The 144,179-nt window shown below is 36.6% G+C and overlaps 5 protein-coding genes and 1 pseudogene across 5 annotated transcripts in view; 1 reads left to right on the top strand and 5 right to left on the bottom strand.

Annotated features, from left to right (window-relative positions):
* ostn (osteocrin) overlaps nt 1-3,847 on the bottom strand; it is a 6,364-nt gene extending 2,517 nt beyond the window's left edge. The window contains exons 1-3 of the mRNA XM_019099198.2: nt 3,733-3,847; nt 1,575-1,673; nt 708-928 (exon numbers count right to left, since the gene is read on the bottom strand). Coding sequence (XP_018954743.1) covers nt 708-928; nt 1,575-1,673 — 320 coding nt within the window. The 5' untranslated portion in view covers nt 3,733-3,847. The remainder of the gene's footprint in view (nt 1-707; nt 929-1,574; nt 1,674-3,732) is intronic.
* Nucleotides 3,848-32,369: 28,522 nt separating this feature from the next.
* Nucleotides 32,370-37,023, top strand: gmnc (geminin coiled-coil domain containing). The gene is given in 5 exon segments (XM_042739904.1): nt 32,370-32,562; nt 33,717-33,888; nt 34,169-34,236; nt 34,336-34,470; nt 35,347-37,023. Coding segments are annotated over 5 exon segments (1,251 nt in total). The 5' UTR covers nt 32,370-32,487; the 3' UTR covers nt 36,148-37,023.
* A 10,938-nt stretch (nt 37,024-47,961) lies between these two features.
* On the bottom strand, nt 47,962-54,215 carry si:dkey-23k10.2 (NACHT, LRR and PYD domains-containing protein 12). Its single transcript, XM_042740074.1, is given in 13 exon segments — nt 47,962-48,363; nt 48,430-48,482; nt 48,485-48,605; nt 48,956-49,129; nt 49,210-49,383; nt 49,481-49,654; nt 49,768-49,941; nt 50,527-50,700; nt 50,969-52,639; nt 52,922-52,987; nt 53,178-53,265; nt 53,441-53,499; nt 53,658-54,215. Coding segments are annotated over 11 exon segments (3,006 nt in total). The 5' UTR covers nt 53,207-53,265; nt 53,441-53,499; nt 53,658-54,215; the 3' UTR covers nt 47,962-48,167.
* Nucleotides 54,216-61,841: 7,626 nt separating this feature from the next.
* On the bottom strand, nt 61,842-84,399 carry LOC109084486 (NACHT, LRR and PYD domains-containing protein 12-like). Its single transcript, XM_042739906.1, is given in 13 exon segments — nt 61,842-62,481; nt 63,105-63,272; nt 63,518-63,691; nt 63,896-64,069; nt 66,509-66,682; nt 78,422-78,595; nt 79,903-80,076; nt 80,189-80,362; nt 81,447-83,177; nt 83,268-83,375; nt 83,736-83,843; nt 84,027-84,134; nt 84,321-84,399. Coding segments are annotated over 13 exon segments (3,462 nt in total). The 5' UTR covers nt 84,368-84,399; the 3' UTR covers nt 61,842-62,333.
* A 1,171-nt stretch (nt 84,400-85,570) lies between these two features.
* Nucleotides 85,571-95,318, bottom strand: LOC109051648 (NACHT, LRR and PYD domains-containing protein 12-like). The gene is made up of 16 exons (XM_042739905.1): nt 95,187-95,318; nt 93,587-93,660; nt 93,252-93,343; nt 93,023-93,124; nt 92,446-92,553; nt 92,014-92,118; nt 91,472-91,564; nt 90,864-90,950; nt 88,971-90,731; nt 88,677-88,850; nt 88,043-88,216; nt 87,778-87,951; nt 87,506-87,679; nt 87,258-87,431; nt 86,989-87,162; nt 85,571-86,635 (listed from the first exon to the last, which is right to left on the bottom strand). Exons 3-16 carry the CDS (start codon nt 93,287-93,289, stop codon nt 86,596-86,598), a joined length of 3,378 nt encoding a protein of 1,125 aa, XP_042595839.1. The 5' UTR covers nt 93,290-93,343; nt 93,587-93,660; nt 95,187-95,318; the 3' UTR covers nt 85,571-86,595.
* Nucleotides 95,319-99,170: 3,852 nt separating this feature from the next.
* LOC122139880 lies at nt 99,171-99,793 on the bottom strand (annotated as a pseudogene).
* Nucleotides 99,794-144,179: the final 44,386 nt, after the last annotated feature.

Here is a 144,179-nt window from a genome sequence, read left to right on the forward strand (position 1 = left end):
CTGAGGATCATTTCAACACAGCCTTGTCAGCGCCTCAGGCCATGCTGAGTTACACTGCATGTTCCGTCCAGCAGGGAGATTAAATCATTCACAGAGATAAAACCGTTTTGATCATTGACTGGAAGTCTGATGCTACAGTCATCAGCACAGTTGGACTGTCCATTCCCGTAAATCAGCATCAGATACTTATTATGTCATACAAAACCTCAGTCCACACCACAGTGACTCCACCCAAGAAATAGAAGTAACTTGAACTGTGGGGCTACAGACAGAACATTAATTGCACTTAATGAACTGTAAAAGCACAAACAGACTCACACAAAGCTATCAAGCTGTGCATGGCAGACTTCAGCCAACAAAAACTGTACATGTTCAAGCCATGGCCAGTCAAGGCTACCTATGGTTCATCATCTGTTAAGGATCATAGCAAATTAAAAGTGTGTTTTGTAGGTTTTTCAGACTTTGGTCAGAGCCGACAATAAAATTGTAGTGCTGTGATTCAATAGAGATATGTATTACACATAAAAACAATTATTGTTAAACAACATCAATAAAGAACCAAGGTACCAATTTAAAAATCTATTAAAATATATATATATATTATTAATGAAATATTTTTATATTTACATTGTTTCACAGGCTAGAATAATTTTTCCTTCTGTTTCCAAACAAAAAAGAAGAGTGTTTCCTTTTTCTAAATTTTTTACCTCTGCTTGTTGCTTTTGGGATCCATGGTACTGATTGACAGGCGGTCAAGAGGCGTGTTGGATCCAGGGAAGCTGCGTTTCCTCTTGGTCTCAATGACATCGTTCTCCAGTCGGACCAGCCGGTTGTGCAGGAGGAGTTTAGTGTTCACGGCTCCTGAGGTCTTCTGCTCGGTCTGGCCTCGCTGGACACTGCGGCCCTCCACCACAGATGGTTCCACATACTAGATTGGAAATAAATGGAAATGCATGGTGCAATGCAAATTATTTCTTAATCAGTTACAGCATTTTAAAAAATTTGTCAGAAAATTCAGTCTTCCTAAAAAATCTGATGGACAATTCATCATCAAAGCAGCATTTTAAGGCGGTAGACTGGTTTTACATGGGTTCTAGCTGGACCAAACTAGATATTTATGGTCCCAAGTTCACTGGGTCCAGCTGATGGATATGGTTCCGACCTTTATCAAGCAAGTTATAGCTGGTCGACCACCTTGGCTTGCAAAAAACAGCAGCTTGATCACCCCAGAGAGACCAACTCAAGACCATTTAAAATGCAATAATAAAGTTGGCTTATTTCCTATGAAGAAACAGGAAGAGTGACAGCTGGGTGACAGGTACAGTAGCTCATGTTCATAATTAGAGAGTGATGATTGCCTTCTGCAGAGGCTCTCAGGGGGAACCCCCACTGTATTTATAGAACAGTTTATCTCTCACTTGTACCAGTTAGTCTCATCATGTGCATTAAGTCTGTTTGTGTGTTTCTGAGGACCGGCAGAGTGAACTTCCTCACAAAATGCACAATATAACATTATTTTCTCTATCTCTCATATACAGTTTGTATATTTATATATCAGCCAGACCTGGACTCACCTCTGATCTTTCTTGGGGTACATGAAGACTTTCCGCACTGCAGTGGAACAAGGTCAGGGTCAGCAGACCAGAGAGCATCACACATCCACAGCCCAGCATCTACAATACAATTAACAATGTGTTTATTGACAATTTAATAGCCCTATTATATATAAAAAAAAAAAAAAAACAACAACAACAACAAAAAGTTTGGAGTCTTGGAGTCTCTAATGCTCAGCAAGGCTGCTTTTATTTGATCAAAAATGCAGTAAACGGTAATACTGTAAAATATTATTTCAATTTCAAATAGCTGGTTTCTATTTTAACATATTTTAAAATGGTATTTATTCTAGTGCTAGTAAAGCTGAATTTTTACTCTAGTCTTCAGGTGTCATATGATCCTTCAGAAATCATTCTACTATGCTGATTTGCAGCTCAAGAATCATTATTATTATTATTATTATTATGTTGCTGTATTATGTTGTAATATATATATATATATATATATATATATATATATATATATATATATATATACAGCAACATAATTTCAGTGATTACAGTTTTTTTGTCTCTGTGTCATTGTCAATTGAGCGCGTGCACACACACTTCAGCTTCAGCACCGTGTTGAATTACTGTGATACAGGGTGGTGTTTACATTCATCCAGACTCCATCTGTGAAAATACACTCTGACTGGGCGGTCCGGCAGCCGCGAGAGTGTGAGAATGCTTCTAACACACACCCTCTACACAAACACATGAACTCAGCCCAAACACACACTCTGACCTGCACCCCTACCTGTGTGTCCCCAAAACACACTCACACAAAAACATCCTCACAGCGGGACTGCTTACTGTAGTTTCGCATCACTCGAGTAAAAGTTTTATAGTGATGATCAATTTATTTACAGTAAATATTTTATGAGAAAACTATTGCCTTAGCTCTTTCACTTTTTTTTTTTTTTATTTCTATTTAGATTATGATGCTGCACTGAATCTTACTTTATGACTGCCGTCTGCTGGCAGATGTGTTAATTGAAACTGTAAAAATGACATTCCTCTTGATATTTGTGACACTCCTTTAAACATTATTTATTTTTGAAATACTTGTATATATATGAAATAAATGCAAAATCCAGTGACTATAGATAGATAGATAGATAGATAGATAGATAGATAGATAGATAGATAGATAGATAGTGCTTAAAAGTGTCTGCTAAATGCATAAATGTAAATGTAGATAGGTAGATACATTTAAAAAAAAAACAAAGTTGGAAATGAAACTAAGATTGATAGAGTATGTTATACAACTCTATAGAGTATGTATATTAACTCATTGTGTTACTTGCCATTTGTTTGTAATTGTGAAGTCTGCTATTGTTTTTTAAGTGACAATTATTTCTACACCAATTTTTAGTATAGATACAAAGCTAAGATAGACAAAAATCAAAACAAAGCTAAATGTAGCTTTTTAAGAATTTCATTAATCCATGATTTGCATGACCCATTATTAGTTTTGTCCTTTTATTAATTGTTCATGTAATTTATTTTATTTTATTTTTTCATTTTTCTTAAATAAACACCTGCTACAGTATTTCTCCTATAAATTTTTCAAAACTCTTTTGCAAGATTGCAGAGTATCTGTAAAAACTGCCCAGTAATGCATTTTCACCCAGAGTGTCCCGTCCTTGGCATTTGAGGTCTGGTGCGGTGAGCTGAGCAGATGCGGCCCCTCTCCCGCCCCACGACTGGGGAAATGCATTGTCCAGCAACATGGGCTAACTTTAGCATTTTCCGTCCCCAAAAATAAACAACTCCAGCCATCTCCCATTGCCCACACACACTTCACTGGACACCCTGCATGCCCACACATACTCGCTCTCTCAAAGATGCTCTAAACAGTTCTCTGATACCAGACATGATTTCACACCTCTGTGTCACTATTGCAGCACTATTACAGGATGTTTCCTATACTGGTTCATCCGTAACCCTGGAGCTCAAACAAATTCACAGTTGCTTATCAAACAGCAGATTCTGTACCAACTAGCCAGCATTATTCTACTGCGATTCCTAACAAATATCTTTAAATACACCTGTCTGCTCACCTTTCCACCCAAACACACACACTTATACAGCCCTGTAGGAACATGCAGGTTGGTCTTTCCCCAAGGCTCCTTACCCTTAATCTGATTCGGTTTCAGTCACACAGAGATGGACAGATGGACACTGTGCAGTTCCTGGAATTTCTCACGTTCTCTGCCTTTGCTGGTTCCTGCTGTTGTCTTTCCCGGTTTTATAGGCTCTCGCCGGGAATCTCCACTCCAATCGGTGGTCGCGATTGCTCTGACATCATTTCTGCAGGTTTTCCACTGTGGCTCGCCCTGAAGCCGCTCTCCCTAACTCTCTCATCCTCATTATGATTACAAACTAATAGCAACCCGAGGGAGCAGCTGGACACGTTTGAATGTGCGTGTCACTTCTGTCCTTCTTTCTTGGCCAAGAGTGCCTGGAAGGTCATCTTCTAACTGAGAACCTGCTGTGTTTCCACAAGTTTGAGAGAGTGTGTGTTGGAGGACAGTGTGTGTAGGTGGTTTATCTCTCTCTGGCGTGCAATCCTATCTCTTGTGTATAAACTACACTGTATCTGGCCACATGAGTGTGTGTACTGATTGTCATTGATGACCTGCATCTTGTAATTCACTCAACTTTTCTCTCAGTCTGAGAAAGTTAGGTGGTGTTAGGTTGTGAAGAGTTCTCCAGCAGACTGCCTGTTCTCACACTATATTTATCTGCACACACAGAGCTGATCTCTCTTTACTCCCACTGTTAAATAAAGAGCAGACCGGGCAGGCCTGTCTACCACACCAAAATTTCCACAGACCCTATGATGATCCCTCTCTCTCTCTTTTTCACTCGCTCCCTTACCAAGATGTTTTGGAAAATCAGAGGACACCAAAGAGGCGAAGCCAGGAGACGTGCATCTGTGCATGTACAGATACAATCAGTGTCTTTGTCTGTATCAGAGAAAAATTGTATTGCTCTTTCATCGCTCAAGGGATTAAATGGGGTTCACAGTTAAGCTTGTTACTCCAAAAATTCCTTAGGAGAAATAAAAATAGACAAAAATTTTAATTAGACAATAGAAAAATAGACAACAGTTATCATTCAGCAGCAACTGACAACATATAGTAAGATTAGAGAGCTATAATGGGGTTTACATAGCTCAGATTCCTTGGTCTCGGTATAATTCGATAAAAAATTCTCGAGTTACACTGAAATCTCTTACTTTTGATTGCAGACTTTGAAATCTTGGAAAATCTGAGTGAAAAATGCTTGAGTTCATACTGAAATCTTTGATGTTTGATTGCAGACTTTAAAATCTTGGAAAATCCAAACATTGTTTGAGACTTCAAACTCAGACCTCTTTTGAAAATCTGAAGAAAACGTGAGATTATAGACTCTTTCCTCAAGAAAAATCTGAGAAGCTGGAGACTTAAAGATGCGATGTAAAGAAAGGCAACAGGTCTCTTGTTCCATATTATGTCACCCAAAATGGATGATCAAAAATGAAAAATGAATTATAGTGTTTGAAAATTGCATTGAGGCAGATCTTAATATGAACTTAAAGTCGGGCAGAGGTTTAAGCGGACTAAATGACTGGAGAAGTCTAGCATATATCACGAGAAAAATGTGATGCCTCGCTGAAAGTTATGATATTTTAACTACAGATTATGATGTCAAGCTGAAAATCATTAAACACATGCATGGGTGAATCATTCACAATAAAATCAATAACCAGGATTTGGAAAATAGATATTTCATTCCATACCAACCTTAAAGCAAATGTGTCCATTTGATATCCATCTACTCTCATTGCTGTCTAGAAGAACCAGTTACAGTAGCAAATTTCTCATTTGTGAATGAATCATTATTTTGAATAAGATCATTTCAATGAATCGCTTGATCCAGTTCGCAAAACCTGAATGATTCACCAGTTCATTCACAAATCAGACTGAATCAGTTTTCAAACTCACTTACTGAGTGATGTGGTTTTAGCCCACTAGAGGTGGAGATTATCAGGAAGTACCAACTTAAATTTCTCTGTTTGCAACACAAAGCTATTGTACAGATTTAGAAGACTTAAAATATAGCACACACTATTTAATGCTTTTTTAATGTTTTTGAAAGCTCCTGCCTCCAATTGCATTTAAAATCTGCTCAATCTTTTCTTTTTTGTTTTACCAAAGTACAAACCCGATTCCAAAAAAGTTGGGACACTGTACAAATTGTGAGTAAAAAAGGAATGGAATAATTTACAAATCTCATAAACTTATATTTTTTTCACAATAGAATATTGATAACATATCAAATGTTAAAAGTGAGACATTTTGAAATGTCATGCCAAATATTGCCTCATTTTGGATTTCATGAGAGCTACACATTCCAAAAAAGTTGGTAGCAATAAGAGACCGGAAAAGTTAAATGTACACATAAGGAACAGCTGGATGACCAATTTGCAACTTATTAGGTCAATTGGCAACATGATTGGGTATAAAAAGAGCCTCTCAGAGTGGCAGTGTCTCTCAGAAGTCAAGATGGGCAGAGGATCACCAATTCCAACAATGCTGCGGTGAAAAATAGTGGAGCAATATCAGAAAGGAGTTTCTCAGAGAAAAATTGCAAAGAGTTTGAAGTTACCATCATCTACAGTGCATAATTCATCCAAAGATTCAGAGAATCTGGAACAATCTCTGTGCGTAAGGGTCAAGGCCGGAAAACCATACTGAACTCACTCCATCTTCGGGCCCTTAGACGGCACTGCATCACATACAGGAATGCTACTGTAATGGAAATCACAACATGGGCTCAGGAATACTTCCAGAAAACATTGTCGATGAACACAATCCACCGTGCCATTCACCGTTGCCGGCTAAAACTCTATAGGTCAAAAGGGAAGCCATATCTAAACATGATCCAGAAGCGCAGACATTTTCTCTGGGCCAAGGCTCATTTAAAATGGACTGTGGCAAAGTGGAAAACTGTTCTGTGGTCAGATGAATCAAAATGTGAAGTTCTTTATGGAAAACTGGGACGCCATGTCATCCGGACTAAAGAGGACAAGGACAACCCAAGTTGTTATCAGCGCTCAGTTCAGAAGCCTGCATCTCTGATGGTGTGCCATCAAATCAGAAAATGATGCATGGGAAGCTTACACATCTGGAAAGGCACCATCAATGCTGAAAGGTATATCCAAGTTCTAGAACAACATATGCTCCCATTCAGACGTTGTCTCTTTCAGGGAAGAACTTGCATTTTCCAACATGACAATGCCAGACCACATACTGCATCAATTACAACATCATGGCTGCGTAGAAGAAGGAACCGGGTACTGAAATGGCCAGCCTGCAGTCCAGATCTTTCACCCATAGAAAACATTTGGTGCATCATAAAGAGGAAGATGCGACAAAGAAGACCTAAGACTAGAAGCAACTGGAAGCCTGTATTAGACAAGAATGGGACAACATTCATATTCCTAAATTTGAGCAACTTGTCTCCTCAGTCCCCAGACGTTTGCAGACTGTTATAAAAAGAAGAGGGGATGCCACACAGTGGTAAACGTGGCCTTGTCCCAACTTTTTTGAGATGTGTTGATGGCATGAAATTTAAAATCAACTTATTTTTCCCTTAAAATGATACATCTTCTCAGTTTAAACATTTGATATGTCATCTATGTTGTATTCTGAATAAAATATTGAAATTTGAAACTTCTACATCATTGGATTCTGTTTTTATTCACAATTTGTACAGTGTCCCAACTTTTTTGGAATCGGGTTTGTAAATAAATCATATTGCATTGGAATGACATGATGGTGAGTAAAAGATCATAATATTTTCACTTTATAGGTGAATTATCTTGTTTTCTTTAGTTAAAAACTATCGTCTTATGAGCATGATACAGAAAATGAACAAGACGATGAGCAAAACCCACTATGGTATGAGAAAAGTGAGAGTAAGAGATTGTAAGAAAGAAACAGGATGAAATGAGAGAAAGGAAATCTGTTTCTACACTTATTGAGATGTGGATCTGCAGTGTTCCGTTACCCAAAATCCTTAGGGTGAGGCCAGATCTGTGTGTATAGCGACCAGACTCAACACAACCCCATTTAACTATAATCAGACATGAAGGTGTGTGTGTGTGTGTGTGTGTGTGTGCGTGAGATCGTATCTGTGTTTTTGATTGCTTATCTTCAAGTCCATCGTTGGCAAGCTTCTCGCTGAGACTCTAACATCCGGTGGATGTGAAATGAAGAACACCTCTTTGACTGCACGCATTTGCTGTATGCGTGCAACTGAATATCTCTTGCGGCTCTGCCATTTAACGTTGTGAGGTGTCGGAACTGTCTCCATGACGATGCTCTTTTAAAAGAGGAAGACCGTCATGTCTGGCCCGAGCCTTCAGGATCCCCATGCTCTCTTGAACATGATAGCTTTCACAGTGATCCAGGCGTCGCATGAGAGTGCAAGTGATTTGGGGAGTTTTGAAAGTACCCAAAATAAGATAATCCTTGGGTCCACCAATGTAGGCAAGCATACATCAGTCTACATCTCAAGAACAATGACCAAAAATTTAAAAAATGCAAAAATAATATGGTTGTTTCATGTAATCAAATCTATAATCCAAACATAGTCTATAAAGTTAGGATTTGGTTACATTGTTTAGATTAATATATAAAATGTTTGATTATTTGGTTTAATTTTTCTCATTAACAAAAATTTACTGAAATGAATGAATATATGACAAAACACTGACTAAATATAAAGGATATTTTAATATATATATACATATATATATATATATATATATATATATATATCATCATTACATATATATTAAACAACAAACTAAATGGCCCATAATGAAACATTTCAATGAAAACATACTGTTCATGAAAATATGAAAAGAAAAAACAATACTTCAAGCTGATATACTGTATATATATAGAGAGAGAGAAAGAGAAAATATGAATGTTTTATTTAATTATAATAAAGGATTTATAATTATATAAAGTCAGGATTTTGTATAATATATAAATTATATAAAATGTTTGAACATTTGTTGTAATTTTGCACTCTCATAATTTAAATGTAGCTTTGTCATCTGAAATTATTTGATATTTTACAATTAAAATGAATATGAAATGACAAAACATTCACTAAATATAAAGGATATTTTCATCAACACAAAAACTATGACTAAAACAATATTATATATATATTTATGTATATATTTATGTATATAAAATGTTCATAAAAACATACTGTTGACCAAAATATGTCAAGAAAAAATAATCTATGTTCAAAGCATATAAAATTTCATTTTGATTTTCTCAAAATTCTCATGTAAATTTCATCATCTAAAATTAACTGTTATTTTAGTAAGATTAAAATGAATATGACAAAGGATGAATATTACAAAGGACAAAGCATAAATTCATATTATGTGTTGCTGCATCTTAGATTCATCATTCGTGAACTCAGTTTGACTTTTGTAGGTTCATGGTACATGTGTGAGAAGACTCTCGTGTCGGCAGCGCGGCGCCCTGTCCCATCTCAATCTTGGCCCACATAGCGTCTATTCAGAACGACGAAGGGTTTGCTCACTGTGAAAACACACCTGGCTTAATAATGACACTACTAATACAACAATAATGTGGGAGTAATGTCAGAATAATGTCGGAAAAAACAGCCAATCCTCCTGCTCGTCATTAACGGTACCCTCTCCGATGGTGATGTCACCCATCCCACTTGCCGTAGTGAAGAAAGGACTTCCGTCTGCTCCAAGGAGACAGAGGTCACGGGGTCAACCACTTAGCATTTGCGTGAAAGGAAGGCTAAGAGTAGCCAAGCTAGTCACCGGAGTGACGTTCCCGCACACAAACACACTCACCTCACGGTAGCCCGAGCTGGAAAAAATTAACATGTGGCCGTGTAGTTAAGTGCTATGCTAAGCGTGTAAAGGTGGCTTTCTCTCTCGGCTTCTGCCTCCCGGCTCTTTGCTGTGTTGTTTTAGTGGTCTGATCCTAATCTCCTTTGAAATGTCAATTTTCACATAATCAAAACACCATCTATATTTAGTTTCCTGCAGGCGGGCCATTATGTTTTATGTGCTACGCTTGATAGCCTAGCTGGACACACTCATTCGGACATAACCTCAGCTTTAAAAACTATTATGAGCTTGTCGTTTGGATGCACTCTGTAGAAAAGGTCTCAGCGGTATATTTGAGTCACTTTTGAGGCAATTTTTTTTAAAGTTCACTGTAATTGTGGCAACTGACAGGATGTTAGTGCTAATGCAACTAGATAGTTTCTATGGTAATTCCGCCAATGTGTTTACAATCACAGAGTTTTTCCCCCCTTTATTTCAATTGGTGTTTCAAAATTCCTGGATTGCATCTATGGGATTCTCTCTTAAAATATGCTCTGTGTTTTCTTGGTGATTCTTTAAAATACAGATGATAGCGGTGTGTGTGTGTGTGAACGAGGTGGATTAAAAGAAGCGCACAGCTGTGCAGAGCGACTCCGGGAGGGAAACCTGATCGGATGAGAAGACCGGAGAGAAGACGAAACAGAGTGCGAGGGTGCCGAAAATGAGAGAAAGAAGGCTCTTTTTTTCAGTCCGCAGATACAGCAAGATAGTTTTCTCAGGCTGTTGTTTTAGCCACTGAGAGAAAAACCATGTGTGTTTTTCCATTTTTTGTGTGAGAAGACCCTGAGAAGCAGAGAAATTCCCACTCTCTACTTAATTCCTTTGTATGATGGGACTTGTCATTTGGCCAGCTGCAGGGTTCTGTGCACCTGTCCCAAGCTTAAGATACAAGAAAACATTATGCTGTAGAGCAATGGTGCTCAACTGGTGGCACGCAGGTCTGGAAAGAAGAACAAATACAACGCTCAATGCAAAACAAAATAAATGCAAATATATAAACATGGGGGAAACCATTTCTTTTGTTGTAGACATTAAAGGGCTTGAGTAACTCATCTGTCACTTAGTAAAACTCAAATTAGGCATATGCCAATATCGACAGGTTGTGTGGGATGACCTCCTCCTCAAAAACCATGAACAAAACTACTCAAGGTAAAAGACAATAGATAAATATGTAAATGGCAATGCATTTAGTGATTTAGCAACAACAACAACTAAATTCTCAGAACTTTTAGAAGGTAAATTCTGTAAAAACTCTAAAATGAAAAAAGTCCAATAAAAAAGTAAAAATGTCTTATTCATAGTGCATATTATTTTGCATATTATTCAAAAAATATGCAGTTATTCTAAAAAATCTATGCCAATGTTCAATATGTTATTTTAAACTACCATTCAATTTTTTTTTTTTTTAAATGAAATACTTTCATTTAGCATTAAATTGATCAAAAGTAACAGAAAAGACATAACACAACGTTACAAAAATTATTGTTTCCAGAAAAATATTAAGCATATTACATATAAACTGTTTTCATCACTGAAAATAATAATAAATGTTTCTTCAGCAACAAATTGGCATATTAGAATGATTTCTGAAGGATCATGTGACACTGAAGACTGGAGAAATGATGCTGAAAATTCAGCTTTGTCATCATCAGAATAAATTACTTTTAAAAATATATTAAAATACAGAACAGTTGTTCTAAATGCTAATATTTCACAATATTACTCTTTTACTGTATTTTTGTATTTTGGGGAGCATAAGAGACTTCTTAAAAAAAGCATTAAAAAAATTGAAAAATCTGACGGACATATGGAACACATTTATATATCTGAAAATAGGTCTGGTTTTTAATTTTCCTTTTGCATATTATTAGCCTTTATGCAGAGAAAATGTAAAATTGACTGATTTTAAGAACCTTTGCTACTTAAAAATATTACAATTCAGCTCCCAAACAAACCAGTTTGTATAGATATTGAGATATATAATAATAATAAATGATATTAGCATTGATCATTTAGTATTATTCATTAAACAGAAGGAGTACAAATACTGATGCATGTTTTGCTAACAGTTATAAAGGACAGAAATGAGAAAAGGGAAAGAACAGAATGAAGGATAAATGTGGTAAGAGTGTTAACAATAAGACAGCATTTCAGGGGAATAGTCATATATCACTGCTAAAAAGGGAAAACGAAGCAAGCGATTAGTGTGACACACTTTTTCCCAGTCTGAACTCATAATCACTTGCTTCAAACTACTGGGGACTGAGTCCACCTCACAGACAGAGAGAAACAGAACGAGAGAGCGAGAGAAATGATGATGACGCTCGTCACCCTGGAAACGGGCAGTGGTTACCCCAGTTTAAGGTAAACTTCCCGTCCACCCACCTCCCCACTCCATCTCTCTGCTTCTCTGGGAGGAAATTGGGGTTACGCTCTCACCAGAGGGCCAAATCTAAAGTTTCCCCACATTTATTCTGAGCGGAAGCAAAGCCAGAGCAGTGCCTCGGGTTACGGCCCAGACTGAGAGAAGGACACAGCGAGAGAGGTGAGGATGGAGTAGTCTAGCGTAGCCAGACCTTCAGACTGACGGCTGAAGGTCTGGAATCCACAGCAACTTTCATTGGCCAAGACCCGCCCATGAGGGCCGTTTGACCGACATGTCAAACAACCAATCACAGTTTGTTTCATTCAGCATCACGTTTCAGGGCGTGAAAATGTTGCCACAATAACAGTTTGTAAAACTCTCGGACGTATTTGAAAGATTCTATTCTGCAAACTTTATATATAGTTGATCCTGATAAGCACTCGTCGTCACAGTTCTTTCGTGAGGAGATTTGGTGTCACGGCATCTTTGTTTCCGGACAGAACGTTAAAGAACGCGACACTCCCGGAAATCCTGTAGAATTCAACCAATCCGATGACGACTTCGACACTCCTGAAGTGTTTCCACTTTTGTGTCCCATATGCATCAGACGGCCAACGGCCCGTGGGCATGACGTCTGAGGCTGAGACTAAGGATGGAGTGAAGGGAGTCAAAGGGTGAAGACGTGAGAGAAAGAGGATGGGAAAATCTACGAAAAATCGAAATCTAAAATCTTCAACCAAACATATGCCATTTGTGTCCTTTGTATAAATATTAGCTGATGCCAACTTCCACAATGTGTTCGTACAGATATTTTCCTAAACAAAATACAGCGATTGTAATCTTGAAGTCTTATACTTCCAAATTTTGATGGAGAGAGAGAGAGAAAAAAGAAAATTAAATATAAATACACTAGTGTTCAAAAGTTTGGGGATTTTTTTTTTATGTTCACTAATGCTGCATTTATTTGAACAAAAATACACTAAAAAATAGTAATATTGTGAAATATTATAACAATGTGAAATAACTTTTAAATTTTATATATTTTAAAATGCAATTTATATTTGTGATGCAAACCTGAATTTTTAGCAACTTCAATGTCACATGATCCTTAAGAAATCATTCTAATATTCCGATTTGGTGCTCAAGCAATATTTCGTATTATTAGCAGTGTTGAAATCAATTTATGCTGCCTTATATTTTGTGGAAACCATGAAACTTTTTTTCAAGATTCTTTGATAAATAGAAAAAAGAAATAGAAATCTTTTGTAACATTATAAATGTCTTTACTGTCAGTTTTGATCAATTTAAAGGGTTAGTTCACCAAAAAATGAAAATTAGCCCAAGTTTTACTCACCCTCAAAGCAGTTGTGTACGACTTTCTTCTTTCAGACGAATCCAATAAGAGTTATATTAAAAATCATCCCTGCCCTTCCAGTCTTTATAATGGCAGTAGGTGAGTGTTTTTTTCAACAGTCAGTCCAAAAGTAGTCAAATAAAGTACATCCATCCATAATAAAACGTACCTCACACAACTCCGGTGGGTGATTAAAGGCCTTCTGGGGCCTTCTTTTGCCAAAATAATGAAACTTTGCTTCCTTTGCTCCTGTAAACTAACTTGCAAGACTAGCATATCTCAGAGATGTCTGGAACTGCTTCCGTGTACGACAGTCAGTGGAAGTGAGAGAAAAGTGTTTATAACTTTTTAAATATGGATATTTTTCTTACCAAAATGCATTGATTTGGCCTTTATTCACCCCCGGGAGCCGTATGCGGCACGTTTTATTATAAAAGGATGCGCTTTTTTTGACTACTTTTGTACTGAAAAAAACATCCGCCTACTCCCATTCTAAAGCTTGGAAGAGCAAGGATAATTTTTTAATATAACTCCCGACTGGATTCGTCTGAAAGAAGAAAATCATATACACCTAGGATGCCTTGAGGGTAACACATGGGCTAATTTTCATTTTTGGGTGAACTAACCCTTTAATGCATCCTTGTTGAATAAAAGTATTAATAAAAAAAAAAAAAAATCTGACAGAATGTTTCAAATCTTACAAAGGTCATTAACTTGAAAAGGCACCGTTTCATATGATGACCCAGGAATCGAGGGACGAGAAGTGAATGAGAAGTGAGGGAGCTAAAGGTGCAGTCTGGGTCCTGAGGTTCGTCAAGCCGTTGAAGCGTGTGATTGCGCTCATTGTTGAGTAAACATCGGCTGACAAGGAAAACAGTAATGCTTCCTCTTTCCCAGAAACCCACTAGGGCTCCTCAAAAACATTGAAGGACCACAGCGTGTGGCTGCAGAGCCAATCAGATAACTCACAATGTGTGAGGGGAATTTTGAGTAGAATTTCAGGATAAAGATGTGCACATGATCGACGGTGGGCCTGAGAGAGAAGAGAAAAGTAATAAATAAAGTTTCCTAGAGGTGAAATGAATGACTAGTGCTGATTAGAGCAGAGGTCATAATGCAGACAGATTAGGATTGCATTTGATCAGAGGTTTTAACAGTATGATTATAAACAAATATGATTATAATTATACCGCTATTAAATTATGGAATCATAAAAAATAAGTGTTGCTCAGGGTAATTACAGATATTACACTTAAATGATCACATGATCTTTCAGAATCACTCTAATACACTGATTTGGTGCTAAAAACATTTCTTATTATTAGCAATGCTGTTGTGCTGCTTAATATTTTGGAAACAGTCTGTATTCGAAAGTCTGTTGTAAGTAAGATTTTTAAAAATAGGCTAATACTTTTATTCAGAAATGATGCATTGAATTAATACAAAAAATAAAATAAAATAAGCAGTAAAGACAATAGCCAAATAAACAGTTACAAAATAAATATTTAAAAAAACAGCTGTTCTTTTGAACTTTCCATTCATCAAAGAATACTGAAAAAAAAAAAAAAAAATTATAAGCCAGCACCAGAAATAAATGAGCAAATAAGCAAAATTGTTTAAAATATTTATATATAAAAATAGAGTAATAATAATATTTCATAATACTGTTTTTACTGTATTTTTGCAACAACCCAGCATCCACCTAAAATATCTAAGTGCATATAAACATGCTTAAAACACTTAGCATTACTACAAATACAGCTTCTGACAAAAGTATAAAAAGTTTGCCAATGTGACTGATTTGTCCCCGTGCCAAGGCCAGTCAGGAGTTTATACGTGTATGTGTATATTAGCGTGTCTTAAATCAACATGTGCATCAGCTTTAGATGGTCTATGAGCCGGCTTCCTGTTAGCTCTTTACTGGCGGGGACTGATTTGCATTGCAAACAGTGAAAGGCTGCAGGGCAGCTCTCTGAATCACAGCCACAATCAGCTGTAAACATCTTTACTGACACACAGTATGATTTATGAAGTGTGTTAAAGCCTTCAGCACTGCCAGTCATTCTCTCTGAGTCTCGCTCACACGCACACATGCTCGAACATACTTAGAAGATGTAACATACATCGTTGTTTCATTCAATATATCAAGAAGTGTGGCAACTCTGTTATATACCTGTTTTATAGTAAATTCTAAAGATTTGGAGGTCACTTGAAATTTCAATTTAATAATAAAAAATAAAAAAAAACATACAATAAAAATATTCTGTAAATCAGAATTAATGCCCTGCATTTCTTAAAGTGGTATATTTGTTCATAGCCATTCACCTTTCAATTTAGAAAATGGCTTTTGGCGCCCTCTTGTGGTTACAACGATAACATGGTTGGATATTTAGAGGATTGTCGAAATGTGTGAATTATTGTGGCAATTAAACCTCAAATTAAATATCAAAAACTTTTTAAACAAACACTTATTAAAATATACTTTCCACTTATAGGTGTACACACTAGCAATAAAAAAGTTTTTTATTAGGTCGCCGTCCGATAGAGATCCTATTGTGCTGTTGCAACTCAGGCAATAAATGCGACTTGCGTTCGCTAGCGTTTATTTAGTGCGCCCTGAATAGCTTTTTGTTGTTAGCCTGGTAATTCGTTTTTCTGAAACATACAGTATATCACATTTATGTAAAAATAAATAAATAAATAAATCAACACTCAGCCTTCGAGATTAGGGGTTAAATTAGGGGTTTCGATCTCTTTCTATGAGAATATAATCTGAAACATTCTACTGATATAATATAATGTTTACTAAACTGCAACAGACATTTCTAAACATATTTGATCCTCTTGTTTTGTCAGGGTGCTGGATGCAGAACTGGTTTCCACCAGCAGATGGCGCCATATCACTGCTTCCTCATACTAATGGCATTTCATTCATGTAATGTGAGTGTGTGTCCTGTGCACGCCTGCATGTGTCTGGAACGCTTCCCATACGGTTTGTAAAAGGCTTGTAATTTCTGGATTGGTTCCTTTTTCCTCCTTTGAATCTTTTTTGTCCTTCTCTTTCTCATGTCACCCCTTCAGGCTTGGCCCCTGTCCAGATCTAACCCTTTTAAATCTGGCACACTTGGCGTCCAAGACACACACAAACACACACACACAAATTTTAGGGTCCAAGCCCTAAAAACAAACATACACACACTTGCGCTACACACACACACACTACATTCAAATTCTAGTACACAAAATAGACATACACACTATTGTCCAAGTTTGCCTACACAATAACATGAATATGCTCACACTGAACCCCGCAAATTTAATTTAGGACCTTTACGTCTACAAATCTACCAATGCAGTGTTTATATCTGGCTACAGTGTTTAGATTGAGCCACCATAATTGTATGAAATAGTCTGAAAATGCTATGCATTATTTTTGAAACTTCTGCCATATGTATAAAATTTAAAGCATTCTTGTTGAAATTTTAGGCCTGGTTGTTTTGTTTTGAAGATGTTGCAAACTAGGACTTTGCTCAACACTGTGAAGGTGCTCCAGTTGGGATGGTTGAGATTTGGACTGGTTTTGGGTCTCATTATGGACTGGAGAGGGGGTTATTTCTTGGGCTAATGGGGGTGCAGCTGGGGTCCATGCCAGGGCCCCCTCGAAGCAAGAAGTGCACAGCAATCAGGAGCTCTGATTGGACAATAGGGTCATCATCCGAGCGATGCTGACAGCAGGCAAAGAGCCACACACACAAACTCCCTGTGTCCCGCTTTTTTTGTACCTATCTTTCTTTCAGTCATGAACAGGGATTATTTAACTTCACATTTTCCTACTAAGTATCAGTTTGCTAAAGAAGTGACATATTAGGAGTATAAAAAAACATTTATGCTTTTGTTTTATATATGTACAAAGCTTGAGAATTCATAAGGATTACCCCCCCCCCCCCCCCCATACACACACACAAGTTGTGTGTTTGTATGTTCAGACAAAAGTGGTACAGACCCCCTCAAAAGACCCCCAAAAGTCTGAACTCTCTCAACTTTCTCCCCTCCCTTTCTACTTCCAACACACACATATACAACTATAACATGAGGTCACCTGAGGTCAGTTAAGCAGATAAGTCCAATCATAACACACATAACAATCAAAAAGGCATATACATTAATGCAAAGCATTTCCTCATTCTTTGATTATATTATTAAATCAGTGTATTTCCACTACCATTTGGCTTTTTTTTTTAATTCGACAAGAATTCATAAAATTGAGAGTAAAAAAAGGTTCAGTTTCAAATAAATGCTATTCTATTTAATCTTCTATTTACCAGACAATCCTAAAAATGTACTTTATCGCTGTTTCCACAAAATATTAAGCAGAATCATGTGGCACTGAAGAATGGCTGTCATCAGGAATACATTACATTAGATAACAGTTATTATAAATTGTCATAATACTGCACATTATTACTGTATTATAATATTTGATCAAATATTTGCAGCCTTGGTGAGAATAAGAAGCTTTCAAAAACATTTAAAAATCTTACCGACTTGAAACTTTTGAAAGGTAAAGTAATTGGCAAGAAAAAAATACTTTCAAGAAAAATATTAAAGGATAAATGATAGTTATTCACTCAGACCGAGTTGTAACTGTTCCAAGAATATAAATGTATACATTCAAAAAAGAAACTTTAATTTGATTATAGGAAAATACAAAAGGGTTTTTTTGCAGTGATGCCATAGAATAACCTTTATTTTATAAGAGACTTGTAATACCTCCCCCACTACATTTACTTGATCTTCCTCTCTCGATAAAAGATGCCACTTCATTATACCAATAAGTCATCTGAATTCTCAACAATTCATCTATCACATCTCACATTTAACCAAAACCAGTTTACTAGGAAGTCTATGAAATGTAGAACCTTTTAGATCATCATTTAGACAACTTTTGAGACATTATTAATCCTGTGCTTTGTTCCAATCCCTTCACATCTCAAAACATTATTCTGTTATGCCAACAAATCAATGAAACATATGATCCATAATAGGTGTAACCTAACACTTGAGAGTTAGTTTCATATTTCAAACATCAGGGTGGAGTCCTTACAGAATCATAGAGGAGTTGTTGTTTAAAAGCACTTGTCCTTTACCTTTCATTAACCGTGGACGCCACGTGTGAAATCTCAGTACCAGTTCTCCAGCATTGAAAAAGATGGAGAAGAGAGAAAGAGAATCTGGCTGAGCCAAAAGGGATGCTGTTGGAAGATTAGAAAGATTAAACCTTCATCCTCCCCCTGTCAAGACACATTCTGCACCATTTGTTTTGCTTTAATGTTCAGTGATGATGTGGGATTTACAAGCTATCAATTATGTGATCATGTTTTCTCTAAGACTTTCAATACATGCAGTTTGAAATCTTTTATGTCATGTCAGATTATCTGACTGTAGGATTTCTCTGTCATTAGGTCTCAGAGACACTCCCGGAGATCAGATAAATGACAGGCGTTCATCCCAAGTGCTGACGTCCCAAGACGGTGCGTTTGACCATTCAGGAAAAACAGACTCTTCAACAAGTTGCTCAATTGGCAAGGGTTGTTAAAAGGTTAACCTCAAAAAAACAAACCTCAGAAGTAGTGCAGGTCCTCCCCATTATAGGGTGAAAAGGTTATTCTTTAAAAGAATACATATCTAATGGAAAAAAAAAAAAAATCTAGATCTTGAGGGATTCATGCTCCCAGTAAAAGACAGCAATATGGTATCATTTGTCACAAAATACACTCTCTTAAAAATAAAGGTTCTTTAATGACATCGTTGGGTCCATGAAATTAACATCTATGGAACTTTTTCCATTCAACAAAAGGTTCTTAATAGTTAAAAAAGGGTCTTTACATTATACAAAATATTTTTCACACAGAAAATTATGATTCTTTTAAGAGCTCTCATTGAAAAGTTCTTTGGAGAAGCAGAAATGGTTCATGTCATCTCTATGAAAACTATGAAAGAGTATACATGCAACTTTGAGTAAAGTATTTAGACACTTAAGCCTCATTTAAAAATATACCATGCAACAAAATATCAAACCAAGGGAAATTTATTTGGCACCAAGACCATTATATATTGGCTCTAGTTCTATAATGTGTATTATAAACTTTTATGTGTTTGAAATATTGGAAATATTGAAAATATAATCATAAGCTTCTGCCTGCTTATGTGTCGTTGTTGGCATGGCAATCTAACGGCTAGCTCATTGCCTGACGGTTGCAACGACAAACTCATTGTCTTGTTCAGCATCACTCCATTTATGCTGAACATTACAGTGAGCAACTGTTACTTTCGCTTTTCGCGTTTCTTGTATCAAACATTCACTTCTGTTGTTCTGATCTCATCACAAGTTTGATAAACTCAGTATGTTTTTTTTTTTTTTTTTTGCTCACCAAGAATTTGTTTATTAGATGGAATATATAGTAAAAACCAAACTAGTAAAATAAATGTATTCCTGTTATTGCAAAGCTGAATTTTCTCTCCAGTCTTTAGTGTTAAAATATCTTACAGACACCAAACATAATATATGTTGGACTCTATACTGTTGTGATGGATTCTGGTTTAACTCTATAGGAAAATCCAGACACAACTACTTAATCAGCCAGTTGTGTCTGACATATTTGACTTTCACAGATCAGTACTTAGTTCAGGTTTTCAAAAATATTTTAAGACCACCAAATAATAGGAGATTTGTGGACAGGTTTGATAGTTTATAAGATTCTTTTTGGGATTAGAACAATTGCGTGACTTTTATGAATCCCTAAAGAGATTTATTTAGATGACCTCTAGAGAAGTAAAAAGTTAGGCTTCCAAGTTCTCCCAGTCAACTCTTTCAGTCAGTATTAAAAAAAATCCCTAAAAGTTTCTTAAGTGTTAAAATAGTTTGCAAGAGCACAATTATAATCACAGCGAGGCTGTAAAAGTGGACTAGAGAGTAGATAGGTTAACCTGTTTGACATGATGACGTCTAATGTAGTCCTATATAGCCACCTTTTTTCCAGACAATTAACTAAAAGCTTTAAAAAATCAAAAGGAGGGTGTTAATGATGTATTTTATGTTGTAAAATAAAACATGAATATATCTTGAACTTGTATGAACCACAGACATTACTTAAGGCATTTAACCAAAAACCCATTCAAAAAACCCATTGACTTCAGGAAAATTGAACTGGAAGTGTTAAAATGTAAACTCATTAAAAAAAAAAAAAAAAAAAAAAAAAAAAAAAAAACTCTATTATTCTTGATAAGAATGTCCACTTATTGTTTTATTTTTATGATAATAGAAAAATTCATATGAATAATGCACTGAACAGTTGACTCGCGTCATAAAAATGAGAAAATGTGTATAGCAGACTTTGCAGCTTCAGGCAACAATGCACAATATACAATTCTGCTCATTGGTATCTAGTTTAACTCTAAGGCCACTAACAAACTTTTGACAAATGCATTACTCCCTCCCCAAAAGCACACGTCAACCTGGTACCCTTCATAACATGACAAATCATTTTGTCAGGCCAGAACCAATAAGGCCTTCAACATCTGCTAAACTCCAGTGTGTTTGCAGCAGAAGTGATGTGAACTGAATGAGTGATGTTGCTCATTTTTCCAACCATTCAGTGTTCCTCTGTTGTTTTTTAACAGGCAGAACATTATGCTCCTTCATTTTTTTTGTATATCTTTGGCTGACCTACATCCACATATTTTTGACTGAACGCCCAGGTGAATGACCGTAGAAGAGGAACACTATAACCTGAACACACACACACACTGGCACACACCCTCAGTAGTGGATTAAAGACAAAGACATCACTCCGGTCGTGCTCTGCTGCCTATCAAGTCCTCCAGGAACTTTTCTATTCCTCACGCTTCGCTGCTCCTGTAGAACACTTTGTCTAGCAAAAATTTCTACCTGCAACCTTCTCTCTGAACTACATCACATGATCCGCCCGGCAGCCAATCAGAGGCCGAGGATAGGATTAGGTCATGGTTAGGCGGCAGGCCCATTGTGTTCGAGGGGAACTGAGTGGGCGAGCAGAGGTGTTGTTGGGCGCTGGGTGTCACCTGAGATCAGGTGTGTTCTCTGTGAAGTTTATGTTGTAGGTGCCAGACTGGGGGAAGGTATTAGGCATTCCATCATAATCTGTCTTTTCACTGATCATCTAATAGTTTCATTAGAATAAAGAGAAGAATTGAAACACAAGCACATAATCAGAGGCAGTGCACAGGGGCGGGTTGCGTTTCGGTAATGCTCACATTCCACACTTAAACACCCAGCCTGCACACATCTATACCTGCCGGAAGCCAAGAGGTACAGAGTTATGCAAGAGAAGTGAAGTGAGTTGGTAAAAATGGGTTAGAAATGCATTTATTTGCATTTTGATTTCACACTGGGTCTTTTTATGTTCACCAAGACTGCATTTATTAAAACAGTAATATTATGAAATATTATTACGATTTAAAATAACTTTTTCTGTTTAAATATATTTAATAATGTAATTTATTCCTATGATGCAAAGCAGATTTTTCAGAAGCCATTACTTCAGTCTTCAATGTCACATGATCCTTCAGAAATCATACAGGTGCATCTCAATAAATTAGAATGTTGTGGAAAAGTTCATTTATTTCAGTAATTCAACTCAAATTGTGAAACTCGTGTATTAAATAAATTCAGTGCACACAGACTGAAGTAGTTTAAGTCTTTGGTTCTTTTAATTGTGATGATTTTGGCTCACATTTAACTAAAACCCACCAATTCACTATCTCAACAAATTAGAATATGGTGACTACACAATCATGGGGAAGACTGCTGATCTGACAGTTGTCCAGAAGACAATCATTCACACCCTTCACAAGGAGGGTAAGCCACAAACATTCATTGCCAAAGAAGCTGGCTGTTCACAGAGTGCTGTATCCAAGCATGTTAACAGAAAGTTGAGTGGAAGGAAAAATTGTGGAAGAAAAAGATGCACAACCAACCAAGCCTTATGACGATTTTCAAGCAAAACTGATTAAAAAATTTGAGTGAACTTCACAAGGAATGGACTGAGGCTGGGGTCAAGGCATCAAGAGCTACCACACACAGATGTGTCAAGAAATCTAGCTACAGTTGTCGTATTCCTCTTGTTAAGCAACTCCTGAACCACAGACAATGTCAGAGGCATCTTACCTGGGCTAAGGAGAAGAAGAACTGGACTGTTGCCCAGTGGTCTAAAGTCCTCATTTGGAAACCAAGGTCCTAGAGTCTGGAGGAAGGGTGGAGAAGTTCATAGCCCAAATTGCTTGAAGTCCAGTGTTAAGTTTCCACAGTCTGTGATGATTTGGGGTGCAATGTCATCTGCTGGTGTTGGTCCATTGTGTTTTTTGAAAACCAAAGTCACTGCACCCGTTTACCAACAAATTTTGGAGCACTTCATGCTTCCTTCTGCTGACCAGCTTTTTGAAGATGCTGATTTCATTTTCCAGCAGGATTTGGCACCTGTCCACACTGCCAAAATCACCAAAAGTTGGTTTAATAACCATGGTGTTGGTGTGCTTGACTGGCCAGCAAACTTACCAGACCTGAACCCCATAGAGAATCTATAGAAAATGAGAAACAAGAGACCAAAAAAATGCTGATGAGCTGAAGGCCACTGTCAAAGAAACCTGGGCTCCCATACCACCTCAGCAGTGCCACAAACTGAACACCTCCATGCCACGCCGAATTGAGGCAGTGATTAAAGCAAAAGGAGCCCCTACCAAGTATTGAGTACATGTACAGTAAATGAACATAATTTCCAGAAGGCTAACAACTCACTAAAAATGTTTATTTATTTATTTTTTATTGGTCTTATGAAGTATTCTAATTTGTTGACATAGTGAATTGGTGGGTTTTTGTTAAACATGAGCAAAAATCATCACAATTAAAAGAACCAAAGACTTAAACTACTTCAGTCTGTGTGCATTGAATTTATTTAATACACGAGTTTCACAATTTGAGTTGAATTACTGAAAAAAACCATAACACAAAATTATAATTTATTAAAACATAACAAAAAAATTACAAATTATACCTCAATAAACATAAATTAAAAACAACAATAAAAAAACAGAATTTACATAATATTTTTCTTTGATTAATAGAAAGTTCAATAATCTTTTTTAATTAAGACATTGTAAATGTCTTTAATGTCACTTTTAATCAATTTAATGCATTCTTGCTTAATAAACATATTCATTTCCTTAAAAAAAGACTGACCCCAAGCTTTTGAACGGTAGAGGTGTATATCTTGTTTGAGATTAGTAATCTGACTCTTTAAGGCTAAATGTGTTTAATTGGCAGGCTTCAGCTTCATTGTCTGTGTTTAACCTTTAATAAATGCATTGTACAAGTCAATATATTGCTCAGCACCAGCAAAACAAGTTTGTCTGCTGAAATCTATTCGTTACTCAGATAGACTGAAATCTAAGATTACAATTAATGAATCTTTTTATTTCAGATGCCAAAAGGCAGTTACTGTATGCACATGCGTCGCAAGGTTGCCCAATTGCAGAATATTGGGTATGATATTGCATTACTATGGAAGCCTTAGTGGAATGTTTTTATTTCCATTAAAAAATGCACCAAGAACAAGAATTTTAGTTTTTTTTTTTTAAGTTAGAATCAAAAGACAACTAATGACAAAACAAGACAATGCATGGCCTCTTACAGCTTCTGTACATTACTCCTAAGTAACTAATTTACATTGTTTCTTTTTAAGTGGCTTGATCTAATATACAGTATGTGATGCATCAGTTAACATGTTTGTAAGAAACAAATCCATCGTTAAGGCATTTTAATTTTAAACCATTGCTTACAACTAAAATACAAGTCCATTCTCCAGTGAACAAGTCCAGCCTCTGTTGTCTACTCAAAATTTACCCAATTATTTGTTTTAGTCTGTCTTCGCTTATAAACTTGATCTGCTTGATCTGTGCATATTTCTCTTATGATTCATATGAGACGACATCTATTAGAGTCATTTGGTTTATCACAGTGTGTTGTAGGTCCTACACATGAACGTGGTCATACCATTGACTTAATGTTAACTCTTGGTTTTTCTGTCGGCAGTGTGCAAATTGCTTACACTGTATTTTCTGACCATAAGACTGTTTTGTATAACCCTGTTTTTTCTTATAATCATTAGTCAAGCTAATGATGTTCCTGTTACTGTTGAATCTCGGGTGCTCTCTTCCTGTACTGCTAGCAGTTTTTCAGCTGCTTTTGATATTCTCCCATTGAAATCATTGATGGAGTCTCCATGTTCTGATATAGGACCTGAGGAGTTGGTTATCCAGTTTAACTCTACATGCTCTGATATTTAGAATTCTGTGGCTCCTTTGAAAATTAAGACAAAAGCTAAGTCCCAGCCCTTGTTGAACAGCGATATAAGGGCCCTTAGACAAGAGTGTAGGAGGGATGAGCATAAATGGCTCAAAGATAAATTGCAAGTTTCTTATGAATTTTTGAGAGACTGTTTGACGAAGTTTCAAAAAGCAGTTAAATTAGCTAGATCAAACTATTTCTCTGACAGTATTTCAAAGAATTGTCATAATTCAAAAATACTCCTCTACTATTAATACAGTACTTCAACCAGTTATCCTTCCTTCAATTTCTTATTCTGTGGACACTTGTGAAAACTTTTTACATTTTTTTACTGATAAGATTACTGGAATTCGCTCTCATATTTTATCTGTAACTAGTGATCCTGCTACTTTTGCCTCTCCTTTGAAAAAATTAACCAGTTTTGTTCCTGTCTCTATGTCACAACTTAAAGACATTGTTGCACATATGAAGCCTTCTGTTTCTTCATGTGATGTTATTCCATCTACTTTATTTAAGGAGGTGATTGATTCAATTGGTACAAGTGTGCTATCTATTGTTAATAGTTGTTTGTCTACTGGTATTGTTCCAAATAGTTTCAAACATGCTATCATTCATCCCCTTCTTAAGAAAGTAAATCTTGATGCGTTAGATATGAATAATTTTCATCCTATTTCAAAACTATCTTTTATTTCAAAGATTTTAGAGAAGATTGTATTTGTACAATTGAAAGATTTTTTTAGTTAGTAATAATATTTTCGATAGATTTCAGTCAGGTTTCAGAGTTGGTCATAGTACAGAGTCTGCATTATTGAGGGTTTCAAATGATATTTTATTAGATGTAGATTCAGGTAGTCCTGTTGTTCTTCTACTGTTGGATCTCAGTGCAGCCTTCGACACGGTTGATCATGATATCCTCATTGATCGTCTCAAAGACCAAGTGGGTATCCAAGGTCTAGCCTTGGACTGTTATTCGTCTTATCTTAAGGGTAGAACCATTTCAGTTAGTCTGGGAAACTGCTCTTCTTCTGTTGTACCGTTGACGTGTGGGGTTCCTCAGGGCTCGATTTTGGGACCCCTTTTATTTTCCCTTTATTTGCTTCCGTTGGGAAAGATTTTTGATAAGCACGGTATAAATTACCATCTGTATGCTGAAGATTCTCAAATTTATTTCCCTTTAAAATATGGGGAGCAATCTTCTCTTGAGTCTTTGTATAACTGTTTGGCTGATGTGAAGTGTTGGTTGGCAAGCAACTTTCTCCAACTGAATGAGGACAAATCAGAGTTTATTGTTTTTGGTCAGAAAGGATGTGGTATGGATTCTAATGACAATCTGTTATTGCTCCCTTGGAAAAAACGTTCCTCTGTGAAAAGTCTTGGCTTTATTTTTGAGTCAGAGCTTACATTCGATCGCCAAATTAATGCTGTTGTTAAAAATAGTTTATTTTATCTTAGATATATAGCTAAGTTGAAGTCTATCCTCTCTTTCAGTGATTTGGGGAAGGTTGTTCATGCCTTTGTGTCTTTTCGTCTGGATTATTGCAATTCTTTGTATCTGGGTGTGAGTCAGGCTTCTCTCTCTCTCCTGCAGCTGGTTCAGAATTCATCTGCTAGGCTTTTAACTGGTACCAAAAAGAGAGACCATATTACTCCTGTTCTGATTTCACTACATTGGTTACAGATTCGATACAGAATTCAATATAAAGTGTTGTTATATGTTTTTAAATCTCTCCATGGCTTGGCACCAGAGTATTTAATTTGTCTACATCAACCGTTGAGATCTCTTCGCTCTAAGGATCAACTGTGCCTGATGATTCCTCGATCACGCTTGAAATTCAGAGGAGATAAAGCTTTTTCCGTGGCTGCCCCTAGACTATGGAATGACCTTCCCCTGTCCTTAAAAACATATCCTACTCTAGGGTCTTTTCAGAGGATGTTAAAAATGTGTTTATTTTCTTTGGCTTTTAATAATGTGTTGTAATTTGTATGTATATGGATTGTATGTATTTGTTTTTGTTTTTTCTCTTTCATGTACAGCACTTTGTTGCCCACTGTGGTTTTTGAAAGTGCTCTAGAAAAAAAAAAGTGAGTTGAGTTGAGTTTTCACTGGAGAAAGCATTATGATGGATAGAGGACTCTGAAGAGAACTATTTTATAGTTAAAATGTCTTAATGACAAATTTATTTTCAGAAAACAGGGTGAACTGTTTTTTTGGTTGAACTATTCCTTTAAGCCAGCTCTGATGCACACACAAATATTCAGGCATTTCAGGTATTGTGGTATAAAACAAAAAGTAACTTGTTACTGTACTTCTAAAAGTACCAACTTCTAAAATCTAGAAGTACTTCAAAATGGAGTCGACACACCACAGATGAAGTCAGGCCTGGCAAAAGTAAAAGAGGGTGTGTACCATTAAACGGATGTTAGTGGGGCAAAGAGACGCTGCGGCACAGACACCGTCGGCGGTACTTTTATCTACACAGCGTCAAGTTCGGCCCAAGAGGGGGGCTGTGTATATCCCGCCGAAACCAATATGGCTTTGCTCATGCCACACAAAAGGACCCCTGCTTAGGGCTGCCCTACATGTGCCTGTAGTGAGGAAAGGGGCGTTTGAGATCAGGCCGGAACATGGGCAGCCGTGGCAGTCGGAAAGAGAGCCCTGGGCTTAATTGGCAGCGTGTGCTTGGCTGGAGATCATTGTTCAGGTAAAAGAGGCTTAGCATCGCAGCACGCTAACAGCACACCGAGTCTGCTTTGACACGCGTATGGAGCGTAATCTCGATGGAAGGGGGCAATTTTCTCTGAGGGAGGGGGCTGGTAATAATGAGATGGAGGACCCCTGTGAAGAAGTCAAGGGCTCTGTTGACTTTGTTTTGACTTTACATTGATGTGTGATTCTCAGTTAATTGGCCCGTCGGTGTTCCAGAGGTCTGAGGACCCTTAGCTCAGATAACTTACTGTACAGAGAGTTTTATATCAAAACAGCACTTTAGAAACAAATTGATTTCCAAAAACACAAAAACACAAATGAGGCCTCTTAAACATATGAACTGTTTCTTCTAGACAGCAGTGATATTAAATGGAGGGCAAGACTGTTTCCTGTTTCTTAGTTTTTACTTCTTTGTACAAATACCATAGTAATCTCAATTGTATCTTATCTAGAGGTCATCTCAATAATGTCACACAAACACAAGAAAAAACTAATTAGAAAATAGACTAAAAATATTACATAATGACTAGTCCCAAAATAACAAAGAACGAATAGCCTAAAAAAGAGATAAGTACAACAAAAGACCAACTTTAAGATATTTTACATAATAGTTTATCATTATAAAGTAAACTAAAATATTCACTACTGTTTAAAAGTTTATGCTTAGTAAGATTTATGCTATTAATACTTTTATTAAGCAAAGATGCATTACAATGATCAAACATGACAATAAAAAATCATTATATTACAAAAATAATAAATTTTTTCATTTTAAATAAATGCTGTTCATCAACTTTCATCGATTCATCAAAGGATCCTGATAATAAGAAGAAATATTTCTTGAGCAAAAGATTATGCTAAAAATTCTGCTTTGCATCACATTAATAAATTATATTTTACAGTATATAAAAATAGAAAATAGTTTTGAATTTTGAATTGTAATAATATTTCTATCTCTCTCTCTCTCTCTCTCTCTCTCTCTATATATATATTGAAATATTATTTAATATTTAATAATATTTTTACAGCTTTACTGCAAGTGACTGAAATAATAATACTGTATATAAATTTTTTTTAATTAACAATTATTTGCTCAAATTAGCAAACATACTGAACTCTGCAATCAAAAGTCATAGATCTCATTATTTCTTATGGAATTCATCCAAGACTAGTTTTAGGAAAAAACATTCGAGACAGCTTTCTGAGCCATGAAAGAGAAAGATCTCATTTCCTTTTGTATGATATTTTATTTCTAGCATACTGTATATATAGCTTCATACCATGATGTTAACTTCAAATTAACTTTGTAATACCATGATATCCTTCCCTTGCACATTTTAATATTCTGGTGAGTTTCAAGACTCAGACTTCATGTATGTAAGTGTCCCAACACTTACAAACAAAGCACACACACAAACAAACATTTAGCCTTTAACCAGTTTAGCGACCACTTAACATATCTAACAGGTTGCAAGTCCCCATGAGTCCAGTTTGTTGGCCAACAAATCCTGAGCAGCAGTGTCTGGTTATTAGAGCCCTCGGTGGGGAGCTGCACAGGAAAAAAGGGCCGGGGCCCAGAGACAGCTGGGCCAGGGGCAGAGGGGTTAGACGCCCAGGTATCTCCACCTGTACCACCATCACCAGCCCTGAGAGAAGGCAATTAATTCTCCAACTGCTGAAAGAGGGAGGCAGGGAGGGGTGTGTACAGGGGTGGGGGGTCAGATGGTGTGTGTGTGGATGGAAAAAACTGAATTATTATATTTGAGAGTTTAGTGAAGTGAATTTTTATTGCGTATCTGTTCTGTATAGACACCAAAGGGTCTTTGATGTATCTGACTGAGCCAGAATTGGTTTTGCATGCTGTTCTAAAGTCTTTTGGTTTCTTAAGCCGCCTGACCCTCCTCTTCACTCCCACTGTCTGCAGTGTGTCAGCAGGGGTCATACACACACTCTTTGCTCCTATACATGCTCCTCTTATACATTAACATTCATTTAGCAGACACTTCTGTCCAAAGCGACATGCAAACGGGAAATGCGACGGCAAACATTCATACAATCCATTATACAATGAATACAAACTTTCATCATTGCTTCAAAAAAGTGAGTGGTTACCTGACATGAAGCTGATTGATGTGCACGTGTTTCATTAAATCATATGAATTGTGAAATGACATGGGATATTTTCACTTTTAAAAAATATTTGTGTGGGGTAAAAATGTAAGGGAAATGGTGACTAGTTACAGTACCCAACAGTCCCTAAGTACCTAAAGTATATAATTTATAGCAATTTGTACACACACACACAAACCCTAAAAAAGTGTTTTTTGTTTCTTTAATATATATATATATATTGTGTTAGACAAATGCTCAGAAAATATATAATATATAATGACAATGTTCTTGTAGCTGGATGCCTTATCAGCTTTTATGCATGTATTTATGTTCATGTATTCAGAGCTGCATATTTTTACCAAATATCCTACATTATGCATCCATTTCCAGTGCATAAATCTGCCTTATAAGAATAATCCAAATACATCCAAATGTAGAGAGAGAGAGCGAGAGAGAGAGAATATCCACTAGCATTTGGACTATTCTTATAAGAAAAAAAAAGTTTTCTTTCTGACATAGTGATAATTTTATTATAGTTTTTTTTTCAAACATTCATTTGCCTTGTTCACAGCGTAACAAAAGAGGAAAGTGTTTTTCATTAATTCTGATACTTCAGCATAGTTGATAGTTTAGCTCATCAGACATAATTCATGCAAATAAAATATTGTTCATTCATATAACTATCCAAAAACAAACAAACAAAAAACTTTCAGTCCGTTCTCAAACTGTCATATTCGCTCAGATTGGTGAACATCCAAAAAACAATCTACAGAAACATAGCTGTAAAATCAGAATGTCATCCCTGAAAAAAAAAAATCAGCTCTGCCAGCAGACAGATTGATAAACAGTCAGAGCAGCTGACAGCACAGGACAGAGGCTGTTTAATAGAGGTAGGAGGAGAGTGACAAACTGCCATTCATGTCATAATGAGGCACCTGACAACAGCTCCGCTCTTAATTACCCAAGCTGCCACCTCTGAGTTTAGTTAGCACATAGATTACACCAGCACACACACCAATTTCACACTCCTCCAGAGCGGGCTTTCTTCAATAGACGCCCGCATATTCTGCCACACACTTGAACTAATATATTCTGTGGTTTGTATTATAATTTTATATATGCATTGATGAGCGCTCTTTCCAAGTCATGACTTCGTTCAGTACATCACACACATAGTGAGTACATGGATGCTTCTTCATCACTTTATAGGATGATTGACATGCACCTCACAGTCCACGTCCTGAAGCAGCATTCATATGAAAGATGAACAAAATGATCAACCGTTATTGTGATGCAGGTTCACCGCATACCATTTGAAAGTTTGGGGTCTGTAAGATGTTTTTGAAAGTGTATTTATTTGATCAAAAATACAGTAATATTGTAAAATATTATTACAATTTAAAAGACCTGTTTTATATTTTAATATGGTTTGAAGTGTAATGTATTCCTGTGATTCAAAGCTGAACTTTCAGCATCATTACTCCAGTCTTCATCTCACGTTGTCTTTCAGAAATCGTTCTAATATGCTGATTTGCAGCTCAAGAAACATTTCTTTACTTTCATTCTTTATTGTCATTTTTGATTAATTTAATGGATCCTCGTATAGATTTATTTTTTAACTATATATGCATTGATTGCTCATAAAGTGTTTGCAGGTTATCTAAGACTGTGGAGAAGTTGCACATACAAAGATTAGTGCACGGTTCAGCCCATTTAATCGGCAGTTATAGTGTAGTGAATTAAACACTATCACCATATCCCTCCTCTCCTGCCTCCGCCTCCAGCTCCTTTCTACACACAGGCAAAGCTGCTCCCGAAACCTGCACAAAGTCATTCTTAAACCCTGCAATCAGTGCCCACAGGCCACTATACATCTAATTGGGGACATACCCTCTTTTGTTTTTTGTTTTTTATATAAAGCTAATAACAATTACTATAGACTAAAGACTCTAGTCCTAAAAGAAAACATTTTTATTAATCAGTTTTCCAATTAAACACACCAAAGGAAGATATAGATTTTGCACATTTCTATATATAAAAAGCCTACCTTCTCTCTAACTGCCCATATCCAGTCCAACCACATCACACTATGATTTAAAAGTTTTTATCACTAGTTAATCTTGGATGGGTGCAAAATTTAGGGGGAAACCCCCCACCCATAACAGGTAAAACACTTTATTTATAAATGAACCCTAATAACAGGTAAAAACCAGTATAAACCCTCCTAAAAACTAATTCCAGGATGCAAATATCACCCCTTAATTAAGTTAGTTATCCCTGACATCAGGGATAAATATATAGTATAATATAAAGTTTCAAATATTACTTTTTTTTGTTAATATTGATTAAAATTAATATGAACATTATGTAAAAAAAATAAATAAATAGCCTATATTTTATATATGGAATTATATATATACATATATATATATACACACACACCCTTTAATTATATATATATATATATATATATATATATATATATATATATATATATATATATATATATATATATATATATATATATAATTTGGTGATGTCTTCCCAATCAAGTGCAAAGTACAAAAACCCACGTGAGCATTACAATGATAATCTTTCAGTTCTTTGAAAAAAACACAGGCTGACAGAAATGCTCAAAAGTATGTTAATGTGTCACTCTGTGGTATGCACCTTTCATTTAACTCTGTGAGAAGGGGTCATGAACATGTCCTTTAGCTCGTTTGGTTAAATTAATTCATCATGCTTCTAAACTATCAGTTGAGTAATTATACATTAACCCATTGTACAGCGCGCAGCAGCCAGATGCGCAGAGAAACCATCTACCTCTCCATCCCAAAGCAATAAAATCGCGCATTAGTACAATCACGCCTCTTAAGCTGAAGAAACCACGCGCACTGCCTTCTGCTCGAGCACTCGCTCATTGCGCATCTGCGATCCAACAGTTGAACGCGTCGCGTCATCAGTCTGACAGCTTCACACCGAATCAGGTTGCAGCTGCACTCTGGAGAGCGAGTGTCAAAGCAATTCGAATGAAGTTTTGCGCACTTGCTTCTCTAGGTCTTTGGAGAGCTCGCACCTACCCGAGTCACCCTGCCCCAAAACTGGTAAGTGCTTCTGATTATGCACCTGTGCATTGGAGTTTTATTGGGTCTACGAGTGCCATGTGCGAAAGCTCGAGAGCTTTCCGCTAGGATCCGTACTGCTTTATAGACAAAACAAAAATACTGTCACTGTTTACAAAGCAATGTCAGCGCCAATGATAAGCCATTGAAAGGAGAGCAGGTTGTTGCAGTCAGTGCAACACGTGGGTACTGTGGGGCATATGCATGGAATGGATGCCAGTTTCAATAAATTATTGAAAACACGAGTTTTTGCAATTGTTGCAGTTGCACGTTTTCGTCAATATAACATCCTTTTCCATTCATTTATCCTGACAGAATAATTTGTTTACATAAATTGATAATGATTTTTTTAAAGACATTAAATTGGATTAATCAGTTATTAAGCACATATTAAATAAAAGGGTTATTAAATAAAAATGCAAATAGCTTTTCACTGCAGGTTGAGATATAAAGAGTTTAAAAACAATTTGCATAACATAGCAGCGTTTTCAAACAACAGTTCAGCACCCACAGAAGTTAAATTACTAGTTAGTTGAAGCTCACTAGAAGTCATTTATAGACAAAACAAAAATAACAAAAAAAAAAACCATTCTCGAGAGCTTTCCGCTAGGATCCGTACTGCTGCATAGACAAAACAAAAATACTGTCACTGTTTACCATTTACGAAACATTTTATATCGCAGGTAATAACAAAAAAAAAAGTTATTTTAAAAGTTCAGATAGCTGACGTTTAGGTCCTTGGGGCGCCAAAATACAAACTGATTGCGCAAGACGAACTTCAACTTCAGCAGATTGAGGAAATGACAGAAAGTCCCTTAAAATGTCAATAGCCATAACGTGATAAGCTGAATCTCTATAATTGGTATTTAATTTATTTTTGTAATGATTATTATTAAGTTTTCAGTTCCTAAAGGAAAAGTTGCTTGCAAGACGTAATGAAGCAATTTATGTCACATAATGCCTAGTTTGAATGACTTTTATTTATTATTATTATTATTATTTATTTATTTTATTTTATTTTTGGTGTTTGTTTCCATTTTTAACGTGGTCTTGACATGCTTAAATACTCTTAATTTTTTATTCAAAATAATAAAAAGTTAAATAACTGTCTCGCCCTGTTATGATGGGATTTGTAGAGCACCATGCTGTCCTGCCAAGATCTGAGCTTTGCAGGAGGGCAGCGCTACGACTTCTCCGCCTCGACGTCAGTTGACGGTAGTGTTGACGTTTCCACAGCAACGCTCGTCTCCCTCTGGGACGCCGGTCCCCTGGACAACGCTTCCAGCCAGCACGAGCCGCCGCGGCGGGGTAAGTCCTGAAATATGCCGGGATCAGCGGCGCGAGAGGCTTCCCGCCTTGACAAACTGGAATTTTTCCATCTGGGATTTTTTCTTCACGTTTTGTTAGAGTAGCAATAGACTGTGGAGTATCTGGCCACCTCCAAAGTGTTAGTTCTTTTGGGCTCTTTCTTTTGTTTTTAAAGTAGCCTATTTATTTCATTGATGTTTTTTTATTTTTTTATCTCACATTGTTAGAACATTACTTATCAGGATAACGAGCTGTGTATTAAATGTACTGTTTGTTTTAGATGCACTGCCTGTGTCTGAGCATGGACTGGGACATCGACCCACCTGGCCTGACCAACTGTCACCATAGATCAAATATAGATTTTAATATAGATATTACTCAACCAATGACTGCGGTAACATTTTATTTCCCATAAAGCTCCAAGACACCCTAAATGACTGCGGTAACATTTTATTTCCCATAAAGCTCCAAGACACCCTAATGCAAAGAGAAGAAGAGCTGGCCAGACTGCAAGAAGAGAACAGCAAGCTCAAAGAGTTTTTAAACTCATCATATGTGAAGACTTTAGAGGAAAAATCTAAGGTAACAAATCTATCTATCTATCTATCTATCTATCTATCTGACAAGTGAAAATGGGTGAAAATTCTTAAAGGATTAGTTCACCCAAAAATGAAAATTCTGTCATTAACCTTCGTTCATCTTCAGAACACAAATTAAGATATTTTTGATGAAATCCGAGAGCTTTCTGACCCTGCCTAACACAACTAACGCATTTAAGGCTCAGAAAGGTAGTAAGGAAATAGTTAAAATAGTCCATGTGACATCAGTTTCAACTGTTTTTTATTTTTTTACCAAACTATTTTTGTGCACAAAGAAAACAAAAATAATGACTTTATTCAACGATTTCTTCTCTTCAGAGGAATGCACACTGATATATCATGGTATTGTCATAACTGCGAACTGAAGACTGACAGGGAAGAGAAGAGTTCTCTCTGTGCACAAAAAGTATTCTCGTAGCTTTGTAAAATTACAGTTTGTACCACTGATGTCACATGGACTATTTTAACAAAGTCCTTACTACAGTACTTTTCTGGGCCTTGAATGTGGTAGTTGTGTTGCTCACTATCAAAAATCACAAAGATCTCATAAAAAATAAAAAAAATCTTAATCCAAACACCAAAGATCTTACTGAAGATCTTACAAGTTGGAATGGCATGAGGGTGAGTAATTAATGTCAGAATTTAAATTTTTAGTTGAACTAACCCTTTAAGGGCCATTCACACCAAGGATGATAACTATACGCTGACAGCCAATCAGAATCCACTATCATGCATTGGTGTGGATGCTAATATAGTTATTGTTTTTGGCGTGAACAGCCCTGTACTGTCGCTCATGTCAGATCTTTCCTCAAAATACATTTATAATCAACTCTTACATTCTCTTTCCCACAAATTGCAGAAACTCCTTTCTAACTGCAATGTTCCGGATGGTTCAAGACATCGAAAAAGAACTCATGGTGATTTCCGGAACCTGAGCCAGTTGCTTCATAGCGGTGAGGGAAAGCGGACATGCCGCAATCTTTCTTTGGAGTTCTGCTCCGCTGAAGAGCTGGTGGCCACTCCACCTCTAGACTCATGGATACTAGAGACTCTAGGCCTGCAGGACGAGAACACCGTTGACCCAGAACGCAGTTTCAGCACCCCTTCTTTCAGCTGTCCATTTCCTACAGAAGCTCCTTACTGTACGACAAATGTAGATAATGCAGTCGGCTTCAGCCCTAATGCCGAGACACGCTGCGAATACAGCAACATCGTAGACTCATCCAGCAACTGCAGTCTGGACACCTCCAGCGGCTACAGCACCTCTCAGAGCTTGGGTTCTGATTATTCAACCCTAGACCCCTCAGCTCTCTACACCATCACATCTAAAGAGTCACTGGTCAGCTCTCCATCAGCAATGACCACCGTGCAACACTTCACACCCCCACGAGCCGCCTCCACTCCATATCATCCCCAGGACGTAAGCCCTGGTCCATACTACAACACACCAGCCTGTGGTTCCTCCAGTCCACCAGGGGGCGACAGTCAACTTTTCTCCACACCTCGTATGTCCCGTAGCAGGACAGACTTGGCATTTAGCATGTCACTAAGTCCACAAAACAGTGTGAAGACGCACAGTTTCCCTCAAGGACAAGCTTTCACACGCAGAGACGCACAAGGGGGATGGAACTTCACCTGGGTTCCTAAACAATGTTCCTAGAGACATTTTTTAAGGATTTTGTTGGGAAAAAAAAAAACTTTTTTTTTTTTGCCATTTTTGAGGATTGATAACCCAACTTGCCTCATATTTACAAGAAACACAACAACTACACTTCTACGGGTTATATATTATATATTTTGATAGCTTTGTGATATTAAGTCATGAATTTATATTTTGGTTTTTTATTCATTGTGATTGAAAGGCTTTGATATTAGATGCAGGATTATGACTGAATTCATTAAAATCACCCTTTTTACAAAATAAATGTTTCCTTTTTTTAAGTTTCAAATTGTAAAAGAAAACATAAAGATTCAACCCTTGAATTAACATTGTCACCACCCTTGATGTTACAACGCTAACTAATACACAAACACAGCATATGTCACTCGCTTTAAGACACCTGGATTATATACAGTTTGCATATGTCTTCTATTGAAAATAATAGCTCACCGTAACAGAATAATTGTCTCTTTAATTGTGACCTGACGCATTACAAGTATCAACGTGGCGAGTCCCAAATCTTATCGTGCTATGCCGTTAGCCCTAACCTGTCATTCCCACAGCTGTCCCGCTTTCCTTCCCTCCTTCCCCTATCACTTTCCCTCCCTCTGTTTCTCTCCGGTACGTCTTCTCCATTCTCCCGCCACTGCGAGACAAAAGAGAGGGCCGGCCGGTCTCGAGGGAGACTTCCTCCCTGATCCGCCCCGCAGGTCTGAGACCCCCATGGGGGTCTTACATGGGATACTTACACCCCTCTATCCCTCCCCTCTGCCTAGCCTCTTACTCTCTGCTCTGCCCTCAGGGAGCTGGGGATGGCAGGGAAAGTTTGGGCCTGGAGTTAGCCATGGAGAAGCCAGGGTGAGTGGTCTATCTCTAATGACACGGTTAAGCCCCCTGCAGATGGCCTCCAGATTGAGAGGTTGACAGAAAAGAGCACCTTGAGAGGTACAGGAGCCTGGAAAATAATGGGTACAGGTGAAAGAACAAGGAAAAGGAGATGATACATGGCTGGGGGGTGACAAAAAGAGAATTTGGTAGGTTCTATTAAACAACCGACAGGTTGTAGGTAAAAGAATAACAATGACCTAATTCGGAAACTGCAATTCAAAAGTATACATAAAACATACATATGTTTGCATATTTCGTATTTTAGATTAAACAATTGCTTGTTCCCATTCAATACAAGTGTTTTGGACATTCAGTTCAATGGAAAATAGAGTGCTGTAGTGATCATTTTTTTATATTATTTTTTTTTTTTTAAGACCAAAACCCAGAAACAAGTTTGCATTTTAGCACTTCTGGTTTCATCGTCCTGAAGCCAATGTTTTTTGAAGGGGTTTTTGGCTTTTAAATGCCAAAATAAAGTTTGTGATTAACGCAAGCTTAAGATATTTTCCTGTTTTACTCTGCAACATAAAATTCATCAGTAATGCTAACAAGTCTCTAAAAGGAACTAAAGAGGTTGTCAGGGACATTAAACGACATCATGCCAAACAGGTAAACTTTTGTATTTTGGCTACATAATTCATGAAAGTTGTATTCATTTGTGAAGTCTGCCATGGTGAAAAAATGTGTAAGAATCATGAACAATGGTTACAGAGATTATTATCTGCAATCATTCAAAAGCCAATGGAACAGTCCTATTGAGTTTTTGTTGAGGGAACCAGGGTGATGCTTACTTTCGGTTTGGCCCAGAAAAATTTCCATCACTCTATACAATGAAAGGGACACTAGTCTGATTGCCTAGGCTAAGGTCTAGGTACCTTCACAGTTTGTTTGCTAAGATGGAGTGAATAAAGGTGTGTTCACATTTGGATGTAATCATTCCAGCGTCCAGAGACTGGAAACCAAAGGATGGTCAATTTTTGAATGTTATGCAGTTATGTGGGATCATTTCATTACAAGCTGCCTAAAAAACAAAAAGATAAAAAGAAATGTAAATAAAAAGTATATCATTATGGGTATTCTAGATTGATTTTAAACAAATTCCTGAAGAAAGCCTCTGGTTAACTAGGTAAGACAGAGAGGTGTAACATTAACAGCAGGCCTCTATAAAATTCACACAAATACAGAAGAACAGGTGTTAAAATATAATACACTATGACAAACCCAATACCTAAAAGTAAACCTTTGCATCTTTTTATCAAATAAACATTATGTTATAAGTACAAGACCTATCTTGGGGTAATTCAAACACCCCCAAATTATAGTTAGGTAAACCACACATGATGGCTATTGATGGTTATTCATTATTGTCTACTAGCTGTTCCTTGCACCACTACTATTATAACCAAGAACACCATTTACACTTTATCAACCTTTGTACAAAAAGTATTATGAGTATTAATAGAAAAAAAAACTATTAGTATTACTACTTCAGATTATGTTGTCAAACTAATATGGGTTTCCCCTTTGGCTAACAGAATATAAATAAACTGTTCTACATCTCCTGGGATCAAAGTTCAATATCAAGTAGCTATCCTGCTGGGGAAAGTTACTTTAAAAAATAATGCATTACAATATTGCATTACTCCATAAGAAAGTAACTTAGCTGCTTTTTATGGAAAGTAATGCATTACATTACTTTTGCTTTACTTTTTTTGTCACCTGTGGTGGGGTTGCTTGTTTGTTTTTTTAATAACAAAAAGCCCTTTCACACCAAATTTTTTATTAATAACCCTCCAGCTGAAGAAATTGTCTCTTTGTCTGCATGTCACTCCCATTTTCTCTCAACATGGGGACAGGAAAGGTGTCAGTGATCAATGGGAAAACAAAGTAACTGGCATTACTTATTTGAAAAAGTAACTCAGATATTTCATTGTAAATTTAAAAATAATGCATTACTTTAGTTACTTGAAAAAAAGTAATCTGATTACATGATTCATGTTACTTGTAATACTTTACCCCAAACACTGGTAACTATTGTGAGGCAAACTAATTCAGAAACAACAGCTATGCTTATATGTTCGAGCATAAGCAAAAAATAAATCATACCTGTATCTTTACAAAGTTGGTGTAGGTGTTAGACATTGGGAGAATACGCAATAGAGATAAAGTTAATGTTTAAGCAGGCCGTGTGTGCCTCTCTAATTAAGGAAGCCTTGTTATCTTGATCTCTAATAGGCCTGAAGTAATACATCATGTATAAGGTAGAGAGAGTATGCCGGAATGCTGCTCTGCTCGATGTGATAGTTAATGTGTTTCTATGGTTGTGAAGCTTGAGTAACTGTACACTGTAAACTATAGCTGCAGTTGTAAAATATCTTCAAATATTGCTGTGATTTATCCTTTTTTTTTCTCTGTTTAGTAAGTGAAACACTGGTACATTGTGGGACCCAGTATTCAGTGTAGTGTGCTGTGATAAATACTACACACTGGTTTCAATACATTCATATCCTGTACACAGTACTCATACTATATTCTGAGTAATAGTAAGAGTATTATGCTATTCTGAACATAGCCCTGGTTAAAAGTTATCCTCAGTTTAAGAGACATATTGAATAGGACTATGGCTATGTTCAAAATAGCACACACTGAACACTACACAACATACACTGCATGATACCTGTATGATACATAAAAACAGTATGCATTATTCCATAATGAATGTTGACATGTTACCTTATCATATTAAATCAGTTAATGGCATCCTGATATTATCTTATATATAAATTTTGCATATTTAATTACATTTTGCAAAAACAAAGTACTTTGGGGCTAAGTAAAAGTTATTTTCTGTTATTGTTCTTATTTTTTATATTTATTTTGATATTTCAAAAATTTGATGCATGGAAATGTGTGTGTGTAAAGAAAGACATTTTATTTATTTATTGTATTGGAAGATGCATATTTTCTATGCTAAAATGGAAGTTTCTGTCTTGTTTTTCTGTTTTGTTTTTCTCATTTGTAGTGTACTGATGCACTGTCGATAAAAAAATACAAATATACTTAAGCATCAGAAATAATGTACCTAATATTTTAGTATGTTATTTGAACATAACCATTAAAGGGATACTCCACCCCAAAATGAAAATATTGTCATTATTCAATGTTGTTACATGTTTTGTAAGCGCCACAAGGATGTGCTGCTTTTTCGTTCAAATCAAAGCAAATATAAAGAGCGCATCCTTGTGGCACAGATGAAACAGAAGAGGCCTGTGACTATCCCATACACAGAGCCACTGTAAAGGAATTGTTGAATAAAGTCGTTATTTTTGTTTTCTTCACTTGCAAAAAAGTGTTCCCGTCATTTCATATAACACAGATCTGCACATCAGAGTGGTAGATGGTTATTATGACTATGACTTTCATACCTTTTGTAAGCGCCTTGACACTGTTATGTTTTCTGGCAGTCAATGGGACAGTCACAGGCCTCCAGGTTTTCATCCAAAATATCTTAAACGGATGATCCAGAAGATGAACGAAGCTTTTAGAGGGTTTGGAATGAGACTGTTAAGTGGAATAATGAATAAAGTTTTTATTTTGGGGTGGAGTATCCCTTTAAGTGTCCGGCTCACAAAACCACCTATTTGATGCAGCAACACACATATATGCAACCAGCAAACTTTGAAATAAGGCGATCCTACTTTTACTAGCTACAGAATATAAAACATCACTTTGATTAGCAGAAGTTCAGACAGGCGAGGGAAAGAAAGAGAAAGACATTGCGTTGGTGGAAGATGGAGGCGTTTAGGTGACAACACAAAACACACTGAGGTGTAGCTGTAATATAATGAAACGCGCGGAGAAAGCGTGACCGAGAGCAGTTAAACTATTGTGTTTGTGTGTGTGTGTGTGTAGTGTTCCGCTCCGAGGATCGTGTTGCTGCTGTCGCGTGGCAAGTGTGTCTGTCTGGAATGTGATGTGACAACATTAATGTGATTACTTGACCCCTCATGCAGCTGGAGAGCTCATATCGCACCACATATTCGGAAAATACAAACAATTAAATTCTTACAGCCACTGATAGGCCTATTGCATGGACAAATAAAATATCACATTTAAAAAGTAAGAAAGTGTCATTGTACAACAGAGGACTTCATCATTGTAGTCAATGATTGGCTGCAGAAAGACATTTGCAGCCTTGATCATCAGTCCTTAACCATTGAGCTGTCAATCAACGTTCATCCTTAACTGCCGAATTGCACAATAGTGGAAGCTTATATCAACTATCAACCACAATCAAACACTATTAAGACTCAAATATGAAAATATAAACACACAAGTTTATCTCACAAAGCAAGTTTGCTTTATATGTTTGCTTAGAAAAATAAATATATAAATCAAATACAAACAACACACATCATTTTATTAACAAAAATAACTATGAACAAATTCTATGAACAAAAAATATTTGGATGAAAAAAAAATGACTCAACCCTTTGTTTTGCTAATGCTAATTTCACAGCTAAATATTTGGATGAAAAAAAAATGACTCAACCCTTTGTTTTGCTAATGCTAATTTCACAGCTAACATTAGCATTTTATGTGTCCAGAATACATTAGCCTACTTATACACTTAATTCTTAAATATTTTCACACTTTTTGAATTATTTATAGAGTCTTGTGTTGTTTGGAAATGTTAACTTAGAAATTTACCTTCAAGTCTTGTGCATGCTAAATGAATCATGATCTTCACTGGTAAATAAGAACTTTTGAAAAAACTTATTGGTGCAAACATGTTTGTCATAGTGGAAATGACACTTTGCCAGTCAGAATTGTATAAAAATATAGATGTTAATCTCGAATGAAGGTAGTGTTTTAATGCAACCTATAGATAACAAAAAGTTATCTGTTAATAATAATTAAATAAAAGCCATTTAAAAAGTAGCAAAAATAAATGAAGGTAGTGTTTTAATGCAACCTATAGATAACAAAAAGTTATCTGTTAATACAAATTAAAACCTAGGACATGCAGACAATTCAGCTAAAACATGTATGTCACACTGATGTTCACTGGTTTTATAAACCCTGGATGTTATCACATTTCGTTTAGATGAGTCGCTGCTGTTCACTCAGCTTTCACTGTACCTAAAAGACATGCTCATAAATCTGTACAGAGAGTCCCATGGGATAAATGTTACAGAGATCATGATGGGACAAATATGTTGGTATTGCAAGTTGCAAGTAATTAAATGCATGCAGGTGCACACAGAGACACACACACACACACACACACACACACACACACACACACACACACACACACACACACACACACAAGCATTCAATACTCCAATAAACATTTATAGGTCTTGATTAGCAGAGAGGAGGAAAGAAGAGAGGAAACAGATGCAAACCAAGAGCCTCAGGAAAAAAAAAAATATTTTGAATAATCATTTTACTAAACAATGATAAGGCATGCATTGATCTGAGTGTGTTTGTGTGATGCTTCTTAGACTAACTTCAACAATACTACTAAACTACTAACAAAATAATAAAACAAAAAAACAAAAAAATATATCCTATCTATCTATCCAACTATTATGACCAAAAGACTTTGATCTTAATAATCCTTAACTCACGTCTGCTTAAGGTTGCCAACATGCACCTGTCTTATTCAACACATATATGCATACATACATGTAATAATAATATAACCTGCTCCTCAGCTGTTTACACAGTTTATGCTGCTAATCCTTTGCAACCAATAAACATCCTCAGTCATGTCTAACGTTACAGCTAGATTCAAATGACACAAATTTACTTAGATCTCAACCTAAATATCAGCATCATGAAAACAAATAAATGATTACTGATTGTACAGGGCTGTTGTCTTTGTACAGTTTATAGTCACGTAGAGTGAAGTTGCACTTACGACAGATATAACTGCTCCCTCTAGTGGAATTATGTGGAATTGTCTCAAGCGATGTCTCCCTCTAGTGGAATTATGTGGAATTGTCTCAAGCGATGTCTACACTGAACGTTGGTTGTAGAAACAATTAGAAACCAGAAATTGCTGGGAAAATTCACAAATCATTTAAATAAAGTAACACGTTGAATTAAACGTCACATTTTAAATTACAAATTTGGTATTATATACATATTATAATTATATTACTATATATTTATTTGTTTTTTGTGGACCAAAGTGGTAGGTTACTTGACTTCCCAGAAGTAAATTCCTCTTTAAATATAATATATATAAAAAATATAAATAACTATTTTTTAAATGCAATATTAAATTAGGATTATGCTATTGAACACTTACACATTTTGAACAATTACAATTTATATATATATATATATATATATATATATATATATATATATATATATATATATATAATATATATATATTAAAACTACACATTCTGAACAATTCTAGTTTTAAGCAGTGTATTAGTAGTTTGTTAGCTTGCTACACTCTAAGAAATGTCTGTAAAAAAATAGTCTACTATAAGAAGGAATTTTCTGGATTGATTTTTCACAGGTTTTTTACCTGCATTTTAAATTACGCATTGTATTTTATGTTTTTCTGTTTACAGGGTTACAACGGATTATGAATAATGGATAAAGTCCTGGAAAATTACTACCTTTTCATTTTTCTAGATCAACAATCACAGGGACAAGCTACTAAACTGACAAGGCGTATCATAATAAGTGTGTTCGACTTGAAGCAGCGCTTTGCAGACCAATCGGTTTTTGACGTCAAAGCAGTGTGAAAGCGATTTGAAATCATGCTGATCCGTCTGCAATCTATTAAATCTCACGCTACTTTGATGTCATACACCGATCGGTCTGCGCAGCGCCGCTTCAAGTCAAACACACCTAATTATTATTATTAATATTATTAAATAACAGTTAACTTAATTCAAGTGATGTGTGTACTGCTAGGGATCTTTGGTTTCCTCTTTTTGTCTAATTTAGATGGAAAATGTGTCTTTTTATCGTTTGAGTCACTTATCAAAAGTGGCCAAAGTTGCCAAAAAAAAATAAAAATAAAAACAAAATAGCTAAATTTGTTGCTAGGTGCTTTTGTAAGAAAAAGTTGCTAGGGTAAGCTGAAAAGTTGCTAAATCTAGCAACAAAATTTCTAAATTGGTAACACTGGTTGGCTGGTTAATTCAAGCAGTCTTCAGTAGGGTCCTTTCGGTTAAGATTTTCCCTGATTTTGTGTGTTTTTTTTTTTTTTTAAACTGCGCTAACAGGATGCAGACACTAGGTGGCAGTAGTTACTTGATTGCTAGTAGATTAAGCAACTTTTCAGATTACCCTAGCAACTTTTTCTTACAAAAGCACATAGCAACAAATTTTATAAAAAAATAAAATTATTTGGCAACTTTTAGCAACTTTTGATAAGTGACACATTTTCCATCTAAATTAGACAAAAAGAGGAAACCAAAGATCCCTAGCAGTACACACATCACTTGAATTAAGTTACCGATCGGTGTATGACGTTCAGTAATAATTAGGTGTGTTCGACTTGAAGCGGCGCTTCTAAGACATAACCGTAAAACACAATAAAGTAGCGTGAGAGCTAATAGATTGCAGACGGATCAGCATGATTTCAAATCGCTTTCACAGTGCTTTGACGTCAAAAACCGATTGGTCTGCAAAGCGCTGCTTCAAGTCGAACACACTTATTATGATACGCCTTGTCAGTTAGTAGCTTGTCCCTGTGATTCTTGATCTAGAAAAATGGAAAAGGTAGTAATTTTCCAGGACTTTATCCATTATTCATAATCCGTTGTAACCTGTAAACCAAAAACATAAAATGCAATGCGTAATTTAAAATGCAGGTAAAAAAAACCTGTGAAAAATCAATCCAGAAAATTTATATTTTTTTTTATGAACAAATCGAAATGAACATTTTATAAAATGTATTTTTTGCTGAGATTTGATGGTGACAATTTTGCGTCTGATTATGTGATGACGTCATTGCACAATGACATCACAATGTAATTGAGCAACTTTTAGCAACAAATCGACCTTCGTTTGGCAACTTCCCATGAAAATTAGTTGGCAAACACTTGTCGTGTCTCGGGGGTGATGATGAATTTCTTCAGTCAGATTAATAAGGACTTGGGAGACAGAGTTCCAGATGTCAAAATATAGACTTTATTACTCAAAGCAACAAAGCCGAGATAACGGGCGCCGCATCTGAATCTTCTGTCTGCCTGCCGCACACTCATTTTATACCTTTATCTCTATACCTTATTTGGTAGTTCCGGTTTTTAATTGGCACTGCCTGCCCGGTTTGCCACCCTTTATCACCAGTCCACCTAGTATATTTTTTTTAATGGTGGAATTCGGCCAAATCAACAATTAAAAAATCTCTCCCTATTGGTTGGCTATGGTCACGTGAGACATCCCCCAAGTCTGGTTTACTACTGATGTCAGCATTTGGAAATCACCCAAAGTCTACTGGGTTATTTTAGTTCACAGGTGCAATTCAGAGGTTATTTTAGTTCACAGATACAACTCAGTGGAATACTACCAGGTCTTTTATATGTCCAGTCCTGTTCAACACTACTAGTACTGCCCTATGGGAGGGCCTTTATACATCCGACCCTCTTCATGACATCCAGCATTTGGGAATAACTCGGCATATTGATCAGTATATTGCTTTCTTTCATAATTATGCATAATATTAGAAGTAAGATAACCATACCATATTAAGTAAATAACATAGAATAACACAAGGGTGGAATTTTGTACTGTTGAATGCTCAAAGCAATCCTCTGCAACGGGACTACAATTTAAAAAATGTAGACAAATTATTATCATTAAAAACGTATTTTAAGTTTGAAACGGGTGGAATTTTGTACTGTTGAATGCTCAAAGCAATCCTTCCACTTCCACTACAGTTGCCAGCATCTGCAGGACAATAAGGGTCAGAATAACGTTCTGTCCTTTTCAGATATGTTAGTACATATTTTAGTAAGCTACATATTAGTGGTACAGTAGGTGTGTATAAAAAGATCACAGGTTTACTTGATTAAGTTAAAATGCAATGTTGGCTTGTCAAGTCAAGTCACCTTTATTTATATATATTGTTTTTCCAATACAGATTGTGACAACAGTGTTAAATAGGAAAAAGGTGTGTCGATAATGCAAGAGGATAATATAAAAAAATCTGTTTTTTGGTTAAAACAATATTGCAATAAAAATTATCTTTATACCCACAACTTTTTACACACAACATTAATTTTAACACAACATAAAACATCAGAATCAGAATCAGAATGAGCTTTATTGCCAGGTATGTTTACACATATGAGGAATTTGTTTTCATGACAGAAGCTCCGCAGTGCAACAGAGAGACAGCAACAGAACAAAAAACGAACAAGTAAGAAATAACAATATACAAATTGACAATTGTATGTGCAGGTATATTACAATAGACTGTTTTTGTATGTACAGGTATATTATGTACAAATTGAAGTGTAGACTAAGTATGTGTGTATAAATAGTGTTGTGTGTTCCACAGTCATTGTCAAGTGTTCATGAGATGGATTGCCTGAGGGAAGAAACTGTTCCTGTGTTTGGCCGGTCTGGTGCTCAGAGCTCTCTGTAGCGTCGACCAGATGGCAACAGTGCAAAGAGGGAGTGTGCTGGATGTGAGGGGTCCAGAGTGATTTTGCCAACCCTTTTACTCACTCTGGATGAGTACAGTTCTTGAATAGAAGGGAGGGTTGTACCAGTCATTTGCTCAGCAGTCCGGGACTACCCTCTGTAGTCTTCTGAGGTCAGATTTGGTAGCTGAGCTGAACCAGACAGTTTATAGAAGTGCAGAGGATGGATTCAGTGATGGCGGAGTAGAACTGTTTCAGCAGCTCTTGTGGTAGGTTGAATTTTCCTCAGCTGGCGAATGAAGTACAACCTCTGCTGGGTCCCTTTTTCACAATTGAGTCAATGTGAATGTCCCACTTCAGGTCCTGAGAGATAGTGGTGCCCAGGAATCTGAATGACTCCACTGCAGTCACAGTGCTGTCTATGATGGTGAGTGAGGGGATTGCAGGGGGGTTTCTCCTGAAGTCCACAATCAACGCCACTGTTTTTGAGGCGTGTTTGAGCTCCAGATTGTTGAGACTGCACCAGATAGCCAGCTCTTTAACCTCCTGTCCCTGTAAAGCAGAGACTCGTCATCGTCCTGAATGAGGCCGCTCCGGCATTGAGTTGAGTGGCTGGTGTCATCTGCCAAACTTCAGGACCTTGACAGAGGGGTCATTAGATGTGCAGGGTCGTTGGTGGTACGGGAGAAGAGCAGTGGGGGAGAGAAGGCAGCCCTGAGGAGCTCCAGTGCTGATCGTACGAGTGCTGGAGTGTGTGTATTTTATCATTTCCCAGCCTCACTAGCTGCTGCCTGTCTGGATGCAGAAGCTGCTGATGCAAACTGACATATGGAGGTGGGCATAGAGAGCTGAGTTAGTTTAGGCAGGAGAAGGTTTGGAATGGTAGTGTTTAAAGGCCGAGCTGAAGTCCATAAACAGGATCCTCACATTAAGTGAGACCTACAACTACATAAATTCTAAAATAATCACAATCAAGTCAACAATATTGCTAGAAATTGTGTTGTGAGACCTACAACTTTGTATAGGCTACATTAATTTTAACACAATCACATTCTGCACATATCAGTTTAGCTTATAAATAAAGAAATTAATAGACACAAAAGACAATTCATGTTTTGAGAGAACCTTACAAAATTGCAAAATAGGTAAGAAACATAAACAATCAAATGTTAATAAAATAAAATCAAAGTGCAATAGCATCTAGCTAACTGACAAAGGTTAGTGTCAACAAGAGTCACTGGAGCATTGTCCAGTGTAAAAAAAAAAATAACACAATAAACAATAAAAACCAGGCAACTGACAAAGGTTAGTGTCAACAAGAGTCACTGGAGAACCACTACTAAATAGGCTAACTCAATACTTAATAAAACTCAGTCTAAAGTGCAAAGACTTCAAGAAGCTGGAATTAAAGGTCTCATAATTAATCTCTTTACATTTTCAGATATATAATGATAATTTCAGTGCAGAAGAATAAGAAAAGTGCATTTCTTTAAATACTGGTCTCTAATAATGATGTTTTCCATACTTTAGTTTTAGGAGTTGATAGTTGGGGTCATTAATCATAGCAGAGAACTGCTGTATTCCCGAATCTCCTAGATTGTTCATGTACAGATCCAGTTCTCTCAGGTGTGAGGGGTTCGATCTCAAAGCTGATGCCAGATCAGCACAACCCTCATCTGTGAGACCACAATATTCCAAACTGCAAAAGGAGGATTGTTTCAGTCACCCTATCAGAGAAGATATGGAGCAAAAGTAATGATCTTACCGCAGTATCTCGAGCATGCATTCACACATCTCCAGAGAGCAATATAACACATAATAATCCATAAGCTTTTTAGATTATTTTGAGAAAGATTCAGTTCTCTCAGGTGTGAGGGGTTTGATGTCAATGTTGAAGCCAGAGCAGCACAACCTTCCTCTGCAATTGTGCAATTCCTCAGTCTGTAGAGAGAGAGAGTAAAAAATAAACAAATCTTAATAGTTTTGTTGATTTTTATACACATTGTTTTTTTTTTTTTTTTTTTTTTTTTGGTAAAAATAAATAAAGTTGTATCAAATAAACTATATTCCCCTTAAAGCTCTTTTGTGCTCTTGCTAAACAACATAATCATTAGCTGGATTAGGTATTTTCATTAAAGCACCAGATTCACAATTTATATGCACTCTACAATAACTAATTGTGTAAAAAGTTTATCATGAATGATGGCTCTCTCTGTGATGATAATGATGAATTGAAAACCAGTGGACCGATTGCAGTATAAAAATAAATAAATAAATTGACATTTACTTACCGCAAAATTTCCAATTTAGAGTTTGGATCCTTCAAACCATAAAAAATTGCTTGCACACCTGAGTCACCTAGTTTATTCCAACCTAGATCCAGTTCTCTCAGGTGTGAGGGGTTTGATTTCAAAGCTGAACCCAGAGCAGCACAGCCCTCATTAGAGAATTCACAATGGTCTAACCTGCTGAGAGAATTACAATCATTTCTGTTCCTAGCTTTGGAACAAAGGATTTATTTGACAGTGGTGAGTGATAATCTTGCCTAAGCGTCTCAAGATTACAGTCAGAATTCTCCAGATCAACAGATAACCTCTGCAATCCAGTGTCTCCAAATTTATTTCCGGACAGATCCAGTTCTCTCAGGTGTGAGGGGTTTGATCTCAGAGCTGAAGCCAGAGCAGCACAACCTTCATCTGTGACAGCACAATCCCTCAACCTGCAGAAAATATACAGCATACACTATTCATTAATGTGTCTGTGTGAGTCAGTTATGACTCTCAGTACATCTATTAGTCTCTGTGAGATAACCTTACCTCAATATCTCCAGTTTACAGTGAGGATTCTCTAGTCCTTCAGCGAACTTCTTTATTCCTGAATCTCCCAATGTATTCCCAGACAGATTCAGCCCTCTCAAATATGAGTGGTTCGATCTCAGAACCAAAGCCAGAGATGCACAACCATCACTTGTGACACCACAAAGTCTAATCCTGCAGAGGAAATGGCATCAGATCTAGGTTAATGGACACATAGTTCTTTATTGTAACAAAACAAAGCCAAATGTCAAAATATGCATTTTAGGATCATTTAAAAGTAATCTTACCACAGTTTCTTAAGTTTACAAAGGGGATTCTGTAAGTCAGCAGAAAGAATCTTTAATCCGGAGTTAGTGATTTTATTTCCAGACAGATCCAGCTCTTTTAGATGTGAGGGGTTTGATCGCAGAGCCAAAGCCAGGAAATTACAACCCTTATCAGAAACATCACAAAACTCCAGTCTGCAAAAAAAAAAAAAAAAAAAAAAAAAAAAAAAAAAAAAAACACACAAACCCAGAGGTTTCTTCATTAAAGACTTCTCAATGTCAGTTTTGCAATACATTTTTCAGGTGATATGTGGGCCTTGAAACAACACTCTTAAAAATAAAGTTGCTTCACGATGCCATAGAAGAACCTTTTTGTATAAATAGTTCCATAAAGAGCCTTTAACATCTGAAGAAACTTTCTATTTCAAAAAAGGTTCTTTGTGGCAAAAGAAGGTTCTTCCGATTATAAAAAGGTAAGAAAGGGATGGTTCTTTAAAGAACCTTTTACTGAATGGCTCTTTCTGGAACCAAAAATGGTTATTTTTTGGCATCGCTGTGAAGAACCTTTAAAGCACCTTTATTTTTAAGAGTGAAGGTAAATTTACATGATTACTTGCCTATTAGGATTTTTTCATAGATTGCATTTAACTGTGTATTTTGTCTTCTTAAGCATGAACTACATTTACTACTACATTATTATTTCATTTTTGCAATAAATTATGTAAATAAACCAAATCTATAAAAATGAAGAAAAAAATTTAAAACAAAAGAGGAACTTACTTCAGTGTTTCCAAAAGACATTGAGGATTTTGCAGGCCATCACAGAGTAGCTTAAGTCCTGAATCACTTACATTACTCTTAGCCAGGTTCAACTCTCTCAGACATGAGGTTTTTGATGTAAGAACAGAAACTATAGTGGTATAGCTTTTTCTTGTAAGGTCATCATCACCAAGACTACAGGAAAAAAAAAAAAAAATCCCAGCATGTATAGACAGTATTGAGTAGATTAATTCTGGAATTACATCAGTAATTTAGATTACACTGTTTTAATTAAGATTAATTGAACTTCTAGATTAACTGAAATAATTTAATGCAGAAAAATCTTGTGCAAAATCTAACAAGATAAATATAAAGACTAAAAAGGAATATTGTCCATTATATTATACTATATAATTTTTTTTATTATACATAAACTTTAACAATTATTACTGGCACAACTTACTTTGCGGTTCTGGATGCTTCAAGCACTGGTTGTAGCCTTTGAAGACTTTCATCTGGCAAGACATGTGGCCAAACATACTTCTTTAAAAATACATCTAGTTTTTGCCCTGAGGTCAACAATACAAAGACCATAGCTGACCACTGTGAGGGTGTCAGTGTGGTCTTTTTTTCTGACCCTGATTTTAGGTAATGCTGGATTTCCTCCACTAGAGAATGATCGTTCAGTTTATTCAGGCAGTGGAACAGATTGATTGATTTCTCTGGAGATGGATTCTCTTTGATCTTCCGCTTTATGTAATTAACTATTCTCTCTTTGCTGTCAGAGCTGCTTTCAATCTGTGTCAGTAGGCCTCGTAAGAGCATCTGATTGGACTCCAGTGAGAATCCCAGAAAGAAGCGAAGGAAAAGGTCCAGATGTCCACTTGTACTCTGCAGAGCATTCCTTACAACTTTCTGACAGAGGTCAGATATTGATATCGAACCTTGTTTAACACAAATCAGACCATTGGGTAGAAGACTAGGTTGGTCTATCACATTTATATTTTGATTCACAAATGAGAAGTACACATATAAAGCTGCAAGATGTTCCTGAACACTCAAATGAACAAAACAGTAGACTCTCCACTGAAACAGCCCTGATTCTTCTCTGAAGATCTGAGTGCACAATCCTGAGTACACAGACGCTTCTTGTACGTCAATGCCACATTCTTTAAGATCTTCCTTGTAGAAGATCAGATTACGTTTCTCCAACTGCTGAAAAGCTAGTTTACCCAGTTTGAGAACCATGTCTATATCTTTAATGTTCTTATCATAGGCCTTCTCATGCATAGTTCTCATTTGAATGATCAGGCTCCTTGATGACTTCAGGTGTGAGATGATTCTGTTGGACAGGATCTGATCACTGATTCTCTTCCTGAAGTATTCCTCCTTCTGAGGGTCATTGAAGCCTCGCACCTCTGTCACTCGATGGACACACTTAGAAGGGACGAGATCAGCTTCTGCTGGTCTGGAGGTGATCCAGATGAGAGCAGAGGGAAGCAGATTACCCACAATGAGGTTTGTCAGCAGCACATCTACAGAGGCTGATTCAGTCACATCACACATCCTCACACTGTTGTTAAAATCCAGAGACAGACGACACTCATCCAAACCATCGAAGATGAAAATGATTTTACATTCATTTGGAGAGAATTCAAGTTGTTTTGTGCCCATTAAAAGTTGCAGAAGATCTTGAAGATTGAATGTTTGTTTCTTCAATAAATTAAGCTCTCTAAAAGGAAGTGAAAATATGAGGTGGACGTCCTGATTCGCTTTCCCTTCAGCCCAGACCAGAATGAACTTCTGCACAGAGACTGTTTCTCCAATGCCAGCGACTCCTTTAGTCAGCACAGTTCTGATGGGTTGATCTTGTCCAGGTAAAAGTTTGAAGATGTCATTCAAGTTGATTGGTGTATCATCTCTGGTTCCTCTCCTAAATGCAGTTTCAATCCATCTGATCTCATGTTCATTATTGATCTCTCCACTTCCACCTTCTGTGATGTAGAGCTCAGTGTAGATCTCGTTGAGAGGAATGAGGTCACTCTGTCTTGATATCCCTTCACACAAACACTGAAATCTGCTCCTCAGATTTGATTGGACTTCTTCTTGAATTTTATCAAGGGGTGAGACAGCACTGGAAAATCAAAATAAATCACGTTATACATTTTAAACTCATTTATTACTCACAAAGCAGACCATTTAATCATTTAAATATAATTTAATAATGCTCTGAGCTGCAGTGAAACAGAAACATTACAATGTGAATTTGGTGGATTTCATAGTAACAATGATGAAGAGAAACACACACACACACATTTTAAAAAATATAAAACAACACATATTTTTTTAAAAATATATTTTTAAAAAACAACACATAAAAAAACTCTTAAAAACCCTCTATAACACATCTACACATCACTCATCACTCCTCATGGACGCATGGCTAGGACATGGAGATGCTGATCTCCCTTGCTGCTCAGAGCTGCAGTGAAACAGAGACATTACAACAATAATTCAGTGGATCTTCCTGTCATTCAGAACCAAGTGCTGCACAATGAAATAGGTGCAATTGAGAGATATAAAACATTTTAGCTTTATTTTTGTTACATAATACTAAAGACTAACAAAGTTTTTTAAAACTACTTTAAGGGAGTTTGATCATGATCATTTACCTGGGCTTTTTAACCTTGAGTTGATCCATTGAATGATGTCTCCTAAAGACCAGGTCTTTTTAAATCTGATCTCCCCTTCTGGAACGTGCTTCAGGAAAACAGAAATGCTGATACCAGACTAAAGACTAAATATTACATGAAGTAAGAAACAAATTTGGCTATTACAATGTATTAATTAAAAGTATCAATACAAAGTAATAACTGAGGGTTTACTTGCCACCCATACAATAAGCCAAGCATTCATTAATTCATTATTTGCTTACTTATTAGTGGGCCTCAGTATTCGGTCACATGCTCAGAACTCATTCCAGCTACAATCATTCTGCAAATAAACCAAATAAAAGGAGTAGTAGCAAGTAAACCACATGGTCAAAATATGACCAGAAACCTAATTCATCCAACAGACTATCCCAGCCTAAGAAACAACATAAAGTAGCGACAAATGTAAGTAATGCAAAATACTGGACAGAATTCACGTACTGTAAACATTCCGATTCCTTTTTGTTTTTAAGCAAACTAGTTGTCTCTCAAAACAATTGTTGTTTTGTCAGGTTAAAAGTTAGAACATGTAGCCCAACTAGTTGTGTAGCCTACGTCTATTGTGCAGATAAACTGATACCGAGTCTTCTTTTAAATTCCAAATTCATATCTAAAGGAAAAAGAAAAATAAAGCTAACAAATAATAAATAAATAAATAATAACAAATAATGATTCAATGAATGTCTTATTTCAGTAAATAAACAACATTAAATTCACACCTACTTAGTGTTAATAATGACTGGCTGAACCATATTGTTTTTGCAGGTTAAGGAAACAAAAAATGAAAATTAAATTCGAAACACCTTGATAAAAAAGTGACCTATAACTGTTTGATATCAAGCTAATAATAATAATAAAAAGAGATATTTGCACCAATCCAGCCAATCTAACGTTTATGCATTATACAACTCCCACAACATCACCCCCCTCATCTCTGAAGATCACGAGGATCCTTGACAAACCAGTTTCAGCTTTGTTAGTTTGTTAGGCAACGCAAGGCTTCTTATTCAACAACAAACAACATTAAATAAATCTACATACATAAAATTGGCCAAAAACTAACTAAAACTAATTAATCGCTATTTACCGCTAAATCCTGTTCAATAAAGCACCAAAGAGCACCTGTGATCACCTGCGAATTACAGTCATTCAGTAAACATTTGTCACGGCGATGTCAGATAAAATAATATGTAGCCTAGGTCTACACAATTTCTTTCATTGCGGTTTTCATCTCGAAGAATAGCAAAACATTAACCAATACATAAGACTATAACAATAACCACGACCTACCTTTTATAACGACCTTCTTCCTGAGTAACTAGGCTGCGTACTGTAAATGTTTTCACTTTCTGATTTGTATAGCCAACCAAAAAACCAAACAAGCCAACACAAATACAAAAAAACGAAAAATTTAAAAACATAAAAACACCTTGTTTTAAAAATTAGTTTAAAATGATGGGATATGGATTTTCAGTTAAATTCACACAATTTGAATCGACAGCAAAACACACGGGGTTTCCCTAGAACACATTTTAAACATAAATATTTTAAAAAAAGAAAGAAATACTGAAATACATACTGATTGCAACTTTTTAATAGATGAATTACAAGTTGGGGAAAAATCGCACACTGCAGCCTTATCCCTCTGCAAAATGTAGATTATATTATATAATTGCAATATAAACTAAACACAAAATCTTTACAAGGTTTAACTATATGCATTTTCATTATAAACAACTATATTTGGGTATAAAGACATAAAATTTTCATGACATGGCCATCGGCTGGAATATTAAATGGTAAAGATCATTTAACAGCAGACACACACAAACAAAAAAACACAAACACACAAAAAAATCTCAAACACATTCAAAAAAAACTCAAACACACTAATAAAATAAGTTAACATACTTTTTCAAACACACACACACACATACACACATACCAAAAAAAAAAAAAAAAAAAAAAAAAAAAAAAAAAAAAAAAAAAACATTGTCCCTTGTACAGCTTTACTACAGCAACAAATGAATTATGTACTAAAACATTGTCCATGGTACAGCTTTACTACAGCAACAAATCCACCGAGCAGCCCAGTTCTTAGTTGAACTCTCTTCAAATGCAAATTTAAAAAAAGAAAACATTAAATTAAAACATCTATTATTACAGATAAAAGTGTAATTCTTCAAAAAATTCTTTGTGTTGACAATCTTATTTTCCTGGTGCAACATCTGTCACTTGGTTAATAAAGATTGAGTAAAAAAAAAGTATGTATACACACATACTGTGTATATATATATATATATATATATATATATATATATATATATATATATATATATATATATATACACTTTTATTATAGACTAATTTTCCATAGGTTTTTTGTTTTATTTTTAGTCAGATTTTTTGTGATTTGGATTTTGCCAGCACAAACCTTCATCTGTTACTTACAATTTGCATGCATTAACCCATTTCATTTAGATAATATATATATCTTTTTCCATTAACTAAAGAGGTTTTCATCTCACCAATCTTAAAAATCTTACCATAATATCTCAAGTATACAAAGAGTATTTCTGAGTCCATCAGAGAGAGAGTTAACTCCATCATCTCCCAAAACATTCTCAGACAGTTCCAGCTCTCTCAGGTGTGAGGGGTTTGATCTGAGAGCTGAAGCCAGAGCTGCACAACTTTCATCTGACAAGTTACAAAATCTCAGCCTGCAGAAAAGAACAATGGGACACACTGTAAATTACATACATAACCACATTTCAAACAAAAACCTCACCCTAATATCTCAGGAGAGTACAAACATCAGTATAGGATAGATTTAGACATCTACATTTATAACTAGCTTTTTAACTAATTCTTTTTTTTTTTTTAAATACCAACACATCAAACCATTAAATTTACTTTTGTATTTGTAGCTTTTGAAGAACTTACTTCAGTGTCTCCAATTTACACTGATTTCCTCTTCACGCCTTGAAATCCTCACGCCTTGATTTCCTAGGTTATTTTCAGACAGATCCAGCTCTCTCAGATGTGAAGGGTTTGAATTCAGGGCTGAAGTGAATCTCTGATACCTACAACAGCCAAGCCTGAAAAAATAAAAAGAAACAAATAAAATAAGATCGCTCATATAAACAATTATAAAAACAGGAAATATTACAGAAATATTATTTATTTGTAATTATAAAAACAGGAAATATTACAGAAATATTATTTATTTGTTTTTTATATGCTCATCAATATATACTAAAAATACGCTCAACCTGATTTATTAAAGTGTCGGTACTTTAATGTCACTAGGAAATAGAATTAATGCTAGTAAAGTCCTAGTCAAATGCACATATCTGTACATGTAAGTTCAAAACAAGGTTCTTTATTGTCAAGAAAATATGCAAATGTTTAGTCAAATCTAAGCACATACTGTATATGCTTTTTACTTACTCAGCTGATCTGGACAGTTCAACCACAGGTAGTAGATTATGGAGAACTTGATCTTGTGTGAGGTGTTTTTGGTTGAACTCATCCCTGATGTATTTGTTTAATTTAAACACTTCCAGTTTCTCTGAGGTAAGCAACACAAAAACCAGCGCTGACCACTGAGACGGAGACAGAATGGCATCTTTGATCGTTCCAGCATTCAGATAGTCTTGGATTTCCTTTTCCAGAGTATGATCACCTAGTAGTTCATTCAGACAGTGAAACAGATTGATGGATTTCTCTGGAGAAAGATCTTCTGTAATCTTCCTCTTGACATACTGGATAATTTGCTCCATATTGTGAGACGTTGCTCCTGTTTGTGTCAGTAGGCACTGAAAAAGAGTTTGATTGGACTCTAACGAGAGACCCATAAGAAAGCGAAGGAAGAGATCTAGATGGCCATTCTTACTTTGCAAAGCTGCTTCCACAGTGTATATATACACACATTGGTTTGCTTCTTCCATTTTTTAAGTACCTGTATTCTGGGTTGGCACTGACAGCATCTCTAGAACATGGTTTAAGTTTGCTTAACTGGTGCTTCTTTATGGGTTCGCAACATGGCTCCGGTAAACCTGGTCTTTTTGGATCCATTTCAGTAAAAACAGCAATAAAGCATTTCTTAGCATAAAACAATATATATTTTCCAAGACAATGCTCTGTTTGTGGACTGAAACACCTTTTTTAGGTAAACACAGAGTGTTAAACTTGAGGAGCTAGAACTGAAAAAACCTGTTAGATTAGATATTTGAACACAGTTTAAAATGTATTGTACCTTCTACACTACACTTTAAACAAAGTATTGTATGGTAGCACAAAAGAAACACCATAGGTACATGTTACCTGTAGTTTACTATAACTTATGTCTCTCTGTAGGCTACATCTAGCCATGTTTCAAAAATACACGCCATTACAATATTTTTTTTTTTACATTGTTTTTACATGTACGTTTTTCTGAAGTTCACTGTGTGTATAAGGACTCTCTTACCACTGTATAACACTAATTTACACCGTTAATATCATTAAACTGTTTCAAAATAGGCTATTTTTTTCAGTATCCAACAATTTTTTTTTTTACATCACACTTTGTTGTCAATTATTGATACAACCCTGACTTTCAGCTGTGTCACAAAGTAAGCTTTTCATAAAATTATCTTTCATTGTTCAGGACGAACGGTTAGGGAACAGGTGGAGGCGGAGTCCATTCATGACACCACCAAACCCACGCCCAAAACCGGCAATAAAAACAGACAAAAATAACATAAAAATAAAATCAGGGCCGGCGCTCCGCACACGCACATCACGCACTGCGCGTAGGGCACCAAGTGCTTGGGGGGGGCACCAAAAAATCTGGGTCGTGAAAAAAATCATCACAATAGGCTACTAGTATAAATAACAAATAAAATATTTCTAAAAGCATGTAATATACAAAAGCAATACAAAAAAGTAATATAGGCCTAGACCAAATTAGGGAAGAAAAAGGTGAATCTCTGTGCCAGTCTACCTATGGTGCCACCCCTTCCCCACCTCCCAGTGGTCTGTTCGATTATGCCTCAATCAATGTCAAATTTGGCAGACACTGACCTCAGACATGGCCTCGAAAAGGCACCAAGAGTCGGGGGCGGAAAAAAAGAAAAAAGAAGAGACAGCGGGGATGATGCTCGCGCGTCGCTTGCAGGTAAGACAATGTTTTAAATAAAAAATGTTAGTTTTGTAGCCCTTGCGTGTAGTATGCAATGTCCAGGGGCGTCGGCGCGTCCGCGTCGCTAGTAGTGCAAAAGATCCGGGGCTTTTAGCCCTGCATGTTGTTGAGTTTGAATGTTTAGTTTAGTTTTATTTCAGACGGACAACTTAGGTTCAACACAACTGAGCTAATGTACAACAACATATTTACATTAGTCTGAACAGGTGTAGGCTGAAGCTCTTGCTTATAATGCCTACCCTTTTTAAAACATCTCATCTTTTAATAAATAAACAAATAAAAAATAAAGAAAAAAAACTGTTGTTTTACATCAATATACTGTTGACAAACTAGTATAACTAGACTACAATAACATTATTTTTGCCAATCAATACAGTTCCACAATCCAAAATACAACAAAAAGCCGCTTTCATTTATCACTCTTTAAATTAGTTTCATATAGTTTCAGTGTTTTATTCTTAAATAGCTTCTTTAATTTGCTAAGTGACCCACATATTTTTAATTCCTCTTGACCAGCTGTTCCATAGAATTACACCTTTAACTGAAATACAATAGTATTTTGCATTGGTCCTCCCTGGTTCTTTTTTTAACATTACAAGTTCCCCTTAAATCATGTTGACATTCTCTTTCTGTAAACAACCCTTGGATACTTTCTGGCAATTGATGATTGTTTGCTTTGTACATATTTGTAATGGTTTTTAGTTCTACTAATTCTTTAAAACTTTAGGGCCTTTAGTTCAATAAATAGGGAGTTTGTTGGCTCCCTATAGTTGGTTTTTCTTTACTATCGTATGGCTCTCTTTTGTAGCATAAATATTGAATTGGTATTTGTTTGTGTATGTATTTTCCCCAGACTTCCACACAATAAGTAATGTATGGAAGCACTAGGGAGCAATACAAGGTATATAATGATTTTTCATTTAATAAGTCTTTAACTTTATATAATATTGCAATTGACTTTGAAATCTTGTTCTGAGGATAGGATATATGGGGCTTCCACAATTTAAGTCATTGTCAATTATCACCCCCAAGAAATTAATTGCCGACACCCTTTCTATTTCAATTTCATTAATCATTAATTTACCCTCTTGTGTTCGGTAAACGATTACCAAACACAATAAATTTTGTTTTACTTATATTTAATGTTAGTTTATTCAAATCAAAACAAATTTTTTAGCAGTACCATTTCTTTTTCCATTGTATCCAAAAGTTGTTTCAGGCTTGTCACCAGAACAAAATAAGTTTTGTATCATCCGCAAATAATATCAGTTTTTAATACTTTGGAAGCCTCACATATGTCGTTGATGTTTACAACAGAAAAAGCAATGGGGCCCAGCACAGAGCCTTGGGGGAACCCCACATGTGCCACTTGCAACAATTGTGACTTGCAATTATCATATTTGGACATATTGATACCTTTTTTGCTAAGTAAAGTACTTATCCAAGAATGAGCTACTCCTCTTACACCATATTTTTTCAGTTTCTCTAGTAGGATATCATGGTTAACAGTGTCGAATGCTTTTTTAAGATCTAAAAATACCCCAACTGTGTCTTTTATTTTAACGGGGTCCGGGGAAATTGTGAAACTTGGGCTGTTAAAGATGCAGTTTGTTTGAGCAGGAAAGGAAGGCCAATCGTTGGGGTCCTCATCGTCATATTTGAATGACAAATAAAGCTAATTTTCCCCCCGTACGTTACAGATGTGTCACGTGGTGTGGCATATAGCGATTAGTGCAGAACGTTCCCTATTGTAATTTCTTCGCTTCAATACAATGTCTATCTGCCTCAGTCTGAACTTTAGAAAAACCCTGCAACTGAACCGTGATGTGATTTTTGCCAAATTAGACCCGCTTAGATAAAGATTTTTCGTTGTTGTACTATGGCATGCGGTCATTTTCAAGAGGTTCGGCCAAGGGCGACATCTGTTGGTGAAAAGCAATTAGAAAAAAAAAAACCCCCACAATCTCAGTGTTTGTATATTTTCATATTCACAGAGTTGTCAAATTATTTAGGGCTGGGAAAAGATTAATCTCGATTAATCGCATCCAAAATAAAAGTTTGTGGTCTACATGATATATGTGTGTGTACTGTGTATAATATTTTGGTATATATAAATTATATATATTTCAAAGCTCAAACTCATCAAAACGTACCTGCGTTCATCAGTGGGGCAGAACGTTTAAGTGGTCTGGCTGTCATCAGCATCAATAGGGACGTGGCTCAGAAACTGTCATATGATGACCTGATAGCTGATTTTGCAGCTAGGAAATGTAGAGCGTGTGCCTCTGTAGGGCCTCTGACAACTGATGGTAGTGAAAATGTTTAATATAGTTCTATAGAATAGCAGAATGGTCTCTTTATAGAGATGTATTCCCTCTGTTGAGTAATTTCTACTGTGCAGTTATGCATGATATTTGCAGTTTAAAATGGTGCACTTTAAAATTCATACTCATAAAATTCATACACTTATACTGTTATTTGCACGTAAACTTTTGTTGAACTTTTAACTTCCTGTGTTTACATTGTTCAGTTCCAATTATTCATTTGCAGCAGTTATTTTGGAAGTAAAGAGAACCTAACTAAGAAATTCTGAATGGTAGTTATTTCTTTGGTTGGTGTGGGTGGGTGGGTGGGTGGTTGGTTGGGGAGGGGAGGGGGGGGGGCAGATAAGTTATAGTAAACTACAGGTAACAATTATAATATGCAGTGCAGTACAAGATAAGTTATAGTAAACTACAGGTAACAATTATAATATGCAGTGCAGTAGAATAAATACATTAAAAGAACAACAGCAACAGTTCTAATATATTTAAGGTTTGAAAATGTGAAGAACATGTCTGGAAAAACTCAAATTAGAATTCAAAGCAATAGAGGCACTAATTTTAAGAAACAATGGCTGTACTGGCTAGCATAATAGCTACTAGACTACTGCTAAGTAACAAATTCCTCTATCTTCTCCAGGAATTCAGTGACCTGAGATCCAATAAGAAACAAAACGATAAAAAGATCCATCACCCCAGCTCTCAATGCATAAAACTCTATCTTCTCCAGGAATTCAGTGACCTGAGATCCATCACCCCAGTTCTTAGTGTTGAGAACATGATACCTGTTCCCACATTTCTCAATGAGCCACCTGAAAGCATCACCTTCACTTGCAATGCATAACTCTATGGGAGTTTCTCCTATAGTTCCTCTTCAACAGTGAACAGGACCAATGTGTTATTCCAGACTCTTTCACCAAAATAATGCATGTTTTTTCTCAAATGCATTTTTCTCTTCCTCAGCAAAGGAAGACCCAACATCCTGAACTAAAATTAAGTGTAACAATCAATATTTATCACCAACCTGATAAACTTAAATAAAAATTTGTATTAAAAAGGACAAGCAATTAAAAATATTGATTACATATAAAATTAAACATAACATATGCCCAAACAATACAGTACACAGAATAGAGGTCCAACTTATTTAGGCCAGGTCCACTAGTAAAGATGGATAACTGCTCAGATCACTATAAGTGTTTGTCTTTATGAAATGTATGTTACCCTCTGCTGGTACACGATTTACATTTAGTCCACTGTGTCCTCTGAACAGTCACTCTTCCATTTGACTTCAATAGGGGCATCAATACACTATATGACTAAATTTGAAAAGCAGCAAAATGAGAGACACTGCAGTCTCTATGGTCCAATCATCATTTCTTATGTGGGGAATAAAAAGTTATCAAGTGAAAACCAATGAGACACTTGCTATGTAATATTACTGCTATTATATAAATTCAAGGCATTTATTTCAAGTTACTCAAATCTGCGAATGTGGTCCACATATAACCACTGAACTGAATAAAGTAAGAAAATAAGTAAATAGCCAATATGCCTTATTGGTGTATCAGTCTTGATGACATGAATATTTCCACTTTATATAAAAAATGCTTAGTAAAACACAGTAGAAAGCAGCTGCACTCCCAGATCCTCAAGTATATTAACAGACAGATCCACATATTTCAGATATGATTGATCTGATCCAAGAAGAGCACCCAGAGCAGCACATCCTTCATATGTGAATCCACAATGTTTCAACCTGTAAAAGAGAGAACAGTAAGAAACTCTTCACTTCCTTATTCTGTAAAGAATGACTAAAACCTAAATTCTGTAAAATGTTCTGTTGTTGTTGTACTTGTATATTTCTAAGTACTTTGCTTTTTTGTGGTTGTAGGCTACTATAATAGACTATTTCAAAAGAACATTAACATTAAGACTTTTTGGGCCTTTTTTTTTACATTTATTTATGGGTATAGCAGAGAAAGGGCAGGAAGAAGAGGTGGACCAGGACCAGGAGATGACAGAAGCTGGATTCTGAAAATGTCTGTTTCTATTGGTCATAAATTATGTGCCTGTGGCTCAGTGGTAGAGCATTGTGTCAGCAGTGCAAAAGGTTGTGGGTTCAATTCCCAGGGAACACACATACTGATAAAAAAAATGTATAGCCTGAATGCACGGTAAGTCGCTTTGGATAGAAGCGTCTGCTAAATGCATAAATGTAAATTAAATTATCACACAATTTTCAAAACAAAGAGAAATCAGGAGGTCATAAACATGAGAGGAAAACAAATCAAGTAAATTGGTGGGTGTGTTTAAGTTTCTAGATACAGTAGTTTTCCATAGTCTAGATAGTTTTCATTTGTGACTGTTAGAAATATTTACTTAAGTATCTCCAGTTTACAGTTCTCCAGTCCAGTACTTAGAAGCTTCACTCCTAAATCTCCTAGTTTATTATCAGACAGATCCAGTTCTCTAAGATAAGAGGGGTTTGATCTGAGAGCTGAAGCCAGAGCAGCACATCCTTCATCTGTGACATCACAATCATGCAGCCTGCAGGGAAAACAATAACACACTTTTCACTCTGTCTATTCTATAGGAGAATGGGTTCCTTATAAAACAGTCTACAACCATGGTTCATAAGTGAACAATCTTAAGTGAAACATTTTTTTTTTTTTTATAGAATGTTTTAATGGGTTTGCTTCAAAACGAGTCAACAGACCTTTCATGCATGCTCATAACAGTAATATAACTCATTTACTAGTATATATTTAATAAGAAAAACTGTAGAAAGATACCCAAGCATCTCCAGTTTACAATGAGGATTGCCCAGTCCAGTAGAGAGCAGGTTTATTCCTGAGTCTGATCGTTTATTTTTAGACAGATCCAACCATCTCAGGTGTGTGGGGTTTAATGTCAAAGCTGAAGAAAGAGCCGCACAACCTTCATCTGTGATACCACAACTCACCAGCCTGCAGAGAGAACATCTTCATTAAAGAAAAAATTAAGTCTTAAACCACTTACCAGTATTCAACCTTAGATGTGTAGAGTACTATATATAAAAACCAGATTCAACCAGAATTGTGAAAAAAAAAAAAAAAAAAAGAAGTATCACCCAGAATTGTGAGTGATTTTAAACTAAATAGTGCTTGGCTAAATAAATATTATGGTCTTACCTCAGTGTTTCCAGTTTGCAGTAATAATTCTGCAGTCCACTAGAGAACATCTGTACTCCTGAATCTTCTAGTTTATTTCCAGACAGATCCAGCTCTCTCAGGTGTGAGGGGTTTGATGTCAGAGCAGAAGCCAGAGCAGCACAACCTTCATCTGTGATACCACAGTTAACCAACCTACAGAAAAACAAAGCACAATCTCCAATTGCTCAGTTCAAGACACAGACCTGTGATGCTGACCTCTTAGAATAACCTAAAATAAAAATCACAATTAAAATGGCTTAAAAATAGGTCTTAATGAGGATTAGCACTGGAATTTAGGATCTTACTTAAACGTTGCAAGTTTAGATAGATGACTCTCTGGTCCAGCAAGAAGCAGCTTGACTCCAGAATCTCCTAGTTTATTTTCAGACAGATCCAGCTCTCTCAAGTTTGAGAAGTTTAATATCAGAGGAGAGGCCAGTGAAACACAATCTTCATCTGTGAGATCACAGTCATTCAATCTGGAGAGAGAAAAAAATACACTTTTTCTTTTCTCAGCATGATGCACACTTCCTCATAGTTGTAGACAGTATTCCATAAGGACTAAGGATAAGCTTCCTTATTCCTTAGAGTAAAGAAGGAACATCCTGATCAAAGCGGGATTACAGTCTAACATCGTGCATGCTTAGGTGCCACAATCATTATAAAAAATAAAGAGTGTACTAAAAACTACAAAAAAAATAAGTCTTTTGAGACCCAATTCAGTTGCAAGACTCAAAGCAATGATCTTACTTCAGTGTCTCCACTTTACAGTAAGGATTCTCCAGTGCATCGGAGAGTAGCTTTATTCCTAAATTTCCAAGTTTATTCCCAGACAGATCCAGGTTTCTAAAGTGTGAGTGGTTGGATCTCAGAGCTGATACCAGTGCAACACAGCCGTTATCTGTAATATCACAACTCACCAACCTAAAGAGAATAAAAGATTAAAGTAGTTTTACTCTAACTCAAATTCAAATTAAAATGCATCTTACTTGAGTGTTCCAAGTTTACAGTAAGGGATCTCCAGAGCAGCAGAGAGTATCTGTACTTGGGGGCAGCTGGGCCTAATGGTTAGAGATTTGGACTTTGTAACCACTTCGCAGGTTCGTCTCAGTGCTGGCAGGAGTTGTAGGTGGAGGGAGTGAATGAACACAGCGCTCTTTTCCACCCTCAATACCCATGGCTTGGCTGAAGTGCCCTTGAGCAAGGCACTGAACCCCCAGTTGCTCCCCGGTACACTGGATATAGCTGCCCCCCTGCTCCGGGTGTGTGTTCACTTCTCACTGCTGTGTGTGTGCACTTGATGGGTAAAATGCAGAGCACCAATTTCGAATGGGTACCATACTTGAGTCATGACTTTCACTTACAGTAAGGGATCTCCATGCAGCAGTCATCTGTACCCCAAAGTCTCCTACTTTATTTCCAGACAGATCCAGCTCTATCAGGTGTGAGTGGTTTGATCTCAGAGCTGAGGCTAGAGCTGCACAACCTTCCTCTGTGATACCACAATCTTTTAATCTGAAGAACAGCAACATGCCATCATTCCATTTAGGACACACAGCTCATTTCAGAAGATTTTGAAGAAACCACTCATTAGTATGTCACTATAGTTTATAAAACATATTTTAAGAATTTACCATAGAGAACCACAATCTAGATATTATAAAACTTAAAAAATGTTGATGCTAGTATAGATAAATTTCATCACTCAAAGAGATGATCTTACTTTAAGGTTTCCAGTTTCCAGCAATGATTTTCCATTGCAGCAGAGAGCAGTGTCATATCTAAGTAACTTAGGTTATTCTTTGACAGATCCAGTTCTCTCAGGTGTGAGGGGTTTGATCTCAGAGCTGATACCAAAGCAGCACAACCTTCATCTGTGCAACTACAGCTCACCAATCTGCAGAAAAAAACAACACCACCACACTTTTTTCCTTTTTTATTCCAAGACACACTGATCTTTAAAGCTGTCATCCTCCAGTGGCTGCCCAAAATCACAAACAAAACAATGCTTTGATATACAATGGGTATATAAAATCTACACACCACTGTTCAAATTGGATTTTTTTCTTTTTAGATATTTTGAGATTTTCTTGGATTTATTTTTTTTCCATCTCAAGTTAGCAACTTCAATTCATAATCTTACTTCAATGCTTCCAGTTTCCAGCAATGTTTCCCTATTACATCAAAGAGCAGCATTGTATGTAAATAACTTAAGCTATTCTCAGACAGATCTAGCTCTCTCAGGTGTGAGGAGTTTGATGCCAGAGCTGAAGACAGTGCAGCACAACCTCCCTCTGTTAAACCACAACTCAACAACCTGCAGAGAAAAAAATAAAAATAAATAAAAAAATTAAAAACAGCACATGTTGCTACAGGGTCATAATCAAAATAGACATCATGTTTATATATTGACATTAGAATGATATAGGGTTTCTCAAAGGTTGAAAAATTTTGCTTAAATTATTACACATGGTCCACCAATTGTTGAATATGTCATCACAGTGCAGTGCAGGGGTGAGTTTCTGGGCTTAGGTCTTCAGTGTTTTTTGTTTTTAATTTTTTTGATACTCAAAATCTTTAAAATGATCTTACTTCAATTTCTCCAGTCTGCATGAAGGATTCTCCAGTCCAGCAGAGAGCATTATCATTTCTAAATCATTTAGGCTATTCTGTGACAGGTCCAATTCTCTCAGGTGTGAGGTGTTTGATGCCAGAGCTGAAGCCAGAGCAGCACAACCTTCATTTGTTACACCACAACCAATCAACCTGCAGAGAGTAAAATTACATGTTCCTCACTGTCACTTCCATATCAGATAAAACAACCTTACACACCATTTTAGTTTGTTCCCACAAAAGAAACAACAATATAAAAAAAAAACACAAATAAACCACACAACAATAACAAATAATACATCATACTACTTAACTAACCGTGTACTTTTATCTTCCGGTCCATTCGTTTTTCGTTTTTTAACCCAGAAATGAAATACGGAAAATGCGGTTTCTTCTTTAATGGTTCAAACACTGATGAATAGAATAAGCAGACACAAACTAATTTTCATTATTCAAAATTCGTATTTCATAAAAAATCGTAAAAAATGATATAAAGCTTGTTTTTTAATGTATATAAATGCTAAATTTAATTTCTACCATTTTTAGCGTCTCTATACAGACGCTAGCGCCCTCTCGCTCTACTGACGTAGCTACCATAACTGTTTTATAAAAACTTTTAGCGTCAATATTTTATGATCTTAAACATACTGTACACATACTGGTATAAAAAAAAAAAAAAAAAAAAAAAAAAATATTAAAAATTAAAAACCGTATAGCCTGAATGCACTGTATGTCGCTTTGGATAAAATTGTATGCTAAATGCATAAATGTAAATTATCTTAAAGTGCCCCTATTATGCCATTTCTAAGGTTCCAGAGTTTTTTTGGGGGAGTCTTCTACAATAGGTTTACATGCATGCAAGGTCAAACCACACCCTTTCGTTTTCGTCAAATATGCAATTTAATATCACCTTATTTTCCAACGATTCTCAAACGATTTGTTCGAAGAAGTTCTAAGATTCAGTCTCTCTAAACCCCTCCTATGGTTGAGCCTCATTGATTATAACGGATTTTTGAGATCGGGATAAACTGAAATGAATGACAGCTTTATAATTATTATAGGGAGCGCAGAGCGCGCTTTCTTGGCCAATTCATTCAGAATTTCAATAAATTTAGGTGTGTAATCAGTCCAATGGATGGGCGAGACGTCATAGGCGGGTGACGTCATAGACCAGGAAGCATAAAAGCACGAGCGGCGAAGCCGGTATCCAGCCTTCTGTCTTCAGCAAGCGCTCTGTGTGTGTGTCAGTTGCTATCTGTTTGTGAGTCTTATTTAGTGTTGTTTGTCCACTGATAAGCTCCTTTTGTCAAAGACTTCAATCAAGAAAAGTCTTGGGCGAGAGCAGGCAGCGTTCAGGCTGTGTGTTTTCCCTGCCCGCAAAGGAAAAGGGTAGGGACACACGCAGTTTGTGTGTTGTCTGCTTGAGAGTGAAGCGCGCAGAATCAGCTCTCGAGGGAGTTGACGGCTGCGATGCAAGCATTTTGCTTCACTCTCAGAAGGCTCTCTTTGAGGAGGGAGCCTTCACTGGCGTTTTCTCGCAGTGCCAGCCCCGCTTTCGCCGAGGCGGAGCGGTGGGTTGCGCTCGCGGGTTTCGCTTTCGGATCCGCTGGAAGGAATGTAGACGGGCAAGTCCCTATCTTCTTCCTTAACCACCGGATCCGGCGCCCGCTCTCGGGGTTTCGGAAGCCCGCGTTTGCGGTACTTTCTCCCCGATGAGAGGGCGCGACGCTCTTCCTGTCTTTCTCTGAGGAGATTGATGTGAAAGGCGTCGATGAGCTCGCCAGTTGCACAAGCATCAGTTACACAAGCAAGCATATTATTCTGATATTATAATGAGCAGCTTTAATGAGGAGTGGCGCTCGCGCAGTCGGCTCTCGGGGGGCTGATTGTGCTTTTCTCGGTTAAGCGCTCCGCTCTCGCCGGGCACGCTCCGAGGAGTGTGTCCGTGCGTGCGATCTCGCGGTTGCGGTCCCGCTGCTGCTGAGGCACGGCGGCGACCGAGATCACGGGAATCGCACATGATCTGGCGAACGGGTTGGAGACGGCTCGTCCTATCTCCACCCGTGTTCACTAGATCTAGAGCTCGTTCTCGAGGTTTGGAAGCCCCGCGCTGCGGTTTCTTCCCCCTCTGAGGCAGAGCTCGCTGCTGCATGCTTTTCTCGCTGCTCTCGCCGGGCATGCTCCGAGGAGTGTGTCCGTGCGTGCGATCTCGCGGGTTGCGGTCCCGCTGCTGCTGAGGCACGGCGGCGACTGAGATCACGGGAATCGCACATGATCTGGCGAACGGGTTGGAGACGGCTCGTCCTATCTCCACCCGTGTTCACTAGATCTAGAGCTCTCGTTCTCGAGGTTTGGAAGCCCGCGCTGCGGTTTCTTCCCCCTCTGATGCGGAGCTCGCTGCAGCATTCATCTTTCTCTGGGAAATTGATGTTGTTTGTGTGACTGAGTGCAAAAAAAATCAAAACGGTTGGCAAAAAAAAAAAAAAAAAGAAAAAAACCAGGAGCGCGCTGCCGAGGCAACGTGTATATTTCTTGGTTTCGTTTGATGTGAATTTTTCCAGACCGTGTTTTCTCGTCTGGTTATTGACTACATTTAATTCTGAGGAATAAATTGAAATATTTATCTGACTATGACAGTTAGATGTACAGGGGCCCCTGGATTGTAATTTCTCGAGTGAGAACACGGTTTTTACCTCTCTTCCTCTGAGGAGGTTGAGGCGGTCAGGGGCTGCTGGGCGGAGCAGTCCCAACCCTACTGTGTTCCAGCCCCTCGCGCCGGGGGTGTCACTTCTTGTACTCCGCTGATGCTAGAGTTAGAGTGGCGCTCTCAGGCAGAAGGCTTCTAGTGGAAAGCGGTTCTGCGGACCGTCATTTTCGCTGGAGAGCCTTCGTCATAACGTCCTGACGCATAAGGCTTAGGACTTTTTGAGGGCCAGCTCCCTCTGGGGAAGAGTGGTGTACACCGCATTACACGGTGCCCGTCTCTCCTCAGGGCCCTCAGGAGATCGATCTGCCAACCCTGCCAGTGTTCCAGGGCGCAGCGATCTCCGGCGAGCGCTTCTCTCAGTTACCGCCCGGAAACGTAGCGGTGCTAAGAGGCTCGCGATCTCTACGGAGGTCCCTAGAGCAGCTAGTACGGTCGTCCCATGCCGGTCCGCCACTTCAGGGCACCGAGCTAGTGGCTCTAAGAGCACCAGAGGCCAGTCTCGCGAGACTGGTTCCCCTACGAGGTCACATGGCAGTATTGGAGTCCCTGCCAAGTGTACTTCATGGGGTCCTGCCCCGAGCAGGATCTGGTCTAGTCTTCCTAGCAGACGACGTGGGTCTGAGGACCGTCGTTTTAGGAGACTTCAGCTATGAGAGTCCTGATGCTGTGGCTCAGGACCTCAGAGGGCAGGCCCCTCTGGGGAAGAGCGGTATACACCGCATTACACGGTGCCCGTCTCTCCTCAGTGCCCTCAGGAGATCGATCTGCCAACCCTGCCGGTGGTTCCAGGGCGCAGCGGTCTCCGGCGAGCGCTTCTCTCAGTTACCGCCCGGAAACGTAGCGGTGCTAAGAGGCTCGCGACCTCCTGGGAGGTTTCCAGAGCAGCTAGTTCGGCCGTCTCCTGCCGGTGCGCCGCTTCAGGGCACCGAGCTAACTGCTCTGATGACACCAGAGATCAGTCTCGAGAAGCTGATTCCCTTAGTAGACTATTTGGCAGCGTGAAAACTACTGCCAAATGTATCTCAGTGGGTCCTGCACACTGTAGTGAGAGGCCACAGAATCCAGTTCGGTTCTCTTCCCGCCTCAATTCAATGGGGACCTTTCCACCTTGGTGGGCCCCGAGCAGGCTCTGGTAATGGAACAGAAGTAGACACTCTCCGAGGACGGAGGCCATTGAGGTGGTCCCACCTCCCGTTGCAGAGTCCGGGTCCTACAGCCGGTACTTCACTGTTCCGAGGAAGGATGAGGTGTTGCGTCCTATTTTAGATCTGCATTTTTGAACCGCTCAGTCAGGGGACTGAAGTTCAGCACGCTTGCACAGACCAAGTCCGAGGACTGGTGTGTCACGATCTATCATAAGTTGCACTTCTCCATCCTTCCTCATTGGAAGTTCCTTGAGGTTTGCTTTTGGGGCAAAAGCCTACCAATACGGTTCTTCCTCTGGCCTTGCACTCTCACCCCACGCTTTCTCAACTCAACCACATCGAAGATTGGTTGATATTAGCTCGATCAGAGCGGTTGGCAGTTCGGCATCGAGATGTCGTTCTCGCTCACATGAAAGAGCTGGGGTTAAGACTTGACGCCAAGAAAAGTGTGCATTCTCCAGTACAGAGAACCACTTATCTGGGCGTGGTGTGGGATTGGACCACGATGCAGGCACGTATGTCACCTGCTCGGATCGAGTCGATCCTCACTCCAGTCTTGAGAGTGAGAGAAGGCCGGTCACTCTCTGTCAAGCAGTCTCTGAGATTGCTGGGTCTGATGGCAGCTGCGTCCAACGTGAATACTATTGGCCTGCTGTACATGAGATCCCTACAGAGGTGGCTCAAGACCAAGGGGTTCTCCCCGAGGGGAAACCCACTTCGCATGCTAAAGGTCACGGGGCGGTGCCTGCGTGCCTTGGACATGTGGAGAAAGCCTTTGGTTCTTGTCTCAGGGCCCGGTGCTGGGAGCTCCTTGTCGCCGCGTGATGCTAGCGACGGACGCGTCCCTCACCGGCTGGGGTGCGGTCATGAGTGGGCCACCCTGCCCGTGGTCTGTGGAGTGGTCGCCATCTGACATGGCATATAAACTGCCTGGAGATGCTGGCCGTGCTTCGAGCTCCTGGACCTGAGAGATCATCATGTGTTGGTGCGCACCGACAACACAGCGGTGGTCTCTTACATCAACCACCAAGGAGGTCTGCGCTCACACCGTTTGTACAAACTAGTGTACCAGATCCTTGTGTGGTCCCAGGACGAACTCCTCTTGCTGAGAGCAGTCCACATTCCTGGGCATCTAACTTGGGAACAGACATCCTGTCGAGGCAGGGGCTGAGGCCCGGGGAATGACGGCTTCACACTGAGGTGATGAAGCACAGTTGGAGAAGTTGGCCAGACTCGGCTGGATCTGTTTGCAACTCGAGAGACATTGCACTGTCCCCTCTGGCTTCCTCTGACTCATCCAGCTCCACTGGGGCTGGACGTCATGGTACAGATGTGGCCGAGGCTTTATCTGTACGTTTTCCCCCGATTGCTCTGCTCCCGGGAGTTCTGGAGAGAGTGCGCTGGGACGGAGTCCGGCTGCTGTTAGTAGCCCCGTTTTTGGCCGGGACGGGTATGGCCTGATTTCTCTTTTTGACGGCACTCCATGGGAGGTTCCCGTCAGGAGAGATCTCCTCTCGCAGGCGGAGGGTGCGCCCCCGCATGGAGCTTAGAGGCTGGAGGTGTGGTCTCTGAGGAGGCACAACTCTTAGCTTCCGGTCTCTCAACCGAGGTTGTTGAGACTGTTCTCCAATCCAGAGCTCCCTCAATGAGGAAACTGTATGTCTTGAAGTGGAAGTTTTCACTTCTTGGTGCGGAGACCGCCAGCTCGACCCAGTTAACTGCCCGGTTGGTACAGTGCTGGAGTTCCTGCAGGCCCTTCTCTCCGCAGGGTTGACCCACTCCACCCTGAAGGTCTACGTGGCGGCCATTGCGACCTACCGCGCCCCTCTCGGTGGCCAGTCAGTGGGCAGACACCCTCTGGTTACACGTTTCCTCTGCGGTGCGCTGAGGCTAAGGCCTCCGGCCAGAAGAAGCTTTAGGCTAAGCGGTGGATTAGGATGCTATCCTGAAGCCTCGAGTCCTCTGATCTCCCCTCTCTTGGGGGTCAAGTCTCACTCCTCTGAAGTTTGGCCATTGGACGGGTTGTCCCGATTACTGTCAGGGTCCTGACTCCTTCTCTTGCTTTAGCTGTGCAGTTTCCCACACTAGGCAGAGATTTGTAAGTCTGGCGGCGTGGGCATTCTCGTTCCCCAAAGCGTCACCGACGCAGCTCGAGTTCCTGAAGAGGAACGTCTAAGGTTACGTATGTAACCCTGGTTCCTCGAAGGAACGAGACGCTGAGTCGCAGTGCCACACTTCCGGCATCTCTGGCCGGCGCTTGCTTCATCCTTGAGGCTGGATACCGGCTTCGCCGCTCGTGCTTTTTATGCTTCCTGGTCTATGACGTCACCCGCCTATGACGTCTCGCCCATCCATTGGACTGATTACACACGTGATTCAGAGACGTCACGCTAGAGGCGTTCCCCAAAGCGTCACCGACGCAGCGTCTCGTTCCTTCGAGGAACCAGGGTTACATACGTAACCTTAGACGATTTCACTGATCACATGAAGAGAGGCGCTTTCAGTGACTGGTATGGACTTGTGCCAGCATCAGCAGCACGCAGCGCGAAGGTGCGAGCAAACGGATTTGGATTTGCAGCACTGCACGCGCGAAGGGTGCGAAATAAAATAAAAGACTGCTTCATAAACCAGAGAAGGTGAACGTGTTGGTATTCTTGAGGAAACAACAACAACAACAAAAAAACATATGCAAGTCCTGTCAACGACAGCCAGTTTAGTTTCCACTTTCTTTTTGTTTTTTCAAAAAGCTTGTTATCTTTGGTGTTTTACCTCACGTTACGCCATGGAGGCTTTCTTTATTATTATTTGTTGTTGTTGTTGTTTGTTTTTTATTTATTTGATTCCTCGTTGTTTGCTAAACATTCTGTAATTTATTAGTCTGTGTATATAATAGCATGTGGAGCCATGCCTCATCTTACTAGTTTTTGTTAATAAACGTTTAGGCTATCTCGTTTGTCATTATAGCTTATATATATATATATTATAGTTTTATTGTTGTTGTGCTTTTTAATTAAGTATAACAATTAATCAAACTTTTGTGTTTTAGTCTTAAAAAATGAAAAAGTGTATAGATATAGCCTAAGCAAAACAGACAATTATCTTTTCTTGTAAAACGTGACACAAAGATCGCTAATTCGAAGTGAAAGCGTCAAAGTCTGACTTATAACACAGCAAAGAGGAATTCCCATTCACAAAATTTAAATCACAAATGATACTGATGAAAAAGCAACGGGTTGAATGTTGAACACTCGTTACCATATAACTATAAACTATGATAAAAGTTAATCAGCATGCATTGATTAATGCCATGCTGTAGCAAAAAAAACAAAAAAAAAAAAAAAACCTGCGACCCAAATGATGTGCTCCTGCGACCAACTGAGAAAGTCGAAAAAACACCAAAAAACAGAGACCAGTGGGAAGAATGAGTCTAGAGCCCTGTAGCCTAAACACGGCATTTATGCGAAATGCCAACTATCAGTGAACAGGGCAAAAATATGTCAAAATGTATAAGGTATGTGTAGCCTACACATTGTAGCCTAAACTTGTTAAAATCGACATTTTTCTATATTAATTTGTGCATTTTTCAAATGTTCATTAAAAGTGCAAAAAAATCCATTAACAAAAATCTGAAAAGAAGTCAATATTTTACGTTTTCTCGGGCAGCATTTTTGTGTGTACGGTTCTAATTTCAATTTTGGTTTTCAGCATAGCATTTAAAAATACAATAACCGTTCATTTTTCGTTTTTTTTTTTCTAGACAGAATTATCGTCATGGTTAAAAAACGAAAAACGAATGGACGCAAAAGTACACGGACCGTTAACCACTATATATCAGCACTGTCCATTAGATTTCCTGTTTGGTGCCGTTTTTTTTTTTTTTTTTTGATGGTGATGAGTTGTTTTTGACAATTTCTTTCTTTGTAAAAAAAAAAAAAAAATACAGGACTATAAAATTGCAGAACAGAATCAAGTTGCTATATAAATCTGAATTTGAAGTTTTTTTTTTCAATTTTGAATCATTTCAGTACATAGTAGAATAAAAAACAAAACAATTAAATATAAAATGCGGCAACGATTAATCACATCTAAAATAAAAGTTATTGTGTACATAGTATATGCGTGTCTACTGTGTATATTTATTATGTATATATAAATACACACACATGTATATATTTAAAAAAATGTTATGTTTATATATTAAATATATTTATATATGATATAAATTATATGAATATAAATACATACATGCAAATACATGTAAATATTTTCAAAATATATGTGCCTTTATATATAGATAATAAATATACACAGTATACACATTTTGGATGTGATAAATTAAAAATTAATTTCAACAATGCTGTGCATGTGTTATTTACTGTCTTTAAATCAAAATGAGTGATATCACATCTGCTTCATATATACAATGTATCAGTCACCATGATCTCTAAAATATCAGCTAACAACAATTTCACTGTAGTTTGGCCACACAAACAAACAATTTTATTCTTTTTTTGAGGACCAAAATATTTGCAATAATAATTCAACGTATCACGGTTTTAAAGATTTTAGTGGTCTTACTTAAGTGTTCCAAGTTCAGACAAATTATTTGCGAGTCCAGGGGAAAGCAGCATCACTCCTAAATCTTCTAGTTTATTTCCAGACAGATCAAGTTCTTTCAGATGTGAGAGGTTTGATGTCAGAGCAGAAGCCAGAGCACCACAACATTCATATGTGATGCCACAATCATTTAACCTGCAAAACAAAAATATCACACGATTGAACCTTTAGGGACTGCAGCTACAACCTGAAATCTAGAACTGATAAAGTTGGCATTTCATGGTCATTTGACTTCAAAAGACAGCGAGAGAACCTGCTGATTTACCTCAATGTTTCCAGTTTACAACGAGGACTCGCCATGGCACCAGAAAGCAGATTTACTCTTGTGAATCCTAGATAACTCGTCAGATCCATTTGTATCAGTTATGACGGCTTTGAGCTTAGAAATTACTGATACCACAACGCATTTCACTCTCTCTGAAGTAAGTTCGACCCACTTGTCAAAAGTGACGGATAAATTTGATTAAACACTCAAATGCATGGAACCTACAACAACAAGGTGTCAGTTATTACGTAAGTTACCCTATTCATGAGTGCTTAATTACGCAGCAGTAAACCATTCCTGATATTAGCTAGCATACATAGACTGATGCTTAGTGTAACAAACTTAAAACAGCCAATATTAAAATTAAGTAAAATGTTTTAGCGATTTATAAAAACTTAATCTTTTAAAGAGTCACGTTTAATTAAATACAAAAAAATAGACGTATTGCATCGATTCTCTGAACTAAGTTTCGTTTTCGATTCTTGTTCGTTACATCATGTTCATCTCACAAGCTGCCCCGCACACCTCAGTTTGATCTAAATAAAGATGACATGCATGCAGAAATACATACGTTTACAGGCAATTCCACGGAATAATGACACATGCAGACAAGTGTAACACGATTGTTGCCAGCTGTTGGGTAGGCAGTATCACGAGTTAACCAATCAGCAATGTTTAAATCGTGCAATTGTGCTATTCACCTTGATTCCTGTAGGTGGCGTTGTTTTGATAGTTCTAGAGTGCGGCAGAAGACTCAAAACACACAGTTTATATCAGGGTTCATGAAATCTTGCCCAATGCGCTGCAGAGTTTTGCTCCAACCCTGGTCTAACTCACCTACCTGTGATTTTTTTATCGATCCTGAAGACACTGATTAGCATGCTCAGGTGTGTTTGATTAAACTCTGCAGAAAAGTGGATCTCGTGGCCAGATTTGAGAATCCCTGGTTTATATTAATAAACAGAATGTTGATATAATGTCAGAATCATTTCACAATTCAAATAAATCAACGTGATTCATAATTTTAAACATTCCGGATTACATAATCTAACTAAATATTCTAAATAACTAAATAACATTTTTTGTCTGTTGTGCAGGTATTGTTCACAAGGATTCTGTCTCTGAAGGGCTAAAGAACGAGGTGAGAGTGCTGGATGTGGACACTTTGACTATAAAAAGAAAGGGAAGTTTTCAATATACTTTATGCATACCAAGTCTTTTATTTATTTTTATTCAGTGGACTATACTGCAATATGTCGTGCTTTCTCTTCAAATAATTTAGTGTAAGTGGTTTTCCAAAAGATTGGATAACCATTCTCAGTCATTTGAAATTAAAGCAGAAATGTAAAAGATGTCAAAGTCACAATGTCGAAGAAAAAAATTTACACATTTTAAATCAACTGTACAATCATAATGCCTTTAACAAAAACAAAAACAAAACATTTAATCATTAGCAACCTTTGTTCATTATAAATTAAATTCACTATACTTGCACAATATGTCTAAAATAGTCTGAATGAATGGCAGATGAAAATGTAATTGTTTATCTTTTAATATAATACATTTTTAACAAAGAACTATGTACATATGTTTATATCACTTTTTATATTAATGTATTATTTAATGCAAATAATGTATTTAGTGCAATGAGTCACATGACTTAAGTATATCTGTCTGAATTTAAGGAGGATTACTATGAGTCCTGTTCATGATCTGAGTTCTCTTTGAATTTATGTAACCTGAAAAAACAAAAACACATACAATAACATTTTGATTAAATTAAAATATGGTTCAACTGCCTATAGAAATGTAAAATAAACATTTAGATTTTATTTAAAAGTTTGTAACTTACATGAAATCTTTTACTTTTCTATCCATATCAATATGTGGCAAGGGTGGATTCTCTGTGAGGACTGAAGACAGAGCCGCTAAACCCACATCTGTGATGTCACAATCATACAGCCTGCAGAGAGAACACATTTTTCAATCTACAGATCCACTCATCTTTGAGGAACTTTACTACCAGAGTAAAAGCACATAGATGGCTTGTTTGGGATTGAATGATCATCAGTTTGACTGTAATGTTGAGCAAGCAAAATGTGGTAAATATCCTCATACCTCAGTGTCTCCAGTTCACAGACAGGATTCTTCAATGCGACAGAAAGATGGCTCACTCCTGTGTTTGTTACTTTTTGGTCACACAGATACAATATTTTTAAATGTGAGAGGTTTGATGTCAAAGCTAAAGCCAGAGCTTCACAACCCTCGTCTGTGATGGCACAATCAATCAGCCTGCAGAGAGAGAGAGAGAGATGGAGAGAGAGAGAGAGAGAGAGAGAGAGAGAGAGAGAAAAACTTTACACTTTATTTTCACAGAAAATTAGATATTAAAACAGTTTTTATAACCTTACTATAATATAGTAATTTATATGAATATATATATAATATAATATATATATACTATAATATATATATATATATATATATATATATATATATATATATATATATATGCAATTGGTCACATAGGGACCATAAGTAATTGGACAATTGACTTCTAAGTCTGCAATTTGCATTTGGAAGCTGTTGCAGTGAACTCTCCATACAAGTGAAACATTTTAGAAACATTTTATTCTAAGTCTGCAATTTGCATTTGGAAGCTGTTGCAGTGAACTCTCCATACAAGTGAAACATTTTAGAAACATTTTATTTATGATTATATTTATTATTGTTTCATTTTAATACTGGTGGCATACAGAGCCGAAATTATGAAAATTGTTGTCCAAATATATATGGACCTAACTGTATGAATGACATGTAAAAGGATCTTACCAAAGTGTTTCCAGTTTGGAGTGAGGATTCTTAATTTTAGAACAGAGGTATTCAATTCCAGAGTCTCCGAATTTATTTTCTGACAAATTCAGCTCTCTCAAACATAAGTTGTCTGAACTCAGAGCTAAAGCAAGATCAGTACAATCTTCATCTGTGAGACCACAGTCTATCAGCCTGCAATTGATTGTAAATAAAACAATGACATACTCTTCATGCTTTCTGTTCAAAGTATACCAGATGATATCTTAAAATTCATAAAATACCTTTAAACAAATAATTATAATGGTTTGTGATACTGTGATGTGTGAGACTAGATTATGCAATACCTAAGTACTTCCAGTTTACAGTGAGGATTGTCTAGAGCAAGAGAGAACAGCTTTCTTCCTGAATCTCCTATATTATTATGAGACAGATCCAGTTCTCTCAGGTGTGAGGGGTTTGATCTGAGAGCTTAAGCCAGAGCAGCACATCCTTCATCCGTGAGACCACAATCATGCAGCCTGCAGAGACGACAATGATGAATCCTTTACTGCCATAGAAAAAAAATGGTAATTTACTATATTTGAAAAAAGACATTCTATTATGAGTTCTTGTACAATATTTGGTAAAGAGTTTTGATAAAAAAGGTGATTATTCTTACAGTGTTAAAACTAAATATTAACTCCCTGACTCCTAAAATTAATTTTCATCAAATAAAGATGACAAAAACAAAACAAAAATCTAGTTATCAGAACAAAAGTTAGCTCTGAGAAAATCTCTAGCAGCATTTGTTTTCAGATGCAACATTTCAAATACTATTTGGGGAATCTGAATCGGAAGTTTCTGAAATTTTGTGCTGTATAAATCGAAATTGTTCTCACTGTTTACGTAAATAATATAGGCTTCCTTAATAGGCACCATGTCAAACGTAAAAGAAAAATCTTACCACAGAGTTTCCAGTTTGAAGCAAGGATTTTTAAATATAGCAGAAAGCAACTTAATTCTGGAATCTCCAAGTTTATTTCCCGTCATATCCAATGTTTTCAGGTGTGGGTTTGAATTTAGAGCTGAAGCCAAAACATCACAACCTTCATCTATGTAAAGGCCACAGAATCTCAGCCTGCAGAGAGGGGGCATAATTTAGCATTAGATAATAAAAAGACATTACTGTAATATAAAAAAAGACACATACAAATAAATAACAGATTTAATTGTACCTTAAAATCTCCAGTTTACACAGAGGACTCTTCAGTCCATCAGAGAGGAACTTGACTTCTGCATGTCCTAACTGATTATTAGACAGGATTTACGGGGGAGTCGTGGCCTAATGGTTAGAGAGTCGGACTCCCAATCGAAGGGTTGTGCGTTCGAGTCTCGGGCCGGCAGGAATTGTGGGTGGGGGGGAGTGCATGTACAGTTCTCTCTCCACCTTCAATACTTGAGCAAGGCATCCCCCCAACTCAGAGAGCCGAACTGGCTGACTTCTGTTCATGTCCTACTGCTCTGATGAGGAACTTGACTTCTGCATCCCAAAACTTTATATGAGAGAGGTACAAATTTTTTACGTGAGAGAGATCAGATCAAAATTCAAAAGACAGCACAACAACATTAAAAACTAACACCCAGCCAGAGCAGCACAACCTTCAACTGTCACCCCACAATCATTAATTCTGAAATGACGACACATTTTAATGTTAGGGTATCAGTGAAAAATTACAAAATCTTTTATTAATGCCTTTTAAAACTAGATTTTAACTGTGTATGGAATGTCAAAGGCATTTCTTTAATCACTCTTGATATTAAAAGAACAACCAAAGAATGATCATACGTCAGATTTTCCAGTTTACAATGAGGGCTCAGTAGTGCATCACAAAGCAGCTTCAATCCTGAGTCTCCCAGTTTATTCTCAGACAGATCCAGCTCTCTCAGTTGTGAGGACTTTGATGTGAGAACTGAGTTCAGAAGAGTGCAACCTTCATTTGTGATGTCACAATTCCTCAACCTTCATTGAAAATAAAACAAGGGATTGTAACTACTTCAATGCTGTGGTTTTATGTAAATAACTACTATATTAAAGAATTGAAAACATAAGACACCACAACATTGACAGTTACCTCAGTATTTCTAGTTTACAGTGAGGATTCTGCAGTCCTTTAGAGATAATCTTGACACCTTCATCTTTCAGTGTGTTTTCACTCAGGTTCAGCTCAATCACGCATGAAGCTTCTGAGCAGAGAGCTTTGGCTAGAGGAACACAGCTTTCTTCTGTCAATCCACACTCAGTGAGCCTAATACAAATACAAATTTTGTATTTATTGTGCCTCAAATGAAGTGAAATAAGTAAATGTGCAGTATGTGATACTGACAGCTAGTAGTTGGGTATTGCAGTACAAATTCTAAATATTCTACAGCCCCCTCCTCATCAGACTTATTGCTCACACGGGTTGCCAGCTTAAGGATACATAACAGAAACGAGTGCAGCTGATAACGGAAGGTGACACGCCTTAAGCCTTAAGTTCTTGAGCTGATTTGTGACCATGGACCACAAAACCAATCATAAGGGTCAATTTTCCGATACCATTTTATACATCATCTGAAAGATAAGCTTTCCATTGATATATGGTTTGTTAGGATATGACAATATTTGGCCGAGATACAAGTATTTGAAAATCTGAAATCTGAGGGTGCAAAAAAATCAATATATTGAGAAAATCGCCTTTAAAAAGTTGTCCAAATGAAGTTCTTAGCAATTCATATTACTAATCAAAAATTACGTTTTAATATATTTACAGTAGGAAATTTAAAAACTATCTTCATGGAACATGATCTTTAGTTAATATCCTAGTGATTTTTGGCATAAAAGAAAAATTAATAATTTTGACCCATACAATATATTTTTTTGGCTATTGCTACAAATATACCCCATATACATAAAAAAGGCTTTGTGATCCAACATAACAATAATCCATGTTTTAATATGCCCCTGGTCATAGAGATTTTAGATGGATGCCAAAGTTTTTGGGTCAAGGAGAATCTGATCTCTGAAGTTGATTTGCATGCTTTCATGGCTGCAATTTGCTGTGTTTTCCACCAACTGGAAACCCGGGGTATCAAAATACTATTGAGTTAAGTGGCAGTGGGTGGAATCACATGGACCAAAACAAAAACAAACATTCTGATACAGAACACACATTTCAAAGTAGAATATCTGGCTTTTTTTAAAGAAACAAGTATGTGAACTTGGAATGTTTCCCTAATATCTGCAGAAATATGGTAGTTTTATGCTTTAATAAAGTCAAAATTTATGCACAGCACCTTTAATATTGTCATGTATAATATTTTGTTAATGCGGCTATTGTTATTATTACTTACTGAACAGATGTTGATGCTTCAATCACAGGCAGTAGTTTAAGGAGAATTACCAGCATTTGTTCAGAATCCTTTACTGAAGCAAAATTCTTAAATTTAAACACACCCAAGTTCTCTGAAGTCAACAGAACAAATATTAGAGCTGACCACTGTAAGGAAGATAGGGTGTTTGTGAGAGATTTAGTGTTTAGATAACACAGCATTTGATCTATTAGTGAAAAATCACCCAGATCACTGAGACAGTGGAACAGATTGATGAATTTCTCTGGAGTGGGATGTTCCTCTATCTTCTTTCTGATGTATTTGACTGTTTCCTCTAAATTGTGGAAACAACAAGTTCCTCTGGAACTGCTTTCTGTCTGTGTCAGAAGACCTTCTAAAAGAGTCTGATTGGAATCCAGAGAAAAGCCCAGAAGGAAGCGAAGAAAAAGGTCTAAATGTCCAGTTTTACTGTTTACAGCCTCATCCACAACTTTCTTATGTAGGTCAAATATTAAAATCTGTTTATTTTTTGTTTCAGATGTTGGTTCAGTAACATTAAACAAGTTAATGTTGTTTTTCGTGAAGGAGTGATGCACATACAGAGCAGCTAGATGTTCTTGGATGGTTAGATGAATAAAACTGTAGACTTTCCTTTGATGCAAGTCCTCTCTACAAGTGCACAATCCTGAGTACACTGATGCTTCAATCACATCAATGCCACACTCTCTCAGATCTTCTTCACAGAACATCAGATTGCCTTAAATAAGTTGCTGGAAAGCCAGTTTCCCCAGTTTGAGGATCAAGTCTTCACTGTTCACTTTCTTCTCGTAGTCCTTCTCATGTTTGATTTTGATCTGAATGATCAGAAAGTGTGTGTACATTTGAGTGAGAGTCTTGGGGATCTCTCCAATTTCTGCTTGACTCAACATCTTCTCTAGAACAGTGGCTGAGATCCAGCAGAACACTGGGATGTGACACATGATGTAGAGGCTCCTTGATGACTTCAGGTGTGAGATGATTCTGTCGGACAGGATCTGATCACTGATTCTCTTCCTGAAGTATTCCTCCTTCTGAGGGTCATTTAAGCCTCGTACCTCTGTCACTCGATGGACACACTTAGAAGGGACGAGATCAGCTGCTGCTGGTCTGGAGGTGATCCAGATGAGAGCAGAGGGAAGCAGATTACCCACAATGAGGTTTGTCAGCAGCACATCTACAGAGGCTGATTCAGTCACATCACACAACTTCACACTGTTGTTAAAATCCAGAGACAGACGACACTCATCCAAACCATCGAAGATGAAAATGATTTTACCATCATTTGGAGAGATTTCAAGTTGATTTGTGCCCATGAAATGTAGAAGATCTTGAAGACTGAATGTTTGGTCCTTCAGCAAATTAAGCTCTCTGAAAGGAAGTGGAAATATGAGATGGACATCCTGATTTTCTTTCCCTTCAGCCCAGTCCAGAATGACTTCTACAGAGACTGTTTTTCCAATGCCAGCGACTCCTTTAGTCAGCACAGTTCTGATGGGTTGATCTTGTCCAGGTAATGGTTTGAAGATGTCATTAGAATTGATTGGTGTATCTTCTGTTTCTTCAATCTTGGAAGACGAATCAGTCTCTCCATTTTCACCTTCTGTGATGTAGAGCTCTGTGTAGATCTCATTTAAGAGGGCTAAATTTCCCTGCTTTGCTATTCCCTCATGCAAATGTTGAAACTTCTTCCTCAGCTTTGTTTTGAGTTTAGTGCTGTTCAAATAATTAACAGACACAAATAACACAAAGTGAATGAGTACACTGACAGGAACACAAAAAAGTGAATAAGATCAATAACCCTACCTGTGATCAGAAGTGCTGCCAGTTTCAGATTTAGCACACAGAACATGCTCTGATGTGTCACTCTTCTTGGACACGTAGCTGGACTCCAGTGAGTCTGGTCTCTTCTGTCTATAACACAAATATAGCGTACTTAATAAACAACATTTCAATATTTGGGGTTCATAGAGTCAAAAACGTTCAAAGTCGTTTAAAACGAAGTTGCATGAGAAAGATCATAAAATATATTCCCTCCAAAAGTATTGCATTGCTTTGTCCTATCAGAGTAGTTTTCTAGAAACACAAACAGAAAAACTGCAGCTTAACAAACAAACTCAAAGACAGTGAAAAAACAAGGATGAAAAACTGTCATTAATGGAAGGGGGAAAAAATAGTTATGAAGAATTAAATTACACATTTAGTGCATACTAAAATGTGTAAGCAAGTATTTCCAATACTGACTATAGCATTACCTCCTAATTGTAAATTTACCTGTGGTGAGAGTTGAAGCTGCCTTTAAATAAAGCAAATGGCAGATCCTTTGACGTGTCACTGCTCATGGACACGCAGCTGGGCTCTGGTGAGTCTGACGTCTTCTGCCTGTGAACAGAGAATAGATTAAACTTCATTAGGTGAATCACAAAAAATACCACAGTGTAAAAACTCCTTATTTCTCAGTTTAACATTGGTGTAGTGACACGACTGTAGGTGTATTATTCAAGTCAATTCAAATGATGTTCCAGCATTACTAAAATATTTCGAATGATGTGGAATAATAAACACCTGCGTGGAGAATTGCTGCCACCTTTAAATAAAGCAAATGGCAGATCCTTTGACGTGTCACTGCTCATGGACACACAGCTGGGCTCTGGTGAGTCTGATCTCTTCTGCCTGTAAACAGGGAGATATAATCTTTATAAAACTAAATAGCTTTGCATTGCAAAATTTATTCACAGTCATGGCCCTAAACTGAGTTGCTACAAAGTGTTTAAGTGTATTCATTCACACCATAATAGTTAACAGTATGTTGGGTTTAAACCTGTTGGACTAGTTTTTTGTCATTTTTTTTCTGTTCACCTGAGTGCAGGAGAATCTCCACCTGCATAATGCACTGAAGGATCCATTGACTTTTCCCTCGTCAACAAAACACTCTCGACTGAAGTATTTCTTTGTCTAGTCAAGGATTTATCAATTAACAATATTTATTGAAATTTAGGTAAATAAATTACCATACATATTAAAATCAACATCAGTTACAACTTAAATATCAAGATGTTGTAATATGAATAATACTTACATTTATCATAGAGCCTTATGCTGCGTCTGCCAGTGTAAACTAAAATGAAAGTAAAAAACCTCTTATAAGGGACTTTTTACCAACATACTTCAAATCTTGCTTTTCTGGAAATGTAGCTTTGATTAACCATGTAAAACTTATCTGTGTATGAGATGGTGTTGCACACATACACACATATGTAAATACACACACACACACACACACACACACACACACACACACACACACACACACACAAATGTTTGTTTTTGTGAAAAGTGGGGACATCCCATAGGCGTAATGGTTTTTATACTGTACGAAATGTATATTCTATCGCCCTACACCAACCCTACACCTAACCCTACCCCTTACAGGAAACTTTGTGCATTTTTACTTTCTCAAAAAAAACTAATACTGTATGGTTTATAAGCATTTTGAAATTGGGGGGGGACATGGGTTATGTCCTCATAAGTCCCCCCTCTCCTTGTAATAACTGTGTCATACCCATGTCATTATACAAAGTTGTGTCCTGATATGTCACAAAAACAAACACACACACACACACACACACACAAACACACACACACAAAAAAATAAAAAAATAATAAAATAAAATGCCTGAGAACTCGAAAAAGAAAGGGGGCTTTTTTAGTATTAATAAATAAAAAAAAATCCATCTAGTCTGTCAAATTCATAATAGAGGTTATTTTTATTTTTTCAATTTAAAGTCGCTAATAAATGAACAAAGATAAACTCAGAAAAAAGGTACAAAAGCTGTCACTGGGGCAGTACCTCTTTAGAAGGTACACATTTGTACCTAAAAAGTCCATACTGGTACCTTAAAGGAACATATTAGCACCTAAAGTGTACATGTTAGGATCTAAAAGGTACAAAAGTGCACCTTTTGTAAAGGTACCACCATAGTGACAGCTTTTGTACATTTTCTTTTGAGAGGGTACATACCTGAAGCACTAGATGTCCATTCTGTAAATGTATTTAAATGGAATCACAAACCTAAGTTATACTTCTATAGTCACACACTTCGTGAAAACATACTGACTTCTATTGTTTTATAAAATCTGAAACTCACCATTTGTATTGAGAGGCTGACACAATTAGACCTTCACCTGAAGCACAAATAATGACTCACCAGCCACACTACAACCTCGATTCAATAGTCTGCCATCAATTATTCCATTATAACAACATAGCCATTGATAATTCTGTTTATTATTTTAATTATAAAAAACAAAACTATTTAATAAACAGCAAATACGTAAACATTAGCACACAAAAATATAAAACAATTGTTTGTAATTATAGTTAATGAACTGTATAAAATTACATTTAAATATGGGACATTGCCTTAACCTGACATTCACGAAAAAAAAAAAAAAATCAACCTTAAAATCACTGTTCATTATAGAGTTGATTCTTTTCTGAATGTATGTGTGAATTGCATACACTTGTTTAAGAAACATACATATGACAAAATATGACAGAATATTAAAAAAATGTTCGTTTTCTTTTTAACCAAACAGGTAGCCTTAAAAATACTGCAAAAAATAAAAAAATAATCAATTTAACAGCTTAAAACATTGCCCTTGTGACATAGTAACACAAATGGATTGAAAGACATATAGACAGATAGGGCAACTGTACCATTTCTCTTTCTTTAACAGACCTCTATAAATCCACCTGTTATATTTTGCTATGATAAGCATGCATCAACAGTTATTGTACCATTAATACTCTATATTTATATATTAGTCTTCATATGTACTCTTCAATATATACCTTTATTAATGGCATACATTGTACACAAGTTGTAATGAAAACATTATTGTCAAAGATTAGGCCTATTGAAGTACGTTTTACAGGAAACTACTATTTAATTTTTTGCACTTCTAAATTTCGTTTAAAATGTCTTACTAGTAAATATTAAAAAAAGTTACCCAACAATGGATTGTTCAAAGTAAAAGAATGAATGCCTCACAAGGGCGAGGTAGATCTACTCAAATATAATAAGTAATTCATGTTTAATTGTGCAGCAGGATCATTGTTGCTCCAGACAACTCAATACTCAGAGTAAGATTCAGATCTGCAAGTGGATAGACTGAAAGAAAAGCAAAGATTAGTAACAAATAAATTACATCTCTACAATATATAATTAATAATGAGTGTACAGATAATGAGAGAATAGATCTACTAATAACTGCTTAACTAAAGTCTGTTCCTCACACGAAGATAAAGTGTGGCTTAGAAAGACTTGCAATAAAGCTCATGGGATGCATGGTCTACTTTTACTTTTTTAATGCAGTTTAAAATGCAAATCATCATCTAGTTTAATTGTATGAAAAAGGGCAACTTTCTTTAAAATAGTACTTGCATGCAGGATAGGAAAGGACTAGGTTTTGGTAAGTAAACGATTTTTGAAAAATTTGGGTGAACTATCCAATTGAAACTCACTTGACTTTTTTCAGCTTATTATCTGGATGTTCCCTAAGAGCTAAGAGCCGCTCCTCTGTTGACTTTTCTATTTCATTCCCAGACAGATGCAGCTTATTCAAGTTTGAGAGGTTTAATGTCAGAGCAGAAATCAGAGCATCACAACCTTCATCTGTGATACCACAATCATTCAACCTGCAAAAGGAAAGAAAACACATCCCCACGGTTCAGGATACTCAGACAAATTTTTGACTTTGACTTGCAGAGTATTTCAAGTGCTGTGACTCTACCCGAGTGTCTGCAGTTTACATTGAGGACTCTGCAGTGCATCAGACAACAGCTTCACTCCTGAGTCTCCTATGATATTGTCAGACAAATTCAGCTCTTTCAGCTCTGAGAGGTTTGATGTCAGAGCCAAATCCAGAGCACAACAACCTTTATGAGTGATATTACAACCAGTCAGCCTGCACAGAAAAAAACTTATTAGGATACACTGTACTTGGGTTAAGTAATGTGTAACCCAGGAAAGTTTTCTTACCACAGTTGTTCAAGACCAATAGCAGGACACTTTGGTCCTTTAGAAAGAAGCTTAATTCCAGTGTCTCCCAGTTTATTCTCAGACAGATCCAGCACTTTCAGGTGTGAGGGATTTGATCTCAGAGCTGAAGCCAGATCAGCACAACTTTCATCTGTGACACCACACTTCTTCAGCCTACAGACAAAAACAAAGACAGATCTATCACCTGTTTTATTTATAAAACACAGATCAGTTCACCAGTAACCACTTGAGCAGACTAGATGAGTTCATACCTCAGAATTTTCAGTTGACATTTAGAATTCTGTAGAGCGACAGATAGCCACTTCGCTCCCAAATCTCTTACATTATTTGTAGTCAGATCCAGCTCTCTCAGGTGTGAGGGGTTTGATCTCAGAGCTGAATCCAGAGCAGCACAACCTTCATCTGTGATACCACAATCCCTCAACCTGCAGACACAACAATGACACAATTTTTTGTATGTAGGTGTACTGTGGGCAGACTTGAGTATTGTTAACTCAATGACCAAGGAGCTCATACTTCAGTTTCTCAACTTTACAAAGAACATTCTTTAGTTCATCAGACAAACACTGAACTCCTCTGTCTCCTAGTTTATTAAATGACATATCCAGTTCTCTCAGGTGTGAGGGGTTTGATCTGAGAGCTGAAGCCAGAGCAGCACAACCTTCATCTGTGACACCACAATCATTCAGCCTGCAGAGAACACAAAAAACACCTCTTTAAGTTTAAGCAAGCCCTGTTGAAAAATCCAGCCTATGCTGGTTAGGTTTGTTTTGAAGCATGGCTGCTGGTTTGAGCTGGTTTAAGCTGGTCTTAGGCTGGTCCTTAGCAGGAGCTAGTTGCTTAGGACCAGCACATGACCAGCTAAGAACCAGCTTAAACCAGCTCAAACCAGCAGCCATTCTTCAAAACATACCTAACCAACATATGCCGGGTTTTTTTTTCAACTCGGAGAACAAATGCTTCTTCACAAAAAGTTGACCTACAATATGTACATTTACGTATAGTGTGTGTATATGTATATATACTATATACTATATATATATATATATATACTATATATACTTAAAATTTCCCAGCCCTTCAGAGAGCAACTTCACCACTTCATGCCTACTTATATAGTAGGCTTATGCATCATAATAAGAACCGTTACCCCATTATCTGTAGTTTGCAATTAAAATTTCCCAGCCCTTCAGAGAGCAACTTCACTCCTGCATCCTTTAATACATTTCCATTCAGATTCATTTCTGTTAGACATGAAGACTCAGAGGCAAGAGCTTCGGCCAGAGGATGGCAGCACTTTGATGTCAGTTCACAACGAGCAAGTCTATGAAAAATAACAAAATTGACAGAAGGCTTTATTTCAAAATAAATCAATTGATATAAACTAAAAAGTAAGACAGTTTGTATCATGGAATTGCATAAATGCATTGTTATTATGACATACCGAACTGATTTGGATGCTTTAACCACAGGCACAAGATGCCAAAGAACTTGCACCATTTGTGCACAGTTGGTTTTCCAGGCATATGCCTTCAATTCAAACACATCCAAGTTCTCTGAAGTGAGAAGAACAAACACGACAGCTGACCACTGTAAAGGGGTTAATTTGGCTGTGGTAAGAGCTCTTTGATTGAGATAACGCTGAATTTGTTCCACTAGTGAACTGTCACCCAGATCATTAAGGCAGTGGAACAGACTGATGAATTTATCTGGGTTGGGATGTTCCTCTATCTTCTTCTTGATGTATTCAACTGTTTTCTCTAAATTGTGGTACCTGGCTTCTGTCTGTGACAGAAGATCTTTTAAAAGAGTCTGATTGGAATAAAGTGAGAAGCCCAGAAGGAAGCGAAGAAATAGGCCCAGGTGTCTATTTGTATTTTGTAAGGTCTGATCAACAGCTATCTGATGCAGGTCAAATATTGGAATCTGTGTACATGTTGCTTCTTGAGATGGTTCAGTAATTTGGTGTAACACATTAATTTTCTGTGTTGTGAAGGTGTGATGCACATACATAGCAGCCAGATGTTCCTGAATGCTGAGATGAACAAAGCAGTAGATTTTCCCAGAATGCAGCCCAAACTCTTCTCTGAAGATCTGAGTGCACAACCCAGAGTACACTGATGCTTCTGTCACATCAATGCCACATTCTCTCAGATCTTCTTCATAGAAGATAGCATTGTGTTTCACAAGCTGCTGAAAAGCCAGTTTTGCCAATTTGAGGATCATGTCTTCATCTGTCATGTTCTTCTCGTAGTCCTTCTCATGTTTGATTTTGATCTGAATGATCAGGAAGTGTGAGAACATTTGAGTGAGAGTCTTGGGAATCTCTCCGATCTCTGCTTGACACAACATCTTCTCTAGAACAGTGGCTGAGATCCAGCAGAACACTGGGATGTGACACATGATGTAGAGGCTCCTTGATGACTTCAGGTGTGAGATGATTTTCTCAGCCAGGATCTGATCACTGATTCTGTTTCTGAAGTATTGAACCTTCTGAGGGTCATTGAAGCCTCGTACCTCTGTCACTCGATGGACACACTCAGAGGGGATGAGATCAGTTGATGCTGGTCTGGAGGTGATCCAGATCAGAGCAGAGGGAAGCAGGTTCCCTGCAATGAGGTTTGTCAGCAGCACGTCTACTGATGTCTCTTGGGTTGCATCCTGTAGAATCTCATTGTTGGGAAAATTTAAGGGAAAACGGCACTCGTCTAGACCATCAAAGATGAACAACACTTTATATTTATCACTGAAAATGTCAATTTCCTTTGTTTCAGGGAAAAAAACTTGGAGAAGATCTAAAAGACTGAGCTTTTTCTTATTTATCAAATTGAGCTCTCTGAAAGGAAGTGGAAACATGATGTGGAAGTCCTGATTTGCTCTCCCTTCGGCCCAGTCCAGAATGAACTTCTGCACAGAGACTGTTTTTCCAATTCCGGCGAATCCTTTAGTCAGCACAGTTCTGATGGGCTGGTTTTGTCCAGGTAACAGTGTGAAAATGTCATTGCAGTTAATTGGTCTATCCTCTGTCACTGCTTTTAAAGCTGCTGTTTCAATCTGTCTGATCTCACATTCTTCAACTATTTCTTTAGCATCTGTGATGTAGAGCTCAGTATAGATCTCATTTAGGAGTGTTGGGCTTCCTTGCTGCTCGGTTCCTTCATGTAAAAACTGACATTTTTTCCTCAGTTTCATCTGGAGTTGAATTCTGCAAAATGAAAATAATAACACATCACTAATATGTAAATGTACTGTATATAAGTTGAAGATTTGTGATGTATTATGCAAAAATAAAACATGACTTTTATTTTAATTCTTTCTCATGTGTGAAATGTCTTACCTGCACTGTGTATATGTAGATTCCTGGGAATCATTCTCATTTATGGACACAGCACTACTTAGGTCCATTCTTTCCTGCTTTATTAACCTAGTAATAGATTTAGGAAGCATAGACATATTTGCTAAATATTCAGAATATTACCAATATACATCAGACTTCATAAAGTTTTATTTCAAATAGCTCATCTGTAGTTAGTATGTTTGTTTTTAGCAATTAACTAATAACTAGCAATTATTGTTTGTTTAAACAAATATTTATACAGTATTTGTAGGTAGTATATAAATAAATACTGATGTAAAAGCTGTAAGGATAAAATAGTAAAATAATTTATGTAAACAAATAATGAAATGCTGAAGTGCACAGGTTTTTGAAATGAAACTGAATATTCATAGACCACCAAGTGGTTAAAGACACACAGCTGTGCTGAATCTGATCTTCGCTGTTGACTTAAACTGAAGCAAAGCACATGTTTTCTTCATGCAATAAATAACATTTTGGAAAACAGTGCAGTAATTACAGGAGCCATTTTATTTTATGTGTGACAAATATTTGTTACATCATATGTAATTTTGATCATTGATACATGTTTGTCCTATCTATAAGTTTACCTGTGTTTAGAATTGTGGGTACATTTAGCAGACAATGGCAGATGGTTTGCTGTGGACACACAGCTGGGCACTGTTGAGACTGATCTCTTCTGCCTGTAATGGGAAATATTATACTTCATAAACAACAGTAAATAATAATAAAAAAAAAAACACTTTAATAGTCTGTTCAGAATAACAGTAACAATAAGTAGCAATCACACATATTACTTTAATTTGCAATCTTAATGCAGATTTAGACAATTTCCATATGTCACAGCATGTCAGTTCAAATCTTTGATTTAATAAATTAAAATATTAGCTAATTTTTCTGAAAAAAAAATTTAATATCCATTACGTATCACCATTAAATGTATTTATTATAACAAATTTAAATGTGTTATTAATTGCATCTAACACAATAAGTTGTAATAGGAAATTATTAATTATCCATTTTTTAATGATTCAGTTATAATTACGTGTTAAATATGTTTTTATATAATTTGACATGACATTTTAATGAGAGATAGGAAGTGATAGTGACACAAGATTGTCCATAAAGGTACCTGTCTTCAGAAGTGCTGTCACCTTTGAATACAACATACAGGTTCTTTGATGCATCACTTTTTACGGACTCACAGCTGGGCACTACAGAGTCTGATGTCTTCTGCCTGTAAAGGTGCAAATTTTACTTTATTTATAAGAGTAAAAACAACAGCAGCAGCAACAACAACAATAATGTGCTCAGAATAAATTGATTAAACTTGAAACTCTCTTTTGGGACTCAGCCTGCCTCAGATCTATATTTTCTATTTTTTCAGTTTAAGCTGACTTAAACTGAAACACGTATTTCCTTCAAACATAAAATATAAAGAGAACATTTTGGAAAACAGTGCCGTACTTATAGCAGCCATTTGATTTTCCGACATAAATATTTGCAATTGTTATGTTGTGCAATTTTGATCATTGATACATGAGTATCCTATCTTTAAATTTACCTGTGTTTAAAACTGCAGTCACATTTAAAATCAGCTAATGGCGGATCCTTTGACCTATCACTGCTCATGGACACACAGCTGGGCTCTGGTGAGTCTGATCTCTTCTGCCTGCAACAGGGAATTGATTATTCTTCATATACAACAGTTAAAAACAAACAAACAAACAAAACAAAACAAAAGATAACATGTTCAGAAAAACACTAACAATAAGAAACAATCACACATATTACTTGCATTGTAAACTTAATACATAAAACATACAGTAATTCCCACATTAATCATGACATATTAGTGAAATAATTACTTTTCTGAAAAAATGAAATAAAGCATAAATAAAGTAATACCATTAAACATATTTATTATTACAAATTTGAATATTAAATGTGATTGATTGCATAACAATAAGTTGTGATTAATAACAGGAAATTCATTCATTCATTTTTTACAGATTTTCAGTCATAATTATATTTGGATGTGTTTCTCCACTAAACTTGTTAAATATCTGTTTTTATATTATTTTGAGATTAAATTTTCAGAAGAGAAAGTGAGTGACAAAAAAGATTTTCCATAAATGTACCCATCTTTAGAAGCGCTGTCATCTTTCAATTCAACATACATTTCGTTAGATGCATCATTCTTTATGGACACCCTGGACACTTCAGAGTCTGATGTCTGATGCCTGTAATAGTGCAAATTTTACTTCATTTACAATAATAAGGAAAACAAACAGTTCAAAATAAACTGTTAATAAACCTGACTTCTCAAATCTGTATTCACATTTTTTTTCTTTCTTTTTGTATGCTTACTTGCGTGCATGAAATTCACTTTGCAGTAAAGGGTCCATTGCGCTTTACTTAATAACACAGTCACTGGTTCTGAAAACTCATTCGCTGTGTTACTGGGTTACAGAAAAATAAGCTTTCAGTTAGAAATGCATTTTATACACAGCAGTAATTTAAAATGACTTTCATAAAATATCTAAAATGGGTTTTTATAATGTATCTAAATATAAATGAATTATGACAAATTATGAGGGAAAAATAAACATGCAATGCAATAAACAAAAAGGTAGGAACAAAAGCTATATATATATACATACTATATATATATAAATAACAAGCTTATTCAAAGACTACTGGACCTTATGTGTTCATTGTGCTCCAGTGACGTTCAATATACCAAAGATTTTTCACTTTGAACAGCCTAATCCACCACCTGTTGAGCAAGTTTAAAATAAATTCCAGCCTTTACAAACACACTGTAATCCACTGTTATTGCACTTGTGTAACCACAATTTTTACATTTTATGTTGACATTCTATTTATGTTTTATTTTATAAGCCTAAAGCTCTTATAAAATAGACATTACAAGATTTATGGTAGTGATACAATAATTTTATTTTCCCACATTGCTGTTGCCTTAGGCCCGTTCACACAAAGAACGATAACTAGAGGAGAGCGGGGCACATCCTAATGCTTTTGACTTTTTCAGTTTGTGTAAATCCACATGGGGTTCAGAGTAGACTATTTTTCCTCTACAACAATTTCACACTTGTCTAGTACAAACATGTTGTTATGTTTCATAATTATAGTGTATACGTTTTTTTTAGGCTACCACAAGTGAAAAGTGCCAACATGCCACATTGGTGGGGCACATTGTAACATGACCATATGACAGCTTGAAATGTTATCTGATTTGATGAAAAAAATGTAACTTAAATATTTTGTTAGTAAAAATTAACTTTTTAAAATAAAATAATGGCGTTTTTAAAGGATTAAAAATAAACTAACTTTGTAGTTTGACAATGAACACATTGCAAACAGGGCCCCAAGAAGCGCATTCAGAGATTAGCAGTAGCACAACACTCCCGCCCACCACACACAGCTCTCACGGAACAGGTGACAAGCCAAAAGGACATTTCTTGAAATAATCATTTCTGAACTCGGAATCTCAGTCTTCATTCACCGGTTTCTCATTAAAATTTACGAAAGTAATTAGTGTAAATGAATTGCTTAATGTCATAGAATAGCATAGTTCTAATAATGGCGAGGCACATAACGCAGTGTTAGGCTACAACTTTTCCCATCTGCGCAACTGGAAATTAAAACTGGTTAGTGGTTATTTTTTTTGCTAGCTAGCGAAGCATTAAAGAATTGATCAATAACAGATCGGAGATTAAAATAATATCAGATTTGCCTCATTTTAAATAAACACTAAAAAACTGAGATTAAATATTTTTTATATTTATTAATGTTCAGCGATATCTTCAAAAGCTTTTTGTATTTCGGCACTTTTTTTCTCTCTATAGTGTAAATACGACAACCAGTAAATATACAGCTAAGTTTTGTTATGCTAGCATGTGTGGAAATGTTTTAACCTAGCCCCGCGTTTTTAAACCGCTTTAAGAGAACAGTCCAGACCACAACTGTAAAGAACGAGAAAATATATCTTTGTGGACTCTATACGACCTAATGAACAAAAACCATTGACAGCCAATTAAAATCTGTCTAAAGCGAGCGCTGAGGGTTCATAGAAGACAATTCAGCTTGGGTTTAATATAAAGAAAGTAGGCTAATCGTCCGTTTGTATGCACGCTAATAAAGTTATCGATTTAGGTTCTGAGAGTAAACCGGCTTTATTTCTTCGAAGGGAGGTGAATTTATTTTCTATAAGTAATCTATTTCACAAAGCTATTTCATTTACTAACAGTAGTATTTAAAAATGTAATAAATTGAACTTACCAACAGTTTTCCCCGAGCGTTAGATGCTGTGCTTTACACGAAATGAAAGTAAATGTTCTATTCTCAGCAAATAATGCATTCAAGCTATAACCTGTCTTACTGGAAATGCAGCTTTACTGTTACGTTTTCTTATTGCGCTGAGTTTTAAAACAGACAACACAGAAGGTGACATGATGTGACCTACAGTAGCTATGTGGAAATCCCAAACTTATTCACCCATATTACTAAGTTCTTTATCTCACAACTGTTAAACAGTGCTTTGTATTTGACTGTTATTGAACAAAGTAAAAACCTGGTGTATGCTTCTGTGAACCCATCTTAAAGGGATAGTTCATTCAAAAATAAAAATTCTGTCACCCTCATGTGGTTTCATTCTTCTATTAAAAATTATGTTACTGTTTTTTTGCACATAAAATGGAAGTCAATGGGAGCAATATTGACTGGTTCCCAAAATTCTTCAGAATATTTTCTTATGTTTCAAAGATTGCTTGTTTGGAATGGATAATAAATGATGACAGATTTTTCATTTTTGGGTAAACTATCCCTTTAACCTTTTATAGACTGATGGGGCTGTGGAAGCTGGGAAACACTGGTTATAAACAAATTAAATATAAAATTAAGTTAATATAATTAAATTTATTAGGCCACAGATGCATTTCCACAGTACCGCAGTCACATAATGACTACTAGGTAGCTATCAAACTATTCAAATACAATTTATAGCCTCACAAAAATTACATGAATCAATAAATAAACATTATAATGAATTTGTGTCATCCCAGGGCATTAGGTTTTGTGACTGATTGTTGTCATTGTGATGTATTGTTTTGTGCGCAGTTTTCTCTCTTTTACATTTACACTTGATAGCACAGGTACTGTATGTCTTTTATTAAAAAGTGGTTCATTTGGAAAGCATCTGCTGTGTACAAACATCTGTCTTTAAAAAGTTTCTTTGACATACGGTCTAAATCATAAACATCTTAAAGACATTTTCTAAAGCATCTCATAGATGCATTGCAGATGAGCAAACACTAAAAAAAATAAGATGAAAACACGCACATGAAATAGACATTTATGTGTGCTACTGTATTTGTTTTCTTAGTTCAGATAACTATCCGATTTGTTCAAACTGTTCCATTTACACTAATACACATAACTGTCTTTGCAAAACAAATAGCCTACATCTTAACTTTCTTGTGCTATAGGCTTATGCAAATTCAACCATTTCAGCTCACCTAGCATCAGATTTGCGCTGGTGAGAGAATCTAGCGTTTACCACTTTTAATGAAGATGACCATGTGCTGAACAGGTGAAGATGCCGTAGATTGAAGATGCAATGGAAAATGGTTTCATTTTCGTCAGTTTGCGCATTTGCTGAAGTGAGAGACCCATCTCCGACAGGCTGTATAATCGCGATGCCTCCGAGCACCTTCATGTGGGCCCATCTAAGCCTGTGGGACCCATGCACACAGACCCCTACTGCATTTTTTTATTAATTACACACTGTGTTGTCAAAGTTCATATTGTAGCTTTATATTGTAGAGAGCTTTACTCTCTACTACAGTGGTTCTCAACCACATTCCTGGAGAACCCCCATCACTGCACATTTTGCATGTCTCCTTAATCAAACACACCTGATTCAGGTCACCTGCTCATTAGTAGATATTCACAGACTTGAAATGGGTGTGTCAGAAAAAGGAGACATGCAAAATGTGCAGTGTTGTCCAGGAATGTGGTTGAGAACCACTGCTCTACTAGAACTAAATTCTAATTGTGGCCACCTCTGAAATAGGTCAAGTCATTGATATTACATAAGAAAGTTCAAGTAAATACCTGGAAATCTACTGAGGCTTTGTGTACATGTCTAATTAGTCAAAAATATAGAATAATAGAAAAAGTACTAAACAGTTTTGGAGGTAAACCTAAAAGCGTATCTTTAATGTGTAATCTCAAATCATCTCAAATCTCAAAAGGTGCAGTATTAAGATCATACCATAGCATACAGAATAGATAGAAATCATCCAGTTTACACCAAAGCCTCATTCTTAACCCCAATGTGCAACTAAATAAAATTTACAATTCCTCTATTAGTCAGAAATCTCTGTGGTAATCAAACCATCCTGCCAGTTTTTTTTTTTTTTTTCTCCGTTGTTACATACTGTAAGAAAAGCACATGAGAAGTAAAAGGTTAGCCAGTATTTGACAGAAAATGTATTTGTTTATATGGCAGCACAATTATATGTTTTTACCATGTAAAAAAAGTCTTCGGCCTGCCAGGATGATGCAACTAGAGACATCATAGTGGAGTTTCTCCCATTAGAAGTTGTCATATCATCTGCAGTGATACCATTAAAGTTGCCACAGGCACCACAAAGTTGGTCTGTCAAGACTGTGCTTATGGATAACATGACCTCTCCAGTGCCAGAGTCAGTCAGTCTCATGATAGATACCTTCTCAATGACCAAGGCCTCACTTATGTATGAGACAAACACCCTCTCTTTAGGCATAAAGGGATACGAGACCTTCTTTCCATTCACCTGTTGAGAGAATGAGAGAAATGTGTTCCCAACAGTTTTTTTTTTGTTTTTTGTTTTTTGTGTCAAAACATTTTAAGACTGTAGCGGATGTACAGAAAAAAACCCCACTATAGAATAAAATTTTTTTCCACTGACCCAGCAGTGCCTGTAATTGTTGACCGTAATGATCATGTCCTGGAAGAAGATGTGGACCATTGTAACACGACCAGAATCATTCCTGGCACATGCATGTACATTTAACACCACACGGAACCAGTCAGGAGACTCTTGATTGCACAAGAAAGCCATTTGATAGGCTCCCGGCCGCTCCACTGCCCCCTTTACACCATCAAAGGACCGCAACTGGTCATTGGCATCAAATACACAGTGGCCTTGATCAGTGTAACAATCTCGTTGGCCATCCCGAACTTCACAGATCTCTCCTCTGGAACATATTTTGTTCACACAGCCCAGCAGCACGACACACACACTTCCTGTCACAGGTGTCAGTTACTAAGACTTTGACAACCTATGTGGAAAGAGTGGAGAAAAGATTGCACTCTTGCAATGCAAACTATAGAGGATTTTTGAAAAATCTGAGGAAAAGCAGCTCTGAAAAGTAGATGAGAAGCTCCTAATACTTAATGTATGAGAAGCATTAAATGTCACCTTTAAGTATTTGCCATTATGGACACATCCACAGTCTCCCACAGGCACACACATCACCATCTGAGAGCCAGCCTAGGTAATTTACATCATTAAAAAATATTAGAAAAAAATATACACTATATGAACACTAACATTCAAAAGTTTTGGGTATTTTTTGTGTCATGGATAGTGTCATGCTCACCAAATCTGAATTTATTTGATTAAAAATACAGTAAAATGTAATATTGTGAAATATTATCCCAATTTAGAATAATTTCTATATTTTATTTGCTATTTTTATATTTTACATTTTATTCTTATATTTAAATTATTAAATATTTAATTAATATTTTATATTTATATTAAATATTTATATTCATTTATATTTAATTAATGATTTATTTTTATATTTATTACATTTTATGAATTAAAAAAAATATTCAGCAAAGATGTATTAAAATGATCAAAAGTTAAAGTTAAGACATTTATAATGTTTATACAAATTATATTTCAAATAAATGAACTTTCTATTAAATAAAAAATTTGTTAAAAATATATCAGGTTTCCACAAAAATATTAAGCAGCAAAAAATGTTTTAAACATTGATAAAATAATTTTTCTTAAGCATCAAATCAGCATTTTAAAATGATTTCTGAAAGATGATTTGACACTGGAGTAATAGCTGCTGAAAATTCAGCATTGCATCACAGGAATAAATTACATTTCAAAATATATTCAAATAGGATTTTTTCAAAATCATTTAAAACCCTAAAATTTATTCCAAACTTTTGTACGCCAGTGTATATATGAAACAAAATGATTATGATACATAAATTATAGGCAATGATAAAGCAAAGAACAGGTTAAGATTTACAAACTTACGGCAGAATGAACTATTTCTCCATGGCATGATTTGTATCCCGGCCTGTTGGGAGATGATGGCATAAGCCTGAAGATTTTTACACTGCATTGCTCTGTCTCCATCCATAACACACGTCAAATACACAGTTAATCACATGTTGCTCAGGATTCACCAGATCATGACAGGCACTGAAGGGACCAGCGGCAGCTGCCATAAGGCCACAGGCATCACCTCTGCGGTATCTCTCGGCTTTGGTTTGATCGCACTGCTGCGGGGAACTTTCATCTCCACACTGAACACCAGTTGCTGGCAATGCCCATGCCTGTCCGAATGCACTGACATTGGCGCTTTGGGTGCCATTGGGCAACAAGAAGTCATCTGTTTTTTTTGCCATTGTACTGTAGTTGCCACACAGGCCACACATGTGGCCTTTATAGTTGGAGGGTACATGAACTTCCACGTGGTAATAGGTGTCATACAGAACTCTCAAGCCAAAGTCGGTTTGCATTTTGACATTGTATCCAACCTGGTTAATGGTGACTTGAGATGCCAAAAGATGAAGGGAGGGTGACAAATTCATTATTCACCTGTAAAAGTACCAACAGCAAATATGATATCAGAATATTTTTTTCTTTCACTTAAGGTGTACGTGGCCACGATTGCAGCTAACCATGACACAGTGGGAGGCAGAGCGGTGGGGAAGCACGATCTGCTTATAAGGTTCCTCAGAGGTGCAGGCCTTACAAAGAGATCCTTTTGAGCCCCTTCAGTCAGTTGAGTTCAGTGCCCTCTCTATGAAGACGCCTTCCCGACTGCGCTCACTTCTGTCAAGAGGGTGGGGGGATCTCCAAGCCCTTTCCATTAACGAATCATGCCCGGAGTTCGGGCCGGCAGACTCTCACATTGTCCTAAGACCTCGGCCTGGATATGTGCCCAAGGTTCCCACCACTCCTTTCAGGGACCAGGTGGTAAGATTGCAAGCTGTCCCCTTCCAAGAAGGGGACCCCGACCTGTCTCTGTTGTGCGAGCCCTACGCGCATACCTAGATTGCACTCAGAGGTTGCACTCCCTCCATCAGGGAACGAGGGTTACCATACGTAACAGAGACATTTTTTTTCTATGTTATATAAGAAACATTTCTTATATTATCAATGTTGAAAACAGTTTAATATTTTTGTGTAAACTGTAATACATTTTTTATTTAGGAACAACATTTATCTGAAATGGAAACCTTTCACAACAACATTATACTTTACTGTAAATCTTTGTCAATTTCAATGCATTCTGGCTAAATAAAAACAATTTCTTTCAAAAAAAAAAGGGCCAAATTAGATGAAGACTTACGATGACTCCCGAGCGTTCACCTCGTCTGATGCTAATTGTCAGGTTGTAGACGGTCACAGTCAAATTCTTGATAATAGAAACCCTTGTGTTTTTAACCTGCTCATTCTGTGTGTCCACAGAAAAATTCACCAACCGTCCTCCAGCTCAATCACATACCTTAGCGAGCATATAAACACATGCGCCTTGAAAGTCAAACCTCCTGCCATCAAAAGAAGTGTAGTGAGGATCACCGGTGGCCCCACATCTTCCATAACTGACAGGGTGGCATCCTAAAACTCCATCTACCACCCTGCAAGCTTCACCTGGACTACAACTTGATGCCTGGCAGAAAACTGTTCCATTTTCTCCACATATGCAGCGCTTCAAGCACTGCTCATTGACTTAAAACATCTGGTGTTTGTTGTAATAGCGTCCTCGATAGAAGCAGCCACATTCTGCTTGTGGCACACAGGTTTGGCCACTCAGGTTGTAACCCTGATCACACTGGCTGGCCTCAGCACAGGGTCTGCTGCAGTTGTGCGCAGAGATGTTGACACAGGTCTCTGTACAGCCTGGAGCACAGGGGTTGTAGTGGCTGGTTGGAAGGCAGGATGGAGCTGTAATAGATCGGAGAGAGTGTAAAATAAAATAAATATGACTTAACTAAATTTAATAAATTAGCATTTAATTGTAGTAAATAACATTTTAATTAACAAATAAATGAAATATTAAACCAAGGTTTATTTTTATATTTAATAAGATAATATAGAAATTAGTCAGGAACCAAAGTGGGAAAGAGAGAGGGAGATGGGATCAGGAAAAGACCACGAGCCAGGACTCGAACTTTGGACACCCAAAGTACAAATGCACTATATGCCGGCGCGCTGCCCACATGGCTCTCGGCACCAACATTAACTAATTAAACATTTAACAAAAAACAAAAACCCAAAGCCTGAGCTCTGTAAATAACATTTTTGTTAGTCAACAAGATAAAAAATTGTTAATGGACATGTTTGGCAGTAATTTACAAGAGTAACACTGATTTAAGCTCAATTGTTGAAACAGTTAAATTTTTCATTCACTTTTATCAAGCTCACATATTTTAAGTTTCATAATTAAAAAAAAAGCAGTTAGTTACTTACGGCAGAAAGTGGTACTTCTCCACGGGTGAACCGTGATATTTTGACTCTGACATGCAGATGTGTAGGCTGCCACTGCATCGCACAACACAGCCTGATGTCCTTGGAAGTGGCACGTGTCAAATATGCAATCCTCTAGGTAAGATCCAGGAACGATCTGCTTATGACATTCTCTGAAAGGCCCTGTCCGGTTTGTGATGGTCTCACAATAGCACTGGGCGTTCTCTCTTTGGGTCGCATTACAGGTTGAGCATCCAGCACCAAGGCAACCGGCTGAGGAACAGCCAGGTGCTGCAGCAACCTGCCAGCTCTGTCCCAGACTACTGGCATTGGGTGCAATCATACCATTGTGCATTGTAAAGTCATCCTGAACAACGCCGTTAAAGTTTCCACAAAGTCCGCATACCGCACCACTGTAATTGCTAGGCAAAGTGACGCTCACCACATTGGACCAGTCAAAGGTCACCTGGGGACCAAAGTTTGTCTTCACCAAAGCAAAGTTACCACTGTGCAAAACTATGAATACATCTTGAATCCAAAAGGGAAGTTCTGCTAGCTGGCCACCAAACTAAATTGAAATTAAAACACATTTGGTTACTATTACAAAGTGCTCATTTAGTTGAAACTGTTTAAATAGTGTGTAGACCTGGGAATCACAAGGAATTGAACAATTTAGGTTCCATTTCTAATTCAGACTCTGATACTTTAAAAGTTCCATTCATTTCTTATTATTTGTGTTCCATTAATTTAATATTTAGGGGGGAAAAGCAATTTTATTGCTTTAATTTTATTTACACAGATGCTTTAATAACTTTCCACATTGATGCAATCCAATAACTGGCCTTTAATATTTAAGCAAAATGCTCAACACACAAAAAGGTGGTAAAACATTTCATAATTTGTATAAAATACCACTAACAAAACCCATAAATTGTATCTTTAAATAATAGTAGTCTTAAAAGCATTTTTGTTAAATGCAACTTAAATGCAAAGTTGTACTAAAAAAGACAGTCAGAGTCAGACTCAGAGCCATTCATTAGGGAATTATACGTTCTATACTGGTCACACAACCAATGATGTTGATTCACTAAAAATAATAGAGTCATGAGAGCCTCTGTTTCAGGAATCAAACCATTTTGTTTGCGTTGTATGGATCTGAATTAATAAAAAGAATCAAATCAGAAACATGTGCCTGAAAAGCAGACTATACTGGTTGTTCTGTATGGATTTAATTCATTAAAAAGGACCAGATCAGAGTCATCTGGGAATTTCACTACATAGGTCATTCTGTGTAGATTTGATTCACTAAAATGAACCAACTCAGTTGTTTCTTTGGGAATCAGACTACACTGGTTCTTCCGTTTGGATTGGATTTACTAAAAGGACCATCTCAAAGTCATACTGTAGGTTTGGGCATCAGACTACACGGTTATTTGGTAACAATCTGATTCACTAAAAAGAACCAACTCAGTTGTTTCTTTGGGAATAGGACTACACTGGTCGTTGATTATGGATTTGATTCACTAAAAGAACTAACTAGTCATTTGGTTTTGGGGAATTTTGAACTACACTGTTTTGTAATGTATATTCATTAGTGCAACAAATTAAATAATTAACAGTGCTATGAAAAACAAAACAGAATCATGGTATTCCCTGTTAAAATACTCTGAATGCCATGGTGTGAATTAATTTTTTTTTTTTTAAGACTTATTTTTGGCATTTTTGCCGTTATTATGACCAGACAGATCAGAACTGACAGGAAGTGATGTGGAAGAGAGATAGGGGCAGGAAAGGTCCTTAAGCTGGGATTTGAACTCATAGCGCAACAATGCTGTATGTTGATGCACTGCCCACAAGGCTCTCGGCACCAACCAGGGTATGAATTCTTAATGGAACCAAAAATAGAGTTTTTTTATATAGATATATTTCTCAAAATAGAACTGAATCTGAACAAGAATGGTCCTCAACCCTATTAGTGTATATTGTGTGACTGTACTCACCAGTAATCGATACGGATGTTCTCTGGTCAATGTGATGGTGAATCCATTCACAGTCACATTGACAGTGTGAGTGAAGCTCACTGCGTGGCTCAAACGATGATCATTCTTAACTGTCACATTAAAAGGTACAAGACTTGTATTATCAATGCACAGGGCTGCTAACTGATACACACACGTGCCCTGGAAGTCAAAATGGAATCCGTCGAATGTGCGGTAATGTGGGTCTACTAAGCCTGTGCATACGGCGGGGTGACTCACTGGCCGGCAGCTGCGACTTCCATTAACTGCTGTGCAGCTCTCATGGACAGCACAGGAAGAATTACGACACACCACAGCACTTAAGTTACGGTCACACACGCAAAGCCGATGACACTGCTCATTGGCCCAGAAAGTTTGGCCTTCGTAGAAGCAGCTCATCAGCCCAGAAAGTAGGCACCTTCGTAGAAGCAGCCACATTGATTGGTGGGAATCACAATCACCAGCGCTGGGGACAAATCCACTGTCACACTCACAGGCTTCCACACAGGTATCACTGCACTTTGGCTGCTGATTTGGGTATGGACACGTTGCTGGACACGTGGACGCACATGCCACATAGTAACTGTTGGGTGGGCAACTCATAGCTGTAAAAGAACAAGAAGAGGTCCGTATTTAAAGTTAAGCATACAAACATGTGCTCTATGAGAGTTTAAGCAAACTTACAGCAATTAAATCTTTCTCTCCAATCTGTAATGATGACACCCTCTTGACGACACTGATGGACGTACGTGTCCAGAGCCTGACAGAGAAGTTTTTGGTCTCCGTTATTGAAGCACAAATCGTACACACAGCTTTGCTGGAATGCCTGTGGGTTCACTTTAGCATGACATGCACCAAACACATTCTGGCCTATAGATGTCAGGACACCACAGAAAGCGTCTGTTTCGTAGAGGGCACGTTGGTCAGGAGGGCAAACAGGGCAGTCGGTTTCACAGCCATCATGACACACTGATGTGACACTGTCTTCTGCTCTCCAGCTCTTTGCCCACTGGTACAGACTGGGCAGAAGGTTTCCAGCAGGGTCTCTCAGCTCATCTCCACCATTACCATTGAAATTTCCACACAGGCCACACACAACTCCATAGTAACTACTGGGCAGATGCAGATCAACCCTCCAGCCCCAGATGAAAGAGACACGCAGACCAAAGTCAGTTTCCAGTAGAGCAGCATAGCCACTCTGTCTCACCTTCACACGGCCATCATGATGATCAAAAGGAAGATAAAACCACAAACCATCCACCTGACAGAAGAAACACAGAATGACAGTGCTTTTTAATGTAAATACATTTTGGTAACACTTTACTTTATGGTCTAATTTTATATTCATGATTACCAATGTTTTTATTATTGTGGGGAAAATATTCTTATATCTCTCATGAACTGAGAAACCAAGATTCCAATGATATTTCTACATATATGAGGTCATTGTACTATAAAAACACCTTGTTAGTTTCAGAACCTAAAACTTTCCTATTAGTCTAAAAGCAGCTTACTGTATATTAAAGCCAGTCTGCCAAAATGACAGATGTATGTACCACCCTATGATGTAATAGTGTGGCTAGACACCACATCCGCAGAAGAAGACCAATGCTTGCGACTACATCACTGCCTGTTTAGCTCTGTCCAACCGATTCACACATGTAGTGTAAATAACGAAAAAGGGAAATGCATGTTTAATCAGAAACCAAATGATAAAGATGGCTCCAAATACAACAAGACGCTGTGCAGTGCCAAGTTGTGTAACAACAATCTTTGCATTGCCTTCCTTCTGATCCCAACATAAGGAAATAGTGGATGAAATTTATTTTTAATAAAGTTCCAGACGCGTCAGAAAGAACTTGAGCCTTTTGTTCACTTCATCTTACTGCGGATTCCTTTACAAACAAGGCACAATTCGATGGAGGGGTTTTCAGAAAGATTGAAACTAAAAGACGATGCTGTGCTTACTATAATGGATCTGACAGTAATGTCGCACCACACAAGTGTAACTGTTTTCATTATGTGGTCATTATTGCTTTGTATCTGTTCTTACAGATCGTTTGATATGTACTGAGTACTCTTGCGTTTTTGACCTAAATCACAGCAGCTGTCATACACACGTTTACTTCCCAGTCTACAATCCACCATACCTATTCAAACAGAGCGTTCTGATGAGGGGGGTTAAAACAGGACAGAAAATAGCCTATTTCTTCTAAATTATGTTTTTTTAATGTAAAAAAAAATCTTGGTAACATTATAAGAGGACCTCAGAGAACAGTACAAAATAATAAAAAAGGCAGTTCATGACCCCTTAAATATTTAAATCATACTGTAAATGTGTTAAACAGCATAGTTAAAAAGCACTCAGAAAAGCAAATCAAAACACTGGAATGAAACAAAACTAATCTTTTAAAATATGCACAAGAACATGAATGAATTAGAACCTGAATGCATTAAAAATCATTCTGTGACAGTGAAGATGACCCCGAGTCTGTATCTTTAAAATACTGGTTAAAACGGGCAGTGACTCATTACCATGATCTGTCCTGTATGGTGTTCCACCATAGTAAAAGTGCTGCCATATACAGTAACTTCCACCTCCCACACATAAGACACATCAGGGTTGCCACGATTTTCATTGCTCTGGGTTACAGAGAAGGGATCCAGACCATCCAGATTCCCACAGGTCCTAGACAAGATGTATTTACAGGTGCCCTGGAAGTCACACTCGTAGCCATCAAAGGTGTGGTATTGCGGATCACCCCATGCCCAGCATGTCTTGTTGTATAGGGGCACACACATGGCATTGCCAAGTTCAGAGCGGCATGTCTCTTTCTCTGGACAATGGTTTAGTACTTAGAAAATATAAAAATTCCAGCTATGAAAATAGCCTTTGCAGGACAAAAGAGCTGGCCATTTTATTAGAAAAACGTAATTTCTACAACCATCATTTATAGATACATATGCTGTTATTGCTTGGCATAGTACTGTATATCTCTCCTTCCGTTATACAAACAGATGTCACAAACACAATTCTCAAAAAATGGAGCAGGGTTTAGCATGGTTTGACAGTCCCTGAAAGGCTCTTGTGGGTCACGCAGGAGTCCACAGAAATCAGAAATCTCATAGAGACTCCTTCTGGTCGGGTCGCAATCCTGACAACTGTCTGTGCAGGCATGCACACAGTCTGGGATCTCGGCAACACTCCAGCTGGCACCGAACTCCATTAGTCCTGAAGCAGGTGATGTTGTTCCTCTGACAATCAGATCATCTCCTGGATTTTCATTGTAGTTCCCACAGAGGCCACAGACGGCACCACTGTAGGTGCTGGGCAGGGGCGGATTTAGTGAATTGGGGGCCCCAGGCAAATATAGGAATGGGGCCCTATACATTTGCACACATTTACCTAGATCAACCCTCGAGGTCCTTTTTTGTTGTGATGCTTGCTGCTGCACAATGGTTGCCAGATTGTTGTGTCCAGTGTTTCTACATTTTTTATGTACATGTTCTATAGGGATTCTTTAATTTACATTTATTCATTTAGCAGATACTTTTATTATTTAATGTTGTAGACCACGAAATAGCAATTGATTTACCGTTTTTTTAGTTTTAACATAAAACAAAATAAATTATAAAAAGATAAACCTCACAACTGAAACTTTATATTTCTGGGATGAGTCAGAAGTATAAATTATTATATTATTTAAAACAGATTTATGTGAATGAATATTCCCATTGGTCTGAACAAAAACTGCAGACTGGATTATTGAAAATGCACATTCATTCTCTGCCAGTAGGAGGTGCTTTTGGAGTCAGAAATATAGTGGTTTCCCCGGTAACAGCTCTAAACAAAACAGCTCAGCTCATAAATGGTACTTTATCAGGTAAAATGAAAATGTGAGTTACCAGCGTAAGCCTACATTTTATTTTAGTCATTTTAACTTAGGGCTGTCAATCAATTAAAATATATAATCACAATTAATAGCATGATTGTCATGAGTTAACTTGTGAATAATCGCAACTTAATTGCACATTTTTATCTGTTCTAAATGTACCTTAAATGAATATTTTCCCCATGGTTTCACAGACAAGGCTTAAGCTAGTCCCAGACTAAAATGCATGTTTGAGCTGTCTCAACTGAAAATATCTTGCTCTGACATATCTTAAAACTCATTGTTCTGTGTCAATATGCACACCTGTAACACTTTCTTTTAAGGCATTTTTGTAATGCAAAAATTAATTTATGCAATAAATGTTTATTATTAGTGAAACCAGTTAACAGAGCATGAAGAGTAGACATGTTTCATGGGTCATAGATGTTTTTCAAAGAACTTGTTAATGTCTATTAGACACATGAAAAAAAAAAAAAAACAGAAATACTAGCTTCCTATTACTTCTCTTTCTTTGCACTGAGCACTTTACACAAACCTGTTTGCATTTTCGCATGACAGGGCAGCTCACTTCTGAACATGCAAAATGTACATTTATTATTTATTATTACATTTGTTTGCCTCTCTGTGCCACATACTGTATTTTGATGCAGCTAAATTCTCAAAACTGTTTTCATTGATACATTTGACTGTTTGTTGTCAGACAAGGGGCTCCTTTCAGCCGCGCGCTGAACGCAGAGAGAGAAGTGTGCGCGCGCTGGGAAAGAGGGACCTCGCGCTCGTGCGGCAGTCAGCTTTAGATGCATAAAATTTTATTTTGCTACAAGCTGGATACACAAGAAGCACGTTCAACTCGGACGCGCAGACGATTGTCGTGCATAAACACCGTAAACAGCAACCGTTCGCGTGTCCGCGCTTAATGCGCATCTCCTATATGAAAAGCATTAGGGGGCCCTTGGCTTTTGGGGGCCCAAGGCGGTCGCCTACCTTTGCCTAATGGGTAAGTCCGCCCCTGGTGCTGGGAACAGTGACAGTTGCAAAGCTGTTCCAATCAAATGTGACTTTAAGACCAAAAGAGGTTTGAACGACAGCAGACCAGCTACTTTTGAAAACTGAAATCTGACCTTCAATAAGATAAAGAGGAAGGTTCAACAGCTCACCATTGACCCTTAAAAAGAAAGCCAACTTTGCTTTTTTACAATTTCTCATTGAATGACTTACTGTAACATGATCACCAAGCTTGCCAAAGGTGTAAAGCATGCAACTTACGGTAACAGCTCCGCTATAATAAATACCTATTATCCCAAATCTTAAAACCAATCAGAGCACTGCCACGTTTGGATCCTGGAACTGGGGACATGACCTATTTATACACAAAAAAGGATCCATTTTCTCCCTCGAGGCATGAATAATTAGTGTTAAACAGCAATATCATTTCTAAGAAACATGCAGTCTTGATGAAATAGTTAAGCTATCTGTGTTTGATTTCCGAGCACACAACAAATTGCACTATGCAAAGTTATACAAATAATATGTATATACATTGTAACACTGATATAACAGTTGTTGCATTTGTGCAAATAAATAAGAATGCAGAACATGAGAATGCTTTTACTTAACACTATTATGCAACATTTCTGAAACATGAAGTGATGGTAAATGATGCAAAATATGTGGGTTTGGTTTTCATCAGAACTAAACAATTACATAATACTTCATATTCACCAGCCTTCTACAGCAATCTTTCTCCAGTCTATAATATCCCTAATGACACAAAGCATCTGTTTGCAACATTTCCATGAATATTTTCTAACAACAGTTGATTAAATGAGGTTTTCTATTTCTGTCAAAGCCTGCAAACAAGGCAGCATTACAAACTAATAATTTGGCTTGTAAAACAAGCATAAAGTTTCTTTTTCTAAATTTTAGCCTTTTATTATAGTGCAGAACAAGACTAAAAAGTTAGGCTAGCCATTAGAAACAAGTCCTTGCACACTGTCATAAATGCTATTATCAGTATCATTAGTGGCTGTGTCAACATTGTAACCATGAAACTTCCTGCCCAGATAGATGCTGTGTGAAAAGATATTACAATAAAAGAGATTTACAATAAAAGAGTGACATTAACCAAACACACCGCACACTGAAAACAAGACTGGAGGAGGGGAAATAGACAGTTAACACATTCGATCACTTGTGGTTTCTGTTCATTTACAATGCACTCCCATGAGTCCAGAGGAACAATGGAATGAACATTACTGTACATCTCACCCCCATTTACAGATCAAGCACCGCAAAGCACGTGGTGAATAAAGCATTATGCCAGGCTCAAGAGGACTGCAGCACCCACCACTAAAACCAATTCAGAATGTACAGATTTAACGATAAAGTATCTTGCTTGTGTTGCAGCATGCAACATTTTTAACTCACTCTGCTTCTTTTTCTGCAAAGTCTTGCAGTCAGAGCTGAGGTAATGAGATTCCTAGCCATGCAACAAGCCTTTCGCTCCTTTTTCATGTGCCTGTCTGAGTTGCTACACCTTCCTTCAAATCTGATGAAAAAATAAATTGAAATTAGATTTTCCTGCATTACTATACTATTTACTCATTTAATTGTTCCAAATCCTATTATATAACAACAGGGTAAAAAAATATACTATGATAAACAAAAATTCTGGTGATGAGCTGTATTGACCTACTACTCTCTGGAAGAAAATTGAATTAAAATAATAATTAAATCAGAAATCAACATTGAAAACTTCTCACAAGCCTTATTAGTTAAAAGTTACTCCTTCCACCAATCCAAAGCTTTGGGTTGATAAGATTTTTTAATATTTTAATTTTTTAATTGATTTTAAAAGTTTTTTTTTTTTTTTTAAAGAAGCCTTTTATGCTCACCAAGGTTGCATTTATTTGATTGAAAATACAGTTAAACAGTAATATTGTGAAATACTATTGCAATTTAAAATAAAAGTTTTCTATTATGATATATTTCCAAATGTAATTTATTCATGTGGTCAAAGCTGAATTTTCAGCATCGTTACTTAAGTTTCAGTGTCACATGATCCTTAAAATAATTATAATATGCCAATTTACTGCTCAAGAAACATTTATTATTATTAATGCTGAAAACACCTGTGCTGCTTAATATTTTTATGGCAACCATCCTACTTTTTTAAAGAATCTTCAGTGAATTCAAAGTTTAAAAGATCAGCATTTATTTGATGCAATTTTTTTTTTAACATTATAATTGCATTTAGTCTCACTTATTTATAAATTTAATGGATCATTGATGAATGATATTACTTTACAAAAAAATTCTGACCCCAAACATTTGAATGGTAGTCTATATTGATAAAAACAACAACAACAACAACAACAACAAATAAAAACACTGGTTCACCTCAATTTTACCTCTATATTTGAAGGATCTCTGATCAGGGAATTTAGAAAAAAAATAAAAATGACTATTTTTATTATTAATATTATCTAAAAAAGTACTTAACACAAAACACATAAAACTACATGATTTTTATTAAAAAAAATAGAATCTAGAAACATCTGATAGATAATACAAAGGTTTCTTTTCAGTTTTGTTTAATTCGTATTTAATTATATGCAATTTCTCATAGTTAAAAAGAAGGTGTTTGCAGAAGGCAATGCAGAAATGTACTATTTCCGTGTGCTTACCACTTCCTGTAAAAGTCTTCTGCAGGTTCAACATTCATGTGCATCTTCACACACACAGCATATCGGTCTACAGGGAAATCGTCTTTCTCTGACCTTTCTACACACACGCACAAAAATTGCGTGCAATGATTAATCAACGTTTCTGGGTTTTTCATAGTTTGATGTCACTGGAAGGATCAGTGGGTGAGTAAGGAAAACACATTATTTCTAATTAACATATGAGTTTTGTTGATGCTATTGGCGATCAGAGCTGAGAACCAGAAGTTCTGATACAAGTGGTTAAGTCTTACTGTCCAGTGTGGATCTGAATAAAGAGAAAAACAGAATCAAATATTGATCAATACACACAAATTAAAAAAATGCAAAAAGGCTACTTATAAGAGATTACTATACAACAATGTACAGTAAACATACAGATTTTATACATTCTATTAAAATGTGTCTTTAAAACCTGTAAATAAAAATCAACATATGTAAAAAAGTTTAAATGCTTTTATATATTCATAATCACACTAAGTACTTAACAAAGCATAAATCCTCCACTCACAGTTCCTAATACGTGGTACAACACTGCCATCTAGTGATGACATAGCCTAGGTCTACCCAACTCCATTTAGGCCTTCTTGGCTGCTCTGTGCATAGATGCCAAGATGAAATTGCTAATCTAAATACTTCTCTGTCAATAACAACGGTGCATTAAGAATGCATTGCACAAAGCCACCAGGGCTCAGATCTGAATACGAATAGCCCAAACGCACAGCTTAGCAGCATTTACTCTGCACTAGTGCCATCAATATCATCTTATAACACATCCCATAGTGGCTTCCTTTGGTTTCAGTGGGCAATATGCCATGCATAAATAGCTCAATATGGTGCAATTAATGCTTCAAACTTGCTGCGGGTTGCATGAATATGAATGCGAACAGAAAAAAAAGGAAAAAAAAGGTCTTGTCATTCAATGCAGTGGGGAGTTATCTGCTGCACAGTAGGCTATACCAAAATAAGACTGATTATATCATGTTTAACTTCATAGAACTAATACAAACATAGTACTGTATCTTCACCATCATTTGTCCAAAACCCAGGACCGCCCACTGCTATATGATAAATAGCCATCCTAGACTGGTTGTGACCTGAAAATGATTTCAAAGGCCATGATAGGGTCCCAAACAGCAGGATAATAATCAGTGGAGATGTTCACAAGTCTTTAAGTTGGAGTCCAAGTCAAGTCTGAAGTCTTTGTCACTGGAGTCTGAGTCAAGTCTCGAGTCTTTGGTCACGAGTCCGAGACGAGTCTCAAGTCATTTAATGGCTCGCTAAAAGAAAATCACATTCAGAATCCTCATGTATTGAAATCTTCCTACAAAGCTGTTTTATAGGCTTTAGACAAAATATATGATCTATGATCTGTTATTTTTATTTTAATTTTTTTAAGATGTAATGTTAATGTACATCCAGCATGGGCGTTGCTAGGCCATTATTGGGGGCCTATAGCCATAAAATGACTACTCAGCCCCCCTAAAATTTTGCGATTAGCTCCATAAACTGTTCGCAAATTCGTGATCGACTCTGTCCCCTTTATATGAAATGGTGGCAGACTTCGATCGACTCCTCCCCGTCTTTCAGCGTGTTCTTTTTCAATCTGCAGACTGTGATGCCACAGAGCGAGAAACAGAGGACAAGGTGTGTGTTTATCGATAGATTGTTATAATATCTGCATCTGTGCAGTTCTGTTCTTTGTCATAAATAGTTAACAAAATATAATTTGGTTCTCCATCTACTATAGCCTAAGTTTTCGCTGCGTTCACCCCTCATCACACCACAGCTGTTTCCTCTAGTGAAATTGAAGAACATACTATATGAACGCATACTTTATAAAACAATCATGTAGCCATTTTCATTTGAAAATTACATGTAATACATTTTCCAGTGCATGTGGCAAAGAGGTTTGCATAGGCCTACTTGAGCTAAGGAAAGAGGGTTGTACTAGAAATGCAAACAGTAAAATTTTGTGTGTGTACAGTAAACAGGTGTGTGTGTGTGTGTGTGTGTGTATTACCTCATTGGGGGCTGAGCCCCCCCATCCACCCCGTTACTTATGTTTTAATGCATTATCATGTTCAATACCATGACACATAAGAAAATATGTGACACAGATATTACAAAACCATACAAATAAATAATTTCTTTTTGATATAAGTCAGGGGTATTCAATTAAAGTTCCAAGAGGCCTCTATGTTTTCTTTCAACCAAAAAATAAATAAATTAAAAATACACACTTTTACATGAATTGTATTTTTACATTTAGATTCATGCGAGGCCACGTGACAAAAAAATACTGTTTCTGTTCAGGGTTTTCCTCCTGAAATCTATAATATTTTAATATATTACTTTAAGCATTATCTACTAAAAATGTCTACAATAATCAGAACGTTCTCATCTTGAACAGAAAATAAAGATAATATAACCAGCAGTTTCAAAGTTTACTCTATCCTAGCCATCTAACAACAATTACCCAATTATAATTACAAGATTCTTCTTAGCCTGCAGATTCTTCTTAGCCTGCAGATTAATAATGCTATCAGAAACGTCGTGCCAAATTTGGTTTGAACAGGTTATAGATAGATAAATAGATAGATAGTAAGAAAAAGAACTATATTTGCAGCATTGTGGTTTTTTCTGCTGTATTTTAGTGAAAGTTATCTATAATTTTTGCTGCTCTCCGTGTTTCTGGTGTTGTTTAAATAACCGCGTCATCTGCGCAGGTGCACGTCTGGAGAGAGAGAAAGTGCACAGAGCTGAAAGGGCTTGAATAAAGCGGTTTGACTTTAGATATTTGCCATAAACGACCCCGAGCGCTTGTTATGTGATCCGCTCTGCTGTTCTGACTACGGCTCGCAGTCCGGATTGATGCCGGGGTGCGGACGCAGTCCGCCTTTTGAATCAGTTATATAAGGATTAAGACTCGAGTTGCTTTTAAAATATTCACGAGTCCTTTTCCTTGAGTCAAATCAAGCCTGGGGTCATTTCAGGTCGAACTTCAAGTCTGAAGTCTATAAAAATGCGACTTGAGTCCGACTCAAGTCCAAGTCACCAACTGGAGTGCCCATCTCATGCAGCTAACAAAACATAACCTCTTAATCATGCAAGGTTAGAAAACACAATTAAAAGGTTAATAAAAACTACAAAATAAAACCCAACAGTCAAACACCAAAACATACACTGTAAAACCCAACAGTGAAATTAATAAAAAAAAGAAAGTTAATTTCACTCAAATAATAATGAAAGTTCATTGGACTTAATTGAAATAAGTTCTGTAAACTCAAAATACTGTTGTAGTGAGGTGAACTTAAAATTATTGCATTTTCAAGTTCCCAGCATGCATTGCATCAGCCAACAAGGAAAATAAATGTAGAAATTAGGTGCTATTTTGTGTATTTTTACACAAGAATAACATAGAGAGACATAAGTTAGTACTTAAATGTTGTGTTATCTTAGGATTTACATATGTTTCTGTTATGTTAGTTTTGTAGTGTTACCGTTGTGGTGAAGAGTAGAGCCTGTGGTTAGGCTGAGGATGGAAAGCAAAACTTAAAGGCTTTGTATACTGCATGATGTTTGAATAATAATATGCAAGTATTGTGAGTCTTTTTGATAACTACATTAGTAGTTACATTTGAGTGTATTTCCCACATTATAAGGGTTGGAAAATAGTGAACATTTTTAGTGAATTACTCCCTATTTCTAAGTTGAGAAATATCAATATTTATAAGATAATATTTAGATAATTTAAAGCAACTGGAAATGTAATTTTTATTTTATGTAAACTTAAAACATTTGAAAACATCACTTAAATTTTTTTGTGTAATCTGTTACAAAATATTTTTTGAGTTCTGTGAACTTATTAGGGTTTACAGTGTAGTTTTATTGGATGCAAATTCAACTACCACAGTTGAAACTAGCCAAATGCTAATATTAATGGAATAAAACAGATTATTTTGAAGAATGCTGGTGTCAAAACAACACAGCAAAAGGGGGAACATTTTTTTTCAAATTATTATTAACATATTTGTGACTTAAGGTTTTAGGAAGGTAAATTTAAAACTTTTTAATTAAATGTCTAGTATAAATAATGCTTCAAAGTTAGAAAATACCACTTCCAGTAGATCTCCATTACATTTTAATTAATTTTATAATAATAAAAAATAAAATAAAATAAAAAAAAAACACTCATGGTTTGAATATTTCTGCTCCCAAACACTAGTATATGCAAATAACTTTTAGTGTACCTTCTGAACACACTGCAAAAAAAGTTCTTCATCAGTATTTTTGTCTTGATTTCCAGTCTACATATCTAAAGAAAAGACTCATTTACTTGAAGCAAAATGACATAATATATAAATTCATTTTTCATGAATAATTGATCAAAATGAAGCAAGTTCATGATTAAAACATGGACAAATATCTGCCAAAAGGCTCAGAAAAATCAACTTAATTCAAAGGGAAACAACCAGATTTTTTTCTTCTTGTTTTAAGCATATCTTGCTTAATTTTTTCAACTTTTCAGAAAACAAGACTTCACATGATCAATTTGCATGTCAAGGAAACATATCTTGATTAAAGGATGTTTAGATTTGTGTTGGAAAACAAAATAAAAACACTGAGGAAGATTTTCTCTCTTTTTCTGGCAGCACATGCAGCATTTAATGGCATCACTTTTTGAATTTAAGTTCAGTTCTGTTCAGATTTAAAAACGTTTAAGGCTTTAATTTTTGCAAGGGCAAATTGAGGCTTTTAGAGATATTTAATATTAATAATATGCACAATTTATTACACTTACTTCAAAAGTGAAAATTGACAACATCTATTGGGAAGCTATGCTAAATGCACAGGTATTTCTAGGACTACTTCAACCCTTCAGATGATCTTTTACACCAGTTGCAGTTCCCACAGTGGCCACAGGTTGCAGCAGAGCATTTGTTAAAGAACACAAGACTGCCAATCCATCTCAAATGTAGAACATGAAGCTCTTAAATCACATCATGTTTTGGTTAGAAAATAGCAAATCTTATCTAGAAAATGCAGTGAAAGAGTTCTAACTGATATTTGTGATATTCAAAACATTATTAGTCTCATAATCTGTAAAGAACAATCTGTAAAGAACAAAGACTTTGTATCTCCAGCCTAAACATTTACATAGTGGGGCAAGCTGAAACATACAGGTTCAGGCTGGAGATGATTAGAATTGCAAACATGCCCTCTAACTATGACTAGCTCAGGCCTCCTCTGGCTGTTCACCTGGTTAGATCAGGTTGGAGGATGTGCCATATTTCACTCATATTGTAACCCAATACCAAACTTATCTGATACAAAATCCTGCCTGCTGATTTTTTTAAATATACAAATAAAAACTGCATAAACATTAATTTTAGTAAAAAAGAAAAACAACAACAACATCAGCAGGTGTATTCAGAAATATCCAATAAATAATGCATTTAATAATTTACAATGGGGAAATGTTTAATCCATTTCTTTTGTTAAATGTTCTTCCTTCTTCTCAGACCTCTGCTGAAATGCTATGGGCTGTAGTTCATACTTTTGTCTCTAACCGTGAACTAATTGTTTAATGAAGCGCTTTAATATCTGAATGTCAGTGCATCTACCTGTGCAGATCACCTTAGGCTCAGTCAAGGCATCATGGAAATATGTGACCTGTTTTTCAACTCGGTTTGTGAACACTCTGACCCTGCAAACCTTTGTGTACTTGAACACACAACAAGCCCATTTGCACTGGAACCTGCTAGTTATGATGCAACCTTTGCAATTCGAAACAAGCTGCCCCCATTCTTGACTCGTCGTCCCCTCCCCACACCTCAACTGCATACAAACACACAACAGAACTCATTTCTGTTTGTGACGACGGAGGGAACATATCCAGACAACACCCCTCTAGCCTCCTGAATGGTTATGTGGTCTTTGGGTAATGGAGTGTGAAGAGTTTGCACTGTGGAGACAGTTTTTAGATCCTGATCGTTCTCAGAACAACTGTTGTGCACCATATCAGTCCATCAAAGCTACAATGTGGGCTCTTCGAAGACTAGCGTGTTTGCACATCCGTGTACTTTTTGTGCACGTCCGTTTTAAGGTCATGCTAGTGAACTCCTAAAAGTTGATAAAATTACCATAAAATTATGTTATGCTATTATTATGCTTCTCTTTGGTAAGAACGGACCATGAAGATTCTCATCCTGCACCAAACAGATTTGAGCTAAAAAAAAAAAAAGCTGAGAATAAAAGTAATAATACAGCAAAGATTTCATATAGTTCTCATACTTTGAGACCCTGTATTATTCCTTTCTTTAGAAGTCATAAACAACCTTTTCAAACTAGCTGTTTATCAGATCACCTCTGACTCACAGAGGCTTAAGTCATGTATCCAAGAGAGACGAATAACGACGCATTTCGTAAAGCCACCTTTCAAAGCAAGTGTGGGCCTACCATAACTGGTTCTTTAGCTTCTCAACAGCTGTATGAATGCCATCAGAGCCAGTCGTTCCTTTGCTGACTTCAGCTGGAAATTTCGTTAGAAAGGGCACAGGCGGAGGCATCTGGGTAAGTGTTATTTTGGCACCGTAAAGTAGCTAAGGAGTAACACCTTTGCCTACAGGTCTTCAGCAATCCTTCGTCAGCCAACTAGAAGAAAGAGAGACATGAGTGAGTCAGATGCATGACCAATACTCAAAACAAGATCATATGATGCCATCAAGGAGCCAGGCAGACAAATATACAAACCTTCAAGGATCACATATTCTCAAAGTGTACCATGTAGAAATGGAGATAAAAAAAATATATATATATAATTTACTCATGTCTTTCAAAACCTGTATGAATTTATTTATCGTAATCAACACAAAAGGAGAGCTTTACAGCACATGTTCAAGCAGCTCTTTTACATACGTTGATTTAAAAGTGAATGGTGACCAAACATTTCATGTGAGATTTTTAGTGAATAATGGTCTGGGTCCTTACACAAAATTATTGTAAGACTTTGGAAGAGTTGAAATGTAATGCATAAGTCATATAGACTGCTTTCATGTTCCTTTTGAAGCTTGACAGCCTCTGGTCACCGTAAACTTCCACTGTATTGAAAGGACACATTTTTGACATTCTGCTAAACCTCTCCTTTGCTGTTCTACTGCAATAAGAAATCCACTGAAACACTTGGAAGATTCAGAAGAATCATTTGCTTAGACATGTGCATATGTTACAATGAGAGTGCATATGTTACAATGGGAGTTGGCTGGGCAAGTCAAGACTTGACTACACATTTGAAGGACATGAGGATTGTTCCTTAGTTTAGGTGGATTATATGACTAATTCAACCTTTAACCTGTTTGTTAATATCCAAAAGTCAAGAAATCAATCAAACATCTGACATTAATATAAAGCATTCACAGCTTTAAATTACTTTCCGTTGTGACCCTGATTTAACATTGTAAAGCCCGATATATGAAACAATAGTCAGAAAATTGTGTTATTTACTGGACAGTTTGCATGTGTTTTATATTTTGTATCATATGAAACATCGGGCTCATATAGCATAATATAGTGAGAACATGGAGCTCACACTGAAGAACAGTTGTTATTTACAATAATATATGCATCACATTTGACACGATTTTGAATCGTAATTTTTTTTTCTAAAAGAAAATATATGTTTGGATAATCAAGTAAGTTGCTCCAGTCCTGTTCATCTTGAAATATTAAAGACAATATAAAGGTTACGCTTACATTTACTTGGTATAAAAATATGAACTATTTATAAGGAGGCAGAAGGTATGTAGAAGATTGTGTAGCCTTTCAACAAAGTTTTGATAACATTAATAATTCAGAGGCCTTGTGAATGAATGTATCAAATATGATGCAGAAGGCTTTATATGGTTAAGCAAAATTATATAGGTTTGTGTGTGTGTGTGTAGTTTTGCTTATTATACAATGCTTAGCCTATATAAGCAAGAGATTAAAATCAGGCAGCCTAACTAACGCTTCAGATTTAACTTGTCAAGTGCATATATATATATATATATATATATATATATATATATATATATATATATATATATATATATATATATATATATATATATATATATATATATATATATATATATATGTATATATATATATATTTCAACTAACATGGTTCTAAATAAAGCCATGATAAGAAATGATAAGAAATGATAAGAAATGGCCATGGTGACTCACTGTAATAAGCCGCGGTAATTTGTGAGGGCGAGTTACTGGACATACTACCTGACAACCAACCGAAAGCTCGAGGAGGCCTAAGTAGGGTTTGGAAAAAAAAAAAAAGAAAAAAAAAAAAAAAAAAAAAAAACGGACAATTCTTCTTTCCGTTTTACAGATGTAGGCGGCTACTTCCGACACCCACTGGGGTGAAGCGTGAAACCGAGATGGAGGAAAAAAATAAAAATAAAACTCCTATATACTATTGACCGATGCGGACTGGCGTACTCGTTTCGTTCACTAAAAAGATTTGATTTACTCGTGAACAAAACCCCAAATTTCTTCAGCACTTGTACAGAGTACGCCAGTCCGCATCGGTCAATAGGCCAAACGAGGATCTGCATAGGCTACTTCTGTTACAATATTTTTTCTATATGTTACAATAAGACGAGGAAGATTTTTTATTGTGTTGATGATAATATTAAACTAAAAAACCTCTTAGATAATGATATTAATTAGGGTAGTGTCTTTATAGGTTTAAACAATGACTATTGTTTGCTTAAAGCTATACAGCAGAGGACAAAATAAAATAATAAATAATACATTTTTTTTTTTTTGATAATTGTGGGAAATAGTCATGATGCTTAAACACTCTGTCTCTTTTTTAATAAAGGATAATTAGACTCATTTAGTCTGAGACTTCAGAATGAGTTAATGACTGGCTCATAACATGCAAAGGCTTGCAGCCACCTACTGGCGTGATGTAGCCAGTTGCAGGGTCATTAAATGGATTCAAAAGATTCGAGTCGCTGAGATGAATCAAAATCCCTACCACCTGAGCAACCCGAGTGAATCATTTAGGCTGGAACTGCTCTGACTTATTCAGTGATTCTTATTCACTGAAAACAACCGATTCAAAAGAGTTAATCATTTCCGAATGAAACGGACTTCATTTGGATGTAAACGTTCGACGGTCACGGAGGGAGTACAATGTAAACATGTTTTAATTGCTGAAATATTGTCAAAATGTTACATTTTAGCATTTTTCATGCAACCCGCTATCTAATTAATAAAGTTCACAGTAGCTGAAAAACATTTGATAAAAGCTATGCTGATTAAAACATCAACCATTTGCTGTAAAAAGTCGAACGAATGCTATTAGTAACACCATGTATACATTTTGAAGAATATCCGCTGAATGCAAACAGCTTACACTCTTCTGTGTCAGCTGCGACACAAAGATATGTTTTCTACATGTATTTACACTTTGATTTGAACGATCCCTGCAGAGCCGCTGATGCAGAAGAGTGTACAATGCTTGCGTTCAGCGGATGTTCTTCAAAATGGCGCTACGGTGATGCGGAGAGACACAGAGGAGACAAATTGTTGAATAAAGTTGTTATTTTTGTTTTCTTCACGTACAAAAAGTATTCTTGTCGCTTCATAAAATTCAGATTGAACCACTGATGGCATATGGACTATTCTGACAATGTCTTTCATACTTTTCTGTACCTTGACAGTGTAATTTACTTAGCAGTCAATGGGACAGTCACAAACCTCCCAGTTTTCATCCAAAATATCTTAAATTGTGACCCTCTACTTAATTAGGCTAATATAGTTCACAGTAGCTAAAAAACAATTGGTAAAAGATACGCTGATTATAAACATTAACCTTTTGCTGTAAAAAGTCAAACGAATGCTATTAGCAACACCATGTATATATATATATATATATATATATATAATAGATAACCTAATAAATTTTTATACTGGTTGCTCAAACACAAACCAGTGACACATTTAATATTCTGTAACAAGTGAAACAATAATATTTTTTTAACATACACAATACTTAAAACAGTCAGTAAAAAAAAAAACAAAAAAAACAATGCTTCATATTATTTATTGTTGAGCAAACTAATGACCAATATAATATAATCAGTCTGGCCTTGATGGATCTTGTAGGCTACAGAAGAAAATGTAAAACAATGTAAGGACAGGAAAGAGGCTGGTTCCCCTGAAATGATGTTGAGCAGATGAAAGATATAGAAGTAACTCATTGTGATATTCATCATTACATTCGACACCCGAGGGGTCCAGCCAATCCCAGTTCTTGTCAAACATGTAATTCATACAAAAAGTAAAACGCTCCTGAAACATCAATTCTTATTCATTTGAGATTCATGGAATTTTTCCCCCCAGCCTTTACAACTATCCTATATAAATCATTCATGCGAAAATGCTGAGTGCAAAAGAGAGAACCAGAATTTGAACTGATATATGATACAGAAAAGGCCCCTCCATAAATGTCAATAACACACTCTGTACAAATCCACACTTTTACAGTCAGCACGGTGTAGGTGAGACTCGTGCAGGTGTCAGATTTCATGTGGAACGTCAGCCAATGAGACATTCACATCACGGCCCTGTCAAATGCACACCGGGGTTAAGACAGCCAGGAAGTTCCTATTCTGCCAGGAAGGTTGACAAAAGAGCTCATGTAAGAATAGAGACAGTCATAAGCGCATGTGAACGATACCTCCAGCAGAGGACTACAATTTGGTAAGTGGGACTTTTTCTTCCCAGCTTCTAAAAGCAGGAGTAGATGTCTCCAAAGTAAGGATGGCTTTTCATTTCTCTTTAATAAAACATTTAGGTTACCTCAGGAATATGAAAAGCGGTATATCTTGAATTAAAATATGGAATACAGAGTAAGTGGAGGCATGCTACGAGAATAATAAATGTCTGACAGCATGTTTACAGGCTACTGCAAATTAATTTGTGGCTACTTTGCAGAAACCTGCAGGTGCTCAAAGCACTGCTAGAGATTGCATCACATGCCAGGATGTATATGAAAGTGTATGAAGGCTCAAATAAAGAAGTCTTTGTTCACAGAGTTAAAATTAGTCGGACGTCACATTCCTGACAGTCATCAGTCATTAATGTTTCCACTTGCTTTCTGTGTCCAAACAATTGCATCAAACATGCATGTCAGTATCAGTTTACTAGTTTTGCATATTGCATGGATTTATGGTTGACTTTTCTGTCAAAGATTGATAAAGTAGCCTATCTAGTAAAAACAGCAACATGAGGAACTTCTACCATGTCTATAGGTTTCAAAACAGGAACAATTGCATCCTCTTTTAAATAATCTATTTTATTTTTTTTATTTTTTTTATTACCTGTATATGTTTCCACTGGACATATGCAGCTTCTCTGTGTGTGTGTGGTTGGGATGCGTTAAACTGCTTGACTTAACAGTGAAGGCTTGAGAATTTCTTTAATTCTCGTTGCTGAAAGAGGTCAAGACAATAGAACTGTTGACTTGGTATAACACTTAGAGATTTTAACACTTGTTATCAAGAAAATCTAGAGACGCTGTCAGAAGTGTGCGCGAGAAACGCATTTCACACTCAGCACAGCAGTGCTGTTTGACACACGCACATGCGCCTAATACAGATATGAATTTTGTCATTAATAGCATGTATATTGTTATTATCATGTATCCTCCAGGAGGAATTTTAGAATTGACTCTTGATATCCTGGTCAGCGCTCGGTTTTTGGTTTCCACATGTTTATTGCATGAAACTCACATGCTGACGGGCTTTCACTTATCAGTGCATCAATCTAAAAATTATTTACAGTGGCACATTTAAAGCTTTTATGGTTTCATTCCACTGATAAACATTACTCCCCCACATAAGATTCACTTTTATGTTCTGCTGCAGGTGAAGTGAAACTCACGCACACGCGAGCGCCAATCTGCAACTAACTTTGGCACGCTCTGGTAGCAAAGGCAACCACTTATTGGCTTGTTATTTCAAATCGTATAATTAAATTGGTTGACACTTAGAGATTTAACCACGTTTGAAACTTCATTTTTTCTTGTAATAAATACCATTATTATCGACAATACTTTGTGGAGAACTGAAACACTGACACGCTATAAAGATCATTTGTGAATTATAAAGGAAGCATTCTGTTTTGTGGTGCCTTGTACAAAACGTACCACAATATGTTGCATTGCAATGCATTTGCAAGTTAATAAGTGTACATGGCGAATCGCAAAAATAATCAAGGATAATTAATTAACCTTTGACATGTCTGTTTTTATATCAATAAAAAGGTAAAAAAACAAACAACTTTATATCACTACAGCATAAATACCAGAAGACATGGTGTGCTTCTGAATATTGTCTTTCCAAGTATAAGGACTTGCAATCAAAAAGTTGAGCACCACTGGTGAAGTTTTGTTGACGTACATAGTGTAGGATGAGGTACATAGTGTAGATCTCACAGAATGACTATGCTGCTCTCAGAACTCAGCTTCAGTCAGCTCAGCTTCCTGTCCTATTCAGTACAGCGTTGGCCAAGGAAGTGGTGAGTCTGTGATTAAACTTTTATCATAAATATTTTATGCCCGTGCAGAAGGCTTTATAGTAGTTGCAGTGTTTCATTGGCTGTTGGATGTTTCACTAGTGATGTTTATTTGCAGTTGTAGTGAAAGCCATATGGTCAGTGTAGATATTAAGAAAAAAAAACTCAAAGTGCTCTAGATGTTTTCACCACCAATTGGTACAAAACAAACTTTGTCAGGCACTTTTTCCACGTTAAATAAAACTGCTCATTCATATTATTATTCTGACCATTACTTTTGATATCACTGTTCATTTTAGGCTACCATTCCAGTTACTGCTTTCACAAGTACTTAAAAAGTCTGCATTGCATGGCAACTATAATGCTTAAAGGAGTTTACTGTCTCAAAATCTCTTCTAAAACAGTAACAGATTCATTCTCAAAATAGGCTGGATTATTTTTGTAAATGCAACAGTGCGTCTCTGTACAGCAAGGCAACCTGTGGTCTAGCAGAACTTGGTTTGGAGGAAAACCTGCTATGCAGACTTGGTTCTTCAGATGTTTTCTCTCAATTTGACCAGAATGTTGTTTGATTGTTTGCACAGTCATGTTAGATTCCAGATACTGAAGGAAGATTGTGCAATATGTATTTCTTAACAGTACTCAAGAACATTCTATCATGCATCATGTTTGTGAACGTTAAGTTTTGTGTTCCGCTGTTTCAACAGACGACCTAAATGACGTCACACTTTCAGAGAATGTCACACCACTACTCACCAGACTTGAGGTTTCATTTGAAGTGATGAATTTTTCAGCAAATTTCCCTTCTACCAGCACCCCAGTTTCTGAGTCGCCTCATACTTGGATACTTTTGGGGGATTTTTGGTTGTTTGCGTATCTTGTCACTCGTTTTTACCAAGACCTCCGTCAGCAAATACCGTGTAACACAAACCTTATATAATCATAACCATATCCTTATTATATGAGCTCCATGTGGTTGGCTGCTGTGGTTAAGTTTGCAACTAAGGATGTGTTTTCATGTGCTGCTTTATTCTGTGAAACGTGGATGAATGTTTGATGTCCCTACTTTTGTACTGTAGGTCCTGTCTATCATCAGTGCCGTTCTTTTGTGTCATCAACCTTGTCAAAGCTCAAAAAAGAATAAATAAATAAATAAATAAATAAAAGTATAGTTGGTCCCAAAATAAAAAAAATCTGCTACCATTTACTCATTCTAACTTTAGGTCTTATGTGAAATACAAAAAGAAAAATACTTTGAATAATGTGCTGGTCACTCTTTTCTATGCAATTGCTATGAATATGGACTATATGATTATTATATGTCTTTAGAAAACTCTTAGTAGTAGTACTTTTATGATATTTTTATGGTGCTCTGGATTTTTTTTCAGTTTTCAGTGTAGAACAAACCGAACTCTGTTTCCTCAGAAAAAAAGTAATAGGGTTAGGTAAATTATGAGAAAATGTATATTTTGTAGTAAATTTTGGCTTTAAATCTAAATCAAACTGTCCGACTTCTCTCTTACACCTAATATTTTCTCTTGTATGGCGTAATTTTGATCTGTGCATTTATTGAATGTCCGTTTAAAGGAAATACAACCAAAACAGGATTTCAAACCTCCTGTTTTTCAGCTTCTGTCTCAAGCAATTGCACCTGTGAAACATTTGTTTGTGTGTCTTATATAAACTATGTTTTTACTATCCCACATGTCTTTCACTTTCAGTTCAGGCCAAATTTAAACATTTACATGTACCAAAACCATGTCTATTAACTTTAGTCACGTATCTGTGGTGTTGAGGTTTTTGGTTCACACAAAGTGTTGGCAGTGAGAAACTGTAGATAGATCAAAAGACAGTTGTCTATGTTTAGAATATTTGCTGTGATACATAACAGTGAAATAAAGAAAAGAGCTGGCAGAACAAGTATTCACACTTTGGGAACTGGCATATAATGGGGAATAAAGCAACATGTTTAGTTAAAAATTATTTGATTTTTAGCAGCCAAAGATTAAAAAGGAGCCAAACCAGCCATAAACTTGTATCTGGTTAGGATACTGTGTATACCTGTACTTTTATAGAACCTGAATTCTAAATATAATGCTGACATTTTGGACTTACTGTTTCAACTGAGAGTTGTTAGTGAGTCTGGCCTATATGTTTTTGAGACAGTTTGTGACTCAGATGAAGTAAACAATCAGAAAAGATTCATTTCCATAAGGATGTACAGTAGCAAGGCGGTTTCTTAGTCATCAGTTAATTTGCTCCTATTCTTAATTTTTTTGTAGGAAATTGTTTTTTGTGCTGCACAAAATAATTTTCATATCTATTTTCTTTGACACTTTCCTCATCTGCTTAATTCTACATGAAATCATAACTTTTTAAATACATATTCCTGCTCTTACACTGCATTCCAAATTATTATGCAAGTCACATATCAATTGGATTTCGGTAAAATAAAGAGTCTGATTTTTGTTTGTGTTGTTTTTCACATCTTTTTAGATAACTGGTATCAATCTCAGCACAGAGCCAGGACTTCTTAGGTAAATGGACACCCTATTTAAAGAGGTTGTTCCACATTATTAAGCAAGTCACAGTGCTCATGAAATGCAATGCAATGTCTTGCAAAAGGCATTAAAAAAAAGAAAAAAAGCTTTGGTTAGCAGTGACTAAAACACAGCTTTACACACAACTGTCAGTCTGCATGGAGAGGATCTTGAGACTCCAGGAGCTTCAAACACCTGTCTGCTGCTCAGCAGTGGCTTTTTACAGCTGGCATTACAATACAGTTCATTTGTTTGACAGAAACTTTCCTTAAATCTTTATCTGACCAAGATCTTCTGTGCTCTAAGTCACTAACAAATCTTTTGGCAGTTCAAAAATTTCTATTTGCTTTTCGCTAAATATTGTTTGTTTTGATGCCTTTTGCAAGACATTGCATTGTTTCATACTTTTCATCTTCAGAAAGATCTTTCTTCCTCACTATATTTCATGAGCACTGTGACTTGCTTTATAATGTGGAACAACCTCTTTAATTAGGGTTTCCATTTACCTAAGGAGACCTGGCAAACTATTGAACAAACCTGTGTGAGATTTATACCAGTTATATAAAAAGATGTGAAAAACAACACAAACAAAAATCTGACTCTTTATTGTACCGAAATCCTATTGATATGTCACTTGCATAATAATTTGGAATTCAGTGTATTGTGAAGGGTTTACATTTGGGGAATGGGAAAAAATTGTCATCTTTGCTCAAAAATGTTACTTGAATCTTGCTCTGTAATGATGTTCCTTTTCTTTTGGATAATGTTAACCAATAGCCAAATAGCTATTTATAATGTTTTAGCAAACTTAAATTTGTTGTGTTCCATTCTAGTACGTAACAGCCACTTTTCTCAAGCCAATCAGTTCCTGGCGAATCAAATTATGCTCTATTTTCCTCATTAAATATCTAGTTTTCCCAATAATCAGGGACGGACTTAACCAATAAGTGAATTAAGCACCCGCTTAGGGCCCCGGGGAATCAGAGGGCCCCATCTGATATTTGAGAAACATATTTGGTAAACGCTTCAGCATGTATTTGTGCACTTTCTAGGCTGTAGGCCTATAATAATGTCTGACTGTCCCAGAACCGATATATTAACCTTGGAGAAGAAAGAATTGTGTTTCCTGTCATGATTTTATAAAATGACTTGCTTGTGTACTTTTCCTATGCACGCCTTCCCTAACCACCCCTGAACCAAACCCCAACGCACTCATAAAAATGCACGAATGTGATGACTTGAGATTTTCTCTTAATAGATTACATTTTTGATTTGTTTCTCGACAAACCCTACCGTATGCCTTAAGAACACTTGGGATATGGAATGAGTTGCATGGAATAATTTTTATGACTTTTGTAAAAAGATTGAAGAAGTTCACAATTCATTAAATGGAGAAGTGCAATAATTTTCTTTTTAATAATGTCTTTGCTGTTCCAAAAAAAAAAAAGGTAGCCTAATATGGCTTTAGAACAGCATCAGGTTGACTAATTATTCACTTAAGTTGTGAAGGGGTAAATAAACTAGTTATAGCTATAACCTACGAGAGAGAGAGAGAGAGAGAGAGAGAGAGAGAGAGAGAGAGAGAGCAAAATAAGGATGTAAAAGAGCATATAAATAAGGTGTAAAAGAGCATATAGTTATTGTGTTGGGGCCGCATACCTGAAATATGCTTAGTGCCCCCAAATCAGTCTGCCCCTGCCAATAATACACCATGTTAAGAAAGTAAAATTGGTTGCAAATGGTTTAATTTTATTTATGCATGTTCATCAGTCCATATCAACCAGTTCTACTCTGAGCTTGTGTTGCTAATTTTAAAGCTACCATGTCAATTTATTAAATTTTTTATCTCCAATACTTTCTCAGGCTGATTTTTACAATGCTATCAACATTAACATACTGAAGCAAACAAAAGAGAAACTCAACATGCCTAAACATTCATAAGATTCTAGGTGGGTAAATCATAATAATCCAAACAAGTAAACAGTTGAAAAAAGGCCCGCACAATATAAAGGAAAACAGACAATTAGGCAATCAAGGTGGTCTTGCTGTGACCAAAATGTTTGGCGTCTCTTAGTAAAGCTGTAGTTTTTTATTTCGCATTTGTATTTTTTAACCTTTATAGTGTGCAGGCCTTTTGGCAACTTTTCGCGAACACTGACATACCACCATTGGCTTAACCAATCTACAGTCTGAACAATGGAAGGCGCAGAAGCCACACACTATAGGACAAAGCAAAAGCAAAATGAAAAAACCCTGTTATACTGTGTGTTGATTTACGGTTTTATGAGGTATATAAGTGGTTTTTCATTGGTGGCTTTGCTGCAGGCTCATGTCGGGCCTCTTTTGAAGGACTGCACTTATTAATGATAGAGCACAAATTAGGTGGAGGCAAAACAAGTGCAAAAACCAGAGAATAGACCAAATTCAATTTGAATTCAAATACACACAAATATATTAGCCAGTTGTTCAGCAACACAAGCTTTAGGAGGACTGTCAACTCACAGGCATTGGACTACACTGATAAATATTTTCAAATTGGTTCAGCTTATTATTTCTCCGAGGCAGCCGGGCACACCAAATTGGAATTTAGGGAAGGGATGGGGAGGGGGTTTCAGATAGCTGTAGGTTACTGTTGACGGGAAATTTGCTGTCACATTTTTACAAGCTTGGATTGTGCTTGCTCCGACAACCAATCCCACATCTTCTGATTAACAGCTTAATTGAGAGAATCTCTCTTGTCGTGATGACCTGAATTGAGCGTGGAGATTCCAAATTACGAGACGTGTTAGCCACCACAATCTCTCACTTTATAGAGACATACTGGTATCACTACCATGATGCTTCTTTCATTTTCACTTATTAACAGTTTTTGACACATTTAATACATGTAAACCACAGATGAAGATATGACAAGGTGTTCCAGGCTGCTTTCGGCTGTTGTTACTATAATATGATAATTTGCTAATTAGACTAACAAATATAGACTTGCCAGGGTCAAAGCAAACTCTACTCTCTGCTCAGCACAGCACAGGTTGTTCTACAAACGAAGCTCATTTGACAGCGTCAGAAGTATTACTCATTCTCTTGCTTTTATTGATGTTGTCATGACCTGTCCCTCATGCTAATCCACCACTTATTTCTGTAATGGTGTGCTTTAGAAAACTCACAACTAGTAATTTTCCCACCTGCTATTTGAAAATTAGCAATAGAATTCTATTCCAAGTCGGAAAACACAAGTGTAAAGCGGAATAAAATGACAGAATCGAACTGCCACGGAACTAAATTGCAACTATTTTAAAAACATACTTATCTTCTACTGAACAGTTTTTTAATTATTTCTATAGAGATATATATTATTTCTGAAAATATATTACATTTATAAATAATGTTATGCATTTGTATTACGTAAAACGAACATGAGCTTTTTGAACACAAGAATGTTTTCATGGTGCCAACTTGTGTTGCGTTCATATCGTGACTCATGATTAACTCAAACAAACTGATGTTGGAATTTGTACATTTAGCATGAGTATTCCACGTTGAACCCGGCACAACCAATGCTACATCATTGTTTTTAATGTCCGAGCAGACATAAACAGTTCTCTCCCTCTCTTATTGTCCGATCAAAGTTGATTAATTCCAATGAACCATCCTAAATGGCACTTTCATATTTGGCGCTATAAAGCCTGGTGCAGAATTTGGAATCGCAATACCGCATACTACTACTCTTACTTTTTATTCAAATTCCGAATTCATCTGGACTCATTCTAGTGAATCTTTTCATCCTAAGAGGTTCTCTCATATTGGAATGTCCGATTCATTGAAGTGAATTGATTCAGTTTGTTTGGATAGTTCATATGAATGAACGATTCACTGATTCAAATTTCTGTGCTACTGCTTTCGACTTGTGTAAATGGACATGTTTTTGTTGTTCTATTTTTTTAACCTTTATTTTAAATTGTATCTGTGCCTATTTGAGATTGTTCATTCATTCAAAAACATTCACTGTGCCAGCAAAAATGACTGATTCAATTATAAATAGGCCTATTATTAGCTACGGTCTCTGCGTAACAAAACTGTCCAAAGTGGACATCCAGTTGGTAGTATAATGTGAATGGAGAAAGCAGGTGTATAATGTCCTAGTGTCACTTCCCTGTGTGGAGTTCCAGGATATTGTGACATCATAACAGCAATTAACAACAGGAAGTGGAAGCCGAAGACAATGGGTACCAAAAACAATATCTGGATGAAGAGTAGGGTCTTGTGAGATGGATATGCAGGCCACACAGTGGGAATTTGGAGCCTGGGAACCATAGCACCCATTTAACTGTATGTCAAAAGTCATTGCTATATTTATCCATTTGAGGACTCAGGAAAAGGCAATTCCTGGGCTAGCTACATGTAATTGTTAAGAGTAACGGCCAGCGGAAGCTGAGGTCGGCCAACTGTGTGTGTCAAACATCTGCCTGGGTAATGACCACAACAAGGCCTTCTGGAAAAGATGCCACATGGAAGTAAAATCTTGAAAACATAATAGATAGAAGAGGAACATGGAAGAAGAACATTCCTTCATGTGTATGCCTTAGTTGTATCGTTTAAAGGCATTTGGCAGCTTGTCAGATGCTTTCACAATGAAGGCTGTTTAATCATTAAGGTGTGAGGTACACAAACCGCACATAAGTCTGAAATGAATCACTTCTTAATCTTACTGGAAATTAGGGGGCATTTCTATTACACATTTCTATTTAAAAACCACAACATCTGCTTGCCTCCAAGCTGGAAGGGTTTAATAATTTAAGTTTAAGATTGCATAAAATGGCCTGACAAATATTTCACAAGGGAAAAATTTATAATTTAAAGCCAAATTCTGACTTTCTTGCAATTCCAAGTTTCTAATTCTGACTTTTCCCACTGAATTCTGAGTTTACATCTCAGAATAGTGGAAGTTTTTTTTTTGTTGTTGTTGTTGTTTTTTTTTTTTTTGCCATAGAATAAAAAATAAAAAGGTAATTGCAAATTTTCTATTACACAGTTCAAACATCTCTAAGAAATGCGAGTTTACACTCTTAAAAATAAAGGTGCTTAAAAGGTTCTTCAAAGGGATGCCATAGAATAACCATTTTTGGTTATACAAAGAACCATTCAGGCAAAGGTTCATTAAAGAACCATCGCTTTCTTACCTTTTTATAATGTGAAGAACCTTCTTTTGCCACAAAGAACCTTTTGTGAATCAGAAAGGTTCTGCAGATGTTAAAGGTCCTTTATGGAACCATTTAGACAAAAAAGGTTCTTCTGTGGCATCGTGAAGCACATTTAAAAAAACAAAATTCTGTATTTATATATTGCAATTCTGTGTTTATATCTCACAATACTGAGAAGAAAAAAAAAGCAGAATTGTGAGATATAAACACAGAATTGCACGATAAAAAGTTGCGATTACCTTTTTCATTTTTTATCCCATGGGGGAAACAAACTTCCACAGGAACTTGACCTGGGATTGATATCACAGCCTGGTAAAACTATGATTAGATACTTGCTATGTTCAAGAGAGCATTTTATTGCAGAGAAACTTGCATACACCCCTGCAATAGCAGTATTTTGGGTCATTTTCCACAAAGAGAAAGAAGTACATTTTAAATGCATTTATTTTGTCCACCCGTTTATTTGGACTCTTATGTCCTCGTGTCCTTGAGGCTACAATACGCAAAATAAAGCCACTAAATTCACAAGGTTATGATTTCAAGGGAGCAAAATTGACAAATACCCACACTGTTCAGGAATTTACTGTTATGGGAAAATAGCGTGACTAGCCAGCATGGTCCTCAAAGGAGCTCATGGCACTCAGCATAAGTTTCGCATCGAGTGTGCTTGTTCAAGTGCTTTGGTAAACAAAAAAAAGTTGCATTCACAAGTGTACACCAGACCACAGACCTGAAACCATGAGTCACCCCACAGTAAATTCATGATGAGATAAGGACTAAAGACTTCTGATGAATTTATAATATTTAGCCTGGCTAACCACAGTTCAGTTTCATACTTGACTGATTATATTTCTAGTTATTTATTAACTCTGACATACATTTTCAACTATGACATGGAATGGTGTAATAGATTATTGTGATCTGTTTGAGACTAGAGAGATAAAGCAGTTCTTCCATGTGAATTTATCTAGGTTACACTAGGCCAGGTTCACAGGTTTGACTATGTATCAAAGCTCTTGAGAAATCTAGGTGTAGCTTTCTAATGTGTAGATTAATTTTTTCTCCTTATCTTTTTTCCTAGAATAAGAAGATGCTGCGTTTACTCTTTCTGTTTTTGATTCTTCGAGGTGCAGGTAAGTTCATTCTATCTAGGCTTACATTATTCTGTCGTACTTCGATCAAAAGCTCTCCATCCTATTCAGATGTTTATTTTTGTACTCAATCCATCTTTTTCTTCCCATGTCTGTCTAAAGTATCTATATTGGTGACAGTCTTGTGAACCAATCCTCCTGTTACTCGCCATTTAGCAGATGCTTTTCATCCAACGTGCCTCAAACGCTCTCAAAGTTTTGTGCTAACACTAGAGATTTCATCAAATGATATCAGTTCTCTATCTGCCACTTAGATGCGTGACAAATGAAATGCTATATATATATATATATATATATATATTATACACACACACACACACACACACACACACACACACACACACACACACACGTTATCAGTTGAATAACCTCTAAAGATATTTTGTTGTAACCCTTATAATAATTTGTTATGTTGATCTGACCTCTAACCTTATATTTATTTATTCAAATCAACAGCTGCAGCTTCAGAAGACACAGAAGGAAATTATTCAGGAGATGATAACAGTATGACATTTCTCATGTTTTCTGACAATCTGAATATGTATAAATCTCTTCTTGTCACGCCCGGGTCATATTTCACCCCACAATCACAATCACAAAAAAAAAAAAAAAAAAAAAAAAATCAGTTAAACTCACAATTAACTACACTTTCTTCCTCAAAATCTCATTCTCAAAATCAGTGCCTGGTAAGTTACTCTAAAAAAAAGTAATTGCAATAAAAAATATAATTGCATTTTCAACAGTGTAATTAGATTACCATACAAATTACTCTCTCTAAAAAGTATTACATAATTACTTTCTAAATTCCATATGAACTTCGACCAATGAGCAATACAAAGATAGACATGAAACTGCTTGTTTAATTCTTTCAAATAAATAATATGAAATTACACAAATTATTCTTGAACTGATCAAAGTTTTTAAAGGTAAGAAGTTTCATTAAAAGAAATACATTTTAATTTTAGGTGTTACATTTTGAGGTTACATTTATTTATATAGAATTGTTATAGACTCTACAGCATTCGATGTAATTACATCAGAAACAACTGTAATTAACAGAAAAAAATTAAGAGTAATCCCTTACTTTACTTTTTCAAGTGAAAAGTAATCAAATTACAGAAATTGAATACTTAGAAATGCATTACACCCAACACTGTTCAAAATATATGAAAATATTTGTATATTATATAAAATATATAATTTAAATTAAAACTATATATCATGACAGCATTTGTTGTGTTTGCCTTGATTTAAATTGATAAACAAATAAATCATATTATCAATAAATACAGAATTAATAATGAGATGAAAAAAAATATTGAGACAATTAAAAAACTGTCAAAATAATTTAACAAAGCTTAAAACAGGCTTCTTTACTTCAAAATAATATTTAGACTTATCTTTGCTTAATTTTGGGGGTGAAAGTGACTTGTACATGTTTTCGTGATATTCAAATAGTAACCATTGTTTGGTAAATAACCATTGCTATTTTGTAACAGTGCCTTTAATTTTTTTCTATTTCATCTTCATTTTCCCATTTACTCAGCTGACGATGAGGGCGGTGACGATGTAGGTAGGTATTCCTCTCCAGTCGCACATGTAACATGAAGACAGGTTGTTACTGTAAGACGTGACCAGCTCATCCGCCACATTAATTCCTGAAAGCAATCAATTAGCGTCTCCCAGCAGAGAGGCGCTGATAGCCCCGGCTCCATCCGCACTACTGTCCGTCCCCTTAATGGACGTTGGCAGTCTCATTCAGCTCTCCTGTGCGAGGAGCTGTCCGTCTTCATCAGCGCAATGATTGCTCTCTGATAGAATTACTGAGCTGTTAAGGCAAGCCCTGCTCACAAGTTCTGGCCAGAGGCAGATGGGAAGGATGGGAGGTGGGATGGAGGAAGTAAAACTCTCCAGTATGAGCACGATCAGAATTGAGATTCATTTCCCATCTAATTTCCTAGAAAAGGTGAAAAAATTGTAAGGGATTAATACAGAAAAATTGGATTGAAGATGTGGACTATACACATCAAGCTATGCTGCTCATGTGGGTTCAAATTTGGCATGCATTGTATCAAGTGGCATTTATTTATATAGTGCTTTATACAATACAGATTTGTTTATAAGACACCGATTCACAGTATTAAACAGGAAAATAACAGCATTAATGTTGCATTTCATGTTTCATGAATTATGAAATGCATATGATTTCAGCTTAAAGCAGCTCAGAAAACACAATTGTGCCATTATTCAGCTCAGTTTAGTTCAGTGTCGATTAAGTTTAACAGTGTCAATGTTTCAAAGTTCATTAATTATGAATGAACTCGATTCAAAGAAAGCAGCTCTACAGAAGATAATAGTGTCATTGTTCAGCTCAAGTCAGTTCAGTGTTGATTCAATTTAGTTCAATAATAGTGCATGAAAATTTTACTTCAGTTCAGTTTAGTTAGACTTTTGTTAACATGCAATGGTGTCAGTGCAGTCACATTGATAATATTCCTGTTCCCACAATTATTAAAACTATTATGTGACAGATATCGCTTTGAAAAGCCATAGACTCAGGAAGAAAAAAACTTGACCAATGGCAGATGGGGAAGTGTTTAGATAGCCATGTGTAAAAACGAGCATTATTTTCAGCACTTCAATTTGGTGCCTCTAGAGGAAAATATCCACAGTCCCTTCAGTAAAATGGCTTAAAGCCCTACAAAATCATTTCACAAGGCTGTAATGGATCCCTGTTTAAACATATTCAGTACTAAAATTAGGAATTTTGTAACTGTTGTTAATGTTATAGCAGTTCATTGATGACTATCATCCTTTTTTTTATTATTTTTTATTTTTTTTGTATATGCAGATCCTGGAACAAATAAATCCACAGGAGATGATGAAGCTAATGAAGGTTGACAAAAACTTCAAACTCTTCTATTTATTGATTAATTAATATTTCCAACTTGGAGTTAAAGTATACGTGCACAAATTTAATGCACATCCTCCTGTTTTTTATTATTCATTTTTAGGTGGAACGTTGGTAATCATCTTAGCTGCCGTTAGCGTCATAGTTCTGGCCATTGGAGGTATTGTAGGTAGGTTGAATCCTAGCACACTTTGCCACACTAACACAGGCATTTACTAGACACAACTGTTTGATACTATAGTGTGTGTAAAAATCTTAAATAATCAAGATGAATGAATGATTCCAGCAAATAGCTGCTTGATCGTATTAGTATTCATAGTATTTGTATAACATTTAAATGCACATTTTTGTGTTTTTGGATATACACGGAAATGCACAATATGGATTATTGACAGTATCTGTAATTTATGTTTAAGTTCATAAAAATATTTATGAATCCTTCAAGTTATACCTGTATTAATATTAATTTGAATATTCTCAATATTTTATAAGCTTAAAAGAATTAATAAACATTTTAAAGTTGTTCATATCTAAAATGCAGTTCCAGATTCTGTCAGTTCGTTTCACATTCAGTACCTATGCAAATGTATGAAAGTGTGTGTAAAAAAAACACTTTACATACGACTACTAATGAGATCATGTTGCAAATGCAAGCTCAAGAATACTTTCCTCTAATTATACAGCAGTTATATAGTCTATAAGATACATGCTGTAAATAAATATGTAAAATGTTTGTCTTATTGTAAAAAGTCATAATAATATTGTTTACTACACAACAAAAAAAACAACAAAAAAAGCACTACAAAAAATTTTCAACAACAACAACCAAATCCAATAATTGTTGTATAACATCATTAATTATACCAAAAAAAAAGCAACACAATTTTCATACAGTAGTTTTTCTGTGAGGCTATTTATTAAGGCGTAACATCTATTTTATCTTTACAGCTATTGTCCTCTTCAGACGCTACTTGCAAAACAGAGAACAGGGGTAAGACTGATTTAGCTTTACTTTCAAGCAATTTCAAATGACCTGCATGTCAGATAAGCATATATATATATATATATATATATATATATATATATATATATATATATATATATATATATATATATATATATATATATTAATGTTATTAAAGACTCAAAGCATGCTGGGTTGAATGTAGCAAAATCCATTTGACTGAAATTTGTGTGAGCACTCCACAAACTATTACCCATTGCCTGCAAATGCAGTGTGGATTTGTGCATGCCTTTGTGAATAGAGGTTTGGAAATATCTAATGTACTTCACGCTCACTAATAATTCAAAAAATATTGAAGCTGAAGCTATATGCACAAGCACAATTGCTTATTAATTAGTTGCTCAACATGGATCCCCCTTTTATACTGGATCTACGAAGGATTTGGCAGCACTTGCTGGAAAAGGAGTGGAAAAAAATAATTTGTCTCACCTTTAGCTTACTTAACACTTTATCTTGAGTGACACATCAGTGCTAATATATTTGCAAAGTGGCTTGCACGATCCACCCCATCAACTTTTTGGGGTGGTCCAACCAGTTGGATGGGTAACAGTTCTCTGAATCCCTGGTAACCCACTAAACACAAGACGACATGAGTAAGCGAGACAATAGAGGGCCGTATGTAGGAGGGATAGGCCACCATTAGCAGCGGGTTGGTACATGTGCATTGATGACTCCACTTTCCAGCCATCTGTCAAATGCCCCTCAAGCCCTGAACTGTTAGAAACAAGTCCCTGAAACAAAAAGAAAAAAGGACAGAAAACAAGCCAGGCGCTGACTAACATGAACAAGATATGACCTGCTAAACCCTGAGAGAGTTTACATTGTGGGAATATGTCATGGCGGCGTTTGAAAACTAAAAAGTTGGATGTAAAATAAGAAAACTGACTTCTTCCATGTCTGTTTGTCATGATGTTTTTAGTCAAAAACAATCAGGGACAAAACTGCCTGAACCAGTTTGTATGTTTATTAGAGACAGAGAAGGAACAAGGAAGAAAGTGTTCTTCCGGTTCTCCGTGCAAACACAGCCACACTCCCACACCGCATGTCCTCACCTGAATCAATAAATTAAACATTGACAAATTACATGCAATTTATCTGTACATTGCATTTATAGAGACACCACAAAATGATTTATTATTTGGATCATGTTCAGGCCATTTTAAATCCTTCCTTAAAGCTTAAACGCTTGTTCACATCAATAGCAATAACTATATTAGCGTCCACCAAAGCATGAGAATGTTTATTATAAATCGCATGTAATCTGCAGCTATGTCATCTGCTGCTTTAAATGCACAAATTCTTTACATTTGTGTGGACTCTTGTCCATCAGCCTGGAAACATTCATTCTAACAGTGATCCAAGTGATATAGTTTCTCAGTGTCATTATTGTTATAGTTATTCTGTCGAATTAAAATGATTATTAAAATGATTATTTATATTTATAGTTATTACTATTTACTTTGGTGAGAATAGAACTTGAAGTCTCTGCATCTGTAAGTCAGCATTCAGTCCTCTTTGCCTTTCAAGAAACATTTCAGAAAATTATTTGTTTACTCAGCTTCACATAGTTTTAAATGGAGATTAGCTTGTTCAGATGTCCAATTCGTTAACAAATCTTTCTTTTAAGTTAGATCCCTTTAAGGAACCATCTGAGGTAATAATAATAATAATAATTAAAAAAAAAAAAACAATCTGAATGATTCTTTCACATTGGACAGATCCAATTCTTGAGTTCAGCTAGTGGTTGAAATGGGTACTGCAGACTATATTCCAAATATTGTAGAGAATTGTTTCTCCTACCCCCTTCTCCTCAGACTCAGTGTGATACTGGTTGCCAGATTTATGACACGCAACAGGAACAAGTGCAGTTGACAGTGTAAGGTGACAAGCCTTACACTATAAGTTGAGTAGTTAGAATGGGTGACCCTATTTAAATTTTTAAGAAGGGGACAGTAGGGGTTGTTGTGTTTGAGGGGGGTTTAAGAAGCCCCCAAAGTAGCACAATGACGATATCCTGTATCGAAACTCTAAATATGTAATTTCCATAACTAAAATACATACGGCCTATTTTACAGTCACCTTTTTGCAGATTGATTTTAAACACAGCTAAAAGGCTTCCTACCGGTGGTCATCTTTCACAAAACTTAACATCTACCACAGTTTTATCATAGGTAGAATGCAAAATGTTTCAATACAAGCATTTTGTTCAAATGTAATTTATGCAATATTTTAAACCTTCAACCCACGGGAGAAAATCAACCTGCAGCAACAGTTTAAAATTAGCCCAATTCCATAGAATAAAATGCGGGTTAGGGTTAGGTTAATACTCCGCATATTGATAGCGGCTCCCTAAGTTAGGTGAATGCAGAGGATTTTTAGGTCGGGTAGAATCTGCAAACTCTGACCCAGAGCTTGCTGGCTTCCATGGCTGTGTTTTCCACCAACTGGCAACCGGGGTTGTTGAAATACTATTGAATAATTTGTGTAATCACCCATAAAAAAAGAAAAAAAAAAAACGCTACAACAACAGACATTTCGACACAGAACTCTCATTTCAAAGTAACTAGCTTTAGTATGTTTTCTAAAAATCTGCAAACATACTATGATATTGTATGCTTTAGTAGAGTCAAAAATATACATATAGCACCTTTAAATAATGAACTATTTTTTTTTCTTTCACACAAAGCTATTGTGTCACCTGTGATAGGAGCAAATTAGTCTACATTTATTATGTCTTTAAGTGAATTTTTGAAGCTTAGAAACTCCAGTCCCTATTCATTGTACATGTAATAAAAACCAAAGAGGTTTGGAACAGCATCAGGGTGAGTAAATGATGACGTTTTTTTTTTTAGGTGAACTGTCCCTTTAAGGTGACAAAATCAATGCGGTTAAAAGATAAGAACGCTTGTTTCTTTGTGTAGAGAAAAGGAAAGAGCTGCTTTGTTCTCTCTCACGTCCTGTCCCCCACATCGTGGCCTATCGCTGTCGTCTTGATAGGTTGTGTAACTGAATGTTTTGCACAGTAATCAGTTTCAGTGAGTTGCTGAGTATGGTGATATGTGAGAGAAGACTGGGAGGGAGGAGAGTTTCTCTGACACCTGCCTCCACACAGCAAGCTTAAAGATCCTCTGTTTTCTCTCTTTCTCTCTCACTCTCGCTTTCTTTATTGAGGTTAAATTCTTCTGCAGGATTACAGGTTACCTCAGGGGAATGCAGTTAGCTGAGCCACGGCTTTTTTTTTCGGTGTTGAGTGATAGGGTGGCTGAAAGGGGCTTAATCACACAGCAACCACAGGCTCTGTGGATCAACACTGAACCTTTCTGAGCATGTTCACAGAAAGCACACTCAATAAAAAACGATAAAAGCCCCCTGAAATGCCTTGCGGGGCAAAAATCTTGCCATAGAGTTCATAAAGCCAAGCAAACTGTGAACGAATTCATCACCGAGGCAAATTAAACAGCATTTACCTGAGGAAAGCAAGCGTACGTACATGTGTTTGAACAGCATGAACATGTCACAAAGTGCTCCATTCATCTTTCTCCTCAACTATAAGCTGAATGTCCCTTTATTTAAAGCACAAGCCAGGCTTAAGCTCCTCTCACATGTTTGTATTTATATTGCCTTAAGTACAATGTGACCCATAGCTGACACTATTCTTTACAGATATCAGCCTGGCTATGTAAATTTATCCAGCCATTGTTGGCGCTACTGCTATACTTTCTGTCTTAAGACATTGAATAGGTTTTGTAGATATTTGGTGTGTCTGAAGCATGTCGAAATGGGTCACATCATCAGGAAGCACATTTTTGCTAATCTTTTGAGATAACATTTAAATGTAAGATGGAAACTTTGTCACAGTTCAAAAAGACCATTACTGATGTTTAAACATGGCTTATTAGGAAAACTTTTGATATCTTGCATCAGATACAATAGATGCTGAATTACGATTGATTTTGCAACACAACTAACATTATATAAATGTAAAAATATAAATCTATAAATGTACTAAATATTATATTGCATTCTCGAAACCTATATTCCAATCCCAAAATCCAAACATCCAATATTTACTAAAAGAGTACAAACAAAGCCCACCAACACCCTCCAACTTCTCAGTTTCCACTTTGACACCACTTTGGCCACAGTAATATTACTGTATTATTGTTTAGGTGTTTTTTTTTTAAGTCTTAGTTTGAGTAATAAGCCACAAACCAAACAAACCACAGCTACAAGGTAAATCACAATATTAAAAGCGAAAAGTATTTGAAAATAAGACAAAAAGATAAAGGTACAAGACTGTGCACTTAATGATTTTATTGATAAAAAGAACTACAATCCCATAAAGCTTTGCGAATTATGTTATCCAATTAAGAAATTACAGATAGTTATAAAAATGTTGACATAGAAACATTAAAATTTAAGTTTATAGCAAAATATGTATATTATGCATACTAATCTGTAAGTAGTTTGAAAGCATAAGGAAACGGACTGAGTTTGTGGATACTAAAGAGTTCTTGTGACACAAGTTGCTTGTTTCAAGTTTTCTGATTGGTGGAGATTTATGCAGAATCATGGGTAATGTAGTTTTTCCATCAGGAATTCCACCGTTGAACATGATTATTTAAAAAACAACAACAACAAATGTATGAACCATATATTAACAACCTCAAAGCTCAGAGTAAGTCTGTATTTAAAGGTTTATTTTATCCCAATAATGAATGGAATTTTTATTTGCTTTAATGGCCGTCATTGACAGATCAAACTGCTACTTTAATGTCTCTTATATCACATCTCAGAGAACTTTAGTATTGGAATTGTGTATTGAAGTCTTGTTGTTAGCCTGATTTGCAGTCAACAAAAGTATCTAATTTACCTACAAAAAGTGAGTAATATTTGACTAATCTCATGACCCACTCCGTTTAAAAATATAACAACTTTCATTAAGCTTTCACTTGGTGTGCATCATTTTAAACATATCTGTCATTAATTCCATTGCGTCAAACATTTAAATGAGGAAAAATCCTGTTAAGAGAAATGCAGAAAAAAAAGGAGCATCCAGTCTCAAAGATTTAATCAAAGTCTCCATAGTGAACTGACTGTTCTCTCTCTGTTTCTCTAGGGTCTACTCTGTGCCAGCAGAGCAAGGACAGAAAGCTGCTGTGTAACCATGAGGGCCTTTTCATTTCCTCTCTCCACTGGATCCTTTCAGGGACGTGCCACAAGCATGTGATTTCTCATCTGAACGTATCTATTTCTATTGCGGATTCTATAACATCAGTAGACGAGAATGTGTTGCTATCACAAATTTCCTATGAACCGTTTTTAAATGCACAATGTATACTGTTCATGCATGCATGCATGCCATATGTTGCACTCACAGAGAAAGTCCTTGGACTGTGTAGTACAGCTCACTTGAAACTTTTCCTCTCTGCCTGCAATTATTTTTCATCTAAATCAAGTTCAGACCATTTTTAAACTCTGCTTAAAGTGTAATTTTTTTTTCCATCTTTAGAAAGTCTCCTTAAAAGTAAGCCATTCATAGTCATCAAAAATATAAACAAATGGCATGAGTTTGGGGCGGGACTATCTAATTAACTAGCCAATGGCAGACAGTGCCACAGAAATCATGAACTGCAGCTTTAGGCAAACATCCTCCTTATTTTTGCTCCCGGTCCTCAAATGTTAGCTGTCTCCAGTGCATTTAAAGTGACAAAATCAAGGCGGTTAAAAGATAAAGCTGGTCTCTGGCTCTCTGATTATTTGACAAAAGAGAGAAAGACGCAGAGAGAGAAAAACGAGTGGAAAAGTGGCTCTGAACACCCACTTGTCAAATGGTGAATTAATCAACCGCTTTAAATAATGATGTTGCTTTCTTTTTCCTTTCTTTCGCCATGGCTGACTCCTCTAAAGCACAGCAGATTGCAAATAGCTCTGGGATGCTGGGGAGCAGACTAATGTTTCATAGGCTATATACTCCTGGCTTTAATAGGAAGACAATCAGATGGGCGGATGCAATAAAGATACAACACCTAGCTACAATGAGGTCCAAAAGTCCATTACTCACTTTAAAAACAGATTTTTGAAAAGTTGTCAATAAAGATTATTTGAGATTCTTCTTCTTCAAATTTTTACATTTGATTCAAAAGGGCTTTTAATGTATAAAATTAGTCCTGCAGTTTATCTTGTTTCACACTGCTCATAGTCATGAAATGGCTTGAACGCAGCTTTATTTACAGATTCGCAATAGCCTACATTGTCACTGATTGGATGAACACAGCATGCAATGTTTCCAGCTTTGCGCACCCTCATATTGCAGATGTAGGCTACTAAAGTATTTTTTCCGTTGGACTACAAAGGTAAAAATAAAACAGTCTCCAATACATGTGTTTCGAGTCACCCTCAGACATCTTTTTCCACTCAATGAAACAACGCGGTGTTTCCGTGACGGTTTGAAGCAAGTTATGAGGCACGCGATTGGGTGTCTATTTCTGGCACCGCAAAAGCGGTGTCAAACCGGCTACTAAATTACAAGTGTAAAATCTACTTTAACCTGGGGTTAAAAGCGGAGTCTGTAAGGACAGTAAAGTGGGGTAACGCGAGGTGTGGAAAGCCCAAATGTGTCACTTGCGGTTATCAATGTACTAGCAGTTTCTGAGAGAAAATCAGTATAATGAAATAAGTGGATTTTTTTTTTCTTTCTATTTTTTAATTGTATAGCCTATGTTCAGATTTTGAATCCCAGATCTTTAGTGTGGACTCAGACTTTTGGACCCCAGTGTATCCACAGCATCATCGATTGAAACTAAGACACTATAGTGAGCTACTTACTTTTATCATCCTCTTTCTCTCTCATCTTTTTTCTTCCATTTTTTAGATTAAAATGGAAATCAATCAAAGCCCTTTTAGCCTTGAGACTGAGAGCTTCTCAGCTTTTTACTCTGAATTTACACAAAGACGACAGGCTAGCAAACACTTTTAACACTGCTGAGGCAAAGTTTTTCTGTGAATTCTTGCTATCTTGTTAAAGGGACAGTTCACCCAAAAATGAACATTTTGTCATCATTTACTGACCCTAATGTTATTCCAGATTTATATGACTTACTTTATTCTTTTGAACACAAAACAAGATATTAGGAAGAACATTTGGCTTTTATTTTATGGACGAAAACATTGTTATACAGAAGAAAGTAAGTCAAACAGACATGGAATGACATTAGAATAAATAAATAATGACAAAACTTGAATTTTTATGTAGCTAATAACTGTCTGTCCACCCAGCCTGTGTATGAATAGTACGTACAACATAGGAGGGCTGCTAACCCAGATCTCTTTTTAAAAATGTTTCCATTTCCTTTCTAGCTGAATTTTCTGTTTCTTGATTACCTGCTTTTCTTGAGCTTGCCTGTTTTCTATTTAAATCTAAATGAAATCCAATCTTGCGCGCATCAGACAGCTTGAGC

Source organism: Cyprinus carpio, chromosome B15, assembly GCF_018340385.1.
Source record: "Cyprinus carpio isolate SPL01 chromosome B15, ASM1834038v1, whole genome shotgun sequence".
NCBI classification, from domain to species: domain Eukaryota; kingdom Metazoa; phylum Chordata; class Actinopteri; order Cypriniformes; family Cyprinidae; genus Cyprinus; species Cyprinus carpio.

What these genes read in the sequence shown, in the direction of transcription:
- LOC109051648 (XM_042739905.1), bottom strand. Translation starts at nt 93,289, where the DNA reads ATGGACCCTTTACTGCAAAGTGAATTTCATGCACGCAA. An exon ending in ACCCACAATTCTAAACACAG is followed by an intron (nt 90,951 to 91,471) that starts GTAAACTTATAG and finishes ATCTATTACTAG; the next exon opens with GTTAATAAAGCAGGAAAGAA. An exon ending in TCTACATATACACAGTGCAG is followed by an intron (nt 90,732 to 90,863) that starts GTAAGACATTTC and finishes TTCATTTTGCAG; the next exon opens with AATTCAACTCCAGATGAAAC.